The sequence below is a fragment of the Ictalurus furcatus genome, chromosome 8 (genome assembly GCF_023375685.1).
Source record: "Ictalurus furcatus strain D&B chromosome 8, Billie_1.0, whole genome shotgun sequence".
NCBI classification, from domain to species: Eukaryota; Metazoa; Chordata; class Actinopteri; order Siluriformes; family Ictaluridae; genus Ictalurus; species Ictalurus furcatus.
The window spans coordinates 27,614,621-27,750,301 of NC_071262.1; the positions used below are offsets into that span (position 1 = coordinate 27,614,621).

Here is a 135,681-nt window from a genome sequence, read left to right on the forward strand (position 1 = left end):
TCCCTCAGAGAGTCACGAGTTTATCAGCCTGATAAAGAGCTCAGTGTGAATATTGGAGACTCGGCTACTCTACGGTGTTGTATTTCTGAAAATGAACTTGGGATAATTGCCTGGTTTAAGCAACCAAACAGAAAAAAACCTCAGATTATAGTCACAGTATATAAAACCGCTGGGGAGAAGTTTTACAATGAATCCCAAAAGTCTCATTTCCAAATAGAAAGATCTTCAAATTGTTTCAATTTGACCATTTTAAACACCATTGAGTCTGATGAAGCCATGTACTACTGTGCACTGACAACACCCAACCTTGTGTTTGCAGATGGAACTTATTTAAAAATTAAAGGTAGGATTTCCACTGCATTTGATTAAGCTACAGGTTTAATGTAGTGATATTTTTCCTTATTACCATTAATATGTTCAACCTGGAAGACAAATATACAAATAATAATGAAGTAGTGAAATACTAACTGTGTTTTCTACAACAACACTGAGTTACAGACTTTTAGTGATTTATGATAAATGTTTATAGTTGATCATGTTACTATTTCATCAGAAACATCTAAACCAGCTCTGTGTGATAATTCAGTGGTGTGTGAACCAACACTGCATGGAAACAACACTAACATGAACACACACGAGAAAACAGGTAAGATGTAATTCATAATTAATTCATAAAGCATAATTCACCTAGAAAATAATTTGCACTAATGTGAATGTAATGTAGTGAAATAACAGAATCAGAAATGATCAGATCTCTACATTCGACAGTGCTCGGTTTGGGAACGGCTTTGGGTTTGTGCGCACTTCTGATTTTCTGTCTCATTTATTTCATACTGAGGAGAAGAAAATGTGATAAAAGTAAGTGCTTTTGTGATCAGGTTAATTAAAATGAATAAAGTCATTTACCATTATGTCTATCAAAAAGACAGAACTAATAGGTGTTTTTCTGTATTAATAGTAAATACGACTATAGAAAACTCTCCAGGAACGAGGCAGGTACGTGTGCAGGAACATTCTATATTATTATATACTGCATGGGTAATTGTGTTTGTTTCTGTAGATGAGTCTGACTACAAATTTTGCTTCTTATATAAGTGAAATGTGAAATGCTTCATTCATATGCTACTTGTTATAATGTTCTGGATATAATTTATACAATGTATTTGATGAGATTTGCACAACAGTTCCAAGCTTTTTATTTTGATGCCGCTCTTGTTCGGTGTAGTTAGTGTGTATAGTGCAACTACCCATATTATATTGTTATTACATTGAGTTGGACTTGTTATTATGTTTTTGCTGTATTATTTATTTATGTAATTATATTATATTATTATTATTATTATTATTATTATTATTATTATTATTATTATTATTCAGGAATCTGAAGCGGAAACACTGAATTACACAGCTGTGCAATTTACCAAACAGGAAGCCAGAGCTGAAAAAAGGAAAACTGGCTCAGTAGATGAGTGTGTGTACTCCGATGTGAATAAAACTGTAAGATGTAACAGAAATAATCCATAACACATGGTACTATTACACTGCAAAAACAGTGAAAATATTTTACTAAGTGAAAATATCTTGACTATATGCCAATTCATTTCATCTTTTATTTTTTAAAAATGTATTCTATTCAAGATGTTTTTTTTTGCATTGTAGTTAAACTTCTATGCCACAGGTTTTATTTATTTATACATGTTTAAAGTAACTCCTGATGTTTGTTTCCACCATTATTTCCTTCAAGTCATATTCCTAACTTTGACTTTAAATGAACTTGTGAAAATTAAATTTTTGAATGACTTCCGATTTTTTGGCCTCATTTATATGACTCTGACATTTGCTGAAGACACAATAAATGGGAAGAGCAATTTCATTATTTCTGGTGTATTTTCGAAAAGGTTGTGCGTTGGCATTTAACATAAGCCAAGCACTGTGACATCCACATTAACTGGGGGCGGGGCTTGTTTTATTCACCCACCTCTGCACTCACATTTACAGCACTAGTGAAAGGACATTGATAATCATGACTTATAAATGAATTATTTTAGAGGGTCAGACAGTAGTGGGAGGTTTACCAGTATATGAGGGAAACCAGTGAATGTAGTGGAGATTATTAAATCAGCAGTAAAAGTACAACAGAAGTAACTGATTTATCGATACTAATACACAACCTGTAGGAAAAGTGCCTTCCAACCACTTTTGAGGCTGATTTGTTGTTGTTGTTGTTTTCTTTCTTCTATAATTCTATAGTTTTTCTTTGTTTTCCTGGAATGTGGTTTATTTCTCACTATATGTAAACACTAGGATCTTGCACTTTTCTTTTGCCCATCAGAATATTATAAACATATGTTACCAATGGAGACCATCAAATAAAGTTTAATTACTGAAAAAACAAGCTTAGTGTGTGTAAATCTATTCCACACACAGGTTTAAAAGGAGCATTAAAAACCATGGTGCTGGTTATAATGCCAAAATACTTGGTGTAGGACAACACACACACACACACACACACACAGACACATTGATAGGCAAAAACTGAGAAAAAAATGAATAATAGGGAAAGTGCATAAATGAAATAATATCTGAAATAATAACTGTAAGTACAGTATATAATGTAAAGTGGTCAAGTGGTATATCTGTTTTTGAGTTCAGAGCGCCTAACATGACTTTTACATCCTGGTAAAAGAAGAAGCTGTTAGAGGGTCTGCTAATTGTGGCTCAAATGCTGCAGTACCTCTTACCAGATGCTAGTAGGCAGAAGAGACTGTGCTTAGCAGGGATGGAAACTTTGGTTTCTCTGCACGTTCTTGTTTTGCAAAGCTGTAGGTAGATTCCTGATAAGGGGGTTAGTGGTGTGTCAGTGACACTATAGATGGGTTTGTTTGTTTATTTTTTTTTTTTAAATTTCCCAGGTGGCAGATTTGACTTTTTTCCAGCCGCGTGAGACAGGATAGCACTTGCTGGGCTTTCTTGGCCAAGGAGGATGTGTTGGCAGTTCATTTGAGGCCTTCAGCAATGTGCATGCAGAAGAGGTTGCAGTGTAGGCAATCATTCAGTCCAGTGACCGAGAATTAAGAAATTCAACCCTCCCAGAGTCAGGACTAAACCCAAATTGTCCCCAGAGAAATGTGCCAGAACAAAATGGGAATGTCTAGATCTTTGTTGCAGAGGGTCTGGACACATGCCAGATTGCAAGCAGCTTGAAGAGACCTGGTTCTTAATTTGGGAGAAATATCTATTAACATGACATTGCAGACATGATTAACTCTGGGGCAAAGGGCAGCTTTATAGCAGAGACCCTGTTTCTGTACTCTGAGACCAGGCTGTGGATGGTAGACATTCATCCATCCATTTTCCATACCACTTATCCTATATAGGGTTGCATGGGAGCCTGGAGCCTATCCCAGGGAACTCGGGGCACAAGGTGGGGGACACTCTGGATGGGGTGCTAATCCATTGGAGGGCACAATCACACACATTTTCACACAAGCATTCACACACTATGGACAATTTGGACATGCCAGTCAGCCTACAATGCTTGTCTTTGGAATGGTGGAGGAAATTCGAGTTTCTGGAGGAAACCCCCGAAGCACGGGATAAACATGAAAGCTCTGCACACACAGGATGGAGGTAGGCTTCAAACACCCAAATCTGGAGATACGAGGAAAACATGCTAACCACTAAGCAACTAAGCCACCATGCCCCCTTAGAGATGGTAGACATCTGGGCTCAAAATGAGTTTTTTTTTCCATTCATTGACCATTACATTTTTTGTCATTGACTCAATCAGACATTCTGCCATCCAAAAAATGCATTCCAGACATCCCAAAGATAATCTGGTAAAGAGAGTGGAGATAACTGTTCACCCAGCTGCTCAGACATGTTGTCTCCAGTTCCAGTGTTGGTCCACCTCTATTGAAAGCCTGGAAGAAATGGGAATAGAGACTGTGCCAGACAGAGGCCTTTAGCAAACAAAGTGCCACAAAACTACCACGATACCAAATATTGACTGCTGGTAGGGGCCACTCCTCCTAGATCCCACATCTACCTTATGTCCATCAAACAGATGTCTGTTATGGACGTGTATATCCAGGATGGCCTTACGCATGGGTTTATTCAACGCTCCACATCACCTGAATCTGCTGGCTGGAGTATTGGGGCCACATCTTTGTGAAGAAAAATGATGGAAGTCTGCAGTCATGCACTGATAATTATGGGCATAACTAGGTCACAAAGAATTTCCAACACTCCCTGCATTTGTTGCCAGCCCCACTGTTTGTAGTTACAGAGCATTTGGGAAGGGGATAAGTGGAAGACTGTATCCTATACAGCCATTACAGCCACTGGGTAATGTGAACACTTGGTGATCCTGTATGGTTTGATGAATGCCCCAAGTGTGTTCCAGTCATTTGTTCTGTAACAAGCTCTACAAGTGGTTTACATTTATGACATCTTTATGTGTCCAGGGGAAGGGTTGGGGAGCTGGATGGATGGGTAGGCTCACAGGATGTGCCACAAGTTGGGGTTTTATAATGTATAACATACATGTTCATGTCACATCTCAGATTATGAGTCCAATCAAAAGCGCTAAACCGAATAAATACAGCAGTCAGGCCTTTAAACAAACAATACACAAGGAGCACATAAAGGTAATGATGAATGGTATATGCATACATTATATACAGTATTATCATACAATACAGATGTTGTACAATGCATTGCTAAAATTAAAGGTAACAGAAATCAACAATGTGACCAAAAACAAACCAATATAAAGATGCTTCAACTAACACACCTGTGCCCTATTGGCGAAGGACCTAAAATGAAAGGTGGGGTTATGGGTTTGTGATTTCATCAATATTTTTCATATAAGAGTGATTGAAATAATAATAATAATAAATTATTATTATCCCACACGTGCGCCACAAATATTTTTTTAAAGGATGTCATGATCTGTTTTAGGGAGCTATGCTCCATCTAGCTCCCCTGGATCTTGACCTCTGCTGTCAGGCCTTCAGTAATAAAAGTGCTTCTGAAAACGCATAATGTTAATGTATTGCACTGTCCTTTGGTCCAGATGATCATTACTCTGTAGGCAGGATTTTGTACAGACGAGCTGAGTTAAGAGAGCAATTAATATAAACAACCATGAGATGTTACTGTACTGTAAGCACACATGAGTGTACAAGTAAACCACATTTTCCAGTCTGTCATGATATCTCTGTACAACACTACAACACAAATATGGAAATTTGTGGTGTAGATGTAGGTAGATCAGAACACCTTGTGCTTCCTTATTGTGTCTTTTGTTTTTTTGCGTGTCATATTCTGGGGCGTGCTCAGTACAGACCACCTATAGTATAAATATAAATTCAAACCATGCTTCAAGCACATTCATACTCTGTTTATAAATGAGATACAGACACTGTAGAATTTCTAAGACATTGGAAATGTCTGGTTCCTGGATTTTATTTATGATCTTCAGCACCATGTGTAAGTAACATGAGCAAATTATTCTAGTTTGATGGTTTTTTTTTTTTTTTTTTTAATCTACAGAGACTATTACTTTAACCCAATGCAGTTGTATGTAGAAGGAACTCCAATATTATTCCTTCAAGGTGATTTTTAAAAACTCTTTTTGTATAATAATATCTGAATGACATTCTTTACTTAATTAATGTACTTGTTTTTTCTAGATACAGTCCAACCTGGTAGACGCTGGGTTACTGCACAATCCCCCACAGAGTCACCAGTTTATCAGCCTGATAAAGAGCTCAGTGTGAATATCGGAGACTCGACTACTCTGCGGTGTTGTATTTTAGAAAAGAACTTTGGTGTAATTGCTTGGTTTAAGCAAACAAAAAGAACAAAACCTCAGACTATAGTCAGTTTCTTTAGGACTGCTGGAGAAACATTTTTCAATGGATTCCAAAAATCTCATTTCCAAATAGAAAGATCTTCAAACTGCTTCAATATGATCATTTTAAACACCACTCAGTCTGATGAAGCCATGTACTACTGTGCACTCACATACCCAAACCTTGTGTTTGGAGATGGGACTTATTTAAAAATTAAAGGTAGGATTTCCACTAAAATTGATTAACCAGGAGGTTTAATGTAATGATTTTTTTTCCTTATTACCATTAACATGTTCAACCTGGAAGAAAAATAATAATGAAGTAATAAAATGCTAACTGTGTTTTCTTCAACAACACTGAGTTACAGACTTTTATTGAATTATGATAAATGTTTATAGGTGATCATGTTACTATTGCATCAGAAACATCTAAACCAGCTCTGTGTGATAATTCAGTGGTGTGTGAACCAACACTGCATGGAAACAACACTAACATGAACACACACGAGAAAACAGGTAAGATGTTATACAAGTCACCATGAATGAATTATCGTAAATCCATAATGCATAATTCACCTGAAAATAATTTGCACTAATGTAAATGTAACGTGGTGAAATAACAGTATCAGAAATGATCAGATCTCTACGTTCGACAGTGCTCGGTTTGGGAACGGCTTTGGGCTTGTGCGCACTTCTGATTTTCTGTCTCATTTATTTCATACTGAGGAGAAGAAAAAATGAAATCTGTAGATGTAAGTACTGTTCTCATTAGATTACTTAAACAGTGAATCAATACAATGAACTTTATTTTTGACAGAAAGACTAATAAATGTGTTCCTGTATTAATAGTGAATGCTTCTATAGAGAACTGTCCAGAAATGACACAGGTATGTGTGCATGAAAATATAGTATTGATTTTATACTATTATATACTGTATGGGAAATTATATTTGTCTGTAGATATCACTATTTCTCCTTTAGTGATGCATGAGTCTGACTCCTAATTTTCCCTTTCATGTATGTGAAATGTCGCTACAGTTCTAGACATCATTTATACAGTCACTTTTATATCGAAGCTGCTCGTCTTCTGTGTAGTTAGTGTGAATAGTGCAGTTACCCGTATTGTATGGTTATTAATTTGAGATTGATTTCTTCTTCTTCTTATTATTATTATTTTTGCAGGAATCTGAAACCGAAACACTAAATTATGCAGCTTTGCAATTCTCCAAGAGGAAAGCAAAAGTTGAAAAAAAGAAAACTGGCTCATCAGATGCATGTGTGTACTCGGTTGTGAAGAAAACTGTAATGTAATGGTAATGATAATGAGTCGTTATTGGTCACAGCACTGAAATTTCTTTCTTCGCATAGTCCAGCATGACAGGAAGTTGGGCTCAGGGCATTTATGTAACATAAATTATTCATAATACATGGTACTATTACACTACAAAAACAGGAAAAATGTTTTATCAAGTGGAAATATTTTGATTATAGTTTTAATTTTCCATACTTATCATTATGAGATTATAATAACTAAAATATTATTAAAGCAAAACATTTGCTATTTTTTTTTTTTTTTTTTTAAATTTTTGCTAATTTATTTTGTGGCCTTATTTGTATGACTCACTCTTGCTGAAGACGTGTAAATGCATTTTCATTAAAAATGTATTTAAAAAAATGTTTCTTAAATATTCTGAAAATTCTGACACTAAAATAATGCATTATTAATGTGTTTTTCACAAAGGTTGTGGGTTGGGCTTAAACACAAGTCAAGGACTGTGACTTCAAAGACATTTTACATTACTCAAAGTGAATCATCAAACAGACTTTATCAAGCATGTTTTTAGTTGCTTTCTCACTACGAGTGAGAATATACTGTATTATATCATGCATTTATTTTACCATTAGGTTGTCATAAACAAATTTGACCAAGTGTAGGCTTTCAAAGAAAGTTTATGCACGAAACATAATAAGTTTAGTGTGTGCAAAGCTATTCCATGCAACTTCAATAACGTTGATGCAACCTCATAACGGTGCACCATCACCTCAAAATTAAACACGTCAAATGAAAAACTAGAGACACCCCAGAGACTAGAGACAACACAGGCTCTGCTATATAGCTGATAGCCAAAGACTTTACTACTTTAAGTTTTGAAAATTGCACTAACACAATGGGTGTTATGAAGTCAATATCAGTCCTCACCAATCAAAAAACTTGCTAATTTAGTTTGTGGAATATTTTTACTGTGAAAATGAACATTTAAAATGAAAATGAACTTCTACCACCCGAAAATAAGCATTATGACAGCAGGAGAAAAGGCCACTGGAACTGATCATTAAATTAAAAAAGGAAAAAAAGAAAAGAAAATGTTTGTTAAACCAAGCTAAAACTGATTATAGATTCAGATTCTTTATTGTTGTTTCTAAATAAAAGCAAAACAAAACCAACATATAGTATGTCTGGGTGACACAATGTCAGGACAACACACACTCACAGGCATTAAAAGTGTGGCAGCGAAGGAAATGGAGGGAATGCCCACAGAGTACCATCGTCTAAAGCAAGGTGCTACCAAACTCCCATCATACATGCACTGGGTTTGTACTATCAACCTAATGCCAGAAGCCACTACTCCTAGATCCTTGATCCTACATTCTGTCCATTAAGAAGATTGCTGCTATGGAGGAATATATCCAGAAGGGTCTTAAGCAGGGGTTAGTTTGAACCTCACCAACCTGTGTCTGTTAACTTCTTCGATTGACAAAAAAGATGAAAGATTGGTGTCATGTATTGATTACTAGATTGAATTTCACTGTGCCTTGTCTTTGGTGCAGACTACAATGGAACAATTGCATGGGGTCCTCATCTAAATTGACTTGTGGAGTCTATAAAATATCATACACATCCAGGAAGGGATGAGTGGAAGACTGCCTTATCTACAGCCATCGGGCACGATGAATACATAATGATTATGTATGGTTTGGCCAATGCCCAAGCTGTGTTCCAGTCATTCGTGCTCTATGATATGTATGTAGTTATTTACATTGATGATATCTTGGGGTATTCTCACAGCCTGGAAGCACATAGGTGACATGAGTACCATGTTGAAATGACATTAGTGACAGTCCTTCATTACGTTCACAAAGCACTACTGGAGATTCACAGGAACTTCAGCGATGTGGCCTTAGTTCTCACATCTCTCATCAAATGTACTCCATACTGACTCACCTGGTCACCTGCTGCAAAAGAGGCAATCATTTTCCTCAAGTACTGCTTCACCAATGTAGTGAGGCTGTACCCTGTACCTATCCATGCCCCTTATCTTGGAGGTAGACGCCTTTGAGTTAGGAGTAGGAATTGTGCTGTGCCAGGCAAGGGGTTACCAGTTAAGCTACACTCCATCACTTATTTCTCAAAGAAGCCTTTAGCAACTGAGAGAAATGATGATGTGTGGAACTGAGAGCTCAGTGCAATTATTCTGGCCTTTAAGGAGTGGCATCACTGGCTGGAAGGTGCCATTACTTTGTTGTCTTCATGGATCCTCATTTCCTGTACATCAGGTACACCAATTTCTTACTCACTCTTCCCTTCAGATCTGGATCCAATAATGCAAAAGCAGATGCCCTGTTCACTATTCACGGATTCCTTCAGACCTGGATTCAACAATGATCCAGTTTATGATCCAGTCCCATAAACAGTAACCGCCATCTATCATAGAACTAACCTGCTTGGTTGTTCTGATTCTCAGGAGCTCTCTGAAGCAGTAGCAGATGACCATGGACCGAGTGATACACTATCTGAGAAGGTCACTAGAACTATTGAGTTATTAGCCACGACTATTGGTGGCCTGGTTTCCAATTTGATGTACAAAATTTTCTCAGTTTGTTTTGTGTTTGGATGATTTAAGATCTACCAACAGAACCTTGGAGCACCTACCAGTACTCCAACAGCCCTGGGCTCAATTCTCTGTGAATTTCATTTCATTACTGACCTCCCAGAGGTGGATGGTTACACCACAATGGTAGTGGCAGTTCTCTAAAGGATGATGTCTGTCTGATCCATCTCCCAGGTCCCTTCTCCCACAGCTTATAATGTTGATGAGTCTCTATTTCATCTCCATTTCATATTCTGTTGGTTTGGTCTTCTAGAGGACATTGTCTTGGATCCAAATTCACATTTCTTGTCACAGGAGGACCTTAATGGAACATCTGAGCATCAATAGGAGTTTCAAATCCAGCCACCCAATGGGCAGATGGAAATGGAAATCGTGAACCAAGAACTCTTGTGACATTTTGGATGGTTTCTCTCCTTTGGCTGAATATCACCTGAACTCCCTCACCATGCCTTGTCATGTCTCATGCCTTTTTAACGTTACCTGGTGCTCTAGTCACTTCTGTTCCCATTGATCCAGGCCTGTGAAGAAATCCCGGATGTGGATGAATGGTTCTGATTGAGTGGAGAAGTGTTGGAGAGATAGAAACTTCAACTTGACATCTTTCTACCTTGAAAGAATTAAAATAGACCTTAGGGTCATTTATTTTTTACTGGCTTAGCTTCAGCAAGTTCGCCTTCATGACCTTATGACCTTTTGTTGTGTCACAATTTAGTTATGCATTGCAGTTTCTATTCTTTTCACACCAGGAGGGGCCCCACTTATAACAAGAAATGGCCCCGTTAGTTCCTTACCCAGTGAATGCCAGGCCTTGGTCAAGTTGTTGTGTAGCTACTGTGTCCTGCAATGAAATAGACAAAACCCTAGACAATTCAGTTTGCAGTCAGATACCAGCAGTCAAATTGTCTGTGACACGCCTGTGCAGCATTTGAAATGAAATCTTTTTTCCCCTCCCTTTTTCAATTTTGGGGTAACTAGATTTTAAAATGCTAAAACTTTACTTCTGGTTTCGATATGTACAAAAGAGAAACATATTTCAATCTAACCCTGAACAAAAATGGATGTAATAACATTATATTAGGATAAAATCCAGATGCATCAAATGACCAAGTGCAAAAAAAAAAAGGGGGGGGATGGGGGTCAATATGAACTCATACTTAAATAAATGTTTTCTTTACTGATTGCAAACTCATAATTTTTGTTTCACATCACACGCACACACACACACACACACACACACACACACACACACACACACACACACACACACACACACACACTGTTTCACAGAAACTCATCTGATTTCAAACACAGATTTTCTACACTGCTTAATTAATAAACATGAGAAACCTGACCACAGACGTGTGATACACTTTACTTTCAGAGTAAACCTTAAAAACTAGAACAAATTCTAATCTTAAGTGTGAATGAATAAATTAAAGCAATAAGAAATATAATCTAGGTAGCAGATGACACTGCAGAATAAACGCAGTCTGCAGGCTGGTCTGTCTTCCTGGTCACTCTTTTGGTATTCTTCTTATTAAAATGTAAAGCAGCGTAATTCAGCTCCACTGTATCACGACCCTGTTGGGAATGAACATACAAAATTAACTTTAAGATTTCTGAATCATAAGAATGAATTATTTGTCATTGTGATTCCCGATAGTAGCATGTTTCATAATAAGATTAAACAAGATTTAATATTATTGACCTGATTGGGTGTTTTCTCTGCCATAGAATCTTGTTGAGATCTCACTGTTGAGGAAAAAAAAACAAAAAACAAAACTGTATACATCAAATATGTATTTTATCTTCCATCATATTTAATCACTATTGGTTTGTCGTTGTTTTAGTTGGATGTTCAGTAAATCATACTTTTAATTTGGTAGCAATGTCACTTTTTGAATACTTTTTGAATTTTCATAACGTTGATGAAGTCAAAGGCAGAAAATCCAAATTCAAATGTTTAAATTAGTTAATAATTTCCAACAGGTTTTTATCTGAGCCACTTTTATTTTCCTAAATTGGAACGATGGTTTTATTGGGTCATACGGTTTATACACTACATTATATTACAATTTCCTTATATTGTACCCTATGTAGTGAGCATATACAGTGAATAAGAATCCAAATATTCAGTAAATAAGAGGCAATATGCTGTGAGGAAATCAAGAAATATAAACATAAATCTTTATAAAGCATCTTTTCGTTATAATTAATCTTTACAAAAACATCAATTATCTTTATAATAAAATTATTAGCTTTAAAAATGTTCTTTGTTTAAAAAAAATAAATACCGTTTTCACCTTTTGTGTTTTTTTTGTGGTATGATCATGTCTGATAGCAGTACTTCTAATGTTTACAGTGTTATTAGTATGAAATGGTCAGCTCGTTAACATTTAATTTAATTCAAATATTGAATCTATGTAATTAACATTTTATATTTAATGATCAGATATTGCTATGAGCAATTTTTATATTGGTGAACCATTAGTTGTTACAGTGATGGAAAAAGGTTAAATGTTTGATTTGTCCAACAAAAACTAAGCTTGGATACTTTGTTTATGGTCCACATAAAGTTATACATATATTAAGTATATAAATCTGAAAAAATAAAATAAACTGGTACAAGGCCTATATGCATAAGTATTCACCCCCGTCACGTTATGGAACTTAATTGAGATTATACAGTATGTCATGAATCTATACACAATATTACATAATATTGAAGTGGAGGGAAAAATCAATATAGTTTGCTAAATTATTTACAATTCTGTATCTCACAGACTCACCTCTGGATTGGTCACAGTTCCACTTTTTACAGATTATAAATGCTTGTGCGAAAATCACAACCATACACACTGCCAATACTACTGCGAGGTAGATCACTTCAGGACCTAAAGATCTTACTGCAGGACAATAAATGTCAAATAATGAATATGTACAGTACGGTATTAATGTAGAAATATAAATAACAATCTGAGCCTTGCTTTACATATTTATAACCACTGATCAGGTTAAAATTTGACATAGAAATAATTAAAGAGAAAATTTTTTTTGTAGTTGAAACACAAATAATATTCATAAATTTTTTTTTACCAACCAAATTCTGGAACGTTCTCCAACTGTACTCGTGTCCCGTTCCCGAAAATGATCTTCCCACACACGGCCACAGCGCAGTAGTAAGTTCCAGTATCATTGAGGCTGAGGATGTTCTTGGAGAAGTTGTACACACAGGTGTGTGTAGAAGAGCCGCTCTCACACTGATGGCTGCTGTTGTGATGAGTGTAAATGATTTGAGGATGGGATTGTGGTGGAGCAGCTCTGAACCAGAGCACTTGGAGTTCTGCTGATCTGCTCTCAGAGAGAACCGAGCACTGCAGAGTCACTGACGCTCCTGCAGGAACCGAGTCCGACACGCCGCTCTGGAACACTGACACTTTTACGTCTTCATCACCTGTTCAGTGGAATATAGAGAGTGTAAGACCATGGCTCTCTTTATAAACTTGTACTAGTTAACGTTTGGGACAGTAAAAAATTGTTCTACGTTCACCACATACGGTACATGTGAAAAGTAAACATCCAGAAAATGTGTCTAAGAAGAGTCTAAATATCACGTGTAAAGTGTGAAGTTTGTGTGTCTTTTCTGAAAGAATTGACGCAGGAGAGGCGTGATAGAGAACAGCAGAGGGTAACAAGCGAGTGTCTACACCTGTGTGCTGTTAATGGAAGTTGTTAATGCTCTGTGTGTGACCGTACGAGAAAACTTGATGCATGTGCTGTCCACCGTAATTAAACTTGAATACATGTTTAACTTACCAAATCTAAGACAGATTTCTTAGCATGTAAGATATTTGCTCATTAACTTTAACACCATTTCTACCTAAAAACCGAAGAAGGTACAATAAATAGTTGCTACAGGGTCCTTTTTTGCTTTTTTTCCCCAACCCTAAATTTGGTATCAGGTCACTTTATACCACGGTCCAGTCCATCCAACATTTATAAAGCTAAACTGAATCAATATTAATACATTTCCAGATTGCTAAAACAAGACAATAAAATTCTATAAAAGCATCATGTTTTGCTAACTGAACATATGTACAGATCACAAAATAACACTTTTTTGCCTGATTTAGATTTAGATTTTTTGATTTGAGAGAACAGACATTTTACAGGACATTTTATAAATTCCAAAATCAGCGTAAGTGAGTTAAATATGCACAAAGATTTTGTACAAACAGATTTGATGTAGTTAATTACCTGTTACAGCCAAGTAAGTTCCATTGGATAGGGTAACATTCTCCAACATACATTTTTCACAGTAGTAAAGTCCTCCATGTTCATTTTTTATGTGTGGAATTGTTAGAGAAATGCCGTGATCAGTCGCCTCCATTATAAATCCTGACATCTTGAACGCTGGGCAAATTTTGACATCCTTATATATTAATCTTTCTCCCACTTTTTGAGGCATCTCTCCGAAGTTTTGTTTGTACCAAACCACACTATCAGTCCTACGAATGTCTCCAAATGGGCAGTTCAGAGTAACACCTTCTCCAGACTTCACTGAGAGATATGATGGTCTGGAAAGATCCCTAGCTTGGGTTGGAGCTAGAAACGAAATAAAATTAGATATAATGTAAGAAGAGAAATAAACACTGGATGAAATTTCAAAGAGCTAGTAGAAATCACAAGGGTATGTATAGACTTTTTAAATACAGAGTCTATAAAACTTACATATGTTGAGAAATAAAATAATTGCCCAGATTGGAGTCATCCTCAGAGGTGCAATGATACTCGGATTGAGCTGTTTGAAAAAAAGTCACATGAAGAAAGGACCAAGTATTTTGTACTGGAGAGTTTCATCTGATTGGCTGAGTTACAAGTCACAAGTTCTCTTCACATTTCCTTTCCATCTACATGTTTCTATTTTTGGAACACAGTCTGTTTATAACACAGAAGTCTGTGGTAGAAAAAGAAAACTTAAAAAAAAAAAAACCCATTCAGGGAGAAGTGCTGTTACTTTACACAGAACTTTTGCCTTTTATCTTTGTAAAAAAAGATTTTTTTTTTTTTTTAGATTATTCAAATAAAATCTCTTAGGTATGACAAAAGATCTCAATAGAACTAAATAGATATAAAAGATAAATCTATAGAAATGTCAAGATAAAAACATCCATTGTTTTCATTTCACTTAACTAATTGTACAGCACAAGTATTTGTCTAGGTGAGATTACACCCTGGATGGGGCGGCAGTCCTTGTCAAACACAGTAATTTTCATTGTTGAACGGTAATACTCGATTCTGATTGGTCAGGAGGTGTCGATTTCAGTTTCTATAACAGAAGCTGACAGTAGAGGGACTCGTATGGCAAAGGCTTCACATAATCTAAGTCTAATAATAAACAGATTGTTATTTAACAAAGAAAAGCATCTCTTTGTTGACATGGTGACGTTTTCTGTAAGATGTTTATCAAGCATTTTTGGAAGGAGTCTCAAGTGTCAGTACTTTTTAACATTCAGAGGTAAAGCTGGAAGTTTGACTTTCCCAACACATTAAGTTCTTCATGTGTTTGTTGGTGCATTAACTTCAAAAGAGAAAGAAAAAAAACGGAATGAGGGTTTATAGCTATTATAATGTAATTGATGACAGGAAATTGTTTTCGGCATAGTTGCGGATGTTTCACGACATTAAACATAATGATAAAGAAATAAAATGTACATTGTTCATTAATTAAAAATGTAATAATTGGTAAATTACTGTGATATCAGAGGAATAAAACACTCCATGGTGGTAAAAAATAACCCTGCTTCATCACACCACTCCATCACTGATTATTTTCCTAATGCAGCATTCCGTATCGTGTTTTATTATTTACATAGCAGGTGGAGATGTGTTCTGGAGTGGGATAACACCATGTGACCGGGAGCAATAGTCTGATTGTGCACTTTTTACCATTGTTCAAAGATTAGGTATGTACTTTCACTGTTCTTCTATAATGGGCATTCTAGAAACTGGAGACAAAGCCTTTCTGTGACCATTAAAAGGAAAAAAAAAAACAAAAAACCCCCCAAAACGTGTCATAAGAGAGCTGAAAAGCTGAGGATTTGTGTGATGTGCTTGTTTCTGGTCTTTCAGAAGTGGAAAGTAGGTTACTTAAGACTTCCTTCTGCTCATGATTAAACCACAGACTCCTCCCACTTACAGATGCAAAGAAGACACCAGTACATGCAAGGATTACTGTTGATTTATTATTGATGAACATATGTTTTTTCAACAGACAAAATACAATTCTTTGGAAAACAGAAGAGCATGGACAAGAATAACGCTTTGCTGAGATCTTCCTTGGCACCAGTGTGACATTTCTTCGTCTTAAACACAGTTTTTCCAAAAAATTTTCTCAGCCACGACAACTTTTGGAGTAAAATTGTGAGCTTTTATAGATTGGGATGGAGTGTAAATAGGTTTGGTCTTGGCGGACTATATCTTCTATGCTGCTTCTGCTTCTGCTGAGCGAGTACAAATACTTGCTCTGATAAAGGGTTACATGGATGGAGAAGTTTCATGACTGAACTGGGCTTAAAACAAATCTTTTCAGTCAGGTGTTTGTGACAGAACAGTGTGAAAGGTTAAATGATTATATTACAAGGAGAGAAATCTAGAAACAGGTGCCCAGTGGATGGGGCGGAGTTATCCTGGAAGAGACCACGCCCAACAGGATAGAAATGTTTTTTTTTTTTTTTTTAGGAAGAAGAACTTTTTTGCAGTAACATTTTCCTTCAAGGACAAGTGGAGCCAAACCATGGCAGAAAAATAAATAAATACCACCCCCCCAACACACACAGAACAACAGAGCCACCCATCTGTATTTAATGAGTTAAAAAAATTCTGATAATTCACCACAGTCTGCTTTTGAACAGAAACATTAAAGCAGATCAAAAATACTAAAAGTTTCAGGAAAAAAAAATAATTATAAAGACCTATTTTAGTGAGTAATGCTGGAAGATTTCACTTCAGAGTACACACTGCCTTGAGATCGATCTCGATTTTCTCTCGCTCTTTTAGTTTTCCTTTCATTAAAATGTAAGGCAGCGTAATTCAGTTCTACAGCATCATGGTCCTGTGGAAATGAACATAAAATCAGAACTAAATAATAAAAATATGAATAACTATTCCTCTAACTCGTTTCAAGACTAGATGGTTCCATTTATTATTTAATCAATCTACAATGAGTGACAAATTAACTGTGAATTTGATAAGAATTGCTGGAGTATATTTAGCAAAATGTAAAAAAATCCAAGAACTTTGAAAAAAAAAAAAATCAGGTTAAACATTTTGGTTTTTGTTCTGAATTTAAAAGGAAAATTATCATTAGTCATTTCCTGCATTGAACAAGTACCTGAGTGTTCGTCTTCTCAGTGTTTATCACAGCACCATGCTGAAAGCTCTCTGGAAAAAAATAAATGATAAGAGATTTTCTTCTGTGAAGAGTCTGACTCATTATGCATGAAGATCTGATACGGCTAATAATTTTCCTTATTGTATTTTAACATTCATTTTTAACAACCTAATCAAATCATTCTAATAATTGAATCTGAATTGTAAATAACTGCTGAGGTCATTTTTATGTAAGAAGTGAACGAAAAAGGAATTTACACTGCCATATTAAACAGTTACCTGTGTATTGTTGACAGTTTTTCATTTTACAGAGTAAAACAGCTTGAACAGAGATCAGAATCCCGCATATTACTAACGCTGTTCCCAGACAGATCACGACAGGATTAAAAGCTGTTTCTTTTTCTTTGGGAAACAAATCATCAAGTTACTGTCTGCATATGAACATGTAGTATGATCACAAAGAAATAAACAAAATACATAACCACAGAACTTCCAACATTAAGCAATTTTTTAATGTAGGTATTTTATGTTGTTTTCTGTACCTATGAAATCCAAATAATATACACAATTTGTTCACCAACCACAATTCTCTTTTTGTACTCGTGTCCCGTTTCCAAAAATGATCTTCCCACACACGGCCACAGCGCAGTAGTAAGTTCCAGTATCATTGAGGCTGAGGATGTTCTTGGAGAAGTTGTACACACAGGTGTGTGTAGAAGAGCCGCTCTCACACTGATTTCTGCTGTTGTGATGAGTGTAAATGATTTGAGGATGGGATTGTGGTGGAGCAGCTCTGAACCAGAGCACTTGTAGTTCTGCTGATCTGCTCTCAGAGAGAACCGAGCACTGCAGAGTCACTGACGCTCCTGCAGGAACCGAGTCCCACACGCCGCTCTGGAACACTGAGACTTTTACATCTCCATCACCTGTTCAGTGGAATATAGAGAGTGTAAGCTCACACTTGCTCTCCTCTCATCTCACATTTATTGTTTATCACTTACATATACTGTATGTGTGTAAGTAAGTATTATTCAGTGTACACTCTTTAAATTCTTTGTCCAACACACTGCTCTGAATCACGGACACATCTAACTCGGGTTTATCTGTTAGACTGCGTCATAATATTTGATCCTCTGACAATGTATACAGTCATAAAAAGCACATGGCATCCTCCAAGACATTTTTATGACATATAAACATGTAAGGTTTAAGTAAAGAGTTAGCTAAGACCTTCACTCTTGTTTTATTCTTCTACCAAAAGAACCGCATTTAGTCTGAAACACTAACCGTCTCTTATAGAATATTATATGGTCAGAAAGTGTTAATTAATTTCCTATAACAGCAGCTCAGTCACAGGTTTATATCCACACGATCGTTCTAATATATTAACGTTTCTGTAGTACATAGGAACTTATATTGTGAACTCTCTACATAAACTTATTCAAAATGTTTATAATCATTGATATGGTGATGTTTTCTTTAAGGAGTCTCCAGTGTCTGCTTTTTCAGTCAGAGGTAAAGCTGTAACTTAATATTATCCATATATTATCCTTTAATATAAAGGAATAAAACGCATGGCGCATCATTATTTAATAAATTAAAAATTGTAAATTGCTGTTGTATAAGTGGAATAAAACCTTGGATAGGTTTTAGAGCAACCTGGCAACAAGACTTTCATAATCGTATAAAGCTGTCAAAAGACGTTTCTAACAATAACGACAAATGATTATGGGATTTTAATGTTAATAAGTACAAAGCTTGACAAATTCTTATATATATATATATATATATATATATATATATATATATATATATATATATATAAAATGAATATTGTCCATTTTCACAACTAGCCAAACTGCTTGTATAAATATAAATGCTTACCTTTCACTGATAAAAAAGTTCCTTTTGCAAATCTTGTTATAAATGTAATGAAGCCACAGTAATACATGGCCTCATCTGATAGGTTCACGTTGATTATCTTCAAATGACAGTTCTTGCTTCCTTTCTCGATTCTGAACCTTGGAGATTTCAATTCATCTTTGTAAATGGGATCCTGTGCATTCTGTACCACAGCCACTAAAGAAGGTTCGTGTCCTCCTGCTTGCTTGTACCAGACGATGGGATCAGTATTTTGTTCTCCCAGCAGAAAGCACTGTAGAGTCACGTTATCACCAGCAGTAGCAGTGATCACCGGGTTCGGCTGATGGACGCTGTTCGTTTGTGCAGGATCTAATGTTAGGAGCCAGAGAACAAAAAAGGTCCAAACATATTAAAAATGTATTCAATAAGACAGTGTATGAAGATTTTACTCTGTATATAGTATCACTCTCTTTACTGTATATCACACAATTTCTGCAGGGCTTTTATGTTAATATTTTCGTTTATTCATTTAATACCCAAAATGTGCAAACTGAATAGCTGTCAATCAGTCACTGCAATTTTATTAGCACTTACCAATTTTATTAAAAAGCCCCACTGTAATCCACACCACTGCCATCATCTTGAGTCTGAGGTCTGTGTGCTGCATGTCCTCTTGATGAGCTGTCAGAAGGTCCAACTGAGTACATTTCACTTCAAGTCAAAGATTTATGACGTGAGGTTCTGACATCACAAACTTCCTGTGAGTTTCTCCTCCCATAAGCAACAGCAATGAAAATGGCACTTGGTGGCCTTGTTAAAAATCATCATTTTATCTAATGTTTGTTGCACATTTTGGGATGTTTAAAAAATGTTTTTGATTTCAATTCTTGAAATTTTGCAGCATCTTGGAATGGCTTAGAAAAATTTCATAATGTGCATAATATCATATATATATATATATATATATATATATATATATATATATATATATATATATATATGAAACTTACTTATATAGTTATAATTAAGGTTATAGTTATTTCTTTATTATATTGCAGCATTGTCAAATCCTCGATTCTGATTGCTCAGAAGGTGTTGACTTGTTTTTCTATAAGAGGAAAGAATCAGGGTGAAAATATCATCCAATTTATATGAAATTTTATTGTTGCTTCAGATAAATGCTTTTAGGTTGTAGTTTAACTTTACTGTTAATATGTTACTGTATGTTTCAGTGCATTATTACAATACAGCAGCAGTATTATACAGTAAGGGGGTTTGGCACACACCACATAACACCCCCCCCCCCACCCCCGGCAACGCCCCGCCTGAGGTTACTGAATTCAAATGTAACACATTAAATGACACTTTCTTAAACAAAGTACTATTATTATACAAATTGAACGATCTTCATAGTTTTAAATCACGTAGCTGGATTTTAGATGGTATGAACTTTCAACTCAACCTTTCTCTTACTTTTAGTTCATACTGAGTGAAATGTATTCAACCTCAAACCACTGAATTCTTCCACTTAAAGCCACAAAGAAAAATAGTCCATATGAGGTTTGCTCTAGATTTACCAGTAATATGCTGTCTTGCGTAGTAGTGTAACATGCGGTGGGAGCCTGGGCACAAGCGTGTAAACTTGGTGTGATGTGTATTTAGGGCAAAGCATAAATCATTGTCACAATCCTTAACCTAATCCGAAGCACAGGGGATCCTCATAATCCATAATCCATAATCATGAACAAAAACATGAACAAAGCAGTGACATCCTCAGCAGAGCACGAGGTGGGGCGACAATGCTGGATTCGAGCTGGCCTGGAGAGGACCTGTCGAAGGCCATCACTAGCACTGAATCAAGGCTTAACAAAACAAAATGCACAATAAGACAGTGTATTGAACAGTGAAACACCAGGGCTTAAATAAAGAAAATAATGAACTAAAAAAGAGGTGAGAACGATCATGACACAATAGGAAGATAAACCCATGACAAGGCAGAAGTGAAGACAAGACATGAATCAAAAACAATGCACATGGTGGTCATGCTGAGAGCGGTAATCTGTGGCAAGTAAACGGCAGAAAATAGACATATACCACCTACGACTACTACAGTGATGTCTATATGCTCGATTCCAATTCTCAGAAAGTGTTGATTAATTAGAGAAGCACATCTCAGACAGTAATGCAGACTATCTTGGTTCTCTACTTCTGGAATGAGTCTCCATTTTCAGTTCTTTGCAGTTCTTTGCATAAGCTGTACCTTTAAGTTTTCTGACATCTTCAGGACAGAAGATTTTACACTCTGTAACATTACCAGGTGTGTTTTTGCCTTGTAAATGCCAGTAGAGATAAAAAGAGAGGCTTGTGAGGGAATGACTTCTCTCAAAGTTTCTAAAGGGATTTTGAGCACAGCTTCTCCTTAAGAAATTCTGATTCGTACATTTTTACAAATTCTCTACAAAAAACAAATGGAAATGTAATATATACCACAGTCAGTTTGACCTTTACTCACCACCGAAACTATCTAGTGAGATAATCGGTGTTTCTAATATCTGTGTCTGAATGATCAACATGAAAAGAGTGATTTTTTTTAATAGAAGTGAAAAAAACTCTTAGATTGTTGTAGTTAATTATATTAGCAACGGATTAGAAATATAGGTAAATATTGCTTTTCATTAAGGTTCCTTCTGTAAATGACCCTAGACACCCCTGGATACTTATTCATCGATTGATTGATTGAGCCTGGGAGTGCCGATGGCTCGTTATCCTCACAAGTTCAGAGTAGTTCAAAGTAAATTTTATTTAATTCCTTTTTTTTTCTTGATTATCTTTTTAGTGTAGTTTTCCCCCCCACATGTAATTGCAGATATACAGTGTTACTGTATATTATAATATTCATTGACGTATACAATAGCATACATTTGTAGAAGAGTAATGACTCGTAATCTGATGTCACCCAGGAGAGGATGAGTTTCCGTTCCTCAGGTTTCTTCCTCATGTCGTCTCAGGAAGTAGAGAGGAGGAAATATGTATTGAACACATCAACATTTTTTTCAGGAAATATATTTCCAATTAGGTAATTCACATGAAATTTGCCTATTGTTTTCTCTGTGACGATGGCATCTGCTACGTCCAAGTGTTTCTGGAGCTCTTTCCGAGTGGTCCTTGGCTGTTGGGCTACTCTTCTGACTATTCTTCTGACTCCCTGGTCAGAAATCTTGCGAGGAGCTACAGTGCATGGCCGGTTGATGACGGAGTGATGTTGCTTCCACTTGCGCTTAATGGCCCCAATAGTGCTTACTGGAGGTTTCAGAAGTTTTGAAATATGTCTGTATCCGATTCCATCAATATGTTTCGCAACAATAAGGTTGCGAAGGTCTTGGGAGAGCTCTTTGCTTTTACCCATCATGAGATGTTTCTTGTGTGACACCTTGGTAATGAAAAGCCTTTTTATAGACCATCAATTTACTAACCCAGCTGATATTAATTTGCACAGATAGGGGGTATAATTACTTACGGATTTCAGCTGATTCCTTACCTTACCTTGCCTTGGAGAACTGCTTTTTCTTAGTGTCTTCAATACTTTTTTCCTGTGTCATTCCACTTTATTACACATAACTATATTTATGGACTTTAATGTTGTGAATTCTTTATATTTGCAGATTTCTTGAGTTAATACTGATGTCTGGTGAAAATTTCATGTGAATAACTTAATCGGAAATATATGTTGCCGCATTCAATACTTATTTCCCCCACTGTATTTCCTTGCCACTGTCACCTCTGGCTTGTTTATCAAGGATCTAAATTTAAATCCATAATCTGATTTCTTTAAAGCTGCACTGTGACAATGTGCATTGTTAAAAGTTCTGTATAATTAAAACTGAATTGAATCGAATCTACACAACCTTAATGAAGACTCACAACTGCAATATTCAGTTTCTCCCTTTACAACTTACAACATTAGCAATTACTAATGCTTATTTTAATATTAGAGTTTTCACAATAATGTTTTCACTTAAGAGGCAAAAACAAGCTATAAAACCACAAAGTCCAAAGAAAAATTGCTTTTTCCATAAGCTTCCCATTCTGATTTACAATCTTCAGTCATTTCCTAATTGATAAACATTGAAAGAACAGGCATTATTAATATCCCATCACAACGAAATGTTCTTTTTTGACCTCACTCTTTAAAATGAAATGAAAATGAAATGAGCAGACCACCAGTTTGAACTTTATTCCAAAAAAGAATTGAAGACATATAATCTAAGTCGTGGCGAGAGATCTGACTTCAGAGTACACACTGTCTTGAGGTGGTTTTCTCCTTTCTCTCCCTCCTTTGCTTTTCTTTTCATTAAAGTGTAAGGCAGCATAATTCAGCTCCACAGAGTCACGGTCCTGTGGGAATGAATATGAAATTACCACACAATTATATAAATAAAAATATAAATAAAAGTTAGACTCATTTCCACTACCTGAGTGCTTTTTTGCTCCGTTCTTCTTCCAGAGCTTTGTCTCTCTGTTAAGAAAAAATAATATAACATATAACATTTGACATAATTTATCCTTTATTTCTAAAGAAAGCCGGTCTAATCATGTGAAGAGATCTGACTTTATCATATTAGTAATACTAGAAAACCCAATTTATTTATTCAAAGCTGTAAATTTGTGATCAGTTTGTCTACTAATGTATTACAAAATCCTATAGAACACTTACTTGTGCGTTGTTTATAATTTCTCCATTTACAGAATAAAACAACTTGAACAGAGATCACAACCACACACATTCCCAAAGCTACAGCGAGGCAGATCACTACAGGATCCACAGATTCTTCTGTAGCACAAAATAAATAAATAAATAAAATAATAATAATAATGATGAAGATGTACTTTATACAGTATATCACACAATTTCATGCAGATATATTAGAAAATATTAACAATACCTCCCTGTGATCATAGCAGTGTTTTAAATATTTACAAACATAGCGATAAGAACAAAGAACTAAAGTAACATCATATCCTTCATTAAATCTTTAAGTAAATGTTCTCCTACCCAAATGTACTCGTGTCCCGTTCCCAAAAATGATCTTCCCACACACGGCCACAGCGCAGTAGTAAGTTCCAGTATCACTGAGGCTGAGGATGTTCTTGGAGAAGTTGTACACACAGGTGTGTGTAGAAGAGCCGCTCTCACACTGATGGCTGCTGTTGTGATGAGTGTAAATGATTTGAGGATGGGATTGTGGTGGAGCAGCTCTGAACCAGAGCACTTGGAGTTCTGCTGATCTGCTCTCAGAGACAACCGAGCACTGCAGAGTCACTGACGCTCCTACAGGAACCGAGTCTGACACGCCATTCTGGAACACTGACACTTTTATATCTCCATCACCTGTTCAGTGTAATATACACAGTGGAAGATCACACTTGCTCCCCTCCTCTCTCCTTTATTGTTTATAAATCATATATATTGTATGTACTGTATATAAGTATTATTGAGTATACACTCTAATTTCTTTGGCTATCTATGGTCAGACTGCAATGTGAAAAAAAAAAAGACTCTCCTGAAGAAATTGAGCTCAACACAGCACTCTCGAGTAGTTATAAATTATGTTTATGCTTATATATAAAATGCATTAGACATTAATACACAGGGACATGTTTTTCACAGGTAAGACAATCTAATGCCCTTTACCTTCTGATTGTATTTTCTCAAAGTAGCATGGTCACACACAAATACGGCTTTATAGTAGAACATTTAACTAGTATGGATTAAAGAAATGTTTAGTCTGCAATGAGAACAAGGTAAGGGACTCCAAACTGCTTTCCAGACATGAAAAGTTTGTCTTATAACTTAAATAAATCTTTAAGTTTTTAGGGTTAAAAATACTATATGTAGTACTTTCTTATAATAAGGTTATGATTATGTTTCTGTAAATCCATGGCAGTATCTAAATGCACTTTAAGTAAAGATAATTAAGATAATGCTAGCCTTTTTTAAATTAATTAATTTTTTAAAAAAGATAATGCTAATAAAATTTTAAATAAATATACCTAGTAAAATAATTCAAAATGAATATCTCTACAGTGCTAAGAATTATTGAGTGTAATGAAAGTTTACAGTAAAGTTTATGGTTCTTACCTTTCACTGATAAAAATGTTCCTTTTCCAAACAATATTATAATTTTTTTTAATCCACAGTAATACACGGCTTCGTCTGATGGTTCCACGTTATTTATTTTCAAAATGCAGCCTTCTTTTAAATTCTCAACAGAAAACCTCGGCGAGTTGAACTGATCTTCAAAACTGGGATTCCGTGCTAATTTATGAACTGTGACCATTGCACGAGGCTCGTGTCCTACTGCTTGTTTGTACCAAGTGATGGCTTCAGTGTCTCCTTCTTCCACTCGAAGGCAATGTAGAGTCACGTTATCTCCAGAAGCTGCAGTGATCACTGGGTTCGGCTGATTGACGATGTTCATTTGTGCAGAATCTAATGTTAGGCGTCACAGAACAAAAAATGTTATATCTAAATGCTACAAGACCTTTAAGACATTCAATAAAATGTTGTATGGCTTCGCTGTTTATATATTTAGCCTCTAGGACCATTTCAGATAGTGAACTAAATAAGAGTTTAAGCAACTAAATGAACCTAGACTGGCCATAACTAGTTTAAATTTTGAAAGTAATGTAATTTATTTAATTGCAATGCTTAAGAAAACCTGCATGTTACAATATAAATGTTGTATATTACAAAACCATGATCACTCACTTGTATAACTTAAAATCACCACTGTAATCCACATCAGCATCACCATCTTAAACCCCAACTTTGTATATGAGCATGTCCTTTCAACAAACTGTCTTATAGTCCAACTGAGCATGAGGGGCGTTACTGAGAGTTTAAAGCATCTGGAGGCTCAGCCCCCTGTCCATTGTATGTGGAGTTCAAGGGTGTCACCTCCAAGGAAGAAACCACTGATGAAAAACAAAACAACAGTACAAATACTATCACTAAATGAATGTTGTGAATGTGAATCGTTGGCCTGAGAAAACCTTCCCATGGTGAAATTTTGACATTTCCCACTAAATATAGTTCTACAAACTAGAGGCTTGCGTAACAAATATGTTTCCTGTTTGTACGTAGCTCAACCACAAGTAAAGTTCCAGTTTGCTTACCTCCAAAAAAATAAATAAATTTGAAGATTACATCTGACTGCATTACAGATGATGATATACACTGTACCGCTCCTGAATACACTGCTCCAACGGTACAAACCACACTGCGAACACTGATTTCAGATAAGACCCAAGTAGAACCTTATGTAGTAGTTCCATCATGAGGCTACACATGTGATTACTTGTGTTTCTCATTGTTCGTTTGAGATATTTTGGCTAAGCACGTCTCTGACCAGGATAAAGCAGTCAGTTACTGAAGATGAATGAATGAATAAATGAGCTTTTGACCATGCTGGTGATCTCCCCCCACATTTTGCCTTTTCTATCACTCAATATGCATTCTCTGAACGTTATTCTTGACATAAAAGCTTGTGTCATACTGTCAGGTCAACTCCTTCCTCAAACTCACCTTCCCAGAATGCACCGTGGCATACAAACATGGCCACTATGGACTACGGACAGCATTTTATTACATGCAGTGCTGTGAAAAAGTATTTTTTCCTGATTTCTTCTGTTTTTCTGTATATCTCATACTAAATAGTTTTAGATCTTCAAACAAAACACAACTTAAAACAAAGGCAGCCTGAGTAAACACACAATACACTTTTTGTTTATTTATTTATTTTATTGAAGCAAAAAAAGTTACCCAACACCTATCACCCATGTGAAAAACTAATTGCCCCCTTAAACTTAAAATCTGGTTGTGCCAGTTTTAGCAGCAATGACTGCAACTAAGTGCTTCTGATGACTTTAGATCAGTCTTTCACTTACTTCTAGGACTAGGATTTACTCCTCCGCTTTGGATCATTGTCGTGCTGTATAATCCAGATGGATTTGAGTTACAATTTACGGACTGAAGACCGGACATTCTCCTTTAGGATTTTCTGGTAGAGAGCAGAATTCATGTTTCCCTCAATTATTACAAGTTGCCCAGACCCTGAAGCAGCAAAGCATCCCCACACCATCACACTTCCTCCACCATGCTTGACCATAGGTATGATGTTGTTTTTGTGGATTTCTGTGTTTGGTTTACGCCAGATGTAACGGGACTCCTGTCTTCCAAACAGTTCAACGTCCTTTTCAATGAGTCATCCATAATAGTTTATGAAAAATTTACATTTTGTGTCCCAAAGCATACACTCAAACCTGTTACCTGAACGAATTCACCCCTATCTACAATTTGGAATATTCCATATGTTACATGACATGTTCTACAGGAAGTTGCATCATTCAAATTTCCTGAAGTTCACAGGAAGAAAAAAAGTCTCTCATTCTATTCTCATATTGTAATATTGACTGATGAGGTCAGTTTAAGAGTACAACCCTGTTGCACAAATTATAGATTGGGAGTAAAGTTTTAATTAGAAAAAAATATCTGTATAAGTGTGTGATGGCAAATATTTGCTCCTTGGATTATTAAAGTAAGAAATGATACAAGAAAGCAACAACAATAATTACAAAATGTAATAGTTGGCAAATTGCTGTGGAATATGAGAAGTACAGCATTTCAGAACATGTTAGGGTTTTAACTTACATGCACAAAAGCAAAAAAAGACAAGATGAACATATTTCTAACATTTTGATGCTAACATTCATAAGACAGCATGAGAGGCAGAATATTTTATGTTTAAAAAAATAAAAAAAAATAAAATTCCACACCATTGACAATGTGTTAAACTGCTTTCTCATGTCACTCTTTGACAGAACCAGTGTTCCAGTGTTTCAGTGATTTTGAGACTTCTAGATCATTCAGCTTTCAGTTTAAATTCAGCCTGAACAATCATTAACAAAACACATCTACAGTACAAATGAAACCTGATAACAGAACTAATGACATTGAATCAGATTAGAGATCAAATCTAAGTTACAGAAGGATGTCGCACATCAGAATATATAATATCTTGAGGTTGTTGTTTCTTCACTCGTCCTCTTTTGGCTCTCCTCTCATTGAAATGTAAGGCAGTGTAATTCACCTCCACAATGTCACAGTCCTGTAGGAATGAATATGAAATTTCAGATGACATTGCTGAATTCTGACTTTTATTACAAAAACTAATTACTTGTTCATTTATAACATCACACGTTCACATATCCTGAATATTTACCTGATCGAGCGTCTTCTCTGTCAGAGAACCTTGTTTGAGTCTCACTGTAGAGAAGAAAATTCACATTTTATGATCGGATCTCTATGGCAAGTATTTTCAGAAGGCGTTATTAACTTCAAGAAAAGGAAAAACAATGCTAGGGAGGGAATGAGTGTTTATAGCTGCTATAATGTAAGTGATAACACAAACTAACTTCTTTTGTGGACATTCCACAACATTAAACGCAACTCTAAGTGAATAAAATGTATGACGTTTCTTAAATTATAAAAATGGTTAGAGATGGAAAATTACTGTGATATAAGCAGGTTAAACACTCCTGGATGTGGTGCTATAAGAAAAATAATGGTAATAAAAATGGTAACAGTAACTCTGTTGTTCATATGTTCCCATAACACTCCTGTTTGACTTCCATATGAACTTAGCGTTCAATAGGTACTAAATCAGCTTTACTAATAAACTCGTGACTCAGTGTGTATAAAGGAAATAATAGAATATTATAATAACTTTGTAATAATATATGAACTTTAATAAAATACATAATGCAGACTTACCAGTGCGTTGGTCACAGTTTTTCCTTTCACAGGTTAGGACAAAGATCAAAGCAAAGATCATGACCACACACACTCCCAAAGCTACAGCGAGGTAGATCACTATAGGATCCACAGATCTCTCTGTCACACAGTAAATATTAATCACACACAATATTAATACTGCTACAACATGTAGACCGTTTAGCAATTTTAGCAATGCTCTAATCATTTGCAACTGCAAATTAACATCAGTAGTTAAAGAAATCAGAAACAAGTACTAGTGGGTTGTTCTGAAAATTCTGGAACATACAATGTAATTGGGCATTTGTTTCAAGATGATGTTTCTCTGGTGGGATATTTAGACATGTTTGGTAGCTGAGTTTTCATTTTCTTTAGAGATTTCTTTCAGAAAATTTAGCTATTCGACTAAAATGTATAAAGTTTATTCAAGAACTTAACTGGGAATTTCTGCCCCATCCACTGTACAGCCCTGACCATAAACCTTCATATTATAATTCTCATATGAACTCAAATATTGGCTCAGTGATTACTTTTATGCTAAATCAGAATTTCTTCAGGTCACTGAAAATGAGACAGAAAAATTATTTGAGATGTAACTTTTGTAAAAAATTAGACAACATTGTACCAGAATTTATTAAATGACCCGATGCAAATGAACACGTATAGAGTAGATAGACAAATAACTACTATGATTTATGAAGAAAAAATGTAATGTCTTACCCAATTGTACTTGTGTCCCGTTCCCAAAAATGATCTTCCCACACACGGCCACAGCGCAGTAGTAAGTTCCAGTATCATTGAGGCTGAGGATGTTCTTGGAGAAGTTGTACACACAGGTGTGTGTAGAAGAGCCGCTCTCACACTGACGGCTGCTGTTGTGATGAGTGTAAATGATTTGAGGATGGGATTGTGGTGGAGCAGCTCTGAACCAGAGCACTTGGAGTTCTGCTGATCTGCTCTCAGAGAGAACTGAGCACTGCAGAGTCACTGATGCTCCTGCAGGAACCGAGTCTGACACGCCGCTCTGGAACACTGACACTTTTACATCTCTATCACCTGTTCAGTGGAATATACACACTGTAAAATCTCATATACTCCCCTCTCCTTTCTTTTATTGTTTATAACTCACATATATGTATGTATGATTCAGTGTACATTCTTAAAAAATGTTTTGCTGTGAATATCTAATATATTTACAATATCTTGATAAATATCTATTTCTAGACTATAATGTGATAATTATTTTATAATCATTAAATAATGAAAAAAATTATAGACTCTACTGAAGAAATGGACCGCAACACAGTACTCTCAGGCACTTATAAACGATTTTTATTCTTATTTATAAAATGCATTAGACATTAATAGGTAAGAAAATCTAATGCAGTTTCCCTTCTGATGATATTTTTTCATAGTAGCATAGAAAGTGTCACATATAGTATAATTGCTGCTTTATAGCATAACAAGTAACTAATATGGATTAAAGAAATGTTCAGTCTGCAATAGGAACAAGGTAAGGGACTGCAGACTGCTTCCCAGTCATGAATAGTTTGTCTTATCACTTAAATAAAACTGTTTTTAGGGTTAGAAACTAATATGTACTTTCTTATAATAAGGTTATGATTATGTTTCTGTAAATTCATGGCAGTATCTAAATGCACTTTATGTAAAGATAATGAAGATTTTAAGATAATGCAAATAATAAAACTGACCTTGTAAAATAATTTTAAATGAATATCATTACAGTGCTAAGAATTATTGAGTGCAATTAAAGTTTATCTTACCTTTCACAGATAAAAATGTTCCTTTTCCAAATGCTATTGCAAACTTTTTTAATCCACAGTAATACACGGCTTCGTCTGATGGTTCCACATTAGTAATTTTCAAATTGCAGCTTCCTATTAAATTCTCCACGGTAAACCTTGGCGAGTTGAACTGATCTTCAAAAATGGGATTTTTTACTACTTTCTGGACTGTGACCATTGCATGAGGCTCATGTCCTAATGCTTGTTTGTACCAAATGATGGGATCAGTGTCTCCTTCTTCCACTCGAAGGCAATGTAGAGTCACGTTATCTCCAGAAGCTGCAGTGATCACTGGGTTCGGCTGATTGACGATGTTCATTTGTGCAGAATCTAGTGTTAGGCGTCACAGAACAAATATTTTTTATATCCAAATGCCCCAAAACCTTTAAGACTTTCAATAAAATGTCGTACGGCTTTGCTGGTTATACATTTAGCCACTAGGACTATTTCAAATAGTGAACTAAATAAGAGTTTAAGCAACTAAATGAACCTAGACTGGCCATAACTACTTTAAATTTAATAAATAATGTAATTTATTTAATTGCAATTCTTAAGAAAACCTGCATGTTACAATATAAATGTTATACATTACAAAACCATGATCACTCACTTGTATGACTAAAAAGCAGCACTGTAATCCACATCAGCATCACCATCTTAAACCCCAACTTTGTATATGAGCATGTCCTTTCAACAAACTGTCTTATAGTCCAACTGAGCATGAGGGGCGTTACTGAGAGTTTAAGGCATCTGGAGGCTCAGCCCCCTGACCAGTGTATGTGGGGTCGGGGCGTCACCTCCAAGGTGAAAACAAAACAAAACAACAGTACAAATACTATCACTAAATGAATGTTGTGAATGTGAATGGTTGGCTTGGGAAAACCTTCCCATGGTGAAATTTTGACATTTTCCACTAGGCTTGAGTAATAAAAATATACATTCCCTTCTTGTATGTAGCTCAACCACAAGAAAAGTTCCAGCATTATAAAGTCTGCTTACCACCAAAAAAGGAAAAGAAATGACATTTGAAAAAAATTCCATCTCACTGACATTTTACGCCCTCATATAAAGACATCAGAATATGATTGACATTTTACTGCTCCTGAACCCACTGCTCCAACAGTACAAACCACACTGTGAACACCAATTTCAGATAAGACACAAGTGGAACCTTATGCAGTAGTTCGATCATCAAGCTACACAAATTCTTACTTGTGTTTGCCAATTTTTTGTTCGAGATATTTTGGCTAACTACATCTCTGACCAGGATAAAGCAATGAATTTCTGAAGATGATCAAATTAATTAATAAACTTTTGACCATGCTGGTGATTTTTACCCACATTTGACCTTTTCTACCACTCAATATGCATTCTCTTAACATTATTCTTGACATAACAGCTTATGCCATACTGTCAGGTCAACTTGTTCTCCAAACTCAACTTCCCAGAATGCACCGCAGCATACAAACATGGCTGCTATGGACGACAATCGCCAGCACAACACTCAACTGACCCTGAACCAGCTGAAAGCAGCCTTCACCACAGCTCCCATACTGAAACACCCTGACCTGTTAAAACCCTTCAGTGTAGAAGTGGATGCTTCAGAAACAGGAGTACGAGATGTCTTATCACAAAGATTTGGAGAAAAGCCCAAGCTTCATCCAGTGTTCTATTTCGTCAAAACACTCACCCAAGCTGAACAGAGAACTGTTGGCTGTAAAACTGACCCTTTGGGAGTTTCGTCACTGGCTAAAGGGGGCCGCTCATTCATTCACCATTTTTACTGGCCATGAAAACCTTGAATACCTCAAAACTGTGAAACATCTTAACCCTCGCCAGGCCCGATGGTCACTGTTCTTCACTTGGTTCCAGTTCACCCTCTCCTATCGACCTGGCTCCAAAAATACTAAAGCTGATGCCCTGCATGCAGCCTGTCCTCATAAAAGCAGTGAGGGTGCTCATTCTGCCTCCATATTGTTTATGGGAGCTATTACCTGTGAACCAGACTGAGCTTATCGCCTGCACCCCTCCACATCAGGTTCCTTGTCCATGTAAATCGTTCCCATTCACCCACTCACACACACACTGGCCACTGGCCACCCAGGGACCCAACGTACTTACTACCTGCTATGAGACAGGTACTGGTGGTGCAACATGCTCGCTGGTGGCCCAACATGCTCGCATGCTCATGTTTCCTTCTGTTCTGCCTGTGCCCAAGCCAAGGTCCCCCAAACTCTGCCAGCTACCAAGGTGCTGCCCCTGCCCATATCATAGAGGTCCTGGTCACACATTGCTATAGATTTCATTACTGATCTTCCAGAGTCACAGGGCCACACCACTTTAACTCCTCTTTAACCATGTATTCAGTTTTTTTTTGGATGTCAGAGGACATTATGAGTGACAGAGGCACTCAATTCACCTTTCAAGTTTGGGCCAGTTTCATAGGCAAGCTAGGGGTAACTGTCAGCAAAACCTCTGGATACCACCCACAGACCAACAGACAGGTGGAGAGGGCCGACCAGGAGATCAGCCACTGCTTGAGAACATTCTGTGCTAACAACCAAGAGGATTGGTCCTGGGTTCTGCCTTTGGCAGAATATGCTCAGAACTCACAATGACACTCGAAAACCCAACTCACTCCCTTTCAGTGCATACTTGGGTATGTGACCCCGCTATTTCCCTGTAATGCCAACCTGACCGATTCACCAGCAGTAGATAACTGGTTCCAAAGGAGTGAACAAGTATGGGAACAAGTACCCATCAATGCTTGAAACAAGTAGCTCAGTCCATTAAAGAAACCACTGACTAGCTTTGAGGAGAGAACCCTCATTATCAACCCAGGGACAGAGTCTGGTTAGCCACTAAGGACTTCTGTCCACTCCAAGCCTGTCAGAAACTAAGCCCCAGGACTATTTTGGCCCTATCAAATCCTGAAACAAACAAAGTTACATTTAAACTAGACCTGCCACACCACTGCCACGCCACTGCCACATGGTTCCTTTGTTGCATCTTTCCTGCCTGAAACCCATAATACCAGGACCCCTAGCCACTGACATGCCTCAAGACACCCATCCAGCTCCCCTTGACATTAATGGCCAGTAAGCATATTTAGTCAAAATGATGCTCAGATACTCAGGCCTAGAGAAGCAATGCTGGGTACCTGCACAAGTCATTCTTGACCCCAACCTGTGCCAGTAGTTCCATGTCAACCATGCCCAGGTCCACGACCTAGGGGGAGGCCCAGAAAGAGTAGTGCTCCTGGAGTGAGCCCTTTGGGTGGTGGGGGTATCTCTGACAGGTCAACTCCTTCCTTGAACTCAACTTTCCAAACATACCGCGCCATACAAACATGGCCTCTACGGACTACAATCCCCAGCACAACACTCAAACAGGACGTTCATCATCTCATGAGTTTTGATCATACACACACACACACACACACACACATGTTTTCAATTACACTCACACCCTATGTAAACAGACCTTGGTCATTCAATCAGTGCAAAGTAATGCTCAGTGTGCATAACCTGAGCTTACCAATTCTTTTATGCATTGATTGTTATCCTGTTTTTTTTTTTTTATTAATTTTTAAATTTTTAAATTTTATTTATTTATTTATTTTTTTCTGTTTTTGCTTCCTGGTTTTTTGTCCTGGTCTCTGACACTTGATGCTGTTTGTTACTCACCTGAACCCTTGCCTGTTTTTTGACCTTGAACTTGACTCATGTTTTAGAATTATGTATGAAAAGTAAAGGTAAAAGACATTTTAAACACAGGTAAAGTGAGTGTCCTTCACAATGACCAACTGTATGTGCACATGTCACATCAATAAATGGTTAAATAATTAAAAAACTTCTGCAGCTCTTAGAAAACAGTATTTTTGCATGTCGTCTATGAATACACTTTACGTTACCTTAAATATATTAATTAAATTCTTATTTTCTGCATTAATGCGTCAACCTATTTATAATCTCATCCATGAAACATCCTTTTCTACGAGTCATACATCATAGGTTATGAAAAATTTACATTTGTGTCCGAAAACACACCCAACCCTGTTACCTTGAACAACATGCAAGAGTCAGTCGAGCCTTAATAAGCCTTACACTGGATGCACAGATTTCTAACATTTTGATACTAATATTCATAAGGCAGCATTAGAGTATAATATTTTATGCCCCCCCCACACACACCCTTAACAATGTCTTAAACTCCTTTCTCATGTCACTCCTTGACAGAACCAGTTTCAGTGATTTTGAGAATTCGATATCATTCAGCATTCAGTTTAAATTCAGTCGGAACAATCATTAACAAAACATATCTAATACCTGATAACAGAACTAATGACATTGAATCAGATTAGAGATCAAATCTAAGTTACAGAAGGACATCGCACATCAGAATATATAATATCTTGAGGTTGTTGTTTCTTCACTCGTCCTCTTTTGGCTCTCCTCTCATTGAAATGTAAGGCAGCGTAATTCAGCTCCACACTGTCACAGTCCTGTAGGAATGAATATGAAATTTCAGATGACATTGCTGAATTCTGACTTTTATTACAAAAACTAATTGCTTGTTCATTTATAACATCACGCGTTCACATATCCTGAATATTTACCTGATCGAGCGTCTTGTCTGTCAGAGAACCTTGTTTGAGTCTCACTGTAGAGAAGAAAATTCACATTTTATGATCAGATCTCTATGGTGAGTATTTTCAGAAGGCGTTATTAACTTCAAGAAAGGAAAAACAATGCTAGGGAGGGAATGAGTGTTTATAGCTGCTATAATGTAAGTGATAACACAAACTAACTTCTTTTGTGGACATTCCACAACATTAAATGCAACTTTGAGCGAATAAAAATTATGACGTTTCTTAAATCATAAAAACGTTTAGAGTTGGCAAATTACTGTGATATAAGCAGGATAAACACTCCTGGATGTGGTGCGATAAGAAAAAAAATCATCTTCAAGATGGTCACAGTAACTCCGTAGATCACGTTTTCCTATGAACTTAGATAGAGTTTAAAATAAAGTACTAAATCAGTACTAATTTCTGTACTAAACTCATGACTCAGTGTGTATAAGGGAAATAATAGAATATTATAATAACTTTGTAATAATATATGAACTTTAATAATAGACATAATGCAGGCTTACCACTGCGTTGTTTACAGTGTCTCCCTTCACAGGTTATGACAAAGATCAAAGCAAAGATCACGACCACACACACTCCCAAAGCTACAGTGAGGTAGATCAGTACAGGGTTCACAGATCTCTCTGTCACACAGTAAATATCACAATATCAATACTGCTACAACATGTAGACTTTGACTATTTTAGCAACTGCAAATTAACATCAGTAGTTAAAGCAATCAGAAACAAGTACTAGTGGAAAATTCTGGAACATACAATGTAATTGTGCATTTGTTTTAATTCAACTAAAATGTATATGGTTTATTCAAGAACTTAACTGGGAATTTCTACAACAGCCCTGACCATAAACCTTCATATTCTCAAATAATGAACTCAAATAACGGCATAATGGTTACTTCTGTGCTACACCAACACAATCCTTCAGGAAAATGAGACAGAACAATGATTTAAGATGTCGGTTTTGTGAAGTTAGATAACATTGTTCCAGAATTTATTGGATGGCTCAATACAAGTAAATAGGCATAGAGTAGATAGACAAATAACTACTATGGTATGTAGTCTGATTTATGAATGAAAAAATTGTACTTCCTACCCAACTGTATTTGTGACCCGTTCCCGAAAATGATCTTCCCACACACGGCCACAGCGCAGTAGTAAGTTCCAGTATCATTGAGGCTGAGGATGTTCTTGGAGAAGTTGTACACACAGGTGTGTGTAGAAGAGCCGCTCTCACACTGATGGCTGCTGTTGTGATGAGTGTAAATGATTTGAGGATGGGAATGTGGTGGAGCAGCTCTGAACCAGAGCACTTGGAGTTCTGTTGATCTGCTCTCAGAGAGAACCGAGCACTGCAGAGTCACTGACGCTCCTGCAGGAACCGAGTCCGACACGCCGCTCTGGAACACTGAGACACTTAAATCTGGTTTACCTGTTCAGTGTAATATTATATAATACATTTAATATGCAGTTCAGAAAGCACCTGCTGTCAATTATAGCATTTTATACCATAGCGCTGTTGAACTCTCAAATCTGATTGACCAGAATATGTTGAGGATAATTAATGAGGATAATTTAATAAGTATTGCATGCACAACTAAATAACTTCATGCCCTGAGACATGCTGAGTCTGCTGGAGGAACCGAGACCAACAGGGCACTCTAGAGAGCTGACATGTACAGTAATGTTTATAATCAATATTATATAAAATACAAAATATAAATATAAAATATTATCATCAGCAACATGTGAAGCCTTTTTGAACTAGGCTAGTATGTATGAAAACACTAATAAAATACTACTCCACCTATTCGGTTATTTAATAAATAATACATTTGGTGCTTTTTACAAAAGGAAAAATATACATGCAACAATAACAATTATTTAAATGATTTAAAGGAGCTGTGTACATTAAAATTCTTACCTTTCACTGATAAAAAAGTTCCTGTTCCAAACTCTTTTATGTAGTTTAGAGTGCCACAGTAATACATGGCTTCATCTGATGGTTCCACTTTGGCGATTTTTAAATGGCAGCTCATTTTTTCTTTCTCAATGCTGAATTTTGGTGGCTTGAATTCATCTTCGTAATTGGGATCAAGATGAACTGTGACCATTACACAAGGCTCATTTCCTACTTTTTGCTTGTACCAAATGATGGCTTCAGTATTTTCCTCACCCAGTCGAAAGCAGTGCAGAGTCACATTATCACCCACATCAGCAGTGATCATTGGGTTCGGCTGATTGATGCGGTTTCTCTGAGCAGAATTTGCTGTTAATAGGTATAGAACAAAACATGTCACACAATAGCACCTTATTCTACCTATAATACAAAGAGATTGTCATTAGTGTACTACGTGCACTTACATTTGAGCAAGAAAAAAAAAAATATATATTTTTTTATAACAACCAATAAATTGTTATAATATGGTAATATGTTGACAATCCTATGGTATACGATGCATATGATTAACAACCAAGAAAACCACCCACACTTACCAAATTTATTAAAAAGCATCACTGTAATCCACACCAGTGTCATCATCTTCACAGCATGTCTCCTCATGCTAAATAAGGTCAATCTCACTTTGTGGCAAAGATTTATGATGTGGAACTCTGACATCACAGAATTTTCCACATATGATCTAGACTAGCATGATAGCAGCAGTAGATAACTGACTGTAGCTCCTCCTCACACTTTCTTTTCTGAACCTTTCCTCAAATAGGAATTGAAACCTTTTAAGCAACTGACATGAAAAACAAAAATAAAGAAATAAAGTGCGCAAGCCTTTCTGAAAATGTCTTTAAAAAAAAAAAATTATTTTATTATTCTTTTAGTGTTGAGAAAAGTAATATCTGAGCTTTTTTTTTTTTTTTTTTTTTTTGCAGCCATGTGACCAATACTTAGGACGGTGTCTCGACAGCATTTAAAAGCAGTTTTCGAGTGAATCCGGAAATACGGAATTGCAAGTTGTTGTTGAGAGTTAGTTTTTAGATCGATGAACCTGAATGGCAGTTCAGTAAATAATATTATACAATCTTATCTGTACTTTTGAAATGCTCATTCTCAAACCCCATGCTTTATATTAAACATTTATTATATTACTATTACTTTAATTCTGTTTAATTAAGTTTCATTTATATGGTGTGTTTAACAGTGGATAATAGCCATGTTTCCATCCACCTATTTTTATGCGCATTTTGGATTATCATATATATAAAAAAACACTGGATGGAAATGCCAAGATGCGCATAAATTCTAAAAATGTGCATAAAAAGCTTATGCGCTCAATTAAGTCGGATAAATTCTTTATCTGATAAGAAGACGTGCGCATACATTACGATGGAAACACATTTATAGAATAAATTTCTCCATGCAGATCATCAGCGAGTGCCTGTAGAATGATTGAGGGCCAACCCTTTCTGTTCAAGTAATTCCTGTAGCCCTTAGCGGGAGACAAAATAGGGATACGGGTTCCATCCAGAACTCCATATACTTGTGGTACATAATGATAATGAGTCTTTACTGATCACATATACATATGCACAGTGCAATTCTTTTCTTCACATACCCCAGCATGTTAGGAGGATGGGGTCAGAGCACAGGGTCAGCCATGATACAGCACACAAAAGAGATTTTATGGCCTTGCTCAAGGGCCCAACAGTGGCAGCTTGGCAGTGCTGGGGCTTGAACACCCGACCCTCTGATCAGTAATCGAGTGCCTTAACCGTCAAGCCACCACTGCCCTTGGTGTACATGGTGGGTGGTGTAGTTGTGTTCAGCTATCTCACTTGTCTCAGCCAGGTCAGGTAATTTTATGTAGTTGCTCATCATCTGTACACGAATGGCCCGACACACAGAATACACACAACTGTGGTTATGCTGACGCCAAATGTCTCCCCCCACAACTCTGTATTCGGTGCATGTGGCCAACTTATACAGCGCAAATGGCAATACGTTTTTCTAATCCATAGTCTGTCATCAAAGTGGTTCAGTATAATTACCTCCCAGAACTGTCTTGCACGACTGCGTTCCCAAAGAGCAGGCTCCCGCCTCCGAACGCAAGATAACATGACCGCGTTTATTGTGTTTCATTTTGTAATTTATTATATATGAAAAAAGGCCCACAGTGGCTTCTCCTACTGCAGCAAATTCATTTTTCTTTTTGATATTGATCCTCTTCTGGGTGAAACTGAATAGTCTGAAGAGTCATTACTCGTTCACAGTATGTCAAGCAGTACTGAATGTGTTGAAAGGATCTTCAGTATGAGCCATAGAGATGTTGTTTTGGTTTTAGCTTTAAATCTATAGAATCCAAGTGAAGTATCCACTGAATACTGAATAAACTGCAGTGTGAACTGCTTTCAGTGAGTGAAATCTATAGGCTATCCAAGGAAGAACATTCATAGCTATCTTTAAGGTATCCGTGTGGTACTGTCCACAGCAATCTCATGGCAAACAATCTTCAGGCTATCTACAGTATATGGGGCCATCCTCAGCAGCAGTGATTGATTCTCAGAACCCTCCAGACCTGCGCCTTTACCTAAGAGAGAAGATGTTAACAACAGGCTTGATTAAACAAATAGGTTTTTGCCTAGCGTTAAAGACTGAGATCAAAAACACTAATTGGAAAGTCGTTCCATCGCTGTGTAAGAAAGGGCTTTGTAAGAAAAAGCTCTACCTCTTGCTGTAATCTTCATTATTCTAGGTACCAACAAAGAGGCTGTATATTTTGATTGTATTACTATAATGCTTAATTTTTCAACCTACATAATGACATATTGTCAATAGTCTTTATTAATATTTGCGATTCATGAGTCTAGTGATTAATTTATCATTATGAGCAAGATGTTTATACTTTTAAAGACTATTTTCAATAAGTAAGGAATAAAACATAATTACCACAATGGTGTGGTGTGATGCTGCACGATGCAAAGCAAAATTTGTGTTAATGCAGCAATTTGACCACGATACAATTTATTTTGTTATTATTGAGCAACACCTCATGATTTTTAACCATTTATAATTACAATTAATGTTGTGGAATGTTTGCAAAAATAAGTTAGTTCCTGCTATTATTTGCATGATAGCAGCTATCAACATTCATTCCCAAGATTTTGGAACTTGGCTGTTGGGATGTGGGTCCATTCACCTACAAAAGCATTAGTGAGGTCAAGACTGATGTCAAGTGAGGAGGCCTGGGGTGCAGTCGGTGTTCCAGTTCATCTCAAAGGTGTTCAGTGAGGTTGAAGTTACAGTTCTGTGTAGGCCTTTTGAGTTGTTCCTCTCCTACCTTCACAAATCATGTCTCATGGAGCTCACTTTGTACACAGGGCCATCATGCTGGAACAGATTTGGGCCCTTGATTCCAGTGAAGGGAAATGTAATGTTATAGCATACCAAGAAATTCTTTACAATTGTGTGCTTTCAACTTTGTTGCAACAGTTTGGGGAAGAATCACATATAGGTGTGGTCAGGTGTCCACAGACCTTTGGCCGTATAGTGTATGTTTAATTAATAATAATAATAATACATCAAAGAACACCGAAAAAAAAAAAAAACCCAGAATGTTGGGCAAGAAAGTAAGTAAAGAAAATATATAAAGTAAAATTGCTACTAATATTTTAGTAAAACTTATTTGAATAATAAACTTGAAAAAACAAGGTTTCAACAACAATGACAATGAAAAAATATACATTAGGTTTCCAGATTAATAGTCACTAGATAGTATCGGTATCTGTGTTCAGTTCTCATACAGGAAGTAGACGTGGCCTAAATAAGAAGGATTAAAATTTATTTTATTCTGAATCCTAATGCTATGCCTTCAGAAACACTGAAAACAAACCTGAGGGCTCCTGGAAAAAAAAACATTTTCTAACTTTTTGAATCTAATATTCATAGCAATCCATAAGGCAGGGTAACTGCCTTTAATTTAAAAAACAAACAAACAAACAAAAAACAACCAATATCTTAAGTTGAACCTAACCTAACTGAAACTGCTTTCTCATGTCACTCCTTGACAGATCCAGTGTTCCAGGGTTTCAGTGATTTTGAGACTTCTAGTTTAAATTCAACCTGAACAATCATTAATAAAAACACAAATGAAACTGATAACAGAACTAATGACACTGAATCAGATTAGAGATCAAATCTACGTTACAGAAAGACCTTGCACATCAGAATATATAATGTCTTGAGGTTGTTGTTTCTTCACTCGTCCGCTTTTGGCTCTCCTCTCATTGAAATGTAAGGCAGCGTAATTCAGCTCCACATTGTCACAGTCCTGTAGGAATGGATATTAGATCATCAAACTTTAGAATTATTACACTTTTAGTGGAAATCCTTAAAAAGCATTCGCATGTACCTACATATGCTGAATATTTACCTGATTGAGGGTCTTTTCCGTCACAGAACCTTGTATGCATCTCACTGTAGAAAAGTAAAGAGAAGATTACAAGGGCATCTCTACAGTGAGACCTGCTTTTCATCTAGAATCATTTTTTAAATTTTATTTTACTTCCTATGTCCAGAAAGTGTTGATTAATTTTCTATAACAACAGTTCTGACAGTAGTGCAGTTACAAATCATAGCTTTATTTGCATTTATTCTTATTAACTTCAAAAGACAGAACATGAGAGGCTGGTGAGGCAAACAATTGTTTATAGCTGCTATAAACAATGTTTCATATTATTAAATGCAACTATAAATGGATAAAAATTTATGAGCTGTTATTCTTTTAATAAATGAAAAATAAATTGATTGGAAATTGCCGTGGTATGAGGAATAAAACAGTTTAGGATATGCGGTTATTGGAAAATAACTAAAACTTCAGAGTGGTAACAGTAACTCTGCTTTGTACCAGATCAGTATATGTAATAAACTGGAACATGGTGTATATATTGCCATATTTGTAGATACAGTGAACTAACAGACTCATGACTCAGTGTATATAAAGAAAATAATCTAATATTTAAAAAGCTTGTAAATAAAAGCTTGCAATAATATAATAACTTAAATAATAGCCAAAATGTCGACTTACCCCTGCGTTGTTCAAAGTGTCTCCGTCCACAGGTTATGACAAAGATCAAAGCAAAGATCACGACCACACACACTCCCAAAGCTACAGCGAGGTAGATCACTACAGGATCCACAGATCTCTCTGTCACACAGTAAATATCATGATATTAATACTGCTACAACATTTAGACACAAAAGAAACTGATCAGTTATGTAAGCAGTTCAAGAAATCAGAAAATAAGAAATAATGGGTTTTTCAATAAATATCACAATATCAATACTTCTACAGCTAAAAACTATGAAAATCTTATGAGTGTTGGAATTATTTACAAACTCAAATTATTTACAAATTAATTACACAAATTACACACTAATTACACATTACACTCATTTTAATTGGGTTGAAAAAAATGAAAAAAAAAATGTTGCAACTGTAGAAATACTGATTTTGAGATCGTTACTGGGAATTTAAATGCCACGTTCACCATACAGTACGGCTCTGACCATGTCCTTTCATAATTGTTTCTGCTCTTATATGAACTCAAATATCAAAATCAGTGGTTACTTCTACACTAAACCAACTCATTTCTTCAGGTTATTGACAATGATAGAACAATGAGATGTAGGTTTTGTGGAAAAATATAAATATTTGTAATTTGACAACATTGTGCCAGAACGTTGGAGGTAAAAGCCAAATAATGAATACATACTCTAATTTATCAGCAAAACATCATACTTCTTACCCAACTGTACTCGTGTCCCGTTCCCAAAAATGATCTTCCCACACACGGCCACAGCGCAGTAGTAAGTTCCAGTATCACTGAGGCTGAGGATGTTCTTGGAGAAGTTGTACACACAGGTGTGTGTAGAAGAGCCGCTCTCACACTGATGGCTGCGGTTGTGATGAGTGTAAATGATTTGAGGATGGGATTGTGGTGGAGCAGCTACGAACCAGAGCACTTGGAGTTCTGCTGATCTGCTCTCAGAGAGAACCGAGCACTGCAGAGTCACTGACGCTCCTGCAGGAACCAAGTCCGACACGCCACTCTGGAACACTGACACTTTTACATCTCCATCACCTGTTCAGTGTAATAGCTTAGTAAGGCCCTAGTTTTTTTTTTATGCCTACAGTATTATAATATAATATACACACCATCATACATGTAAAAATAAATTTGATGTTTAAGAAAAGGACAAATAAAACTAATTAAAATGAAGCTATGCATATAAAAATTCTCACCTTTCACTGCTAAAAATGTTCCCTTTCCAAACCTTATAAAAAATTTTCTATATCCACAGTAGTACACGGCTTCATCTGATGGTTCCACATTAGCAATTTTCAAATGGAAGCCTTTTTCTTTTATTTCTTTCTCAATACTGAATTTTGGTGGATTGAATTCTTTCTCATAACTGGGTTCATGCTGAACTGAGACCATTACATGAGGTTCATGTCCGACTTTTTGTTTGTACCAGACGATGGAATGGGTATTTTCCTCTCCCAGTCGAAAGCAGTGCAGAGTCACGTTCTCACCCACATGAGCAGTGATCATTGTGTTCGGTTGATTGACGCCCTCGCTCTGTGTAGAATCTGCTGTTTGGAGTTTACGCAGAAAACATCAACAAATGCACCCAAAATTTATTCCACCTATAATACACATAGATTTCCTTTGGTGTAAAAATAAAATGTTGTTTGTCTTTAAATAAATTCCTGCTACCAGTATTTATGGAGATATACAACAGTGTTTGAAAGTAGGTTTCAAGCAAATCTGTTTTTTTTTCTTCCTAGCAAGAAATAACAACCTAATAAACTGGCCATTCAGTGTATAATGCTATATAATCATAGCTGAACTTTTCGAACACTTAATCGTTCAGCCTGCACAATGATCCTTATTACAGCAACATGCATGTTATCAGAAAACTACAAAATGGTCCACACTTACCAATTTTATTAAAAAGCATCGCTGTAATCCACATCAGCATCATCATCTTCAGTCTGAGGTCTGTGTATAACATGTCTCCTCTTGCCACACTGTCAGATGGTCAAACTGAGCACATGGCACTTTGTGCAAAATATTTATGACGTGAAACTCTGACATCACAGAATTTTCCACATACGGTCTACACTAGAAAGCAGACAGCGGTAGATACCTGACTGTGGCCCCTCTTCACACTTTTTTTTTGATCCTTGCTGTGGTTTTGATTTAGTTTTTATATCAAAGAACCTAATAAACTGGCAGTTCAGTAAATTATGTTGTTTTTTTTTTTTTTTTTTAAAGAATGAAATCTTATCTGAACTGTTCAAATACAAATTCTAAAACCTCAGGTTTTAATAGGCTTTTAAAATAATATATAATACTATAATGTTTAGTTTTTAACATGCACTGTCATAGTGTCAGTGGTCTTCTATTAATAATTGCAGTTAATGATTCTATTAAACTCAATTAAAATTATGGCTAAGATCAAGTATTTTTAATGCTTTTAAATATTATTTTCAAAAAGTAAGGAATAAAACATGATGGGGTGAGCTGTAATAGGAAATGAATCCCATTATTTTAGTGGACCATATGGAGCAGCAACCATATAAATAAAGGCACTTTTTTTTTTTTTTTGTAAATTTAAGACAACAAGAACAACAACAAACCTGACTAGAGTGCAACCTATTTATATCTGTATTCTGTCTTTGTATTCAGTTACAGTGTCCTCCACTAATATTGGCACCCTTGGTAAATATGAGCAAAGAAGGCTGTGAAAAATTGTGTTCATTGTTTAAACTTTTGATTTTTTTGAAAAAAAAAAATCACAAAAATATTCTGCTCTCATGGATATCAAACAATTGCAAAAACAACACAGGTTTAACAAAAAAATATCTTTGTTAAATATAGGTATTCAGCAATTATTGGCACCCGTATGAATTCATATGAGAAAAATATATTTGAAGTACATTCCCATTGATTTTTTTTTTACATTTTCTTAGTACACCTGGGTGACTAGGAACAGGAAATTGTTCAACCACGACTTCCTACTCATGATGAACTCTTGAATTTCACTACGCTGGGACCAGCAACAGAAGAGACGAATAGGACCGCCTTTCGCAGTTATCTACCAATCAGTGCATTAGTTCACTTGTTGCCAGGTAGAACTCCTTGCATGGCCAATCACATCAAAGAAAGACCATAGTGAGCTACTTTAACAAATCATGGTTTTCAGTTCATAACACTTGAAATCTTAAGTTTATGTGTTTTGTAGGTAAATAATTTTTATACAAACATAGATTTTTGATTTAGGTGTCCAAAACGCAACATTTTAAGTAATGTTTAGTCATGATTACTTGAGTGTTTAAGTAAAGATAACATTAAGATTTACAGTGTGGCAGAAAGCTTAAAATGGGCCGTGGTTGGATCTTCCAGCAGGACAATGATCCAAAACATACATCAACATCAACACAAAAATTCTTTACTGACCACAAAATCAAGGTCCTGCCATGACCATCCCAGTCCCCTGACTCGAACCCCATAGAAAACCTGTGGGGTGAACTGAAGAGGAGAGTCCACCAGCGTGGACCTTGAAATGAGAAGGATCTGGAGAGGTTCTGTATGGAGGAACGGTCTCAGATCCCTCACCATGTATTCTCCAACCTCATCAGGCGTTATAGGAGAAGACTCGGAGCTGTTATCTTGGCAAAGGGAGGTAGCACAAAGTATTGACTATAAGGGTGCCAATAATTATTGCACATCTATTTTTAACAAAGATATTTTTTTGGATAAACATGTGTTGTGCTTCCAATTGCTTGATATGCATGAGAGCAGAGTATTTTTGTGAATCTTTTAAACAAAAGATCAAAAGATTAAAAATAAAGACAAATTTTCACAGCCTTTTTTGCTCATATTCACCAAGGGTGCCAATATTAGTGGAGGGCACTGTACATTCCTACTTTACATGCGAGAGTCACTCTAACCTTAGCTACTTTTACTCAGGATGGTTGATGAATGGATGCTTCTAACGTTGTGATACTAATCTTCACAAGACAGCATGAGAAGAGGGTAATTTTATGCTTTTTATTGTTTCCACACTCTTAACACTGTCTTAACCTGCTTTCTCATGGCACGCCTTCACACTCCAGTGTTCCAGTGTTTCAGCGATTTTGAGAGTTCTAGATCATTCAGATTTCACTTTAACAATCATTAACAAAAACATATCTACAGTACAAATGAAAACTGATAACAGCACTAATGACACTGAATCAGATTAGAGATCAAATCTACGTTACAGAAGGACGTCGCATATCAGAATATATAACGTCTTGAGGTTGTTGTTTCTTCACTCTTCCTCGTTTGGCTCTCCTCTCATTGAAATGTAAGGCAGCGTAATTCAGCTCCACATTGTCACAGTCCTGTAGGAATGGATATTAGATCATCAAACTTTAGAATTATTACACTTTTAGTGGAAATCCTTAAAAAGCATTCGCATGTACCTACACATGCTGAATATTTACCTGATTGAGGGTCTTGTCCGTCACAGAACCTTGTTTGCGTCTCACTGTAGAAAAGTAAAGAGAAAATTACAAGGACATCTCTACAGTGAGACCTGCTTTTCATCTACAATCACTTTTTTTTAAAAATTTTACTTCCTATGTCCAGGAAGTATTACAAATCATAGCTTTATTTGCATTTTTTCTTAATAACTTCAAATGACAGAACATGAGAGGCTGGTGAGGCAAACAATTGTTTATAGCTGCTATAAACAATGTTTCATATTATCGTATGCAACTGCATATGGATAAAAATGATGAGCTGTTATTCTTTTAATAAATGAAAAATAAATTGATTGGAAATTGCCGTGGTATGAGGAATAAAACAGTTTAGGATATGCGGTTATTGGAAAATAACTAAAACTTCAGAGTGGTAACAGTAACTCTGCTTTGTACCAGATCAGTATATGTAATAAACTGGAACATGGTGTATATATTGCCATATTTGTAGATACAGTGAACTAACAGACTCATGACTCAGTGTATATAAAGAAAATAATCTAATATTATAAAAGCTTGCAATAATATAATAAGTTAAATAATAGCCAAAATGTCGACTTACCCCTGCGTTGTTCAAAGTGTCTCCGTCCACAGGTTATGACAAAGATCAAAGCAAAGATCACGACCACACACACTCCCAAAGCTACAGCGAGGTAGATCACTACAGGATCCACAGATCTCTCTGTCACACAGTAAATATCATAATATTAATACTGCTACAACATTTAGACACAAAAGAAACTTATCAGTTATGTAAGCAGTTCAAGAAATCAGAAAATAAGAAATAATGGGTTTTTCAATAAATTGTAGCAAACATTTTTTCTTTAAATTACATAATAAAGCATTTGTCCTAAGAAGATGATTCTCTGGTGAAATTTCTAAATTCATATGAGAAAAATGTATTTGAATTGTTCAACCACGACTTCCTGAACTGAAGAGGAGAGCCCACCAGCATGGACAAATAACTGCTGTGTATGCTGGTTTATCAATAAAACGTCATACTACTCACTCACCTGTACTTGTGTCCTGTTCCCAAATTTATTGAATATCCCAGTACAAGTAAATAGGCAGAGAGTAGATAGAAAAATAACGATGAAAAAATTATATGTCTTACCCAACTGTACTCGTGTCCCGTTCCCAAAAATGATCTTCCCACACACGGCCACAGCGCAGTAGTAAGTTCCAGTATCACTGAGGCTGAGGATGTTCTTGGAGAAGTTGTACACACAGGTGTGTGTAGAAGAGCTGCTCTCACACTGATGGCTGCTGTTGTGATGAGTGTAAATGATTTGAGGATGGGATTGTGGTGGAGCAGCTCTGAACCAGAGCACTTGGAGTTCTACTGATCTGCTCTCAGAGAGAACCGAGCACTGCAGAGTCACTGACGCTCCTGCAGGAACCGAGTCCGACACGCCGCTCTGGAACACTGACACTTTTACATCTCCATCACCTGTTCAGTGTAATACAGTGAGGGAAAAAAGTATTTGATCCCCTGCTGATTTTGTACATTTGCCCACTGACAAAGAAATGATCAGTCTATAATTTTAATGGTAGATTTATTTGAACAGTGAGAGACAGAATAACAACAAGAAAATCCAGAAAAACACATGTCAAAAATGTTATAAATTGATTTGCATTTTAATGAGGGAAATAAGTATTTGACCCCCTCTCAATCAGAAAGATTTCTGGCTCCCAGGTGTCTTTTATGCAGGTAACGAGCTGAGATTAGGAGCACACTCTTAAAGGGAGTGCTCCTAATCTCAGCTTGTTACCTGTATAAAAGACTCCTGTCCACAGAAGCAATCAATCAATCAGATTCCAAACTCTCCACCATGGCCAAGACCAAAGAGCTCTCCAAGGATGTCAGGGACAAGATTGTAGACCTACACAAGTCTGGAATGGGCTACAAGGCCATTGCCAAGCAGCTTGGTGAGAAGGTGACAACAGTTGGTGCGATTATTCGCAAATGGAAGAAACACAAAAGAACTGTCAATCTCCCTCGGTCTGGGGCTCCATGCAAGATCTCACCTCGTGGAGCTGCAATGATCATGAGAACAGTGAGGAATCAGCCCAGAACTACACGGGAGGATCTTGTCAATGATCTCAAGGCAGCTGGGACCATAGTCACCAAGAAAACAATTGGTAACACACTATGCCGTGAAGGACTTAAATCCTGCAGCGCCCGCAAGGTCCCCCTGCTCAAGAAAGCACATATACATGCCCGTCTGAAGTCTGCCAATGAACATCTGAATGATTCAGAGGACAACTGGGTGAAAGTGTTGTGGTCAGATGAGACCAAAATGGAGCTCTCTGGCATCAACTCAACTCGCTGTGTTTGGAGGAGGAGGAATGCTGCCTATGACCACAAGAACACCATCCCCACCGTCAAACATGGAGGTGGAAACATTATGCTTTGGGGGTGTTTTTCTGCTAAGGGGACAGGACAACTTCACCGCATCAAAGGGACGATGGACGGGGCCATGTACCATCAAATCTTGGGTGAGAACCTCCTTCCCTCAGCCAGGGCGTTGAAAATGGGTCGTGGATGGGTATTCCAGCATGACAATGACCCAAAACACACGGCCAAGGCAACAAAGGAGTGGCTCAAGAAGAAGCACATTAAGGTCCCGGAGTGGCCTAGGCAGTCTCCAGACCTTAATCCCATACAAAATCTGTGGAGGGAGCTGAAGGTTCGAGTTGCCAAACGTCAGCCTCGAAACCTTAATGACTTGGAGAAGATCTGCAAAGAGGAGTGGGACAAAATCCCTCCTGAGATGTGTGCAAACCTGGTGGCCAACTACAAGAAACGTCTGACCTCTGTGATTGCCAACAAGGGTTTTTCCACCAAGTACTAAGTCATGTTTTGCAGAGGGGTCAAATACTTATTTCCCTCATTAAAATGCAAATCAATTTATAACATTTTTGACATGCGTTTTTCTGGATTTTCTTGTTGTTATTCTGTCTCTCACTGTTCAAATAAATCTACCATTAAAATTATAGACTGATCATTTCTTTGTCAGTGGGCAAACGTACAAAATCAGCAGGGGATCAAATACTTTTTTCCCTCACTGTAGCTTAGTAAGGTCCTAGTTTTTTTTTATGCCTACAGTATTATAATATAATATACACACCATCATACACGTAAAAATAAATTTGTTGTTTAAGAAAATGACATATAAAACTAATTAAAATGAAGCTATGCATATAAAAATTCTCACCTTTCACTGCTAAAAATGTTCCCTTTCCAAACCTTATAAAAAATTTTCTATATCCACAGTAATACACGGCTTCATCTGATGGTTCCACGTTGGCAATTTTCAAATGGAAGCCTTTTTCTTTTATTTCTTTCTCAATGCTGAATTTTGGTGGATTGAATTCTTTCTCATATTTGGGTTCATGCTGAACTGAGACCATTACACAAGGTTCATGTCCGACTTTTTGTTTGTACCAGACGATGGAATGGGTATTTTCCTCTCCCGGTCGAAAGCAGTGCAGAGTCACGTTCTCACCCACATCAGCAGTGATCATTGTGTTCGGTTGATTGACGCCCTCGCTCTGTGTAGAATCTGCTGTTTGGAGTTTACGCAGAAAACATCAACAAATGCACCCAAAATTTATTCCACCTATAATACACATAGATTTCCTTTGGTGTAAAAATAAAATGTTGTTTGTCTTTAAATAAATTCCTGCTACCAGTATTTATGGAGATATACAACAGTGTTTGAAAGTAGGTTTCAAGCAAATCTGTTTTTTTTTTTCCTAGCAAGAAATAACAACCTAATAAACTGGCCATTCAGTGTATAATGCTATATAATCATAGCTGAACTTTTCGAACACTTAATCGTTCAGCCTGCACAATGATCCTTATTACAGCAACATGCATGTTATCAGAAAACTACAAAATGGTCCACACTTACCAATTTTATTAAAAAGCATCGCTGTAATCCACATCAGCATCATCATCTTCAGTCTGAGGTCTGTGTATAACATGTCTCCTCTTGCCACACTGTCAGATGGTCAAACTGAGCACATGGCACTTTGTGCAAAATATTTATGACGTGAAACTCTGACATCACAGAATTTTCCACATACGGTCTACACTAGAAAGCAGACAGCGGTAGATACCTGACTGTGGCCCCTCTTCACACTTTTCTGATCCTTGCTGTGGTTTTGATTTAGTTTTTATATCAAAGAACCTAATAAACTGGCAGTTCAGTAAATTATGTTGTTTTTTTTTTGTTTTTTAAAGAATGAAATCTTATCTGAACTGTTCAAATACAAATTCTAAAACCTCAGGTTTTAATAGGCTTTTAAAATAATATATAATACTATAATGTTTAGTTTTTAACATGCACTGTCATATTGTCAGTGGTCTTCTATTAATAATTGCAGTTAATGATTCTCTTAAATTCAGTTAAGATTATGGCTAAGATCAAGTATTTTTAATGCTTTTAAATATTACTTTCAAAAAGTAAGGAATAAAACATGATGGGGTGAGCTGTAATAGGAAATGAATCCCATTATTTTAGTGGACCATATAGAGCAGCAACCATATAAATAAAAGCAATTTTTTTTTTTTTTTTGTAAATTTAAGGCAACAACAACAACAACTAACCTGACTAGAGTGCAACCTATTTATATCTGTATTCTGTCTTTGTATTCAGTTACAGTGCCCTCCACTAATATTGGCACCCTTGGTAAATATGAGCAAAGAAGGCTGTGAAAAATTGTGTTTATTGTTTAAACTTTTGATTTTTTGGAAAAAAACAAAATCACAAAAATATTCTGCTCTCATGGATATCAAACAATTGCAAAAACAACACAGGTTTAACAAAAAAATATCTTTGTTAAATATAGGTATTCAGCAATTACTGGCACCCGTATGAATTCATATGAGAAAAATATATTTGAAGTACATTCCCATTGATTTTTTTTACATTTTCTTAGTACACCTGGGTGACTAGGAACAGGAAATTGTTCAACCACGACTTCCTACTCATGATGAACTCTTGAATTTCACTACACTGGGACCAGCAACAGAAGAGACGAATAGGACCGCCTTTCGCAGTTATCTACCAATCAGTGCATTAGTTCACTTGTTGCCAGGTAGAACTGCTTGCATGGTCAATCACATCAAAGAAAGACCATAGTGAGCTACCTTAACAAATCATGGTTTTCAGTTCATAACACTTGAAATCTTAAGTTTATGTGTTTTGTAGGTAAATAATTTAAACAAACATAGATTTTTGATTTAGGTGTCCAAAATGCAACATTTTAAGTAATGTTTAGTCATGATTACTTGAGTGTTTAAGTAAAGATATTAGGATTTACAGTGTGGCAGAAAGCTTAAAATGGGCCGTGGTTGGATCTTCTAGCAGGACAATGATCCAAAACATACATCAACATCAACACAAAAATTCTTTACTGACTACAAAATCAAGGTCCTGCCATGACCCTCCCAGTCCCCTGACTCGAACCCCATAGAAAACCTGTGGGGTGAACTGAAGAGGAGAGTCCACCAGCGTGGACCTTGAAATGAGAAGGATCTGGAGAGGTTCTGTATGGAGGAACGGTCTCAGATCCCTCACCATGTATTCTCCAACCTCATCAGGCATTATAGGAGAAGACTCAGACCTGTTATCTTGGCAAAGGGAGGTAGCACAAAGTATTGACTATAAGGGTGCCAATAATTGTTGCACACCTATTTTTAACAAAGATTTTTTTTGATAAACATGTGTTGTGCTTCCAATTGCTTGATATGCATGAGAGCAGAGTATTTTTGTGAATTTTTTAAACAAAAGATCAAAAGATTAAACAATAAAGACAAATTTTCACAGCCTTTTTTGTTCATATTTACCAAGGGTGCCAATATTAGTGGAGGGCACTGTACATTCCTACTTTACATGCGAGAGTCACTCTAACCTTAGCTACTTTTACTCAGGATGGTTGATGAATGGATGCTTCTAACGTTGTGATACTAATCTTCACAAGACAGCATGAGAGGAGGGTAATTTTATGCTTTTTATTGTTTCCACACTCTTAACACTGTCTTAACCTGCTTTCTCATGGCACGCCTTCACACTCCAGTGTTCCAGTGTTTCAGCGATTTAGAGACTTCTAGATCATTCAGATTTCACTTTAACAATCATTAACAAAAACATATCTACAGTACAAATGAAAACTGATAACAGCACTAATGACACTGAATCAGATTAGAGATCAAATCTAAGTTACAGAAGGACGTCGCATATCAGAATATATAACATCTTGAGGTTGTTGTTTCTTCACTCGTCCTCTTTTGGCTGTCCTCTCATTGAAATGTAAGGCAGCGTAATTCAGCTCCACACTGTCACAGTCCTGTAGGAATGGATATTAGATCATCAAACTTTAGAATTATTACACTTTTAGTGGAAATCCTTAAAAAGCATTCGCATGTACCTACATATGCTGAATATTTACCTGATTGAGGGTCTTGTCCGTCACAGAACCTTGTTTGCGTCTCACTGTAGAAAAGTAAAGAGAAAATTACAAGGGCATCTCTATAGTGAGACCTGCTTTTCATCTACAATCACTTTTTTTTTTTAATTTTACTTCCTATGTCCAGGAAGTATTACAAATCATAGCTTTATTTGCATTTTTTCTTAATAACTTCAAAAGACAGAACATGAGAGGCTGGTGAGGCAAACAATTGTTTATAGCTGCTATAAACAATGTTTCATATTATTAAATGCAACTATAAATGGATAAAAATTTATGAGCTGTTATTCTTTTAATAAATGAAAAATAAATTGATTGGAAATTGCCGTGGTATGAGGAATAAAACAGTTTAGTATATGCGGTTATTGGAAAATAACTAAAACTTCAGGGTGGTAACAGTAACTCTGCTTTGTACCAGATCAGTATATGTAATAAACTGGAACATGGTGGATATATTGTCATATTTGTAGATACAGTGAACTAACAGACTCATGACTCAGTGTATATAAAGAAAATAATCTAATATTATAAAAGCTTGCAATAATATAATAAGTTAAATAATAGCCAAAATGTTGACTTACCCCTGCGTTGTTCAAAGTGTCTCCGTCCACAGGTTATGACAAAGATCAAAGCAAAGATCACGACCACACACACTCCCAAAGCTACAGCGAGGTAGATCACTACAGGATCCACAGATCTCTCTGTCACACAGTAAATATCATAATATTAATACTGCTACAACATTTAGACACAAAAGAAACTTATCAGTTATGTAAGCAGTTCAAGAAATCAGAAAATAAGAAATAATGGGTTTTTCAATAAATTGTAGCAAACATTTTTTCTTTAAATTACATAATAAAGCATTTGTCCTAAGAAGATGATTCTCTGGTGAAATTTTTAAATGCTGTCGGACAACATTTAACAAAAAATAATATGTTTGTTAAATATAGGTATGCAGCAATTATTGGCACCCGTATGAATTCATATGAGAAAAATGTATTTGAATTGTTCAACCACAACTTCCTACTCATGATGAACTCTTGAATTTCCCTACACTGGGACCAGCAACAGAAGAGATGAATAGGACCGGCTTTCGTAATTATCTACCAATCAGTGCCTTAGGACTCAGACATAGTCTCAGTGTTTAAGTCTAGACTTAAAACGTATTTGTTTACTCAAGCCTACCCTGACTAGATTCTGTTCTACTACTTCGCAGTCATAATAATCTTTTTTCTCCCTCTCTCCTTTCGCCGAGCCCCACACGAATTTATGGAGATACTAGAGATCCAGATCCTTTCTGCCTCTGGATGGAGCTCAAATCTTCTCTAATTCCAGACTGCTGGGACTACGGCTGCTCCTAAGGCCATACAGACTTCATATAAATCCATAATGAACTTTTTCACACTATCCGTTGTGACCCAGATGAGGACGGGTTCCCTTCTGAGTCGGGTTCCTCTCAAGGTTTCTTCCTCTTAAAACATCTTAGGGAGTTTTTCCTTGCCACCGTCACCACTCAGTGGCTTGCTCAGTTGGGATAAATTCACACCTTTAATATCTGTATACCGTGTTGATATTTCTGTAAAGCTGCTTTGAGACAATGTCTATTGTAAAAAGCGCTATACAAATAAAATTGAACTGAATTGAATTAGTTCACTTGTTGCCAGGTAGAACTCCTTGCATGGCCAATCACATCAAAGAAAGACCATAGTGAGCTATTTTAATAAATCATGGTTTTCAGTTCATAACACTTGAAATCTTAAGTTTATGTGTTTTGTAGGTAAATAATTTAAACAAACATAGATTTTTGGTTTAGGTGTCCAAAATACAACATTTTAGGTAATGTTTAGTCATGATTACTTGAGTGTTTAAGTAAAGATGACATTAGGATTTACAGTGTGGCAGAAAGCTTAAAATGGGCCGTGGTTGGATCTTCCAGCAGGACAATGATCCAAAACATACATCAATATCAACAAAAAATTCTTTACTGACCACAAAATCAAGGTCCTGCCATGACCCTCCCAGTCCCCTGACCTGAACCCCATAGATAACCTGTGGGGTGAACTGAAGAGGAGAGTCCACCACCATGGACAAATAACTGCGGTGTATGCTGGTTTATCAATAAAATGTCATACTACTCACTCACCTGTACTTGTGTCCTGTTCCCAAATTTATTGGATAGCCCAGTACAAGTAAATAGGCAGAGAGTAGATAGAAAAATAATGAAGAAAAAATTATATGTCTTACCCAACTGTACTCGTGTCCCATTCCCAAAAATGATCTTCCCACACACGGCCACAGCGCAGTAGTAAGTTCCAGTATCACTGAGGCTGAGGATGTTCTTGGAGAAGTTGTACACACAGGTGTGTGTAGAAGAGCCGCTCTCACACTGATGGCTGCTGTTGTGATGAGTGTAAATGATTTGAGGATGGGATTGTGGTGGAGCAGCTCTGAACCAGAGCACTTGGAGTTCTGCTGATCTGCTCTCAGAGAGAACCGAGCACTGCAGAGTCACTGACGCTCCTGCAGGAACCGAGTCCGACACGCCGCTCTGGAACACTGACACTTTTACATCTCCATCACCTGTTCAGTGTAATTAGTAAGGTCGTATTTATTTATTTATTTATTTATTTACGCCTACAGCATTATAATGTGTGGAATATACACACCATCATACACCTAAAAATAAATTTGATGTTTAAGAAAAGGACATATAAAACTAATTAAAATGAATCTATGCATATAAAAATTCTCACCTTTCACTGCTAAAAATGTTCCCTTTCCAAACCTTATTAAAAAGTCTCTAAATCCACAGTAATACATGGCTTCATCTGATGGTTCCACGTTGGCAATTTTCAAATGGAAGCCTTTTTCTTTTATTTCTTTCTCAATGCTGAATTTTGGTGGATTGAATTCTTTCTCATATCTGGGTTCACGGTGAACTGAGACCATTACACAAGGTTCATGTCCGACTTTTTGTTTGTACCAGACGATGGAATCGGTATTTTCCTCTCCCGGTCGAAAGCAGTGCAGAGTCACGTTCTCACCCACATCAGCAGTGATCATTGGGTTCGGTTGATTGACGCCCTCGCTCTGTGTAGAATCTGCTGTTTGAAGTTTACGCAGAAAACATCAACAAATGCACCCAAAATGTATTCCACCTATAATACACATAGATTTCCTTTGGTGTAAAAATAAAATGTTGTTTGTCTTTAAATAAATTCCTGCTACCAGTATTTATGGAGATATACAACAGTGTTTGAAAGTAGGTTTCAAGCAAATCTGTTTTTTTTTTTCCTAGCAAGAAATAACAGCCTAATAAACTGGCCATTCAGTGTATAATGCTATATAATCATAGCTGAACTTTTCGAACACTTAATCGTTCAGCCTGCACAATGATCCTTATTACAGCAACATGCATGTTATCAGAAAACTACAAAATGGTCCACACTTACCAATTTTATTAAAAAGCATCGCTGTAATCCACATCAGCATCATCATCTTCAGTCTGAGGTCTGTGTATAACATGTCTCCTCTTGCCACACTGTCAGATGGTCAAACTGAGCACATGGCACTTTGTGCAAAATATTTATGACGTGAAACTCTGACATCACAGAATTTTCCACATACATTTACACTAGAAAGCAGACAGCGGTAGATACCTGACTGTGGCCCCTCTTCACACTTTTCTGATCCTTGCTGTGGTTTTGATTTAGTTTTTATATCAAAGAACCTAATAAACTGGCAGTTCAGTAAATTATGTTTAAAAAAAAAAAAAAAAATTTTTAAAGAATGAAATCTTATCTGAACTGTTCAAATACAAATTCTAAAACCTCAGGTTTTAATAGGCTTTTAAAATAATATATAATACTATAATATTTAGTTTTTAACATGCACTGTCAAATTGTCAGTGGTCTATTAATAATTGCAGTTAATGATTCTATTAAACTCAATTAAAATTATGGCTAAGATTATTGGCACCCGTATAAATTCATCAATCTCTATCAATCTTCGTTCCTATTCCCCAAAAAGGAGATGCAACAGACTGCGGTAACTACCGAACCATCGCTCTAATACCACATGCCAGGAAGATTGTGTTGAAGATCATACAAAGACAACTACAGCCTTACGTTGACAGAGAACTTCCAGAAGAACAAGCGGGGTTCAGAAAAGGCCGAGGCACACGTGACATCATGGCAGACGTTCGATAGATGATGGAAAAGGCCAAAGAATACCAGAAGAGTCTGTACATGTGTTTTATTGACTACAACAAGGCGCTTGACTGCATCGATCATGAGAAGCTATGGAAAACACTCAAGAACATGGGCATACCAGACCATCTGACTAGCCTCATCAGAAATCTATATGGTCAACAAGAAGCAACCATCCGAACAGTATATGGAAACACCGAATGGTTCAGAGTGGAACGAGGCGTCAGACAAGGCTGTATCCTGTCACCGTTCTTGTTCAACTTGTACGTGGAAACAATCTTCAGAAAAGCCGTACTGGACGAGGTCGAAGAAGGGATCAAAATTGGAGGCCGAAACATGAACAATTTACGGTATGTGGACGACACTACCTTGATAGCGGGCACTGAAGAAGGAATGAAGAACCTACTGCGGACAGTTAAAAGAGAGAGCCAGGAAATGGGACTGTTGCTGAACTTCAAGAAGACCAAGGTGATGACTAATGAAAATTACGATTGACGAACCCTTGACCTGAATGGAGACGGAATTGAGGTTATCAACGACTTCAGCCTACTTGGATCAATGATCAACACGAAGGCAACGACTCTCGAAGAAGTGAAACGAAGAACAGCCATGGGAAAATCAACGATGAAATCATTGGACAGAATTTTCAAATCGAAGGACATTTCTTTGCCCACAAAGACACGACTCGTTCACAGTCTCATCTTCTCCATTGTAACATATGGCAGCGAGAGCTGGACAGTCAAGAAACAAGAACAGAAAAGAATTGATGCCTTCGAAATGTGGTGCTGGAGACTAATCCTGTCGATACCATGGACAGCCAGACGGACAAATAAATCTATATTGGAGCAAATCAAACCGGATATGTCTCTCGAAGCAAGAATCACCAAACTACGACTTGCCTACTTTGGACACACTGTATGAACAGATCACTCACTGGAGAAGGACGTTATGATGGGACGCATCGAAGAAATAAGAAGAAGAGGAAGACCAGCAACCCGATGGCTTGACACCATCAAGACAACAACGGAGAAGACCTTGGCCCAACTTATTCAACTGGCACATGATCGATCTTCCTACAGATCGTTCATCCATCAAGTCGCCATGGCTCGGAATCGAGCCTAGGGCCTTCAACTAGCTATGAATTCATATGAGAAAAATATATTTGAAGTACATTCCCATTGGTTTTTTTTACATTTTCTTAGTACACCTAGGTGACTAGGAACAGGAAATTGTTCAACCACGACTTCCTACTCATGATGAACTCTTGAATTTCACTACATTGGGACCAGCAACAGAAGAGACGAATAGGACCGCCTTTCGAAATTATCTACCAATCAGTGCATTAGTTCACTTGTTGCCAGGTAGAACTCCTTGCATGAGAAAGACCATAGTGAGCTACTTTAACAAATCATGGTTTTCAGTTCATAACACTTGAAATCTTAAGTTTATGTGTTTTGTAGGTAAATAATTTAAACAAACATAGATTTTTGGTTTAGGTGTCCAAAATGCAACATTTTAAGTAATGTTTAGTCATGATTACTTGAGTGTTTAAGTAAAGATGACATTAAGATTTACAGTGTGGCAGAAAGCTTAAAATGGGCCGTGGTTGGATCTTCCAGCAGGGCAAAGATCCAAAACATACATCAATATCAACACAAAAATTCTTTACTGACCACAAAATCAAGGTCCTGCCATGGCCATCCTAGTCCCCTGACTCGAACCCCATAGAAAACCTGTGGGGTGAACTGAAGAGGAGAGTCCACCAGCGTGGACCTTGAAATGAGAAGGATCTGGAGAGGTTCTGTATGGGGGAACGGTCTCAGATCCCTCACCAGGTATTCTCCAACCTCATCAGGCATTATAGGAGAAGACTCAGAGCTGTTATCTTGGCAAAGGGAGGTAGCACAAAGTATTGACTATAAGGGTGCCAATAATTGTTGCACACCTATTTTTAACAAAGATATTTTTTTGGATAAACATGTGTTGTGCTTCCAATTGCTTGATATGCATGAGAGCAGAGTATATTTGTGAATTTTTTAAACAAAAGATCAAAAGATTAAACAATAAAGACAAATTTTCACAGCCTTTTTTGCTCATATTCACCAAGGGTGCCAATGTTAGTGGAGGGCACTGTACATTCCTACTTTACATGCGAGAGTCACTCTAACCTTAGCTACTTTTACTCAGGATGGTTGATGAATGGATGCTTCTAACGTTGTGATACTAATCTTCACAAGACAGCATGAGAAGAGGGTAATTTTATGCTTTTTTATTGTTTCCACACTCTTAACACTGTCTTAACCTGCTTTCTCATGGCACGCCTTCACACTCCAGTGTTCCAGTGTTTCAGCGATTTAGAGACTTCCAGATCATTCAGATTTCAGTTTAACAATCATTAACAAAAACATATCTACAGTACAAATGAAACCTGATAACAGAACTAATGACACTGAATCAGATAGAGATCAAATCTACGTTATAGAACGACCTCGCACATCAGAATATATAACGTCTTGAGGTTGTTGTTTCTTCACTCGTCCTCGTTTGGCTCTCCTCTCATTGAAATGTAAGGCAGCGTAATTCAGCTCCACATTGTCACAGTCCTGTAGGATTGGATATTAGATTTTAACTGAAATGATCTGAATAATTACACTCTCACTGCAAAAACGAATTGAGTGCCCATTCATAAAATCATATTGTTCAATATTTACCTGATTGAGGGTCTTGTCTCTCACAGAACCTTGTTTGAGTCTCACTGTAGAGAAGAAAATGCTAATTTTATGATCGTATCTCTATGGTGAGATCTACTTTCCATCTACATTCACATTTTTTTTTACTTCTTATTTTCTGAAGGTGTTGATTAATTGTCTTTAACAGCAACTCTGACAATCGTGCAGCTGCAAATCACAGCTTTATATGAATTCACTCATTCAAATAATAAATTACTATAATACATCCATCCATCTATCCATCTTCTATACCGCTTTATCCTTTTCAGTTTCACAGGGAAACCTGGAGCCTATCCCAGGGAGCATCGGGCACAAGGCGGGGTACACCCTGGACAGGGTGCCAATCCATTGCAGGGCACAATCACATACACACTCACACACCCATTCATACACTACGGACACTTTGGACGTGAGAATCAGCCTACCGTGCATGTCTTTGGACTGGGGGAGGAAACCGGAGTACCCGGAGGAAACCCCCGCAGCACGGGGAGAACATGCGAACTCCGCACACACAGGGCCACGGTGGGAATCGAACCCCCGACCCTGGAGGTGTGAGGCGAACGTGCTAACCACTAAAAAACATCTGTAATTATTGTCATGGTGGCGCTTTCTGTAAGATGTTTACGTAACATTTATGGAAGGAGTCTCCAGTGTCAGTGCCTTGTAACAGTCAGAGCTGTAGCTGCAACTTGAAGTATTCTGCCACAGGAAAGTCTTCAGGACCGAGAGCTTTGCCATTTCCTGGTTTCTCCTTAACTTATCAAGCTGTGTATTTTTTTGTGTGTGTATAGTGTTTATACTGTAGCTTCTATAATGTAAGTAATAACAAGAACTAACTTGTTTCACAGATGCTCCAAAACATTTAATGTAACTATAAGCAGATTAAAAAGTACAAGATGTCACTCTTTCATTAATTGAGATTGTAATCATTGGCAAATTGTGATAGTATAAGAGGAATAAAACACTGTGGCATGTGCTGCTATAGGAAAACAATAGGGAAAACTTCGTAGTGGGAACAGTAAGTCTGCTTCATAACATCACCCCATAATTAATTCTTTCTTATAGCACACCATAACACTATCAGTATATCCAATAAACTGGCGACTCAGTGTATCTAACAGAAATAATCTAACATTATAATAGATTTATAATAATATAATAACTTAAATAATAGCCAAAATGTAGACTTACGCTTACTTTGTTCACAGAGTCTCCCTCCACAGGCTATGACAAAGATCAAAGCAAAGATCACGACCACACACACTCCCAAAGCTACAGCGAGGTAGATCACTACAGGATCCCCAGATCTCTCTGTCACACAGTAAATATCACAATATTAATACTGCTACAACATTTAGACACAAAAGAAACTTATCAGTTATGTAAGCAGTTCAAGAAATCAGAAAATAAGAAATAATGGGGTTTTCAATAAATTGTAGCAAACTTTTTTATTATTATTACATAATAGAGCATTTGTCCTAAGAAGATGATTCTCTCGTTTATCAATAAAACGTCATACTTCTCACCCACCTGTACTTGTGTCCTGTTCCCAAATTTATTGAATATCCCAGTACAAGTAAATAGGCAGAGAGTAGATAGAAAAATAATGAAGAAAAAATTATATGTCTTACCCAACTGTACTCGTGTCCCGTTCCCGAAAATGATCTTCCCACACACGGCCACAGCGCAGTAGTAAGTTCCAGTATCATTGAGGCTGAGGATGTTATTGGAGAAGTTGTACACACGGGTGTGTGTAGAAGAGCCGCTCTCACACTGGTGGCTGCTGTCATGATGAGTGTAAATGATTTGAGGATGGGATTGTGGTGGAGCAGCTCTGAACCAGAGCACTTGGAGTTCTGCTGATCTGCTCTCAGAGAGAACCGAGCACTGCAGAGTCACTGACGCTCCTGCAGGAACCGAGTCCGACACGCCGCTCTGGAACACTGACACTTTTACATCTCCATCACCTGTTCAGTGGAATATACACAGTGTAAGATCTTATTTTTTATTTATTTTTATTCATGAACCTTTATAATCGGAGTGGTCCATGAATTATATCACATTATTACATTCATTATGAGCATAATTTGACAAAACAAGAACAACTAAATACATCAATACATGTACTGAGAGATACACGACTCTCTTGGAGGGACCGAGTTCAACATGAACATCTCTAATGACATGATACGTGATGTTTAAATATATAAATACTTTTTTTTTTTTTAAATTAAAAGAATCCACAAGAATAAACATTTTAGATTTACATATGTCTAAATAAGAATGCTGTTTTTCATAGCGTTCAAATTGTAGTGAAATTATATGCCACAACATGCGATGTTTGACCTACATTAGTTCTATTGTGTGAAGTTCAGTTAACTGGAACATAGTCATCTCTAATAAAACAAAGGAAATGCACTGAATAGATAAAATCCTGTGTTATTGAATTCATGATGTTTTACTGTAAATCTTTTATTACTCATCAGCAATGTGCTAAGCATGGTTCAAATAAATGTATGAAGAGACTAATAGAATAATTTAAAATTGATTAAATTAATTAATAAAGTAATTAATACAGATGCCCTGAACTGCATGTTGTAAAACAATTAAGTGCTATGTTGTCATTTTGACTTAATATGTCATTGTTCTGAGTCGCCTCATTATTTCAACTTAACATTTATTTAACAGTGAAATGTGTAAATAAGGCTAATTTATTGGATATTAACTTATTCAGTAATTTTCATTCTGCATTCTCTTTCCCATGTTGTAAGTAAGTCATAAGTAAGATGTTACTTTAATGGAATTCAGTTTACACTTACAACATATGTCTAATGATGGTAATTCACTTGAAATCGTCCAGGTGTGGTAAAGTATGTCAAATTCAAAAGGTCAAAATGACCACTATAAACATTATGGGTTTCGGTGAATTGAAGTCTTGAAATAGCAACCTTATATCTCTAAACATCAGGTTATTCAGTAAAAATAATAAGATCTTAAGTCGAAATAACGTTGAAAGTTATTAAGTCACAACTTGAGGTTCAGCGCTTTAATTAAAAATGAATTACTCTAGCCGTGTACATTTACAGTTCTTACCTTTCACTGATAAATATGTTCCATTTCCAAACCTTGTTAAAAATTTTCTATATCCACAGTAATACACGGCTTCATCTGATGGTTCCACGTTAATAATTTTTAAATGGTAGTTCCTTTTTTCTTTCTCGATGCTGAATCTCGGTGACTTGAACTCATCTTCGAAACTGGTTTCCTGTAGAACTGTGACCATTACACAAGGCTCGTGTCCGACTTTTTGCTTGTACCAGACGATGGATCCAGAGTTATCTTCTCTCAGTCTAAAGCAGTGCAGAGTCACGTTATCACCCACACCAGCAGTGATCATTGGGTCCGGCTGACTGATATCGTTTGTCTGTGCAGAATCTGATATCAAGAGTTAAAGAATGACACATGAACAAATGTACCAAAACTTATTATATTGCCATAGATGTAATAATAAAATGCAATAAATGCTCCGGGACAGTAAATAAAATAAAATAAAATAAAAAAACAGGTAGAGTACAGGTGTACTACTCTCACCGGTTTTACAATGTATAAATGTTCTGGCACCGCAGTGGAAACCTAATATTCTGGCATGAGATTAAATTAACATTAAATATTAGCAAGTTAGATGCACTGTGCTTAATAAACTGAACTTTCCAGTGTAACCAGGACTGACGGTCAGCTAGTGTTTGTGTGGTTGCACACAAACATCTATTGTTCTAATGTAAGATAGTATTGTTAAACTTTAAGGCAAAATAGTTTGTTTAAGAACAACTTCAGATTGAAAAAGAAATATATCGCATTTTACATCTTAGAAAATACACTCAGGAAAAATAAAACTTGAACGTGAAAAGCATATATGATCAAAATGTGGCCTTAATAGACTTAAAATGTCTCTTTCTGCTGAGTTTATTACTATTCATTATTTATTTAATGAAGAATCAAGTAGAAGATTTTAAAACCAAACTGTATTTAATATTACAGAATAATAAGGTTTGACCAGTGTTAAAATGACTTATTAATTGTCTCAGAATTCCGTTAATGTAAATTTAATAACTTTTTTTATAGTATAGGTCTTGTTAAGTACATGTACATTTCAGTACTTCAGAGTTTTACTAGATGGAAGGTCAAACTTTGATGCCTCCCATCTCAAATGTCTGCTCTTCAGACAGCGGACCTTATTTAATAGTAAGGTCACAGAATGTATTTGTATCAGTGCTCCTCGTTACGGCAACCTATTTGTCATCAAAAACATACAAAACCATGCACACTTACCAATTTTATTAAAAAACGTCACTGTAATCCACATCAACATCATCACCTTCAGTCTGTGACCTGTGTATAGCATGTCCTCTTGCTCAGGTGGTCAAACTGAGCACGTCTGACTTTGTGCCAGGAGTTATGATGTGAACATCTGACATCACAGACTTCCAGTGTAATATTATACATACAATCTAGTCTTGAAAACTGGCGGTAGACTGTGGCTCCTCCTCACACCTTTTTTTTTTTTTTTTTTTTAAAAAACCTTTTACACCTTTTTAATCCCCTTCAAGTAGGAAAGGAAACACTTCAGAAATGACTTCAAAAACAAATAAAGAAGGAAATGAGGTGTTTTTTCTTTTCCTGTGTAAGATGGTTGAGCAAATACCTGTTTTATCCAACATTTTATTTTTGCAGGCCTGTGACCAATATTTAAGCAAATCTGTTTTACGCATTGATTATTATTATTATTATTATTATTATTATTATTATTATTATTATTATTATTATTATTATTATTAAATGTATTTATTTTTTTAGATCACTGCACCAAATATACTGTCAATAATACTATAATTTTTAACAGAACTTTTCAAAAGAAATCTTTTTTTTGGCTGTTTTTCTGCCTGTACAATGATATATTGCTTGTATCTTTCTCATTTGTAAGTCGCTTTGGATAAAAGCGTCTGCTAAGTGAATAAATGTAAATGTAAATATTGTCAGTGACACTGTATTAATAATTTTAATTAACTCTTCTAGTGATCGACACTATGGGTGATATCAAGTATTTTCTACTTGAAAAAACTCTTTTCATTAAAAGTAAATAATAGAGTTGAACAAATGTGCAAGTTGTAATTTATAGCAAGTTTTTAAGCATGTAAAATTAAAATGGAAAATGTATAGAGTAAAAGAAATGAGTAGAAATTATTTGATTAATCATCAATAATCAACAATAAGAACATTAATGTTGACATTCGATTTCCAGATTATTAATTAGTAGATCAGTTTAACAAATTAACTGACTAATCAATGTCAGATATACAGAAGAAAACAGAAAGCATCTAGGATTCAAGTATCATGGTCTACAACATTAATATTTTAATGGTAATAGTAGTTTTTTAAAACTAATATTAATGTAATCACATGCTCTCTACATTTTTTCTAACCTCATATTCTACACTCTTAGAAAAATAAAGGTTAAATATAGAATCTGTAAAGGGTAACACTATATGGCCAAAAGTATGTGGACACGTGACAATCACATCTATATGTACTTTTCGGACATCTCACTTAGTCTCCAATCTACTGGGAAGGCTTTCCATGGTTTTTGAACATCGCTGTTGGGATTTACACTGATCAGCCATAACATTAAAACCACCTGCCTGATATTTTGTGAAGGTTCCCCTTGTGCCTCCTGACCTATTGAGGCATGGACTCAAGAAGTCCTCTGAAGGTGTGCTGTGGTATCTGTCACCAAGACTTTAAGTCCTTTAAGATGCGAGGTGGGGACTTGTTTGTCCAGCACATCCAACAGAGGCTCAGTCATTGCGATTGAGATCTGGGGAATTTGGAGGCCGAGTCAACTCCTTGAACTCTTTGTCATGTCCCTCAAACTTTTCCTGAACTATTAGTGTGTCAGGGCGCATTATCCTCTTGAAAGAGGCCACTGCCATTAGGGAATAGCATTGCCATGAAGGGGTGTACTTGGTCTGCAACAATGATTAGGTAGGTGTTACATGTCAAAGTAACATCCATGTGAATGCCAGGACCCGAGGTTTCCCAGCAGAACATTGCCCAGAGCATGACACTAAATCCACCAGCTTGCCTTTTTCCCATAGTGGTACCATCTCTTCCCCAGGTAATCAACACACACGCACCTGGCCATTCATATGATGTAAAAGGAAACATGATTCATCAGACCAGGCCACCTTCTTCCATTACTCAATGGTCCAGTTAATGGTAAATGGTCTGCACTTATATAGCGCTTTTATCCAAAGTGCTTTACACTGGTTCTCATTCACCCATTCACACACACACTCACACACTCATACACCAATGATAATGACAAGGTGCTAACTTGCCATAGTGAGAAACTTGGGGTTCAGTGTCTTGCCCAAGGATACTTTGGCATGTGGAGTCACGAGGGCCAGGAATCGAACCGCCAACCCTACGATTAGTGGACAACCCGCTCTACCAACTGATCCACAGCCGCCCACAGTTCTCATAATCATGTCCCCATTGTAGGCACTTTCGGTGATGGACTCTGACAGGTCTGTGGCTGTACAGCCCCATACACAGCAAGCTGTGATTCACTGTGTGTTCTGACTCCTTTCTATTATAGACAGCATTAGCTTTTTCAGCAGTTTGTGCTACAGGAGCTTTTCTGTGAGATCGGACCAGACGGACTAGATTTCGCTCCCCATGTGCATCAGTGAGATTTGGGTGCCCATTACCCTATTGCCAGTTCACCACTTGTCCTTCCTTGGACTACTTTTGGTAGGTACTAACCTCTGGGTACCGGGAGCACCCCACAAGACCTGCCGTTTTGGAGATGCTCTTACCCAGTTGTCTAACCATCACAATTTAGCCCTTGTCAAAGTCACTCAGATCCTTACACTTGCCCATTTTTCCTGCTTCCAACACATCAACTTTGAGAACGGACTGTTCACATGTTGCCTAACATATCCCACCCCTTGACAGGTCCCACTGTAACAAGATAATCAGTGTTATTCATGTCACCTGTCAATGGTTTTAACATTATGGCTGATCGATGTATGTCCATACAGCCACATGAGCATTTGTGAGGTCAGGCACTGATGTTGGAGGAGGCCTGGTGCACAATAGGCATTCCAATTCCTCTCCAAGGTGTTCACTGGGGTTGAGGTCATGGCCCTGTGGAGGCCACATGAGTTCTTCCCCACCAAGCTTGGCCTTCATACACATCGCTTTGTGCACAGAAGCATTGTTATACTAAAACAGGTTTGGGCCTCTCAGTTCCAGTACACTTGTGTGCTTGAAATTTTGGGACAACAGTTAGGGAAGAACCACATATGGGTGTGATGATCAGGAGTCCACAAACTTTTGTCCATATAGTGTACAGTATATTGCAAAAATGTAATGATAACTAGTGCATTAATGTTCTTATCACTAACCAAAAACTCATATTTCATATTAACTGGAACCTGATATTCAAAATAAGCAATGATTCTGAGTGCTGGACAAAAGAAGATGAAGCCAGGAGGTAGTGGTGACAGAATAAGAACTTTTATTGCATGTCAGAAAGAAAAAAGAGCTACTTGTGGAATTTTATGAAGAAGTAAAATTGGGTTATAACATTATCAAGATCAATAGTACGCTATTGAAGACACTGAGTCACTTCAGATATTTTGGGAATAAGGATTTCTAAGGATTAGAATTTTTATTCGCTGGTTAAGAAAGCCCACCAGTATCTTAAATATCCCTTTTTCCCCACCTCAAAGTGCATGGGTGAAAGCTGCTATAGAGTCCAGTCAGGCTGCTAACACCTCCGTTTGGTATGGGAACAGAACCAGACAGAGCCACAAAAGTCTGAAAAGGGAAATACATATGGCGGATCTTATTATTAGTAGAGATCTGCAGGACATTTATACAAGGTAGTGTGGAGACAAAATAATCAACAATCTGTCACTTCAATTACGGATCGTCGCAGCATGAGGACAAACACAGAGCGACTCAGGAGTTATTTTCCAAAATTTTCTCAATGAGGTCAGTGAACAGGACTAGCTGTTGATTTTCCACTTGTATGGACACTCATACACACACACACACACACACACACACACATATAGATCAGGTACACACTAATTAGTGTCAAGTCTAACAGCAGTCAAAGCTAAAAACAGGCAAGCTGGGTCATATTTCATAATCCAGAATGTATATAAGTATAGAGTAACATCACTGTAACCAATATATCATTTAATACAAGCATAACCTGCATACACAATTAAAGTAAACATGGATAATCTAAGCTTTAGGAATATCTAATGCCTCTTTTTCTGAATTATGATCATAAACAAGATGTCTGTGTCGATATGGGTGGAGTTTTATTCAGGCCTTAATGTGGCTCCTCCTTCACCACAGTATAACACTAACCAATCACATTCTCTCTCTCTCTCTCTCTCTCTCTCTCTCTCTCTCTCCACCCCATCTAAGTAACACCATGACATCAAAGACTTAAAACAGAAATATTAAAATGATGTGTCATACGATACAACACGTGGTGCAGTTTTCAGTCCTTTTCTGGAAATGAGCTTTAATGAATCATGATCAGAGAAGGGAAATAAAAAAATTAGTCACTCGAGTGAATTTGACAGCGTTTCATACACACGTATATAATTACTTAATATTTTAGCTGGATGAAATTATGCTAATCAATCTAAATGCATACAGGTTAAATATACATATCATTAAATATTAAATATAATATACCTCACTGGACACATGATATTTTACTCTTAGTTTTCTGACAATTATTATTTCAGTATGTAGAAGACATATTGAAGTTCAAATGTGTGTGTGTGTTTGTGAGGTTTTAAGGTGAGGTGTGTGTGGTTTTGTAGCTCTGTTTATCTCTTTGCCCCTTCACACACTGCAGCTCTGAGAGTTTCATCTCTGCAGGCCGCTCTGACCGCCGAGTCGCTTTTCTCAGAAACACCATCAGTTTCTCACCTCTAAAACTTTCCACAGGATGTGTGGCTATTTTTGTTTCTCTCAGGCCACACCGTTGTTGTGTTTTTTTCTTTTTCAGGCTCGATGCACAATTTGAAACATCTCTAGACTTCATATAGATGTGTAATATTATAACACATCTCATTTAAAGCCCCAGATTTCACCCTGCACTTTAATCTGGTCTAAACACACAACAGCATGTTCGCTTATTGTGTAACCCGTCAGATATAATATTATTTACACAGTCAGTTACTCAGCTTTAGATGAGTTCTGATGATGTTCACGATAATGGAGTTTTCTGACATGGGGAAAGACGTCCGGACATTACATTTATATACAAATGGATTCAAAATGATGAAATGCGGTTCTTTAATAAATAAAAAACTGTAAATGTTGGCAAATTGCTGTGGTCTGAGAGGAATAAAACACTTTGTGACATGCTGTTGTAGGAAAATAAACAACTGCGGGGCGGTAACTGAGTATCTTTTATTATTTTTCTATAACAGAGCAGTGTTTTATTTATTAATTATTGATTATTATCCATGCTGCAAACAGTGAGCTAGTTACAAGGTACACCAATATAATAATTTATCACCTGGTCACTGTGTGTGTACAGTTAACTCTAATATTATTGGCACTCTTCAAGAGAATGGGCAAAAATGTATAGATCAGACACAGTGGATGCAAATTTTCCACTCACACTATAAACAAAAATTAAAAAAAAAATAAAATAAAATATAATAATAATAATAATAATTATATATTATACAAATAAATATATATTTGCATATATATATATATATATATATATATATATATATATATATATATATATATATATATATATATATATATAAAATGTGTTTATTTAAACTTACGTTACATGCTAGCAAATATTTGCTAGTGCCAGTTGTGTAAAATTAAAGAAAGAACAAACATTTCATATGCTTGATAGTTTTACAAATATATTTATAAATTGCAATAAGAAGGTCTGTACAAAAACATTAACACACACTAAAGTCAAGTGTCTTAATAACATCTTTAATTATCTTTATTTCAGTCCACATTTATTATCAGATTCTGATTGTATTTTGATCAGTTGTGTGAATAATTATAAGTGTGTGTGTGTATTTTTATCGGCTTTATTCTGCTCTGCGGTATAAAGCGCTCTGCTCGCGTAAACAGGAAGGTACAGCGAGTGAAAACCACACTGAATGTTCCACACCACTCTCAGCTTTAACTTTCCAGACCAGACCTGTGTGTGCATTCTGTGTCTGCTGAGGAGCTGTGATGGTTAACAAGCTTCTTATGAGACCAAGAGCTGTGAAAAACAACAACAACAAAAAAACACAGGGCCAGTGTGTGTTTAAAGTTTTCACTCCCCATAGTTTTTCCCCATTAAAAAAAGAAAGAAACTTACCACTGTATTATCAATTAGATGCAAAAGTATATTCATAAATTCTAAAAAGTTTAAATAATGTAAATTCCAAATATAAAATTAAAAATACATTTTCACTATTTCTTAAGACAATATTGGACCCATTTTTAAAAAAAATAATTATAATTTGTAATTTAGTCATTTTTCTTGAAGGAAAATTGGTCCCATTTCATATTAAATATCGTCAGCAATTCTGTAGTTACACATAATATATACCAGCTGCAATGTCGCACTGGATTACAGTAAAATCAGAACTAAAATACGTGTGGGTCAATGTCAGTTTTTCCTTATATAACTGGACAAACGTATCTGGCCAGATTATTCATAGGTTTATGAGGACGATAAATTCTTAATGATAGAAAACAGGAAATGTTTAGATTGTGACATTGATATTTAATTTTTTTGGCTTTTTTTGGGCAAGAATAAATGAGTCTCAGTAATTATAAGAGAAGTTGAGGGTCGGATAACACAATATATGAATTAATAAGAATAAAAGATAAGTAACACAAGTGTGTGTATATGTGTGTGTGTGTGTGTGTGTGTGTGTGTGTGTGTGTATGCGTGTGTTGGTGTGTGTTTGTGTGTGTGTGTGTATATGTGTGTGTGTGTGTGTGTGTGTGTGCGTGTGTGTGCGTGTGTGTGTGTGCCGGCATGATTTTATAGCTTGTCCCCACAAGGGTCAATACCTGACAGTTTTGGCCATGTGTGTGTGCGCGTGTGTGTGTGTGTGTGTGTGTGTGTGTGTGTGTGTGTGTGTGTGTGTGTGTTTGTGTGCGTGGGCGGGCATGATTTTATAGCTTGTCCCCACAAGGGTGAATACCTGACAGTTTTGGCCATGTGTGTGTGTGTGTGTGTGTGTGTGTGTGTGTGTGTGTGTGTGTGTGTGTGTGTGTATATGAGCTGTGTTTTTCTCTGTTTGACTCTGTATGAATCTCTCTCTCTCTCTCTCTCTCTCTCTCTCTCTCTCTCTCTCTCTCTCTCTCTGCACGCACACACACACACACACACACACACACACACACACACACACACACACACCCCCCTCAAATGCACTGCTGATCTCCAACATGTCTCTTCGTGTGTAAGTGTTAAACAGGCCCTAAACGTTCTCCCCCCCCCCCCCCCGCTGTGTGTCAGGCCGAGATCCAGCAGCAGCTCAACACAACCTGCAATGAACTTCCTGAGAAGAGGCTTGTGGGCGGAGCTTCTTATAGTCCACCAGATGAAAAACTTTTCACTTTTTCAGCTGCTGAGTCGCTGCAGAGCAAAGATTGTTCTTCAACTGTCCTGATCTCCTCAAACATCTGCAGCTGCCATTTCTCAGAAACACTTGTCCTTGTGACCTCCATCTCGTCTTTATTTATCTTTTGAAAAACGATTAATTGGAGAACTGGGCTGATGTTTACGTTGGAAATTTGCTGCGGTATAAGAGGAATAAAACATTTTGGAACGTGCTGTCATAGGAAAATAATCAACTCCAGGATGGTAACAGTAACTCTGCTTCATCACACCACCCAACAACGGTTGAATATTTTCCATGAACAGCACGCCCCCAAGTGTTTTATTCTTAACATATACCACTGCCCATGATAAACATTGCATGTACTATGTACAGTTTATCTAATCAGTAGTGTTTCACACTGTTTCCCCAATGTTATCTATATCTACACAACACCTGTATTGTCTTGTATTATAGTCCTGAAGGCATCACAGTTCATCTCACTGAAATGCAGAAAATACAGTTTCTTATAGCAATAAATGTGCATTTGTCTTGACAGGACTTAAAGCCACAGAACCACCCTGTAACCACAGACTAAACCCAGAGTAACCCTAAATAATCCCTTAATTTATCTCCATCATCATGAGGTCTGTGTGGGCGTAATGCAGTATACTCTCACTGTTCCTTTTTCTGCAGTCCTGCTATATAAGGTAATGTTTCTGTAAGTGCTTCTTCTTCTTCTTCTTCTTCTTCTTCTCTAACACTCTTCTTTAACTCTAACTCTTTGGTTCATGCACTCTTTAACCCTTTGTATGTCAGGGTTTTACTCTATGAACCCTGTCACACTGCACTGGCTCCATCTAGTGACACAATACTTGTTTTCTGCGTCTCGTTACTTGTTCATTTTCTGCAGCCAGAGACCTCTTACAGTTTAAGGGGGAAAGCCAGTTCTTACCACGGATGAACATACTGTTCTGGTTTCACTCTTGTTGAAATCCCCATTGAAAGCCGATTGGGTAATGTCGGCCATGTTGTTAAGGAACTCAGCCATTAGAAATCCAAATTTAAAGATAAAAAAATTCTAAAACTCAAAGAAAGACACAACTTAAACTCACTCAGGAATATGGTTCCTGAAAAAAAACAATAGTCACAAACCCGTGGTGGTTTCTAAACCTCACATTAAAAACCATAGAATTACAGTGTTGTAATAAAACCTGTCATTTTGTTTCAGCATGATTCTGAAAATATAAAATAACACATAGCACACTGCATTCACAATTCAGGCCTATCAGGTTTCCAAATAATAACGCACGGCCTCTGTTTTAGACATGCGTTACACACCATAGCCCTACTGCAAACAATTAATGGTCAAAGTGAGCGAATCAGTCCGTATCACCTCCATGCAGCTGCAAACATTTACTTACTTTATCTTTAGATACAATTGTTCACTGTCTGTACACACCCAGTGAACTAGTATGAGAGCTGTAAAGCCTCGGCACGCCACACCACGCCTCTCCTGCTATTTAGCAGTCATGTCATCTGTTACTACCAACACGTTCTGAGCTACAGGGAGAAGCAGAAAGGTCCAGAGGAACTCTAGTGGAGCAAGAAAACCATGGAGCTGTGGAGAATAACACTGATCATAAACCTGTGGCTCCTCAGTAGTCTGAATGCATCTGCTTTCAACCTGGATAATACCAACGTACTGAGGAAAAACGGAGCGCCTGGGAGTCTGTTTGGATATTCCCTCGCAATGCACCACCAACTCAAACCTACTGATCAGCAACTGTGAGTTCATTTACAGGGGAATTATTAGTATTAGTAAACACCAGTTAGGTTTTAAAGATGAAAGATGTTTCTTCATTATCAGAAGAATTAAAAAGAGTCAAATAGTGTGTTTAGATAATAATAATAATAATAATAATAATAATAATAATAATAATAATAATAATAATATCAGATACTACACTACATATATTTACACACAAATAAACTTCCTGATATATTTGTTCTATCTTTGTAGAATTAGTTTTTGGTAAACATTCTTATTCAAATTTCTGTTCCGACACACACCAGACGTATTCAGACTTATTCCCCTTGAGGCATGCTTTCTAGTTTAATAAGAACTTGCGTCACGCCAACAAAAACAGATTTGTCAGTGCTCAAACTACTGTAGCATATACATATAAAAACATTTTCCCAGGCCTTTTGTTTCCTATCATGAACAGTCTAATAAAATGTAATGAAAGTACAGAAAAATAAGAATTTTATGAGACAGTCATATAAATATTAATTATTTTGATATGATCCATCCGTCTCAATTCCTTCATGCACCACAGTGAGTCAGGGTTGCCAGTATCAGGCTGGGCTTGTTTTGGAAAAAGGTTTGCAGGTGAAAAAAAAAGAAAAAAGAAGTCCTTGGGGGGAATAAAAGTGGGTGAAGTGTAAATGTAGGTGATGATGAAAACCTTTATTGCAGATACTGCAAATCAGAAATCTGTGTCTCCACTGAAGGGGAAAAAAACCCCATTTATCCCAAATATTTCTGGACTAGTTTCAGGTCTCTTTGTATGGTTTTTGAGATTTATTTGGGGTGGAAATTTTGCTGACACCTGGCATCCTTTGTCTGGATTTCTTTGTCATCCACTGTCTTTAAATCAGGTCTGGAGACTTAAAGCGTCATGCCTAAATATGCTTTTCTAAATACATGAAGGCATCATTCAGTGAGTAGTTCATTTCAGTGTGGATGGGGCGGGGTCATTCTCGAAGAGGCCACTCCCATCAGGATAGAAATGTTTCATTACAGGATAAACATGATCAGACAGACAAATGTTGTATGGATGTGCAGTGATGCTTCACTCTAAGGCGACCCAAACCACTGTAGAACAATACATAAATGCCCCAAGACATCAGAACAGAGCCACGGCTTTTTTCCTTTACGTTCCTTCTTTGTCGTTCATCCATGTACAATATATTCTCTAAATAGCCATATTTCAGGTATAACAATCTAGTGGCTAATTAAGTGGTGACATGTTTTTAGTCCTACACATATACAATCTGGCCTTCTTAACTCTCTATTTAGGACATGCTAGGACTTCAAAATGTTTGTGAGATGCATAGTTAATAATAATGTTGTCTACTAGCCTATTTATTTATCAATCTCTAGAATGATACTGAGATGTTACAGTCATAACGAACCGAAACACATGAAAGCTTACAAATGTTTGGGCTTTGCTTTGTTGCGATAATGTTTAGGTCATGCTTGAACATGTCTGAGGGCAGGTAGTTTAATTTGTTTGCTAAAATTAAACCTTGGCTGAGGGGCATGTTGAGCTGAAACTGCACTCATAAAACTCTTCCATTCATAATTTCTTCTTTTATTATCCAGAACTAGTTGTGGGTCACAGCCAGCTTGTATTTTCTCTTTTTGTTCATCAGTCCAAATATCCGGAACACATAGCATTTCCGCACAACTACAGCTGTTCTTTGGCTCAGTTTAGCAGCTCACATTTACAAAAAATGCTGCAACCCAAAATACACTGCATGTTCAGTTTACTTCCTCCAGACAGGTCAATTCCGAGTCTAACCACTTTCTCACTGCAATATCACGCTGGATGGTCTCAGACCGGTTGTTTTGGTTCACACCAGATTATAACTGTTGTGTTCTCACCTGCCTTTGTCATAACAAAGTAATTTCTGACCTCAGCTTGCTGATTGGTGCGCCACATGCGAAAGCCTTACCCAGTCAGAAAGCCAACATAACTGGCGGTCTCTATCGCTGTAAGTTCACAACACAGAGTGACGACTGTGAACGGATCCCCATAGACACTGAAGGTTGGTGTTATTCTCTGTAAATATTTATGATGAAGTGACAGTTACTGTACATGTAATAACTCATTGACAGATGCACGGCCAGGACAGGGATTAGACCACCGGGAAAACCAGTGGATGGGTGTGCATGTGAAAAGCCAGGGCCCAGGAGGAAAAGTGGTGGTGAGTTAGTCCATAACATGTAACACAGTAATAATTACACTCATTAATCTTATATTTGAATGATTAAACCTGTACTTTTTGTTACGCTCGAAATCATACACTTTAAATATACACAAGAAGTATGATTTTTCCAAACTGAAACATTAAACATTCAGTTTCATTGTAATAACAGATATGGAATTAAATAATTGGAGTACAGAGATGTTAAAAGTAGTAACGTGTATGCACACTTTTCTTTCAAGAAATATATATTTAATTTTTTTAATAAACAGAATCCATCAACTTGATATCGATTCACAGTGGAATTTACTGGAACCCATCCACTTAGGTTTGTGCTCATCGCTACCAGCAGTGGATCCATAACAATCAGCTGGTACTGGGCAGGTGCTTCATCTTGGAACAGAACCTAATCGTTGAAGACACGAGGACGTTCTGTCGCAATCGGGCCAACTCTAAGGACAGGTTCGGTTACTGTCAGCAGGGCGTCTCTGCAGCTTTCACCAAAAACAAGAAGTACATCGTGTTCTCGGGTCCAGGTGCCTATGACTGGAAAGGTACACCACGCTTGTGATTTTAAACATTTCAGACCTTTGGCCATATTACACCATATCATTATATATATATATTTTTTGTAAAAGAATACCATACACACTAAAAGCATAAAACATATTCCTGGTACCTGGGCAATGGTAGCTCAGTGGTTAAGACGTTGGGCTACTGATCGTACGGTTGTGAAACCCCAGCACTGCCACTGTTTGGCCCTTGAGCAAGGCCCTTAACCCTCAACTGCTCAAATGTATAAATAAAATAAATGTAAGTCACTCTGGATAATGGCATCTGCCAAATTCCATAAATGTAAATGGTACCACACCAGTGAAAAGGAAAAGTACCTTAATTTTATGAGTGTTACACTTCTTTACCCAGATTTCTTATCTCTGTCAGTTTTTACCGGCTTTCAAACAAAGTGCAGTCACATTATTCACCCTTTCACATCTATTTGGGACAATTATAACAGTTTATGGTCTTCCTGAATGTAAAAAAAGAAAAAGAAATCATTTCCACTTCCTGACTTTTTGAAGGTACTGTCCGCATGGAGCCTGTTGAAGACTTTCTTCTGGATCCCTATGAAACCGGAGATCAGAATACATTTAACGAATGGAGCATTCCTCTGACCCTCAGCAGCTATTTAGGTGAGATGGTCAAGGCTTTCAATTGTTCTCTGACGAGTGTGGTTTTCCTACATACTGTATATTTCCTACAAATCCTATATATACTTATTGAGGCCAATTTAATTAACATACTTTGCCATATCATATTGTTCTGACCATATTCAGCACTCAAAGGATATAAAACCATTTACTGTATTATTTCAAATTATGGAAAAAGTGGTTCTATAAATTTTAGTACCTGCCCTTCAGTTGTATTAATTTAATTAAACTTAATCATTATTGTTGATGCAAATTCCAGGCTGCATGTGCTAAACCAATCTATTTGCATTGACTCCACCCTGTCTCGAAGATATAAACATTGTATCCATATAATTTTTATTAAGATATGATATTATATTTCCCATTTGAAAGAAAGTCCCCATAAATCCTGTTAGTAAACCACATAACCTTAGTATAAACTATATATATATATATATATATATATATATATATATATATATATATATATATTCCTGCTGGGGCCATGTGTGTGCGGAGTTTGCATGTTCTCCCTGTGCTGCGGGGGTTTCCTCCGGGTACTCCGGTTTCCTCCCCCAGTCCAAAGACATGCATGGTAGGCTGATTGACGTGTCTAAAATGTCCGCAGTGTATGAATGGGTGTGTGAGTGTGTATGTGATTGTTGCCCAGCAATGGATTGGCACCCTGTCCAGGGTGTACCCCGCCTTGTGTCCGATGCTTCCTGGGATAGGCTCCAGGTTCCCCCGTGACCCTGAAGGAAGGATAAGCGGTAGAAGATGGATGGATGGATGGATGGATGGATATATATATATATATATATATATATATATATATATATATATATATAATGTATGTATGCTTTTCTGATACATTCTATTATATTTGACGTGATCTGCTTCGTCAGTCCACACAGTTTTTGGGGATTTAAAGGCAGGTGCTTGTGTTTTAAGGTGGTTGTCTAGATGCTATTGAAAAACCCTGTGTTGGAAGCTCCTCTTCAAGAAAAAGTCTGGGAATCTCTTAAGAGTGAACTGCACACAGTTGATCTGCACTTCCTGTCTCCCTGATACCTTTACTGATGAAAAAATATTGGCCATCTGGTCTCCTTTTCACCATTCTCATGCTAGATCAAGTGCTGGAAATGGGGGAGTTCATCTCAGCAACCTTACATAGCTGGAATATTCACCAATACGCACCATGTCAGACCCAGTGCGGATTACGGGCCTCCCTGTTAAATTTGCTTTAATAGATGCTAGGTCTTTGTCCAACAACTTTTTAATTTAAATGACTTCTTCACCACTCGTGCTCTGGATTTTCTATTTCTGATGGAGGCCTGGTTCAGCCCTGGTGATTCTTCTGCCCTGAAGGAACATACTCCTCTAGATTGTTTGTTTTTTAATTCTCCAAGAACTGTAGGTCATGGAGGTGGAATTGCAACAATTTTCAATTGCACACTTTTGCATCTTGATGATTTTTTAAAGCTTCGAGCTGAAGCTTTTCATGCTTCATCTTCCGACGTCCTTGCTATGTGTGCTAGTTTACAGACCACCTAAATTTAACAAGGAGTTCGTTCAAGAGTTTTCTGATTTTCTGGCCTCTCTGGTGACACACATTGACAGACTTCTGATTCTAGGCGATTTTATTATACATGTCTTTTGCCAGTCGAAACCTCTGGTAAAAGAGTTTTTATGTCTTATGGACTCTTTCAACCGTGTCCAATCGGTTTCTGGACCTACACATCAGAAGGGTCATACTCTTGATTTAGTGCTATCGTTTGTTTTTTCTGTGGCAAACCTCGAAATATGTGATGCTACTATCTCTGATCATTGTCCAGTCGTTTTTTAATCGGAGCTGTCATGTCCCGTGTCCAAATCTTATCACCCACCGTGTTGTTCCAGATGTTTCAATCCCACTACTGCCAGGCTTTTCAATGATGTCTATATATGTACTCAACTGCCAAATGCTGTGAAAGTTCTATCCTCTTGTGTCGATCCTGATGAATTGGTGGGTCTTTTTAACAGTACTTGCATTGCTACCTTGGCCTCAGATAAGCTACAGATATCTTATGAAATTCTTAGGCAGTGTCTTAGGCACTATCAGAGCTGTGTTAAAGAAGCACAGTTCAAAAATATGCCACATTTAATTACACAAAATGCACAAAGGCCAAAGGTACACTTTAGTACAATTAATGCCTTTTTAAATCCTGCTTCAAGTGGCCATTTAGAGACTTCTACTGTCCTGTGTGATCAATTTGCAAATCATTTTATTCATAAAATTGAGGATATAAGTTCTAATATTCCACCCTATAGCTCTGTTCTCTTAGAAACACTGTCGTATCAGAGCTCTCTGCATCAGTTTCAAATTGTCGCACTCTCAGTGCTCGGCGCTCAGAATATCACTCACGATCTAGCTGACAGTTATCGTTGCATTGCAACAATACTAGATCCGCGATTTAAAGAACATTACTTTGACTCTGAGGAAAAGCAGCATGCACGGGAAATGATGCAGGCAGAGCTGGAGGTGATGAATGCGTGATGCGCGATGAATGCATCTGCTGAAGGATCGACGTGCAGCACAGAGCAAAGTGTGCCAGAGAAATGGGTGCCTACAAGTGATGAGGTGCAAACTCCCTCACTCTCTGACACGTTTGACGAGATTCTACAGGAAAGCGTCCCCATCCTCAGCAGTGCCACAACAAGCACAGCTATTTATCTGCCCCAAGCACCAGCACAGAGAGTGAGAGACTATTCATTGCAGCATCTCAAGTTCTTCATGAGAAGAGGAACCGTCTCTTCTGCCATATAGCTGAGCAACTTTTGTTCTTGAAGAGAAACCTGACACTTTTGTTAAAAAAAAGAAAGAAAGCAATGTGTATAGAAATTACATTAAAATTCGTGCAGCCCTGCAAAACTTTGTTCTTGACTTGAGGCTACATCTGTTACAGTTTGAGGTTGGTTTTAGTTCAATTGCTGCTGTTTTGCACAATAATCTTTAATTAATGTGGAAATATGTTTACATAAACAGAATAGAGTCCTAGTTCATTAATTGGCTGTTGTTTTGTATATCACAGTAGTTTTCTAGAACTTTTCAATATTTGGATAATTAGATTTTTAATAAATCTGGTAAATTTGATTGTTACAGATCTGAATGAAGAATAACATATTTTAGATTGTTTTTGTTTTGGTGTGTTAATTTCAATACAAGTGTGATCATTTTATTGGTTTGTAGTTTTTCGATTCAGATTCATTAAATTCATGAAATGAAATTAAAAATGATAATATTAATACAATTAACTCAGTCACATTACACAAAAAATATTTTTAAATGCGTTTTAAAAAATTAATTTTTGGTTTCGGTTTTCGGTCAAGTGCATCCTGAATTTTTCGGTTTCAGCCCAGAATTTTCCTTTCAGTGTATCACTACTTATCATATCACTGTTACGCTGACAGCACACAGCTTTATTGTCCTGTAAATTCAAACAACAGCTGTTCTCTGTCAAATCTGTTTGAATGTCTTTATGGCATTAAATGCTGGATGGACATAAATTTTTTACAGCTAAATGGTGATACAACTGAAATAATCATTTTTGGCCACCAGTTTCGACTACTGATCTTTTTAATAAGTAAGGCCCGCTGTCTAACAATGTGCATGACTGTATCAAAAACCTTGAGGTCATTCTAGATCATTGTGTTTTGATTAACAGATCAGTGTTGTTGTCAAAAGCAGATTTTTCCAGCTGAGATCTATTGCGAAAATCAAGAAAATGCTCTCTAAGAAGGACCTGGAAACGGTTATTCATGCTTTTATATCATCAACGTTAGACTACTGTAATTCTTTGTTCTTCGGATTGCCTAAAACTGCTGTCCTGTCCTCGCCTCTTTACACTGTTTGTCAGTCAATTTCCGCATTGATTTTAAAATTCTGCTATTCCTTTTTAAAGCTTTGCATGGACTTGCTCCGCAGTACAAATGCAATCTCCTTTTTCACAGCATTCTTTGCTCATATTTACCAAGGGTGCCAATATTAGTGGAGGGCACTGTATAACAACATCTCATGTAAAAGTATCTCATCTGAAGTATCATAATCCCAGCCAATCCAAGATGGATTTGACATATTGATCTTTTAACTCTGTACTTTTCCAGGCTTTGCTCTGGACTCAGGAATGAATCTGTTAAAGAAAGAAGAGCAGGTTGTAGTGGCGGGAGCACCACGATCCAATCACAGTGGTGAGGTTCTGATCTTAAAGCCTGACGATGGGGTGGACGAGAGAAGTCTGCGGGTAGCTCACATTCTCAGAGGCCCGGGTCTGGCGTCCTCTTTCGGGTACTCACTGGTTGTAATAGACCTCAATGCAGACGGGTAAGAGGTCTAGAACTAGAGACCCATCCTACTGAAGGTGTGATCTAACATGCTCTTACTTATTTACTTATTACTCATAACACTGAATGTTGACTCTTACCATTCTTTTGTTTTTATAACAGCAATACAACTGACAAAATAACATTCTGAACAGACCCATTAGCCCACCAGTGCTTGGAAATCCTTGTAGGAGTGTAAATATGTGAATATTTACAGAGATTATGCATACAAATACAGCATACCAGGTTTTTTTTTATTTTATTTTATTTTTTTTTAAACATTTTACTAATGAAATATAGTTTTGCTGTTAAGAGTATGTAAGTGCAGAATATCATGGGTGAATCCTGCTGGAGTTAAATATTCATGAACAGAACTGGGCATGCCTATAAAATAACTGACAAAGCGAAACATTGCTTTTTATATGCGAAGAACATTAATCTCCTTAAAACTCAAAAATAACAATAAATCCTTCAGTGAATCACCGGCTCCTCTTTAAAAATAGCTCAAGAACTCAGTCCTCTATGCACACACTCGACCAAATATGTCTAAGTTTTGTTTTTCCTTTATTTCTTCATACCCTTTATGCACACTGCTGTCAGACTGTACAACTCATCCCCTCTGTATTAGTAATAACAATAACAATAGTTATTTCCCGCAGGAGTCAATAATGTACTCTATCTATCTATCTATCTATCTATCTATCTATCTATCTATCACCTTCTTATTTTCTCTCTCTCTGACGTTTCACAACATATGCAATGTGTAAATCTCTGATGGTTCAGTATATATCTGCAACAGTATTGTATTATTATTTTTTGTTTCTTTTGTCATTTGTTTTTAGAAAAGCCAAATCTGAAATGTTTGTTCTTATTTATTAGGAATAAAATAGTTTGGTTCATTGGTATTTGAGTGATGTAGTCTATATATGTTGAGGTGGGGTGAATAAACATATTATTATTATTATTATTATTATTATTATTATTATTATTATTATTATTATTATTATCATCTAGTTTTACAGAACAATTTATTAATTCATTTCTTTATTATTCCAGTCTTTACAAAATGGCATTGTTTATCATCATCATCATCATCATCATCATCATTATTATTATTATTATTATTATTATTATTATTATTATTATTATTGTTGTTGTTGTTGTTTTGTTGTTTTCATTTCAGTTTTACAAACCTAAACACATTTGTGCTGGTTGGTTTACCAGATGGGATGACCTTGTGGTTGGTGCTCCTCAGTACAGCACAACAGACAAGGAGGCAGGAACAGGAGGTGCTGTTTACGTTTACATAAACCGTCGAGATAGCCAAGACTGGGACAGATTACAGCCAGATGTTCTTACTGGCAATAAAGACTCCATGTTTGGATTAGCGGTGGCAAACATTGGGGACATCAATCACGATGGATACAACGGTTCGCATCAGAAAATGCACATGCACCAAGACACAGTGCAGACATCGTTGGTCATTGTGTTTATTAACTCATTATAACAACTTTTAATGTAAGCTTGTTTTTGACAGATTTTGCAGTTGGAGCACCTTATGATAGTGATGGTGATGGTGCAGTGTACATTTACCTCGGCAAAACTGGACACTTTTCACAAAAAGACAATCAAGTAGGTGAAAACTATTTAGTCAGACTGAAATAAGCTGTGTCAGTGGAGAGACCTGGTTTCATCTGTAATGTTCTCTTGATGTAGGTTTTACTGGGTAAAACCCATAAAATCAAGCTGTTTGGCTATTCCTTGGCTGGAAACACGGATATAGATGGGAATGGCTATCCAGACTTAGCCGTGGGCTCACTTTCTGACAGTGTACTTGTCTACAGGTAACCCACTATTTTGAATTTTCATTCACACACATCCTATATTCTACAAAATTGGCTTGTTCTGTAAAAAAAAGGAATAATTTTGTAATATTTAATTCTCTGTTTAAGGGCTAAACCAGTGATTAGCATTGAGAAATCTTTGACATTAGTACCTAGTGAGATGAACTTCCAGGAAAGAGACTGCCAAAAAATACACTGGTGAGGAAAAATCATTAACATTTTTACAGTCTATAATTTTTCATCTTTAATTTGGACTTTGAAATCTCTGTCTTTTGTTTTTACTGAATGCCTACGTGGGAATCTTTCAGCATTATAACAGCTAAATCCTGCTTCTCCTACACGACCTATCCAGCGACGTATAACCCCAGACTGCGTGAGTGAAATAACGTTTGTTTGTGAAACATATCAACCTATCAAATGCATTAGATCAAATTAGCACTGAGGATTTCCAGCCATACATCAAGTAAGACAAATTAAATGGTGCTCTATAAAAGGAAGAGGCGTTTGTGTGTCCATGTAGGTTTCCACTGAGTTCTTCAGTTTCCTCCTACCTCCCAAAACATGACAGTAGGTGGATTACCTACCCAAGATGTGAATGCGTGTGCATGGTGCCCTGTGATGCATTGGCATCCCATCCAGGGTGTAGTCCTGCCTTGCTCTCAATGTTCTCAGTGACCCTGATCAAGTTAAAGCCGTTACTAAAAGTGAATGTGAGAAACTTTTGTAAATATGGAGGGAATATTTAGTTTCCTGTTTGGCCTATGACAAAATTCACACACAGCTTCATTAAATGACTGATAAATACACATTTCTATATAACAGATAAAGCCCCATACATGACTGGAGAAATATCAGTCTCCAAGACTTATAATTTCATCTCTGTTGTCCTGTAGAGATTCATTACAAGCTGAACGCTGATGAACAGTGGGTTCAGGACGGTCATCAGTCCCGCCTTGTTTACCAGGACAATCAGGAAGGAAACATTGTGCTCCAGACACCGGGTCAAAAAGAATGTGTGAAAAACCAACTCAAGCTCCGGGTACTAAACCTGTTGCCTTCCCGTTTCTTCTCACTGTACTAATACACTACATACAGAAAGTTTTCAGACCCTTTAAAACTTTCCAAATTTTGGTATGTTTCAGCCTCATTTTAAAATGGATTCAACACAATTTTTCCCCTCATCATTCTACACACAATACTCCACAACATGTATTCAGACCCATTGTTATGACGCTCGCCATTGGGCTCTGGTGGATCTTACTACATCAGCCTGTGCCTAATTTAACATTATATTAAAAATATTACATATTGCATATTACAAAAAGCACACACCTGTCTATATAAGGTTTATGTCAAAGTGAAAACCAAGCCATGGGGTCAAGAGAGTTGTCTATAGCCTTGTGAGACAGGATTGTGTCAAGGCACAGATCTGTGGAAGGACACAAGGCACAAACTTTCTGCAGCATTGAAAGTGCCCAAGAGGATGGTAGCTTCCATCATTCTCAGATAGAAGAAGTTTGGAATCATCAACAGTCTTCCTAGATCTGGCTGCCCAGATAAACTGAGTAATCCAAGATGAAGGGCTTTGGTCAGACAGGTAACCAAGAACCTAAAAGTCCTTTGTGGAGACAGAACCTTACAGAGAACCTTACAGAGGGACAACTACAGAGGGTGGTGCAGCACACCACCAGATGAGTGAGCAGACCAAAGCGTTTCAACATTAAAAGCCACATTAGAGCCCACTTGGAGTGACTGTCAACCATGAGAAGCAAGACCTTCTAGTCTGATGAAACTATTGAACTGATTGAACTTTTCGGCCACAATTCCCAGTGGCGTGTTTGGAGGAAACCAGGCACTGAGGATCACCTCATTAATACCATCCCTACAGTCAAACATGGTGGTGGCAGCATCATGCTGTGGGGATGTTTTTCTGTGACAGGGACTGGGAGACTAATCAGGATAGAGGGAAAGATGGAGAACCTTCCAGAATGCCCAAGATCTCAGGCTGGGGCAAAGATTTACATTTCAACAAGACAACGACCTAAAGCATTCTGCCAAGAAAATAATTAGTGGCTTCAGGAAAACTCTGTGACAGTTCTGGAGTGGCCCAGAGAGAGTCCAGTCTCGAACCCAATAGAACATCTCTGGAGAGACCTAAAAATGGCTGTGTACTGATGTTCCCTATCCAACCTGGCTGAGCTTGAACAATTCTGCTAAGAAGTATGGGAGAAACTTCCTAAAGAAAGGTGTGCTAAGCTTGTTGGATCATTCTTAAGAAGACTTGATGATGTTTTTGTGACTGTTGAGAATTTTGTGTAGATGAGTTGAATCAAGTCTGTAACATACCAAAGTGTGGAAAACTTGAAAGGGTCTAAAAACTTTCCGTATGCACTGTATATATCATTCATCTTTTCTTGCTATTTGGAATATCAATTGCCTGTGCTTCCAGGCCAACACGGAGAACAAGCTTACAGAAATCCCCGTCAGCGTGTCAGTGTCTCTGCCGCAGAACAGTCCTCGTCAGAGACTGAGCCAAAGCTCTCTACCTGCTCTCCAGCCAGCTCTCGATGATCTCCAGCCTCGGGAAAGCACAGCTAAAGTGTGTGTTAGACAGCAAGGCAGAGTTCTGTTCATTTTTATCATGATTAGAGAAGAACTTTCATGTAGGCGGTTATGTAATGAACCATTTCTCACATTTTCAGTTCATGTTTTTGAACCCTGACTGTGGAAGTGATGATGTCTGTCAGAGTAATCTACAGCTGCAGTACAACTTCTGCACCAAAGACCAACATCAGGACTCGTGCTCACCACTAGCCAGGTGACCTCACTGACTAACATACGTTTGTTTTTTTTGTTTGTTTTTTTTAAACTAACAGGTGGGAAAAGTTACAGAAAAAAAGTAAAAGCGTGGGGTTTTGAGTCAAGATTTTATTTAACATAGCTAACATTGCCCAGAATGATACTTGAGTGAATGTTAAAAGCTATTTAAAAATAGACATGATTTGAATTGAAGGTATAAGTCAGTAAAAGTCCAACCATAAAAGTTCTTGCACAACTAAATTTCTGAATATTTTATTTGCCCTTTTTATATATATATATATATATATATATATATATATATATATATATATATATATATATATATATATATATATATAATTTTGTTGGCTTACTTCATTCATATAGAATGAAGAACCATTTTAGGTAAGATTAACTTCATTCATATAACATTAAATAAAATCTAACAAAGAAAAAAAAAAGTGCCTTAAAGGTTCTTTGGATAATTAAATGGTTCTACAAGGAACCATTTGTTGTATGGTTCCAGAAAAAATAGTTATCAGATTTCAGATTTTTAACAAGTACACTAGGTTCTTTAAACGTTCTCTGGAAAATTAAGACCTTTTCAGAGGACCTTTGATAGGAGAGATTTTTAATTCCTAAAGGGGTTTTACGGCGAGCTTATTTGAAAGACCTCAATCTTCCATTTGTACTTATGTAATTTTGACAACTTTGCTTTTACAACATTGCCTTTTCAGTGTTTTATCTCCATGTTGTTCTGTTTATGAAAGGGAGAATGGAGTGGCAGTAATCTCCCCCGGTTCTGGGAACACGGCCCTGGAGATCACTATAACGAATCACGGAGGAGATGACGCTCATCTCGCTCAACTGGTTGCAAACTTTCCAGAATCTCTACCTTTATCATCGGTCATCCTTAAACAAGATAGTGTAAGTCTCAGAAATAAACATAACTCAATACAAATGAACGAGATTAAAATAATAATGCTTACTTAAACATGGAGGACATGAGCGTGGACAGTGTGGTATGTTATGAACTGTACAATTATACAGAATTATATCTACCCTGATGTTGAGTATTTTTCTATAACTGCACTCGCAAAAATGTTCCTCATCACAGGTGTTACAGAGACTTCATGTTTTCATCTCCAAGCCAATCGTTTCTGTCTGTTTCTGTAGAAAGTGAACATACAGTGTGATGTAGATGGGAGTAAAACCAGAGCTGAATGTAATCTTGGAAATCCTTTCAAAAGAGATGGAGAGGTAAACTGAATGACGCTGGACCTGTATATATTTATTTATTTACTTACTCTGGCGTTGCTTATTCAAGATGATTAATTCCATAGGGAACATTTTATCTCCTACTAAACACCGATCGTCTGACCCCGAGCATAACGGATGTCAACGTGACGCTGAATCTCCAGACGTAAGACGTGATATTTACGTTATTCAACACACAAAAAAAACGACTACATAATATAATATAAGGTCAAGTACAGAAGTTTGCATCATTTCTCCTTATTGGTTATTGTCTTGTTGTATATCTACATTTGTATCATTTGTAATTAATTTGTGCAATACAGGTACATTTTCCTTTTTTCTATTAAAAAAATAAAAACATGAGGGGTTGCAAACTTTTGTCCTAAGCTGCGATATGCTCAGGTATATTTAGTGGTCTGGGCACTATGTTTTCGAGACATCCCTGCTCAAGCAAGCCCAATTGAAATCATCACAGAATCCATGCATAAGCTCGTGTATGAGAATGATTATTGTTTTGTTGCTATAGGATCAGCGTGCAAAACATTTCAGAAATCGTTGCAGAGGCTCAAGTGTTCTTTGAGCTGTATCTTCAAGTGTTTGGGTAAGCACAAGTTTAAGTATTTAAACTTAAAATAAAGTCGTCAGGAAATAAAATCCGTATCATTCTGTTGATTTATGATGCCCACGTGACAGAGAGTAATGCTCTGGTGTTAATAAACTCCAGCCTCTCCCTGTGTAAACATGCCTCCACAGGATCATTCACCTCTCACAGTACTTTACTCTTTTGTTTCTGCAGACTGGCCAAACCTTCTCAAGTGTACTTTCAAGAAATGAAAAACAAATCAGATGAGGAGATCGGAGAACCTGTGCAGTATGAGTTTACAGTATGTCCATAACGGTTTTATCAGGCATTCTGAAAGTTTTCGTAGCTAGGGATTCATTTATCTTTTAAATGAATTCCACAAACCCCTCCTCAGATGTATTTTCTTAAACTATTTCAACTATTCATATATTAGACAATTAATTTTTTTTAATTTTAAAAAAAATTTCTTTCTTTCTTTCTTTCTTTTTTTTTTTTTACAATAATAAATTAAACCTGTTCATTTAAAATGACCAGTTACACATGCTAATAACTTTAAGAACTCAATCATAAATATTACACACTTGAAAATGTTGGGTCGGGATTTCCACCACATTAACTAACTAAGTAAATAAAATTAATAATAATAAAAAAACACAGACTACTGGAAGTTCCTGTATCCTACACTGAGAACCACTGTCTTTCAATGTGCATTGCATGTTATTATTATTATTATTATTATTATTATTATTATTATTATTTAAAGTTTTCATTTGATTCCAAGTTATGGCAAATGTTCAGGTTCCCCAGGGGTAAATCCATTACTGAAAACTAAAATTCAATAGAAAAAAAAAGTAAAAATTCGACCCAGATATTACACACTAACCCTACTTTCAAAGATGCCTAATGCAGCTTGTTTGCTAATAATGATAATTGGCACATAATTTTTTAAATCCTTGAGTATAATGTGTGATTTAAACCTGTCAGTGTTGTAAGACAGTGCTAAGTCTTGGTCACAATTTCTTCAATCTCCACACTCTCACCATGTGAGAAGCAGATACAGCTCGAGTTCCCTTCACACAAGATAAAATGACATTATCTACATTTTCTGAAAATGCCGTTTATTCGGTAATACACAAGTGACTACAGTAAACACCTAAATAAATATTCAAGTGTGTCTAAAGTTCCTTTTGCTGAGTTCGGTTCTGGAATAGGCTTTTTGTCCAGGATAAAGTGCTTACTGGAGATAAACGGATAGATGGATGGAGGGATGAACGATGGAGGGATGAACGTAACACATTGGTGCTATTGATATACTTTATGTAACACTAATTACAGTCTATGTCTTTGCTTATTGTTTTGAATTCAGATCAGTAACATGGGTCGGCCTCTGAAGTCCTTTGCCTCTGCAACCCTCAACATCCAGTGGCCAAAGGAGAATAAAGAAGGCAAGTGGCTCCTGTATCTTCTGCAGATCACTGGACCGAACAACCAGAGCATCCCGTGTACTCCAGCCTCAGAAATCAGCCCAATCAGACATCCTCAGGAGGTCAGTGACACTTTTCTCACCGCACTGTATCAGTGTTTTTATCCGTGCCACCTCATCTGTCGTTCTAGTTTCCCCTCCTGGATCTCAGTGACTGGTGTATGACTTTGCTGGCTCTGTGCAGGTGAAGTCCAGAGAAAAACGAGAAGCGGAAGGTGAAGCGAAGGTGTCAGCTCTCAGCACTGGTGGACTCCTGTCCTTATTTGGAAGACATTACAAATATCTGGTAAAGTCACACATTTTACACTATTAAAGCAAAGTGGATGGGTTCGAGCTTGTGCTATAAAGCCCTGTGGCAGTTTACACACCCTTGGCAACAGAAGAGACGGAAAACAGTGCAGATTTTCTGCAGTGCCGATATGTCGATATGTAGAAGATGTTCGTGGAAGCCATTTTTGTTTAGTATGTCAGCATGTATTACAGTAATGTAAAGGATAAAGACTAAAAACTTGCAAATTGTATAAAACTACAAAATAAACATCGTGTTACTAGATCACTACACTTAATAACCTGAGAATGCTATATTATATATATATATATATATATATATATATATATATATATATATATATATATATGTTATATACACTGAGTTTAATATATATATGGTGATTTAGTAAGTATTACTGAAAATTAGCTCCCAACTTAGTTTAAATATGTACATAGGTCATTGTTCAGTTACTTTCATAACTTTAACATGAACATTTTAAAGGATTTCATAGCAGCATTATTGTTATTACCATCAACGAAATTAATTTAATTTAAAAAAAATTCACAAACATGGCCATATATTATATTATATTATATATATATATATATATATATATATATATATATATATATATATATATATATATATATATATATAGCCATGTTTGTGAGATTTTTGTGTCACGATGCCAAAAATCTAGCAGTCAGTACCGATACCACCAAAAGTACACAATACTCGATACCAAAGTCGATACCACGGTGGTTAAAATAAATAAATAAATAAATAAATAAATAAATATATTTTTTTAAATAAAATTTTAAACTCCTGGAGGACATCCTCCTCTGGCTAATACTGGCAAAGAGAGAGAGAGAGAGAGAGAGAGAGAGAGAGAGAGAGAGAGATTTTAGTTATCAAACACTGTCTGACAATGACTAATAACAAGTGCTAAGGTGCACTCCTAAATGCACGTGCGCACACACACACATGCACACACCTTATACTCTGAATGCAAGCATTAGTTTAAATTCACTGATATGGTGGCAGGCCAAAAAGATTTATTAAAAGCATGACCATGTGAATAATTATTAGTGACATGAGGCTACATTTAGCTGACAGGACACGGGCTGAATGGCGATGCATGGTGGCCCATTCGGAGGTAGTTTATAACACTGCAATGTGTTAGTGTCGTTAACAAATAACCGGCTATCGCAAACATTACATGGAGCATAACGTTAGCTGGTTTCACGGCCACAATGCCAGCTGCCTCAAACAAACATAATATAGCAATGTCTTTCAGGTGCTTCGCCAAATTCCAGGTGTTTCCTCGCTTTGTTTGAAATGAACGATAGCATCGGTTGCACACCGGAAACTGATACTAGCTTTCCCCTCTTTTCCTCTCAACGAGACGGGGCGGAGCTAAACTTGTTAAGCTAAGCTAATCTTCTGTAGTTTTTCCCGTGTGCTTGTAGGCGTTCTTCTTCTTCTTCACCACTTGTGGACCGACTAAAACACTTGCACGTATTTGCTGCCCCCTTCAGCTCCGGAAGACCTGCAACCTCGGTACCTTCATTAACACTGATACTCATGCTACTGCAGAAAAACAAGTACCGTCACGTTTTAAGAATGTTGGTACCGACTTGGTATCGGTTCTCGTGACACCAAAAATATGTTTTAATCAAAATATGGTAATAACTGATAACTTTGATATTAAATATACCTCTGTGATTATATAAATAGCAAACAATTTTTACATTAAATGAAAGTAGTTTAACAATTTTTAATTAATTTAAGGTTTATTCTTAGTAATTGCTATTTAGAAAACCCAAAGCAGTAAAATTCGGGCACATTCAATGTTTTCGACAAATAAAAAAATAATTATTATGAAGGAAGCTTGAAATTAGCACACTTTTAAGAAATAAAACTATTGTTTTAATTTAACCCTTGTAATCTAGCAATGGAAGCATAGGTCATAGTTCATATTGAGTCTGGGGAGCTGAAACAGAGAACAATTGCAGATAACAGATATACCAAAAAGTAAATTAGTTATTGTTCACATTTAATAGACAAAATCAACCAAATACATTAAGTTGTATGTTGAAAAATAATTTATTTAAAAATTGAACCTGAACAGAACACAAGGGTTTAACACAAGGGTTTTTATTTTATTTTATTTTATTTTATAACCTGCAGTTCAGAGAAAGTTCTCCTAAATAAAGGCTCATAAAATAAAAGAAAGCCTACATGCTATAGAACAGGCTCAACCTGAACCTTGCTCACACCGTGTACCCTTTCTCTGTTCATTGCAGACATGTGGTGACGAATTAAAGTGTGTGGAGCTCAGATGCCCCCTAAAGGCAGCAGACAGAACTGCAGTTACCCTGTACTCTCGACTCTGGAGCAGCACTTTCGTTGAGGTGAATTTTTTTGTTTGTTTGTTTGTTTTACTTTTTGCTTTGGATTGCATAAAATTTGGGATGCTGTCAGATTTTTGTGTGTAATAAGAAAGGTTTAAGAGGTCTCATTTAATACACTGTAAATACTAAAGTGTGATTTGTTTAACAGGACTACAGCTCCCTCAATTATCTGGACATTGTACTAAATGCTTCTCTCAGTCTTGATGGATCTCAGAAGAACATCAGGCTTCAGGAATCTCAAACACAGGTAAAGAACTAACACAGGATCTGTTTTAGCAGAAGTAACACTCAAATAACTGAAGGTGTTCTCCAACTGCAAAAATAATAATAATAATAATAATAATAAATAAATAAATAAACAACAACAAAAAAACTGTAACTAAACTGAGAATTTTTCTACCAGCTTAAGAAAATCCATATGAAGTCATGCTGAATCAGTGATCTTAATACAGTGGAAGCTCAGTAAATATCTCTTTAGGTCACTTTAAACAAATCTGGGGCCAAGATTTAGAAAAATGAACCTGAGCATTAAATAAAACCGTTAAATAGTATTTATAATGTTTAAAAAGATATAATGCATATTTAAATTTTTTTTTTTTTTACCAATGCATTACTACAGAAATCTATAGCAATGTGAGGATTAAGAGCAGTTTGTCTACAAATAAATGTGTGTGCACGTGTGTGTGTGTGTTATATGTAGGTGAGACTAACAGTGTTCCCAAAGAAGAAGCCGACTTTTCTCAGTCGAGTCCCCTGGTGGGTGGGTCTGCTCAGCGTGGTGCTCGCACTGTTGCTAATAAGCCTCCTGATCTACTTCCTGTCCAAGGTAATAACACTTCATATGTAATTCTTTCACACACATCACTATCACACCCCCCCCCCCCCTCTGCTATTTTCTCCCTAATTTGGCCTTGGCCACTTCCCACCCAGCAGCCAGCTCTGCACTCTCTCTCACCCAGACAAGCATGGCCAGTTTCACTCTTTCAAACTTATTGTGCTTTGTTGGGATTCAAACTCACAAACAACAGGGTGAATGTTTTTCTGTCGTGCCATTCAGAAGCCCTAAAACTCTTTCATTATTAAATAAGCATACACTCAGATCCAAAATTATTGGCACCCTTCATACTGAGCAAAATGTACATGTAGCTTCAATAACACATGCAAAAACTGATATTTAAACTAGAGATGCACCGATACTAAATTTCTCAGCCGATACCGATAACCGATTATTCAGAGTGATATCGACCGATACCGATATTTTATCTTATGTCTTCTACGTTACTATGGCAGTCAAAAAGAGAAAATTTTCTATTTCTATTTGTTATTATTTTTGTATAGGAAGTAACATGTACAGTAATAAAAATATTGAAGGCTGTTTGGTTTTACCTACAGAAAAAAACAAACAAAACAAGTGATAGCCAAAGTCTCTAAAAGAACCGTAACAGGTTCACAAAGGTGCTTGGAAACTGGAAACTTCCCAGTTGATGTTCTGCCAATAATTTTGGAGTGAATATACAATCATTTCCCTATTTGAAATACCTCACAGTTAAAAAAACAAAAATGTGTGAGGTGTTTGGATGCATTTCTATACCAGCTAAAAATGATTTTAAATAGTCTATTCTTTAACAATAAATATCTATTTTCATGTAGCAAAAATGTTTGTGCTGCTGCTGTAAAAAAAAAACTTGTGGTAACAGACATGAGTGGATATTTATTTGGTGCATTTGTAGTTTCATAAAGATTCATAAGCAGCAATCCTGCCCTGTTTATTGTTACTAGCAGCAGTTTGTTTTTCTGTTTGAGTTTAACGTCACTGTCTTTGTGTTCCTCAGCTGGGATGCCTTGACTGTGCGATGTGTACTGAAGACAATGAGTATAAAAATTAATGCTACAATATAGACGTCTATGCAGGAAAACCAACAGAAAAAGACTTTTGTGGTTCTGTGGAATGTAAACATATATAATGTGAATACTGTTCAAATGTTCTGTGGTCTACTACTTTAGTCATTACAGATATACAGTAGGTGTGTGTGTGTGTGTGCTCCTGATCTGTGAATGCTGTATAATGTTGTTAATAGTGTAATGTTGCTTTATATGCTGTATAATGTCATAACTGTTCAGCCAGTGGTGAGGGAATGAGTGTATTTATGCTCTATGGAGCTAAAGGAGGAGATGAAGAGAGTAAATACATCTTTAGAGCAGGAGTGAAGATGAGGATGGTGCCTAATATAGACACAATGAGGAAGACCCAGAGGAAGATTCTGTCCAACACTTGAGCCACAAACTTCCAGTCATGCACCACCTATAGCAACAGAAGAGCATCATCATTAGCGCCATCACCATCATCATCATCATCAAGGTCATCGTCATCATCATCATCATCATCATCAAGGTCATCATCAACATTATCATCATCATCATCATCATCATCAAGGTCATCGTCATCATTATCATCATCATCATCATCATCATGATCATCAAGGTCATTGTCATCATTATCATCATCATCATCATCATCATCATCATCAAGGTCATCGTCATCATTATCATCATCATCGTCATCGTCATCATCATCAACGTCATAGTCATCAACATAATTTTCATTATCATCATCGTCATCATCATCATCATCCTCAAGGTCATCGTCATCATTATCATCATCATCATCAACATCATCATCATTAACGTCATCATTATCTTCATAAATATAATCCGTGTCATATATGTACATTAACTTCTCAATAAAAGTTGTCCTTAAAAGCTCCATGTAACAGTAAAACTATACAACAGTATTTTCCTACCAGACAGTGTTCCAAGTAAAACCAAGTTTTGGATCCAATGAATCCTTAGAGAACCCTTGGAGAACCCTTTTTTCTAACTGGGAAGGTGTGTGGTACAAACTTCAAATTGCTAATAGTTTTCTTCTTAATACCTTGAACCTATATTTCCCTAAATTTAAATAACTTTGGTACCAGTCTTGGTGGGATGTTTGGTTCTACCTTAAGGTCTTATAATATGCAATATAAACATTTGTATTGGTAAGAATTTGTTCCTTGTACCTCTCTAATGAAATTTTCCTTGCGGATGTGTCGTGAGATGTAGCGGACAGAGAAAGTGGCCTTCTCCAGCATGTTGACCAGAGCCTGACCTTCGCCCTCAGGGCCTGGTCGGGCTTTTCTGATGCGTGGTTTGAAGTCAGGGCTGTGTGGCTCCAGCTCGGGGTAAAGGTATCGCTCTGTGTGAGTGCGCATGCACAGAAGCTGAGGCAGGCGCTGTAAGAAGAGCTCACGCACCCACGGAGCCATCGGGTGGTAGGTGGCAGAGGACCGGTGGTGCACATTGATGACAAACACGGTCACTACGATGGACAGCGTGACAAAGATCATGATGAACAGCAGGTACTCGCCAATCAACGGGATGACCTTGGATGAAGATGGGATGATCTCCTCGATGACCAGGAGGAAGACGGTGAGTGAGACGAGCACAGACGTGGACAGCGTCACCTTCTCGCCTTCGTCTGATGGAAGATAAAACACCAGAACGGTGAGGAAGGACAGACCCAAGCAGGGGATTATGAGGAAGAGTGTGTAGAAGAGAGGCAGACGCTTCAGGATGAAGGAGTAGGTGATGAAGGGGTAGGAGAGTGTGCCATCATGCCGACTGCCCTTGGCGCCCGTGGCGCTCAGAATTTCCCACTCGCCGTTGTCGAAGAAGTCGCTGCGGTCCACCTGGTGGTTTACGAGAACTAGATCCACCATGGTGCCATCATAAGTCCATGAGCCAAATTTCATCGAGCAGTTTTGGCGGTCGAATGGAAAAAATGTCACGTCCATAGTGCAGGCTGATTTGTAGCTGGCTGGAGGGGTCCAGGTGACAGCACCGTTATATTTTATAATAGCTTTGGTCATTAGTGAGCCCTCGAAATGTCCATCGGCACTGCAAGAAAATATGAAAAACATATAGTGATTTTCATAGTGCTACATGTCACCTACTTAAGCCTTTTATGACATGCATTGCATAAACATTTATTAATATGTAGTCATTTTTAACATGGTCAGAGATCAGTGCAGATGGTGAACATAAAATAAACTCTTAGATCTAGATGAACACATTCTAACTATAAGTTTGTATGTTTTCATGTTTACAAAAAAAGTGCTTACTTTTGATAAAATATTAGAATAAATTATTATTATTATTACAGCCATATCACCCTGCAGCTCTTGCCTGGTTTCCCACTGAAGCTAAGTAGGATTGAGCCTGACCAGAACCTGGATGGGAGAACTCCTGGGGAAAACTAAGGCTGCTGCTGGAAGTGGTATCAGTGAGGCCAGCAGGGGGCGCTCACCCTGTGGTCTGTGTGGGGCCTAATGCCCCAGTATAGTGACGGGGACACTACTGTAAAAACAGCACCGTCTTTCGGATGAAACGTTAAACCGAGGTCCTGACTCTTTGTGGTCATTAAAAATCCCAGGACACTTCTCGTAAAAGAGTAGGGGTATAACCCCAGGAGTAGGGGTATAACCCCAGGGTCCTGGCAAAATTCCCCCATTGGGCCTTCTCTATCATGGCCCCCAAATAATCCCCATCTCTGAATTAGCTACATCACTCTCTCCTCTCCACTAATAACTGGTGTGTGATGGGTGTTCTGGCGCACTATGGCTGCCGTCGCATCATCCGGGTGGATGCTACACACTATTGGTGGTGGTTGAGAAGATTCCCCCCACATACTATGTAAAGCGCTTTGAGTGTCTAGAAAAGTGCTATATAAATCTAAGGAATTATTATTCTTTAACATGAATTGAACAGTTATGTTGCATGTGAGCCTTGGTGGATGTGATCAGAACAAACATACTTCTCATATAGCACAATGTCAGGCAGCCAAATGCTCTCTGTAGGAACCCGGATGAAAGTAATACCGCCATAATCCTCTGGGTTCCAGCGCAGTTTATAATCGACCCACTCCTACGCATAGAGATTTACAGAAAATTGCAATAGACAGGAATTTAATTGTGTTAATTCACTACAGGTTTAAAGATTGAACTGGATTTGCATTTACACAAGGTTTCTATTCACAACACTATTCACAATATCAGCTGGAGTTGGGAAATTTACCTGCCACAGCCACACATTAGTGGTCATAAGCTGGTTCTTTTCATCCTGTGTACAGGAAGATTAACATGAAAGGTGAACAAAATGAAACAAATTAGAGCCATTCAAACCAATACTACAACAAGAAAATAATATAACGTATATTTATTAATAACTTCGCATCATTTTTGAAGATGTCTGTTCTTTCCCTGGAGTCCTGTCCTAAGCTGTAATCCAATTAGTACAGTCCAATGTGACTTGATTGAAAAACATCAATTCGAATGAGAACTGAGAATTGAACAGCGCTGTGGTATAAATGTATATAAAACACAGAGAATGAAAAAGAAATAGACCTGCGCTAATAATGTTTTCTTCTGTTGATATATGTCTCTCATATTTATTTGTAATATAAATGAATAGTTATATAACCTCAGGTGAGATTTTATAAATGGACCAATATCCAAACATCAAAGCAAAACCAAAACAATAAAAGCCTTCCAGCCTATTTACTCTCCAGATTTGTGTGAGGTGACTGTAGGAACAAAAGATATAACCATCATTATTTTTCCTTAGTGCAATAAGTATTTGCCCCCAATTCAACTAAACTGTAACTCCAAAAAGCCGTTCTATATACGTCATATAGACTTCGTCTCAGATCTGTGTCATGACTGTGTCCTTGGTCGTGCATCAAACAAACAAACAAACCCCTGCGACTTTTTAACCCTTTAAAGTCACAATGAATTGCAAGTCAAAAGCACATACTGTTCATTAGAAGTGTAACACAGTGTGACTATCTGTATCTGTTTAAATCTGAAGTGGGTGTGGACGTATATTGTGTTTGTTTGTTTGTTTTTTGGTTATGTTTTTTTTTTTATTTTTATTAAATATGAACCTTACAAATCACAGAAACACTGGAAACAGCCCAAAACTCATATCAGAAATAAACAAAAGCATTAAGAGTGACCAGACACTGTGACTGGTTCAGAAAACCAAGGCCAGGAAAACCCCATGTTTTAGCCTGGGCCTGTCAGAGCTTTGTTGGGACTGGAGCTCTGACAAAACTCACTGTCTTTTAACAAAACCAATTCAGCTGTGCAGATGCACACAACACACTAAAAATAAAACATCTCAAATGAGTTTCACAGCAGCGTTGCCGTAAAATATTAAATTTTCACCTCTGTCCACGGGACGCTGTTAAGTAACAATGAGACAGAGAAAGAGGGTTAGAGCTGTGAATAATTCACTCTCCCCATCACATAGGCCTGAACAAGGAAAAGCTCTTAGAAATGGAGAACGTGAGACCAAGATAGACTTAAATAAGGTAAAAGGAAGAGCTGGCCATTTTAAGATTTTCAGCACCATGGAGAGCAACACAATTCCGTTACAGCACCAGGGACAGTGTGAGCGTTAAAATGTGAATACATTTTTTTCCCCCATTAAAAAGAATGCCATATAGGTTCACAGGGCATCTGGTTGAGATGAGAGGTGTGCATCAGGATTGGGATCCAACAAAATTTTTTAAAGAAAATAAAAAAACATGGTAAATCATTCTGGTTTAAGACACATTTCTGGTTTGAATCTGAATAGAGATACAAATATTTGGAGCAGAAAACAGTGTGTGTGTGTATGTCTGAGTGTGTCCATGCACGTTCTTACTACATCTACAAGCTGTGAGATCTTCAGACCAAAGCGCACTTTGACAGTGTTGTTGGAGTGCTGTGTAGGCCGCACCCATTTCTGATAGCCCTGAAAAAGGTCCCTCAGTAGGGTGTCTTCCCTCTCAGCCAGAGACACAAACTCTCCTGCAGCTTCACACACACACACACACACACACACACACACACATTAAGGGTCAAATGTTGTCAAAGTCATCATAAAACTCACACTGGTCATTTCACATACTGAACTTAATAACACAGAGCAGGAGACTCTGTCGAATACAAAGAAGGACAAACAGAAACCGGACACGTTCTCTTAATCAGCACAATCGGATCGGGCAATGGCTCAACCCCAATCGGCTTTCCACTGGACATACAGTACAGTACACTGCCTAGAAAGTAGAAACCATTATTCCAGTGTATTCTAGTGCATTTATACACATATAGAGAGAAATCGGGAGGAAATGTTAATTTAGCCATAATATGGCGGTTCCTGTTGATCTAGGATAAGTAAGCTATACCTATACCTGCCTTTGTTTACACTTGTAACAAAAATCCAAAGAATTGGCTCGAATGATTCTTTGGACCAATCCATATGTACTGTACATAGTGAACATATTCAACGAGTACAGACTTTACACGAAAACAACAAACAGGCCCAAGCTACACCTAACAAATCTTTACTACATCTTTATCCTATATTGTTTCATTCCTACCTCCATTGTCAGATATTTTTATTGATACATCCATACATTAAAGTTGCCAATAATTAAGGTTAGACCAAAGAATAGGTTTGTTCTCAGTTCTCAGGACTTATTTTGTGTGAAACGTATGTGAAGTTTTAAAGTTAGGGTTTTTTTTTTGTTTTTTTTTTTAAATAAATAAATCAAAATCTGACCCTCACTTATTTAAATTCTGCAAGAGATCAGATTTATTTAGTTTTTTTTTTTATATTAAACCTAACAACAAAGAAAAATGGGCAACAAATGTGTTGTGATATTATGGATCTGTTTGTGTTTTTAATTTCGGCCTGTACAGATTTTGTGCAGAACCCTAAATTTGGGGTTCCTTCTATAGAAACACTTTAAAAAAGGGTACTAAACTGTAGCTTTCCTTGTTGCTGGTTTGGTACTCTCAAGGCCTATTAAAAGTTATACTTTTACTATACTATACTTTAAGTATGTATCCTTTACCAAGCAAGGTGCATATAGAGTACCTTTAAAGCTTATTAATTAAAGGTAATTATGGTCCACTATATTTACATTTCCAGGTGAACGATACAGATTAAAGATATAAAAGATAAAGGTACCACCTCATCAATAAGGACAGGTACAGTTTAGTCCCCTTTTTCTGAGAATGAATGGAAAGTAGCAAGCCATTAAAAAGCTAAAAAAAACAAAAAAACAAGGAGGCCATTTTGCAGAAAGTGTATGAAGCTAAATTGGATATAACTAAGAAATATTTCTGAATAAAATAATGTTATTAAATACACGTAAGCACAATAACCAAGGCAGCATTTGGATAAAGTGGCTAAAATAAAATAAATCAAATTAAACCATGAATATTTTAGAAATTGAGGATGTTAAGTGTGTGGTTGGTGATAGTAGTAGACTATTAGTAGAGTAGCCCTAGTTTTCTTTAATATGAAATAACATGACATTTTTAAAAAGTATTGACTAGTAATGTATTCATGTTAGTTAGTTTATCATATTTAAAACATATTCTGACTGGCACAAGCGGACAAACTGGCTGATTTTGTCTTAAAATAAGCAAGTCATTAAACGACAATACTCGTATGCTATATGCTAAATGCGTTTTCAGTCTCTGAGGAAATTAGAGAGGATGTAGCTCGAGCGCTCACCTGTCACCATGGCGACCAAAAACAGCGGGAAAATAGCGTTAACAAAGCGCGCGAACTTCATTTCGGTCCTTAAAAAACATAACAAAATAAGCGCGCGCGATGAACAGGAACTCCACAGAGATTTAACCGAATAAAACAACAATAAAGTGGAACAAACTGCAGCCTGTTGTGATGATTAATGTGCTTTCATGGGGTTTATAAGTGATAATAATGAAATGACCGGTAGGATTTCTGTTTAGAGCGCGAGTCCCAAAGCATAGCGCATGGCAAGTGGGAGGAGCCAGAGAGAGAGAGAGAGAGAGAGAGAGAGAGAGACTTAAAGGAATAATCAAATTTTTGTTAAACTAGATTAAAATTAATCGCATTTTTAATGTTTAAAACCGAACATTTAAAGAAATATAAATTAATAAAAAATATCAATTATTTATTTAATTAAAATTAATTAACTCAATTAAATAACAATTACTTCGATAAGATCACCTGCAAATTTTTAATTATGTTACCTGTGGGTCTTAACATGCCCCTCAGAGTGGTTTACTAAGAGGGAAAAGGTAAATATTAATACAGCATAAGGGTAGAAGATAAAAAAAAATAAATAAAATTAAAGTAAAATGTATTAGAAATTCTTAAGAAAAGATACTTTGGTGAACTTCAAAAAGAAGTTAAATACAATAATATAAAATAGTTATCACACACTTGGTAAAATAAGGCATTGTGCCTCATATATTTCATAAATATTTAATAAAAAGGTGAATTAAAAAAAATCTAAATGTAATAATAAAGTAACCAAATAAATAAAAATAAAAGTAAATTAGTCATAACGATTTGGATAAAATAGGATGATATCACAAATATCAGATATTTATAATAATTTATAAAGTTTATCCAAGTAAGCAAGAAGATGCTTGCTGTATGTCTTGTGAGAGGAAGTGGAAAAGGTTTCACAAAATTATGACAAAATAAATATAAAGAAAAAATAGCAAAGAGGCATTTTCTTTAAAGAAACATCAGTTAATAAAAGCATTCGTTATTTTGGCAAAATTTAGTTTTAGAATGTTTTTTAAAAATATAATATTAATATATAATATATTAAAACAGCATAAGGGAAGAAAATATAAAATACATTTCTAAAAGAAGTTATAGGAAGAAAGAATGAAAAGAATAATAAAGTAACCGTACAATAAATAGGTAATTATTTTAGTAATAGTAATAAACTGGGTTAAACAGGGAATCGTAGGTCCGATTGCTCCATGTAGCTTCCTCCGATCTAGCTTCCTCCATGTAGGGTTTCTCATCATCTTCCTCAACACTAACTGCCAACTCATCCTCATCATCATTGCTTCCTCTGCTTTATACATATATATATATATATATATATATATATATATATATATATATATATATATATATATATATATATATAAATATGATTAATTTATGGCTATAATGCAAAAAATATTAAAATTATTATAACTGTGTTGCTTGCGAATGCAATATTTATATACCCACCTAATGTTTTCTTTATGGCCTGCTGCAGTTCCATTATGGTATGTTGTTGCTTTAGGGCAACATGCATATTTTTTGTAATTTTTTAACACCCATTTATATATTTCTGATATAAAGGTATTCAAAATACATCTTGATTTATAATATTTGTAAATATGGATCAAATTTATATCTTGATGAAAATTGACTGGAACAGTGGTTCAAGGGTCTATCTTTACTAGAGAACATATGGTGCTGCTGAAATGCCCACTGAATGAAGACTCTGATTGGCTGCCAGTGGATCATACGACCAATTTGTGCATTCCTATTGGTTAGTATTAGGACATAGAAAATTGGTTGTTGAGTTTTGCTAGAGGAAAGCCAAAATTGTTCATGTTGCCTGGAGGCAACACGTAACCATAGAGGGTTAAAATATAGTAGCAATAATAATAAATTAAGAATGTTATGATTTTAAAATTGGGATTATGTTTTAAATGTGTATCAGAAGATAATACTTCTCTCTAGGGCTTTAGTGAACGCAGCCTCATTTTGCATGAATCCACCACATTGCATGTCATTTGTGTGTGTGTGTGTGTGTGTGTGTGTAATGCATGTAATGACCATATGCATGCATTTACCGTACAAATATTATCAGTCTCCACAATCTCTCTGAGGGATGAAACAAATCCCCCTCACACAAGTCTGAGCGTGTGTGTGTGTGTGTGTGTGTGTGTCTCGTCTCAGCTCAGATGATTTTCTGCTCCAGTTGGAAGCAGCTGTGGTCAAGGCTGTGCGGCGCAGCTCTCACACTATTCATATTTCATTTGCGTATAGGAACATTTTATGTGGATTTACACACACACACACACACACACACACACACACACACACACACACACACACACACACGCACACACACTATTCCCACTATTGCCTTCTACTTTGTATGTGTTGCTCAATGTATCCAAGATGAAACAAACAGAAAATTGCTGTCAATTAAACGGTCCTTTTCCCGCTGATAATTACACCTTTAATCAGTAATCATGTATAATACACTGAGTCAGATTAAGGACTACTTCCAAAACGTCTATCTACATCTCATGAATTTTCCCCTAAGCGCACACACACAAAGAAAGTGGATGAATTATTTGTTAAATATTCATACAGTCAGTTCCCTCAATAATGCATGTCTTCCTCAATTTGTCCACGAGATCCACAGGAGTGAGAATAGAAATGGTGCTCTGGAGCCTATCCTGGGAACACTGGCCATTGTTTTCTTTCTATAAGTTAATAAGTAGAACAACAACAACAACAACAACATCAACAACAACAACAACAACTTCTCATTGTCAAGGAAATTCTTTCTCTGAAAAAATGTATTTCTCTCACATTGTCATCAGGCCACCTTTCTTGCTCCATTGTGGGGCAGTGTGCAGAGTTATTATTGCCCCTAGTGCTCAAAAATAGGGACAAGCACTAAATTGAGGCCTAGCTGGGAAGGCATCATGCTGCCTCATGCTCGCTCTATGAACATGTTCACTGAAGGAAGACCAGCAGACAGGGGAGTTAATGACGGGTTTACCAGAGTATTGGTTTTACTCCAAACTAGGTTAGTTTTAAATACTCTCTTAGTTGCCAGGATCTTGTTGTACAGCAAATAATCAGAACTAAAATGAATACAAAGGCAAAGTGTAAGAGCAGACAGATAGATATCTATAGTGTACAGAGCAAGTTCTACTATAAGATATATTACAAAGATTGGGAAAAGGAAAGGGAAAATGGACTGAATGTCAGCACATCAGAATCCCTCTCCTCTTTAGTCCTCTTTAGTTTAGAGGACACAGCGTCCATGGTTTCCAAAAAGAATTTCAAATTTCAATTCGTCTGACTACAGAAGAGTTTTCCACTTTGCCTCAGTCCATTTTAAATGAGCTTTGGCTTCTTCTTTGCATGATAGAGCTTTAACCAGCATTTGTGGGTGGCACGGAGAACTGTGTACACAGACAATGAGTTCTGGAGGTGTTTCTGAGCCCATGCAGTGATTTCCATTAGAGAATCATGCCTGTTTTTAATGCAGTGCCTGTTTTTAATGCAAGATCACAGGCACATGATATTGATTTTCACCCTTGTCCCTTGCGCACAGTTTTCTCCAGATTCTCAGAATCTTTTGATGATATTATGCACTGTAGATGATGAGAAATTCATCGTCTTTTTACGCAATTTTACACTGAGGACCATTATTCTGAAATTGTTCCAGAAATTGTAGACGCAGTTTTTCACAGATTGCTGAACCTCTGCCCATCTTTACTTCTGAAAGACTCCGCTCTCTAAGATACTCTTTTAATGTTGAGAACTGTCAAAATTACACACAGTAAATATTCACAAAAAGTGAAACAACAATAATTTTTCCAACATGAAACAAACACCCAGTTCTATTTCAATAGAGGATATGGAATTTAATACTTTGATTACAGATGTTAGATGGTAAAAGTAGCAACATTTACTTACATAAAAAAACCCAAACATGTTTTAGTGGAATCTCATTCCTCTAATTTACACTCCCAAACATGCTAATGGCTTTTGAGGTTGTATTTTTAAATATATATATATATATATATATATATATATATATATATATATATATATATATATATATATATATACACACAGTATATATATTTTTATATTTGAAGTAGCCGAGTAAGATAATATACTGGGTCTGTTAAAATAAATTTTACAACAATATTGCTCTATAATTAAAAGAGATGGTCTGGGACCCAGGAAACAATCCATCCAACGCTAATTAATAAACAGAATCCATCAACTTGATATCGATTCACAGTGGAATTTACTGGAACCCATCCACTTAGGTTTGTGCTCATCGCTACCAGCAGTGGATCCATAACAATCAGCTGGTACTGGGCAGGTGCTTCATCTTGGAACAGAACCTAATCATTGAAGGACGTTCTGTCGCAATCGGCCAAATTATAAGGACATGTTCGGTTTCTGCCAGCAGGGCGTCTCTGCAGCTTTCACCAAAGACAAGAACTACATAAAGTTCTCTGGGCCAGGTGCCTACGACTGGAAAGGTATACCACGCTTTTTAAACGTTTTGGTAAATAATTAAATCTATAATCATGACTCTAATTTACTCAGTGTTGCATAAAATTGATTGGAACAAAAGAATGACTTTATTGGACTTCTACAATGTTTTCATGCAAATGGAGTTGTGTGAGATCATAAATATTTAAAAGTAAATATTTTGTTTTTAAATGTTTTCATTTTTGGTTTTCCAATTTTTGCCTCTCAGAAATAAAGGTATTAAATTGAACTTTTGCTTGTTGCCGGTGTGGTACCTCAAGACTACAGCTTTATTAGTATGTATCTTTTACCTGAAAAGGTCTATGTAGTGTTCTTTTAATCATCTTAAAGCTTTAAATAAAAGGTATATCAATTATGTACCTTAAATAATTTATAAAAGTATACTATACTCGAGAGACACACATTAAAGGTACAAAAGACGCAGTACTGATGGTACCATGCCAGCAACAAGGAAAAGTACAGTTTGCTACCTTTATTTCTAAAAGCGTTCAATATATTTCCCAGATTTCCTAGCTTTGTCCTGAATGCAAAAAAAAAACAAAAAAAAACCCAACATTTTCACCTCCTGACAATTTTAAGGTACTGTCCGCATGGAGCCTATTGAAAATGGTTTTCTGGATTCCTATGAAACTGGAGACCAGAATGTACTTGATGAAAATCACATTCCTCTGACCATCAGCAGCTATTAAGGTGAGAAGGTCAATGCTTTCATTTGTTCTCTGGTGGATTTGGTTTTCCTACATATATTTCCTGCAAATCCTATATATGTTGCTGTAAATCATACAGCAACGTATATGGATATTTTCAGGTCATTTATAGCACGTAGAGTATGAAAAACTATTAAATTGATTACGTCAAATGGTGGAAAAGTGCTTCCACATATTTAATACCTGCCCTTCAGTCAATATATATTTATACACTTAATTGCTCTTCTTGATGCAATTTTCAGGCTGAAGTAAATCACAATCCAGGTGCTAAATTAATCTATTTGCATTGACTTTACCCTGTGTTTTTCACTTGCACATGAAGATATAAATGCATAGTCAAATTGCATTTTCATTAAGACATTTGGAAATCCTGTTAGTTCATATTGTAAATATTGAAGTAATGTTTGGACTTTACTTCAAGTCCTATTTTGTAAAAATTGGCATTGTAATTGGCAGTGTAAGTCACCATTTATGAATAAAGCCCAGAGTTTTCCAGTAGCGACAGTGCCACCAATGAATATACTGTACATCTCATTTAAAGCACCAAGTGTTTTTCAAAGCTTTCAAGATCCAAGATGGATTTGACATGTTCCTTTAGCTCTTGAACTTTTCAAGGCTTTGCTCTGGACTCAGGAACGAATCTGTTGAAGAAAGAAGAGCAGGTTGTAGTGGCAGGAGCACCACGATCCAATCTCAGTGGTGAGGTTGTGATCTTAAAGCCTGACGATGTGGAGGATCAGAGGAGTCTGCGAGTAGCTCACGTTCTCCGAGGCCCGGGTCTGGCATCCTCTTTCAGTTATTCACTGGCTGTAACAGACCTCAATGCAGACGGGTAAGAGGTCTAGAACTAGAGACCCATCCTACTGAAGGCGTGATCTAACCTATTCTTATTTATATACTTTACTCATAACACTGAATGTTGAGTCATACCATTCTTTTGTTTTCATAGCAATACAATTGCCAGAATAATATTTTGAAAAGGCCAATTATATAATTTGTAGACCTTAATTCTTAGTCATGTCAACAATATTTATTGATATAGAGACACAAAGTCTTCCCAAGTTCTTAGGAGTCTTTTGTAGGAGTGTAATTATGTGAATGTTTACAGGCAATGTGACAGGAATGAAGATCAACCTCAGAGTAAAAAAAAAAGGGTAAAAATGAGAAGTTTCAGTATGTTTCTCTAAATGTTGTGATGGAAGTTTCCTCCAAGTTTCAATCAACAAAACATTCAGTTCATCTAAACTAGAGCATCCACAATCTGCTTATTTCTTCTCCATTGCATCCCATAGATGCTCTACAGCCATGTAGTCCTGCCTCAGAAATCAGCCCTCTCAAACATCCTCAGGAGGTCAGTGATACTTTTCTCACCGCACTGTATCAGTGTTTTTACCTGTGCCGCCTCATCTGTCGTTCTAGTTTCCCCTTCCTGGATCTCAGTGACTGGTGTATGACTTTGCTGGCTCTGTGCAGGTGAAGTCCAGAGAAAAACGAGAAGCGGAAGGTGAAGCGAAGGCGTCAGCTCTCAGCACTGGTGGACTCCTGTCCTTATTTGGAAGCAAAAGTCATTATTTATATCTGGTAAAGTCATATTTATTCCACTGATAAAGAAGAGTGAATGGGTTAGAGCTTGTACTGTAAAGAACTTCAGCAGTTCACACAGTGGTGGCAACAGAAGGGACGGAAAACACTCCAAATTTTCTGAAGTGCCTCAGGAGAGGTCAGGGAATAAAAGTTTATGCAAAGAAGGTGATCATGGAGGTCATTTTGGCTCTTTATGTCAGCAAGGATTACAATAACGAAAGGCATAAAAGTACACAATAAAAACTCATGTAATGAATGGTAAGTACATTATACAGTGGAATTATACTGAATTAACTGACAACTGAGTATATAGAGTATTCAGACACTTTGGTTTATGTTATTTAATACACTTCCAGTGCATATATCAACTTCAGATTTAAACACATACACATGTTGCTTCACTTTGTAATAAATATGGACCAGAAAGAATGCATTCATAAACATAAACATAAGCATAATGCTTAAAAACAAACAAAACTAAATTGATACACAAAATCAGTCATTATAAAAGACATTGCCACTGGTTGGGAAATTTTCATGCAACAAGTAACAATCATGATTAATGCATAGTATTGCTTTTTATTTTTATTTATTTTTTTAAGAAACACAAAGTGTGCATCAGGGAAAGCCCAAAGTACTGAAATTCTGACATCGTCAATGTTGTTGTCAAATCAAATTATACTTAGGAAGCAAACGTAAAATTAACGCAACATTTCTACATTAATATAAGTTATAAGTCTTATATATAATATAAGTCTTCATTAAAGAATCTTACATTTACAGAAACCCCTTGTACTCACCCTGTGTGCTGTTTCTCTGATCGCTGTAGACTTGTGATGATGAATTAAAGTGTGTGGAACTCAGATGCCCCCTGCAGGCAGCAGATAGAACTGCAGTTACTCTGTACTCAAGACTGTGGAGCAGCACATTAGTTGAGGTAAATTTTTATTTATCTTTAATTTAATTTAATGTATTTATTTTGTAAAAAACAAACAAACAAACAAAAAACTTCTTGCTTTGCCTTGCATAGAAATCAGATGTTATTTTATTATTATATAAGGATTTTAAAAAAATTATAGGGTGTAAATATTGAGTGTGATTTGTTTAACAGGAGTACAGCTCCCTGAAATTGATTCTGCTCAGCGTGGTGCTCGCACTGTTGCCACTCAGCCTCCTGATCTACTTCTTGTCCAAGGTAATAACACAGGTGCATTTAAAAAAAATTGAATATTGTGGAAAAGTTCATTTTTTTCCTGTCATTTTTAAGGAAAGTATTGAGTGCATAAATGAACATACTTTTCATCAGGTTGACATTTCTGTATTATAAATTCTATATTCTAATATTTTGAGATACTGGAGTTTTGATTTCCGTGAGCTGTAAGCCTTAATAATCGAGATTAAAATACTTCACTTTATGCTTAATGAATCTAGAATTTATGAAACGTCCACTTTTTGAATTAAATTACGGAAAAAAGAGAACTTTTCCACGATATTCTAATGTTTTGAGATGAACCTGTGTATTATATATACTGTATATATTGCCTGTATATATCAGTGATTGACAGGAGATAGAGAACGTCATCCCTCCCACCCAGAGTATGGTCAATTTTGTTCTCTCTCCCGGTGGCATCATCAGAATTCAAACTCACAATAGGTGGAAGATAGCACAAACGTTTTTCTGTTGCACCACTCAGGACCCCTAAAACTCTATCACTCTTAAATGGCGTAAGTCAAACCAGTGGGTCCTTAGGAGCATCTCCAAAATTATTTGCACCCGTCATGCTGAGCAAAATGACAATATAATTTCAATAACGTGCAAAAAGTGATATTTTGAGCTTTAAATCTGGCAACGAATTTTGGGGATGAAATATTCTGATGTTTAGTAATTTATAATTCTTGTAAACATGATGATTGTAAACATCACCAGCTTCCTCCTCCTCCTCTTCATCATCATCATCATCATGAGGCTTATCATAATCATCATCATCATCAATATCATGACCATCATCATCATCAACATCTTCATCAACATCATCATGATGTCATCAACGTCAACCTCTTCATTATTGTAAACATCACCAGCTTCCTCCTCCTCCTCCTCCTCATCATCATAAACATTATGAGGCTTATCATAATCATCATCAACATCATTATAAACCTCATGAGGCTCATCATCATCATGTCATCATCAAGATCAGCCTCTTCATTATTATAAACATCACCAGCTTCCTCCTCTTCATCATTATCATCTTAAACATCATGAGTCATCATAATCACCAGCTTCCTCCTCCTCCTCCTCCTCAACATCATCATCATCAATATCAGGACCAACATCATCAGCATCAGAATTATAAACCTCATGAGGCTTATCATAATCATCATCATCATCATCATCATCATCATCATTAGCGTTCTCATCATCACAAACATCAATAGCATCACCATCATCCTAATCATTGTCATCATTGTCATCACCATAAACTTCTCTGTAAAGGTCCTTCTTAAAGGCTCTATGTAGGACTGTATAACCGAGTGTTTTCCTATCAGAAAAGGTTTCAAGTACAATCAATTTTGCAACTGTGCAATTGTGATGTACAAAATGACAAATGTTTTTTTTTTCTTAATACCTGTCAGGCATTTCCTTAAATTGACCTAGCATGTCTTGGTATTTTGGCTTGGTTCTACTTGGAATGCTTTCTGATTGGGTAACATACTCTTGTAGGGTTCTATACAGAAACTTTAAGGGTTCTACAAGAGAGACCCAAAGGTCTTAAAGGTCAGGTATTTTCTAAGTGTGTGCATATCGTGCAGTATGCACTGTTATGTTGTTTCATGTTTGATAATAAACAACTACAGAACTACAACTCGTGTGTACATTGTACAATATAATCCTAAAAATTAGTGTTTCCCTATGAGAGAAGGTTCTCAGTACCCTGAACCTTGGAGGAATGAAAGCCTTCGCAGAACAGAAAAAGACTGGAGGTATTCCTAACACCAAAAGAAGGACTGAATCTGGAATATGATAGAATCTGGAGTGTTCAAAGGGCGTGACGGTCAGGTGTCCATATACTTTTGGCCATGTAGTGTATATAAAATAAATAATTGCTCATCAAATGATACAACAAATATAAAAATAGAGAAGCGCTCAGATCTAAAGATGGAAGGGTTTTTTAATGTTGTAGATGCATGCCATATGCCTTGTGGTAGGGAGTGCAGAAGTTTTCACACCCTTAGGACAAAATAAAGACAAATATACAGTAATTTTCCGAAAATGTGAGCAATTTAACAGAATTCTTTATTTATGCATTTAAAATATAGTAAAAAGAATAATAAATAATGCAGATTATGATAATAATGAAAACAAATCCTATTTTTCTCTCTTTTAAATGGTATGCGCACACTTGACCTCTTTAATGACAGCCTGAGGGCAAAAGTTATTTTCATAACGACTTTTTTTGTTGCTTTTACCTCATGTTATGAATTTTTATTAAAAGAGTATTGTCTTCTTAGTTTGCATGAATCCGCTCCACTGCACTGTTGAGACACACATTAGTGTGTGTGTGTGTGTGTGTGTGGCCTCAGCTCAGATGATTTTCTGCTCCAGTTGGAAGCAGCTGTGGCCGAGGGTGTGTGACGCCACTCTCACACCATTCATATTTCATTCCCATAAAGGGACATTTCGTGTTGTTTTACACACACACACACGCACACACACACACACACACACACACACACACACACACAGAATCGAAACAGAAAATTGCTGTCTATTAAATGATCCTTTTCCCGCTGATAATTACTCCTTTACTCAGTAATCATGTATAATACACCAAGTCAGATTAAGGACAACTTCCCAAACATCTCTCTACAGCTCCATAAGCGCGTGCACAAAAAGAAAGAGCATGAAAAATGTGTTCATATTCATACCCTCAGTTCCTTCAATAATGCATGTCTTTCTCAATTTGCCACGAGATCCACAGGAGTTAGAATAAAATAGAAATGCTGCTCTAATTCTCACTCACTTACTCAATTTCAGTAAGCACTTTATCCTGGTCAGGGTTGTGGTGAATCTGAAGCCTGTCCCGGGAACAGACCCTGGACAGGCCATACACATTCACACACTCACTCACACTGTGGAACATTGACCAATTCACCTGCATGTAATAGGCAGGTGGAAGAAAACCAAAGAACCCACAGGAAACCCACACGGACATAGGACCCTCTTGTACAGAGAGTAACTCGAGCTTAGGATCAAACCGATGAGGAACTTTTGGGAGTGGAGTTACTGTTATTCACCTACAAGAGAAGTCCCAAAGTGCTTTGTTCCACCACGGCTATATTACAATATTTTCTTTATTACAGAGCAACACATCATACATTTATAATCACATTTAATGTTGTGGAAGATCTACATTCCTGTTATCACTTATATTAAAACAGCTATAAACAGTTGCTCCATCATCCCACTTCTCTCTCTCTCTCTCTCTCTCTCTCTCTTGTTTTTATATCTAGAACCTAAACAAAAAAAGCAACTTGTCACTACCAAGGGGCTTCTTCCTCGGAAAAGCTTTATTTCTCCATCACATTGTCATCAGGTGTTTATGAATCTGTTGATTTGCATATTGAGCATCAACAGCCATTCGAGCACGTTCCATCATCTTCTAGCCATGTGAGTCAATTTATTTATTAAATCTGAATTAGAAAAAAAAAACAAAAACATGGTAACAAACACTCAAAGTAAGGATAGAACAGACGTGTAAAGAACATGCATGTGCTTAAGTGAATATATTTATTCCCATGTGTGTATACTGTCACATATTTAGACTGATTTTCTTTCATATTAATATATAAGATTATGATTATTATTCAAACAAACATTGCTACAATAATTTGAGGTACACTGGCTCATGTTTGGTTCTTTATGTTGTAGGTACAAGAAATCATCTGTGTGTGTGTGTGTGTGAGCCTTATACAGTAGTTTTGTTTGTCTAGTACTGCCTTGATGTGCTGTTTCAGTGTGTTAATACAGATTTCTGAGAGAATATACAACTTTTGAAGGATATTTCAATGCAACGTAAATGGTCGTGTTCCAATAAACTGCATACTGCACAACTGCCTACTGTCTATAGCATCATTTATCATTTTGTTATTTATTATTCATCCCTTATTTGAAATCTACTGCAGCATCTGTGAGAACATGCTAATTAAGAAGTAATACTTTTGCTACCATAGAAAATGTATAAGGATATCATATTATATTATATTATATTATATTATATTATATTATATTATATTATATTGAGGTAAGGTGATTCTCTCTCTGAAACTGTATTGCTATAATTTCTAAATAAACGGCTGAGGTCAGCAGGATCACATGACCTGGGTCCAGTGCTAAGTAGTGAACAGCTTTACATTCACAGTTTCTAAATTGGGAGTGAGCAGGAGCTGGTTTTCATGTGTGTGTGTGTGTGTGTGTGTGTGTGTGTGTCACTCGGTGTTGTCATCCAATTGAGTGTTGTAGCTCTTAACCAGAGGCTGCATGAAGAGGCCAACAGTTCCAGAAACGCAAACCAACACAAAGATCCACAGGAAGAGTCGGTCTATTACCATCGCCACGTATTTCCAGTCCTCAATGATCTGAAAAAGGAAGCCAAAGCTTTGTTGAGGATATATATTCATTTTTATTTATTTAATCATTCATTTGACATACCTTTCAATATCACCTGTCGGAAAACTTATATTTGTAGCTTTACCTCTGAAATGTTAAATAGACTTAACTCAAACTTAAACCATATTCTTTTTTTTGTTGAAGCTTCTTCCAGATAAGTCCCTGTGTAGGTCGTTACTATAGAAACAAGCTGCTATTGAAGAAAACTAAACACCTTTTGAGCCATATACAGTTATAATGGGGATGAAGATCATTATAAATATATTTCCAGTGAGGTTATTCACATGAAATTTTCACCAGACATCAGTATTAACTCGCAAAATCTGCAAATATAAAGAATTCACAACATTAAAGTACATAAATAAAGTTATGTGTAATAAAGCGGAATGACACGGGGAAAAAAGTATTGAACACGCTAAGAAAACACCCTAATTTCTCCATCTGGGGATTAATAATTATCTTATCTTATCTTATCTTAAGAAAAAGCAGTTCTCCAAGGCAAGGTAAGGCAAGGAACCAGATGAAATCCGTAAGTAATTACACCCCCTATCTGTGCAAATTAATATCAGCTGGGTTAGTAAATTGATGGTCTATAAAAAGGCTTTTCGTTATCAAGGTGTCACACAAGAAACATCAGTTAATACTGGTGAAAATTTCATGTGAATAGCCTGATTGGAAATATATTTACTGAAAAAATTGTTCAGTCACAATAATCCAGACTGCACCTTAATAAATTAATGAACCTGCAGACATTCATGTTTAAAACGCAGTTATTGAAAGATGATTTTAAGAGAAGTGCATGAATAACGCCAATGCTCACCGCTTCGTCATCATCCTCGCTCTTTATCTTGTCAGCAATGTATCTCACGCCCTCCACAGCCATCTCCATATCCGCTGAGCACTTCACTGCTAGCCGTTTCCGGATCTCTGTGTTATCCTGCATTTCTCTATTCCTCCGGCTGAAGGCTTTGGAGTCCTCATTCACAAAGAACGTGGAATCCGACAGAGCGTCCTGCTCTCTTTTAAGAGTGTTCTCAGAGAACGAGCGATGTTGGTGCATGCGCCGGAATTTCTCACGGACGTTGGACGACCCAGGCCTTTGCATGAACAACAACGCTGGCAGATGATTCAAGAAGAAGCTCTTGACCCACGGTGGCATGGTGTGTGTGCTCGGAGAGCGGTGATGAATGTTTAGCACGCACACGCTGGTGACGATGGAGAAGGTCACCAGCACCATGGTGAACATCAGATACTTGCCAATGAGCGGCACAGCCAGCGAGGTCGGAGGCACAATCTTGGAGATGAGAAGGAGGAAAACAGTTAGGGCCAAGAGGACTGAGATACACAAGGTTATCTTCTCTCCACAGTCCGAGGGCAAGTAGAAAACCAAGATGGCCAGAGATGTGATAAGAACACACGGAACGATCAGGTTGATGGTGTAGAAAAGCGGCTTGCGCCTGATGATGAAGTCGTAAGTGATATCCAGGTAAGTGAAGTCATCTGGGTCTTCATTCTTGCGACCGGGAAGAGACACAATATCCCATTCACCACTGGGTTTGAAGTCATCGCGGCTTGCGAAGTCGGACAGCAAGACCAGGTCAATCTCCGTGTGGTCGTACGTCCACGAGCGGAACTTCAGTGTGCAGTTCTGTTGGTCGAATGGAAAGTTTCGCACCTCAATCTTACACGCACTTTTATAGATGGCTGGAGGCAACCAAGCAACCTCACCATTGCTGGACACGACGGCGTTGGAGTAGAAAGACACCTCGTAAGTCCCGTCCGCACTAAAAGCCAGAAACACAGTTTAGAGGTGAAATGTGAGTACAAAAAAACTCAATATGTTTTATCAATATGTTATCAAGAACACTCATAAAATCCAAAGCAAACATACAAAGACTTTGTTCTCAGAATATATGAAGCTAATAAAATGTTCATTTTAGTTTTTAATCTTTTAGTCCATGCCAGCTCAAGTAAACATCGTCATTATAACCGAAAAGGAGACGAAACCATGGGCGTAACCACGCATTCTTTGGGGGGGTCGTCCCCCACAATGTTGAGGAAATACCAATCTGTCCCCCCCAATATGCAGTACAAAATATTTTCTATATCTCCCCCTTTAATGAACCCTGCCAACGGATCTGTCTTTTCTTCATCTATTCTATTTATTTATGTCTATTCCTTTTTAATAATTTTCCACAAGTTCGTTGATATATTTTAGCAGCTCAGTCTGTAAGAAATGGAGACAGTAGCCAAACGTAGAAAAGTTCAGCAGAGCATACAAGCTTTTTTTCAGACAGTAAGTAACTAGATACCTAAATAGTAGGTAACCTTAGCTTAGTATAGAAGGCATCATACCATGGCTTGGATTGTTCTTAAGAATGTCAATTAACTTTTGATATTTGCACACCCATGAAGTAGGCTAGGCTAACGTCAGTTCCAGTTTTTGACCATTAACGTTACATTCACTTGCATATCCTCCCGCCGAGTTCGTTGGACCCCCTCAATGTCCATACCATGGTTACGCCCTTGGACGAAACAAATACCAAGAAGATCTGAAATTCATGTAAATAGTTCAAAGATTCTACTTTTCCCTCAAGCTCTCATCAATAATATCATTTGTAATGCAAATGATTGGATTAAATTACAAAGAAATGCTAAATTGAAGCATTTTCACTAGTGGTCTCAGACTTTTGGACCCCACTGTAAATTAAACAGACACTAAAGTCCCTTAGCAAGCAGGCCTTAAAATGGAAACACAGTGATATCTGGCACTAAGCCACGTTCTCCTGCTCATCCCGTCTCACTAATGCATGCCTAATCTCTCCAGAGATCACTGAGTACCCCGGACATACTCTCCTGATGGAAGCCGCGTCTGGACACAAACACGGGGTGTTTATCCAGACACTCAGCAACCCTGAGTCACACTGCTATTCCAGTATTATCTGTGAATATCTGCTTTAGTTCAAGTTAAACTTTAGCCTCTGTACGCTTTACCTTTTTCCTTTCACTCGGTTTTGTATTCGACGATCATTAAAGCTACAATGTTTGCTAAAAATGAAAAAAAAATGGACTATTGAGTCAGGAGATAAAAATCCTCTATAATCAGATGTTTCTGAGCTGCTGTCAGTCACCCTGACAATCCTGTAATATTAACTCACAGGAAATTGGTATGCATACAGTACATCATTCTGAGAACCATTAAAATGTCATCAAGCTCCCAACTTCAGGTACGAAAGAAGTCTGACTACAGAGTGACAGACAGGAGCTGGCAGCCAATCAGAGAGACTGAGAGCATGAACGTGTAAATGAATGAGAATGAGAACGTGAAAGACAGCGATCTTATGGAGTTTATGGTATGTCCTCAGATTTATCCTCATTGTCGACTGTGTATATTTACTGCAGAAACCCTTGGGCTGTGTCCCAAATTGCACTGTACTAAATAGTATGTCAGAAAATGATGGACAAATGCTCACTTATTGTAGAGGACGATGTCTGGCAGCCATATGTGCTGTGACGGAAGACGAACTTTCATGACACCTTCGTACTCGTCTGGGTTCCACATTAATCGGTAATCATTCCACACCTAAAAACACACACCGAATCTCTAAACACCTCAGTACAAAAACTATACACTAAAGTCACGATTTCTCACTGCTGAATCCAAATCAGAATCGACTATTTTGGTTCTTTAAGGAATTAAACGTGTGGTTTTACACATAATATACTCAACAACTCTTAGTACTCTGGAAGTACAGGCTACATGGGGAAAATGTGTCACTTATGTCAAGAAATATTAGAAATATATGACCCGATATTACGATATTATGATAATATTACCTGAGTGAGCCAGCAGTTGGTGGTCATAATCTGTTCCCTTTCATTCTGAAAGCAGATAATCAAGTGTTATCCATGTGCGTGCGTGTGTGTGTGTGTGTGTGTGTGTGTGTGTGTGTGTGTGTGTGGGCGCACGTGTCTCACCACACTGATGAGCTGAGCTAGAGACACCTGGATGGCGATGGTCACCTGCTGGCTCTTGTTCACTGCAGGTCGTATGAGCTTGTTGTAGCGTTCAGGAGAAAGGAGGTTATTAATTAATCGCTCCTCCACCTCAGCGCACAACGCCGCTACAAGACACACACAAATACACAAAATGATATATAAAACCAAACAACAATGGAAAGGCGTGATGTTCTAAAGCAAAGAGAGATTCGATAAAAGACTTGATTTATTTAGCATTAACATTTCCAACACCAGCCCATAATAATCCTTAAACAGCAGGTAGTTCTGGTCTACTGATTAGATTGAGGTTATACTGTACCTACAGCCGAATCGCAGCCGTGCCGATATTCGGTATAACCGCACTCTTGCTCGTGCGATACTGCGTAAGTATAACTCTGTATGCATGCAGAATCAGAGATTCTGAGGGAAACGTTATAATGATTTGTGACAAGCAGCCTGAGCAGTGCACGGGTGCGGCTGTTTGTCTAAAGGACACAGTCATAGTGGATTATATCACCACAGTTAATATGTTCAGCGACAACAAGATTCAAAATGACAGGCTGAGACGTCATGCTGCAAATACAGCCTTCAACACCCAGCCGTGCTGTCTTCACACGTCATCTGAACCGGGGGACGCAGAAGCTGCGCTGTGTGACGCTGGTAGACCAAAAGGATAAGTTCAAGCACACAAGAACAGCACACACACATTTCTTGATGTGGTTTTGGACACTTATTTCAATTTGTAAATATGAATAAAATTTGACTGTGTACTGTGAACACTAACATTCGTTAAAGGGCGGCCATCTTGGACAATCAGAAATAAGATTACTGAGTAATGTCATTAGTCAAATATAAAAAGACTTGGGCATGGGTTATGGAAATGATTTTGGTTGAGACAGAATGGAATTACTTAGTAGAGTCGCACCATATCTCTACTGAAAAACTAAAGAGGCAGAAGTCATAATGTATGGAAAATCTGACGCCTGCTATACGGTCGAGATACGCATTTCTCATTGCCTCAGGAAGCAGAACATACGTTGATTCTCCGTGTAGAAGACTCTTCCTGTCAACGGTCAAACTTCATTATCTGCTTTATCATCAATTTCATGACCTTTTAACTCATCAGCCATGTTTGAGTCAGAGTGGTTTTAATATACTCACACACACACACACACACACACACACACACAGACACACACACACACACACACACACACACACACACACGAGTCACAGCTGCCATATGCTTGAGGCATTGACTCTCGAGTCTCTGGAGATCAGATCACTGCCTAACACTACAAATGACATCACAGTCTAATCAGCAAATGTTTTTACTACACAATCTCACAATCCTGCCCTTAAATATTATTATTATTATTATTATTATTATTACTATTATTATTATTAAGTCTTAATGGAAATGCAAATAAACAAGTCCAAAGAAACGTAATGTAAAATATGAAACAAATGTTTAGTGATAAAAAAATAGAAAAATGAAAAAACACTGCTCAAACAATAGCTAAAGGCATCAGATGTGTCCCAGTGGGTGTGGCCTGATATACTAATGAGAATGCTTGATTGACAGCTCTGTGTCAGAGACTAAACACAATGACATGTGGGAAGAATCTAGATTCCTTCTCTTGGTTTGTGACTCTGGGTCTCAGTGCTCAGTGCTCGCTGAACTGAAGTGCTCATGCTACAGTTTCTCGGCATGATAACTTATCTGCTTCTTGCTCAGGGACATGTTTGTGTGTGCAGCTCATGGTGGGTTGCACTCATTTTTATTTGACATACCGCTCTGGGCGCTCAGGTCAGCCACTTTCATGATCCATTAATAAAAACATTGTTTAAACACCATAAAATGTTTGATCAGGTTACTTGTGTTAGATGATGATGGTGTAGTTCATAAAGTATAAAGATTTTCTAACTCAGCTCGAGCTGTAACAGATCAAACCACGTCCTGCAGAGACGACAGAGTATATTAAAAAGAGCTTGGCAAAACGTGTTTGGACATGTCCCAAGAAATGCTGGGACCTTATGAAATCTCTCTCTCTCTCTCTCTCTCTCTCTATCTGTCTCTCTCTCTTTCACTCTGACTGTCTGTCTGTCTGTCTCTCTCTCTCTCTCTCTCTCTCTCTCTCACACACACACACGTGCGCAGCTAAGGCTTAGAGACACGACTGTTCCACCCGGATGCACTTCAACTCAGTGAATAATTCAGTTGCACTAAAATAAAAGCTGCCTCATCATGCAGACAGTGTTGACACACACACACACACACACACACACACACTTTGCTGACCTCTAATACAAAATAACAGCTGAAACTTTTAGTTTAGTACTAATACACAACGATATCGTGTGTGTGCATTTAATATTCACCAGCTGAATTATTTAAAATCCCCTCTATCTATCTATCTATTCATAGATTTTTATTCATCTATATATCTATTATCTCTGTCTATCTGTTCTTCCAAGTATCAATACAGTCATCCATCCATCCGTTCGTCCATCCATCTATCCATGTTTTTTTTCTATTTATCTATCTTCCATTTCTACCATCCATCCATCAATCCATCTATTTTCCCCTAAATATCAACGCTGTTTTCATGCTGAATGAGATGAGTGTTTGCTTGTAATGACAAAAAATGTGAATCAAAATATGGGATGCAAAATATGAATCAAAAATGCATTTTTTAGTTTTTCTGTTTGTGTGTGTGTGTGTGTGTGTGAGCGAGAGAGAGAGAGAGAGAGAGAGAGAGAGAGAGAGAGAGAGGGAGAGAGAGATTGTCATTCTTTCAGCCTTTCTGCAGCTCTGACTCACTGGGCAAAAGATTTAATCATGGTTATGGCATACTGATCCTGCCCTGAGTCCTACACACACACACACACACACACACACACACACACACACACCAAAACTGATGTCCTGCACCATCACTTAAATATCATACACTGTCAATACAAGCTATATAATCTTTATACATATACGCTGCACAGTGAGAGAGAGGGAAAGAGAGAGAGCGAGACAGACAGACAGACAGACAAAGAGAGAGAGAGAGTGTGTGTGTGTGTATGAGAGAGAGAGAGTGAGACTTAGAAGCCTTTACAGAAGCCCTGCTTTAACCTGCATAATTAAAAATTGATAAGTATCTGACCTCACAGTGAGGTTATACCTTCTAGGTCAACTTCATTACCTCTTCATGTCATCTCTCCATGACATTAAAATAAAAATAAAAACTCTTCAACTTTCAGAGATGTGTACATGGTTTCTGCATAACAGTGTGCTTTCCTGTACTGTATTACATCATAAAAAATTATATATATGAACAAACTGAAAAGTTATAGTTATATTAACATAAATTGGTTTGAACAATGTTTAGTCGTTATGCTAAGTGGGGCCAGGGAATAGCTTGCTTCCGTGTTAGCTAGCTAAACTTGCTTGTTCATGAACAACACGTTGATGATCCTAATTCACGGTTGTATAACACTGAAATTGTTTATATATTTATATTTCCCAGAGGTGTTATATTGGGCATTCTGTTATAATTTAAACCAATAACAGAAATATTTACCAAGTCGTTCATTTTTGCATCATATGACACCAGTAACTGTAGTGATTATTATTATTATTATTATTATTATTATTATTATTATCTCACTAGGGTGGCAGTGCTACACAATAGGGTGGCACTGGCCACCCCTGGCTACACCCATGCTATTTTTTCATCTTCAGTTTAAAATGATGAAGTCCATAATGCTTTAGGTTACACTGAGAATGTTAAAGAGTACACTAACAGGACATTTTTATATTGTAGAATTTAATCTTATTTAAACAATTGCTGAGTGGAATTAAATGCATGGAAGGAATGGATCTGGCAACCTTTTAACTAAACATGCAAGTTGTTTTTTTTTTTTTTTTTGGTAAAGGTTAGTGTGAGGTTCGTTTTTAGTTTAATCTCCACACTAGTGAACCAGATGTTCCAAGAGTTTCCAAAAGCACAGCACACTCATTACTTACTGGTGAGGAAAAGCAGCCAAAGTCCTTTTTCCATCCGAGGAGCCATGTGCAGATCTCTCCCTCTCTCTCTCTCTCCCTCTCTCCTGTCAGCGTTCAGCTTTCAGCATTCAAGTCCAGTTTGCGCTCTTAATCACGCATCAGTTCAGTCATTTTGGGTGAAAAACGCATGCGGGGGATTTTTAATTCTGCAGCCTTCTATTAACAGGCTTCAGCCAGCCACTTTCCCTACTAAAAGCACATCTCTAAACGAGAGAACAGAGATTTTGCTTCTCATCTCCATCACATGAGCTGGGATAATCCAGCAGGATCCACTTTTGCTTCCCAAAAACCTCTGGCACGAAGCGCAAACTGGAGCCATCCTGACGCACCGGGTTAAATGGCTCAAGAACAGGGTTGCCAGATTGGTGTTTACTGTTTTGGCAAGTCTAATTAAGTTAAGTCATTACTCAGTGTCCACACACTGAAACGCATTATAGTAGGCTAGAGTTTCAGGACCATGATGCAACATATACAGGCAGTAATACAATACAAACAGGACTACATAACATGTACTGTACATACTCAACAGTGACGACGTTTACACGGACGGCAGTAATCTAATTACTGACCTTATTCTGAATAAGATAATATTCTGATTAAGGTGTTTACATGAGTCGCTTTTAGAATATTCCTTTCATTTTCCTGTTTTACATGTTATAGAACATAGATCGATTAACAGCACACGTCATTACGACCCCACGTCAAGCCGTCCGACGTTCCCTCCAGAATTTCACGTATTGACATACAGTTGGTCTTCATTATGGGACCGTATACAGTTTTGGGTGTTTCATTTTTAATCCGCTTCAAGTGCGGTGAATTATTGGTCATGCTGTACGTGCAAACAGACGACTGCTTGAAGCCGTGGGCTGCGTCCCAAACCGCGTACTGACCTCCTATATAGTAGCTGAAATACATGTATCTCTCCTATTATATAGCAGGTAAGTACGCAGTTTGGGACGCAGCCGTGCTCTCTTGTTTGACTTCAAACGGTTGAGCACTGCCGTGTGTGTCCATCTGTGTTTACTTAGAGTATGAGTTTAATCAGATTAAGGTCATCAATAATCACTGTTTACCTGCTACTTTCTTAATCTTAATTGGGTTAATATTGGATTATTGTTGTCCATGTAAACGTACTGAGCGTGAGATGAAATACATGGCCAAAAGTATGTGGACACCACTCCTGATGATTGATTTCTGGAGTTTCAGCAACATCCATTGATAACAGGTGCATTAAATCAAGCATATAGCCATGCAATCTCCATAGACAACCACTGGCAGTATAAGTGTCTCAGCCACAAAGCGGTATACAACTTGTTTGTCCAGCACGTCCCATAGATACTCGAGTGGAATGAGATCTGGGGAATTTAGAGGCCAAGTCAACACCTTGAACTCTTTGTCATGCCCCTCAAACAATTCCTGAACAATTTTTGCACTAAAATGCTGAAAGAGACCACAGCTATTAGAGAATAACATTGCCATGAAGGGGTGTACTTGGTTTAACGTCGTAGTTGGATCTCGGGAGTGGGCTGGTGGTCTGCCGCGACACGAGCCACTGCCTGTCTCAGACCCTGCCTCCCTGGCGCCCCCGGATGCCCTTGGCTGGGTGTCCGGTCCCTTGCAGGAGCCCGGGGCGTTTACTTTGAAAAAATTAGAGTCTTCAAAGCAGGCCGCCCAACTCGCCAGAATACCTGAGCTAGGAATAATGGAATATGACTCCGGTTCTATTTTGTGGGTTTTCAGAACCAGGGCCATGATTAAGAGGGACGGCTTGGGCCTGGCGCAAGACGGACGAAAGTGAAAGGACCTCGGTTTAACGTCTCATACGTTAAACATGGATGAAGAAAAGTACTCATACATGGATGAAGAAAAGTACTCATACTGGGAGGAAAGTGAACTGCAATATACAGATGGCATGCCGTGTAGCAAGTTTTTGTTTTTCTGTGTGGAACATTTCCTTTATGTCACTTATGCTTCATAAGTTCTTCAGAACATCATATAAACATCTTGCAAACGCATGTAAATGTCAACACTTTCAGAAATGTATCAGCTGTTGTGGTATTTTCTTTGATTAATAATTAAAAAGCTCATACACATATAGCACCCCTGAGGTCTTCTTAAATTTATTAAAACACGGAAACACACAATCTGGCAACCTTGTCCAGGACACACGAGGTTTCGTGCTTGTTGAGAAGAGTGATGAGTTGCTCATTAAACACTGAAAAACAGGGGAGCAGTCAGGAGAACTTTCTATTGATTTTCAGTCTAAGGGGTCACATAGAGACAGAACAAACTAGAAAGATAAATAAACACCTCCACAATGTAGCCATCAGTTTGTCCTTCAGCTGACACACACACACACACACACACACTCTTTCTCTCTCTCTCTCTCTCACACACACACACACACTTTCTCTCTCTCTCTCTCTCTCTCTCTCTCACACACACACACATACACACTCTTTCTCTCTCTCTCTCTCTCTCTCTCACACACACACACACACTTTCTCTCTCTCACACGCACACACTCTCTCTCTCTCTCAACCCACGCACACACTCTCTCTCTCTCAACACAGACATGCACGAATCCCAACACACCACCGCAGCTCCGCGGTGGAGAGCCGTGATCGTATAGTGGTCAGTACTCTGCGTTGTGGCCGCAGCAACCCCGGTTCGAATCCGGGTCACGGCAGGAGTTTTTAATCAGATCCGAGGTCAAAAAATTCTGCCCTGAACACCTACACCTCTAATCCAACAGCCGCCAGAGAGCACATTCACATGACACTAATAAAATACACCAGATAAATTCATGCAGTGCTGCATTTAATGTCTCTAACCTGCTGTACACTACACACATACATACAGTATCTCACAAAAGTGAGTGCACCCCTCACATTTTTGTAAATATTTGATTATATCTTTTAATGTGACAACACTGAAGAAATGACACTGTGCAACAATGTAAAGTAGTGAGTGTACAGCTTGTGTAACAGTGTAAATTTGCTGTCCCCTTGAAATTACTCAACACACAGCCTTTAATGTCTAAACCGCTGGCAACAAAAGTGAGTACACCCCTAAGTGAAAATGTCCAAATTGGGCCCAATTAGCCATTTTCCCTCCCCGGTGTCATGTGACTTGTTAGTGTTACAAGGTTTCAGGTGTGAATGGGGAGCAGGTGTGTTAAATTTTTGGAAGATTATTTTTTTAATCTAAAGATCATTATCTTAAATAATAATGTGAATGAGCAACGATTTAAATCTAACTGCAGTTTTAGCAAAACTAGGAAAAATGCTATAAATGATACAATGTTATGATTATCGGTTCATAGTGAGTGAAAAGTGAAATAAAAAGAAATAAATATAATGTAAAGATATATTTCTTGGATTTGGTATCTTATTGGAATACTCTAGATCTAATCTAATCGCGCGAAAGCACTTTATTTATGCACTTGAAGCACCAGATGGTTATGTTTTATAGCTAGCAGTGATTTATGAATCTTATCCACAGGCTTAATGGCTTCACCATCCAAAGTGCCCCTGCTTTTAATGAAACACTTTTAGTACTCGTAAAACTCTTGTAATTAAAGTTCATTTAATTAAGAAGTTGCACAAAGATGGCGGGTTCCTTATTTAATAGCTGTTCTGTACAGTTTTGTTTGGTGTGAGGCAATAGTGATTAACATGAGTGATTTATTTAAAAGTGGTAGTTTATTAAAAGTAGTGATTTTATTTCCTATTCAAAGGGGTCCCTGGTTACAAAATGTTAAAAGAGAGAGAGAAAAAAGGCACAGAAAGCAAATATTATGTCACTAGATGGCGCCAGTGCGGTGTGACTGGGCTCAAAGTAAAACTAACATATTAAGAGTGAAGAAAGTGACCTAGACCAATGCACTTAGAGGAACGTTCTCAAAAAATGTTACGTCATATAACAAGACTGCCGGAAAAAAAAAGAAGAAGAAAAAAAAAAAAAACAACACAGAGTGTATTTCACCCACGTAGACCTCATGAGGATGGAGGGATTGTTTAGGGTTCCTCTGGGTTTGGTCTGTGGTTACAGGGTGGTGCTGTGGCTTTAACTCATGTCAAAGGAAGGTGTGTTTTTACTGCCATAAGAAAGTGTGTTTTCAGTATTTCAGTAAGATGAATTGTCATGCCTTCAGGACTACAATACGTGACAATACATGTGTTCTGTACATATAGATAATGTGAAAAGTGTGACAAAGACATGATGAAATTCAGCATTATAGGGTGTCATATGTAAGGAATAAAACATTTAAGGATGTGCTATTATAGGAAAATAATCAATAATGGGGTGGTGTGATGAAGCAGAGTTATTGTTACCACTCTGAGGTTCTTTATTTTCCTTGAACGGCACGTCCCAAAGTGGTTTATTCCTCATATACCACAGCAAACTTCAAACTATTAATAGTTTTTGCAAAACATAAATAAAGCAGAGATGAACGTCACAGGGAAAAAGTGTTTGAGAAATTGCACCTGAAGATGTTTGATGAGATCAGGACAAATGAAGAATGATCTTTGTGCCCTGCAGCGACTCGGCAGCTGATGAGAAAAAAAGTGAAAAGCTTTTGATCTGGTGGATTATAAGAAGCTCCGCCCACAAGCCTCTAATCAGGAAGTTCAGTGCAGGTTGTTGTGCTGCTGCTGGAGCTCGGCCTGATCCACTTTTAGTGCCTGTTTTTCACTTAAACATGAACATGATGTTGGGCATCTGTATTTAATATTAACATGACCTCTCGGCTAAACAGCCGAGATACACACACACACACACACACACACACACACACACACACACACACACACACACACATCACTCTTGGACATCTGAAATATTTATTAAAAGGTACATGAGTTTGAAGAAGCTGAGCTGGACTTCACAGTAGCGTGGTCTAAACCCAGTGCAGATGTTCTCCAGAGACCTGCAGCAGAGAGTGAAGGAACCGAGACGTTCTCATCACGAGGAACTGAATTAACACGGGTGGAAATAACGTGTCTGACTCATGAAGCTGGCTGAGAGAATGTAAAGAGTTAAAAGAGTGTGTAAAGCTGCTCTAAAGGCAGAGTTTGGTTACTGTAAAGAAGAGGAATGATAACAGAGTGATCGAGTATTCAATCATTCACTGCATATTTTACACTATTTTCCAAATTTCATTAAAAATGGCTGAGAGTATAAAAAAACAACATTATTTATAAAGTTATATAAAACTTATATATATATATATATATATATATATATATATATATATATATATATATATGATTCCTCAGGGTATTTTTAGTATATTGATTTTTTAATTATAAAAAACAAGAGTATTTGTCTTTAATCCCATTCTGTATTTGATGATTTGTTTGTTCTTTTTATGAAAGCCGGCCGTGTGATTTTTTTTTGTCCCCTCACGTCTCTCAGCAGACGCAGAATGCACACACAGGTCTGGTCTGGAAAGTTAAAGCTGAGAGCGGTGTGGAACATTCAGTGTGGTTTTCACTCGCTGTACCTTCCTGTTTACCCGAGCAGAGAGATTTATACCGCAGAGCAAACAAAAGCAAATAATTAAAAAAAGAACACACAAATAATATATTCACTCAGTTGATAAAAGTAAAAGTATCTGATAATGAATGAGGACTGAAAAATACATTTATGCTCCTATTTAATTAAAAATAACATTTTATTAAGACACGATTTTTGTGTGTGTGTTCCAATTTCTCAAGAGGTCAAGTGATAATTAATGTGCTTGAATTTGTTTTAAGTTTTAGGATTACATTTAATCTCAAACTGTTGAGTGATTAGAGAAAGTACGATTTTGTATTTCATCCTCATTTTTAGAATTGTTTTTGCACATATTTGCTTTATTCACAAAAAAAAAAAAAAGAAAACACAACAACAAAAAACTAAAGCATATGAAATACATCTTAAATCTGTTTGACATACATAGTGCAATAAATTAGACTTCAGGAAATTAAAATGAACAACAACAAAAAATCACTAGAGATATTTATTAAAAATAAAATAAAACAAATGACATTTTAACAAAAATTATTTTTAAAATTTGAGTAGAAAAATTTACTGATCTATACATTTTTTTGGCCATTCTCTTACAGAGTGTCAATAATTTAAAGTTAAATGTTTATACACATTGAGCAGATGATAAATCACTAGATGGGTAGATAACTAGCTCAGTATTTAGTATTTATATAGCTCACTAGATAAATAACTAGCTCAGTATTTACAGCATGTATAATAATTAATAAATAAAACGCTGTTCTGTTATATAAAAAATCAAAAGAAACCCCAATGTTGATTATTTTCCTATAACAGCATGTTCCGAGTGTTTTATTCTTCTTAGACCTCAGCAGTTTACCAACAATTTACAGTTTCCATACATTAAATGACAACATGTTATAAGAACAAAAGTATATCTATATATATGTAATGTCCTGAAGACTTTCTCATGATGGAAACTTTTCATGAGCATCATCAGGAGGATCTAAAGCTGAGTAACTGACTGTGTAAATAACATTATATCTGACGGGTTACACAATAAGCGAACATGCTGTTGTGTGTTTAGACCAGATTAAAGTGCAGGGTGAAATCTGGGGCTTTAAATGAGATGTGTTATAATATTACACAACTATATGAAGTCTAGCTCTAATTTTGCATCGTGTCTGAAAAAGAAAAAAAGAACAACAACGGTGTGGCCTGAGACAAACAAAAATAGCCACACATCCTGTGGAAAGTTTGAGAGGTGAGAAACTGATGGTGTTTCTGAGAAAAGCGACTCGGCGGTCAGAGCAGCCTGCAGAGCTGCAGTGTGTGAAGGGGAAAAGAGACAAACAGAGCTACAAAACCACACACACACACCTCAACACCTTACACACACACACACACACACACCCCTCAACACCTTACACACGCACACGTGCACAGAGGTGTCCACACACGCACACACACACACACATAGTATATATAGCATATATGTTTTTAAAAGTGTTTTTTTTTTTGTTTTTGTTGAGAATGTCAAGAATGTTTGTTTAAAAATTCTGTTCTTAAGGGCTTTAAAATATTCAAATGAATAATCACACCCACCCACCCACACCCACACACACACACTCTCCATATAAAGAATATTGACATATTGATATAAAGACATGTAAAATATCCTAAATTCAGTGCAGTGTATATATTTAACATGTAATGTACACATTTAGCTTGACTACTATAATTTTATTCAACTTATAATATATTAAAAGTAGGAAAAACAGTCATATGTCCCTGGTAAATGACCTTGGTCATAGTCATGTACTGTATACTAACATCCAGAAAACGTCTGAACTACATTATTGTATATAATGACAAACCCTTTAATGTCAGATATATCTTCAGGATCATAATAGGGTGTGTGTGTGAGTGAATGTGAGTGTGAGAGAGAGCGAGAGAGCGAGAGAAAGAGAAAGAATGTGATTGGTTAGCGTCACACAGTGGTGAAGGAGGAGCCGCATTAAGGCCTGAATAAAACTCCTCCCAAAAATGACACAGACATCTTGCATGTATTTGTGATCATAATTCAGAAGAATAGGAATTAGATATTGTTTGAATGTATTAGCACTGGCAGGAAAATACAGTATGAAAAATATATTTTCTTTTATAATCTTTAAATACGCACTGGATTATGAAACTCACCAGATTACACTTGACTTCTGTTCAAGCGAAATTATCTGTTTTAATTTTTAAATAAAAGGTGCAGTGGTACTTTACTTCTAACTTGACACTTTACAGTATGTTCTTGGTTCAGTTCCTTGATATTTTAGCTTTAATGACAGCGTGTACTCGAGCTCCACAAGTTTGTATAAAACGTGATAATCCATATTAGATCAAATCCATTGGACTGTCATGAGCTTTAATGGAACATTTAATGATAAACATGTAGGGTTAACGTCACACTTTTGCTTATATTTAAATAGTGGCCTAGAATATTAAGATATTGGTCATTTCATTTCCTTGTTTTAAAGTTCGTAAAATTTTTACAATTTTCCTTATTTGCAGTTAAAAAGAAAAAAGAAAAGAATCCCAGATGTTCTGTGTAGTCTCAGAAATTTGGACCCCTGTATGTCCATGGAGAGTAAAAAGGTGACAAACTTTAGTGTAACAAAGTGAAGTCAGTAATTACAACAAATATCAATGATATATTTACATTTATGGCATTTGGCAGACCCCCTTATCCAGAGCTCCCAGGCCTGATTACTGCAAACCCTGTTCAATCAAATCAACACTTAAATATAACTTTTTCAACAGTATGAAGTTGGTTAAAAGGTCTTACTCAGTAACACACTATGCCAAAGATGAAAGAAATTCCAGAAATGAGGAAGACAGTGATTGAAATACATCAGTCTGGAAAGGGTTACAAAGCTATTTCAAAGGCTCTGGGACTCCACACACACAGTGAGAGCCATTATCTCCAAATGGAAAAACTCGGCACAGCAGTGAACCTTCCCAGAAGTGTCTGACCTTCCAAAGTTCCTCCAAGAGCACAGCGTCGACTCATCCAGGAAGTCAGAAAACAGCCAAGGACAACATCAAAGGATCTACAGGCCTCTCTTGCATCAATAAAGGTCACTGTTCATGACTCCACTGTCAGAAAGACACTGGACTAACACTGCTAACCCAGAAGAACATTAAGGCTTGTCTGAATTTTGCCAAAACACACCTTGATCCTCAAAGCTTTTGGGAGAATGTTCTGTGGATTGATGAGTTGAAAGTGGAACTGTTTGGAAGACAGGGATCTCGTTACATCTGGCGTAAATCAAACACAGAATTCCACAAAAAGATCATCATACCTACAGTCAAGCATGGTGGAGGAGTTGTGATGGTGTGGGGATGCTTTGCTGCTTCAGGGCCTGGGCCTACTAATAATTGAGGGGAAACATGAATTCTGCTCTCTACCAGAAAATCCTAAAAGAGAATATCCGGTCTTCAGTCCGTAAGCTGAAATTCAAGCGCAACTGGATTATGCAGCAAGACAATGATCCAAAGTATAGGAGTAAGTCCTAGTCCTAGAACTAAGTGAAAGACTGGTCTCCAGTTATCGGAAGCGTTTGGTTTCAGTTATTCCTGTAAAGGTGACACAACCAGATTTTAAGTTTTAAAGAGTTTTTCATATTGGTGATAGCTGTTGGATAACTTTTTTTTGCTTCAGCAAAATAAATAAATAAAAACTGCATTGTGTTTACTCAGGTTGCCTTTGTTTTATGTTGTATTTTGTTTTGTTTTATGTTGTATTTTATTTGAAGATCTAAAATGATTTAGTATGAGATATACACAAAAACTGAATATATACACAAAAACAGGCAAATACTTTTTCACTGTACTTTGTTTTCTTGTAAGTATTTTTTATTGTCCTCTTACAATAAACCTCAGAGCATCTTAAGTCTATGGTTGAACTATTTGAGGACTGCAAAACCAATTCTTTAATCTTGATTCCTAAACGAATATAACAGAATTGTATTTTTTATAGAGCGTTTCACAATACAAGCTGTCTCAGAGCCGCTTTCCAGACATCAGTGGTGTGTTTTAATAGTGTGAGGAAAGACTTCACATGGAAGAAACCTTCGGAGGCTTTAGCCTGGCTTGTCTATATAAAGTAAGATTCTAGTTAATGTTAGATTAGATTAATATTTTTGGTTTATGATTAAAATATTTATGCTCTACTCATCACTGGAATATTTATACTGTTAGTGTAGGAGAGATGTTGGCCAGAAATCAGAAGGAAGAGAAAGTGTGTAGTGGTTTATAGTCTCTAGGACAGAAGCAGGAGTTTACAGCTTGCAGGATTGCTGGAGTGGAAGCGTGTAGGCCTCAGGATGACCTTAATGTCATAAATACAGTATATAAACATGTATGATTAGTATGAAGTAATATCAGCTACTGGAAAAAGACTATTGTGGAGTAGTTAGACAAATTAAAAATGTTAAGAACGGAGTGCTGCAGAAAGACCGTGAGGTATTACTAATTCCTTAAATTTCTGGCTTAGAGCTCTGACGCAAGAGTTGCTATTGTTCAATCAATCAAATAAAAGTATTGTTTTAGATTGCAGTATTTATTTTGGGAGAGAGAGCCCTAACTAATGACACAGTTAGAAGAAGAAGAATAAGAGTATATAATGAGTTATTAGTCATTAGATGGATAAACATACCAACACATTATAATTTGAATAAATAAACTGTACTGTGGACCAGTACAGAAAGTGATAAAAGGTAAGCAAGTGTAATGTGTTAGGGGAGATTTCATCACTGCAAGATGAAGCTTCCTCCAATGGACATGACACAAGCGTGAAACACACACTCGCACTAACACACACAGAGACAACCACAACACACACCCACTCTCACACAGACACAGCGGGAGTGTATGTTAGTACTTTACACTGCCACACACACACACACACACACACACACACACACACACACGCACTGGACACATAGCAGTCAAACTGCGACCAGTTGAAAGAGGTTAAACAGTTTTCATGCCTATTTTCTTATATACACCACTGGTCAAAAGTTTAGACACACTTATTTTTTATTTTTATTATCTTCTCCACATTTTAGAATAATAATGATAAAGTCATCAAAACTTTGGAGTAACACAAGTGGAACTACGGGAATTATGTTGTGATAAAAAATCCAAAATAAATCAAAATAATTGAGTATTTTAGCATCTTCAAAGTAGACGCGCTCTTCGCCTAGAATTTCCAGAAATGTATTCTTGGCCTTTATCTCACCCGATTTCTTGAGGAATTTCCCTGAGATGCTTTTTAAACAGTATTAAAGGAGTTTACACCTACTCTTATCGCCTGCTTTTCCGAATATTTCGCTCCGAGTCGTCCGTTTGAACAAATATATTTTATTGTGAATAAAATGTTAGTTTTCTAATAAAAGAAACGAATATGTCGGCATTAATATATTTTTTGTCTACGACACAGATTTCACACATTTAATTCAAATCTAAGTGCACTAATGACAATCTCTGTGCATTATTGATGGAACAGACTTTTGGTGTATCTGAGTGTGACATGTTTTGTTCTCCAACTCTTAACAGCAGATTTTACACAGATGAACAGCATCAATCATCCGAACACAATGATCACTGCTGATGCACTGCTTTCGACTGCGAGAGGAAAATTCCGATTCCAACGTCTGGTACAAGCAAAAAAGTCGGACACAAGAATTTTGTAATAGTTGCAGTTCAACATGAAACCAATTACGAAAATGAGTTCAAGAAACCAAAATTCAGCATCGAGAAAGAAAAAAGGAACTGCCATTTAAAAATTGTTAATGTGGAACCCTCGTATGAAGCCGTGTATTACTGTGGTTATATAAAATTCTTAACAAGGTTTACAAATGGAACATTTTTATCAGTCAAAGGTAAGAATTTTTGCTAATTGACATTGTACTTGGATGTATTGTCGATTTGTATGACTTCACATTTTTTTCTATGTATTGCAGTGTATCTTTATGTAATATACTAAACATGTCAATGCTCTAGAGTGATGTTGAGCTCGGTTCATTCAGCAGAATCAGTGTCTCTCTGTACATGCACTTATTGGGTTGTGCTTGCATTAGATACTAAATTATACTCATAACAATTGAAAATGTCTGATAACTGAGTGGTCACTCCCTCTGACATACAGATCACCACATATGACTTCCTCAATATACAGTTTGCTCTGATCTATCCCGCTTCAGCATGTTCAACACAGTAAGGGTGTAACACAATAACACTATCTGTGTTTGTATCTGTATGTGCTTAGTGCTCCAAATATCTAAATCTGTATTTGGATTTAAGCATAGTTGGTATAGCCTGCACAGAAAGGGTGTGTACGTATAAATATGAACAAAAAAAGTATGTTTAAAAATCAAAACTGATCAGAAAAAGTATTGTATTTGGACAATTTATTTTAAAAAATACAAGTGAAAGTTATTTAACAATCAGTGCAATTAATTAATTATGGTTTTTTATTCATTATAATTTTAGAATCTCATGCAAATTGTCAGTATAAAATACATAGGCTATTAGTTGGGAAGAGTTTACGCAGCAAGTAGCAATCAAGGTGATGATGAAGGATCTTATTAAAGTTTTCCCTGTTCATGGAACCACAACTAAATATCCCAGACAGGTGTACCATGCCGGACAACCTGAAAGCAGCAGTTACAACAGTTACATAGAGAACAATAAGCGCTCCTATGCTAAAAAAATAAATAAATAAATAAAAAATAAAAAAGATGCACAGAGTTGCACATCTAAAAGCATTTAGACACTTTTCAGAACTTTTTGGAACAATATAGCCTACTCTGATCAGAAAATATATTTAGAAAATATGATAACTACATAAAACACAAATAGAGCTCTTTGGTAACATTTCAACTTGTCAAGTTTGGAGAGTTTCCTGTATAATAGAGTTACCATTAATATACTGTCTATTAACCAGCACCTATGACAAAAAAAATCTAAGATCCAGTTAGCACAATTAGCTAGCTACTTTAGAAAAGCTACAGTATTGTACAACAGTGTGACATAAGTGATAATGTTGACTTTATGAAGGACACCTAGTGCCATTTTCATTACAGTGACTTATGGGAGAAACTCACAGGAAGTTTGTGATGTCAGAACCTCACATCATAAAACTTTGACTTGAATTGAGATGTGCTCAGTTGGACCTTATGACAGCTTATCAAGAGGAAATGCAGCACACAGACCTCAAGATGATAATGGTCATGTGGATTAAAGTGGTGCTGTTTAATACATTTGGTAAGTGCAAATGTTTTGTAATATTTTCTGTTTTCTAATCATGTACAGAATTTCATACTAAGCATGAAAAACAAGTAACCAAATACAGAGAAAGTCCGGAAAGTCAGGAACCAATGCGAATAAAACTGCATATAATTAATTTTGTATTTATTATTTACAACATATGCGTTGCATGTTCATCCTTACGCTCTGCCCATTTTCTCAGCTGCTGTATTGTGTTTTTTGAGGATTTTGCTGAACATATTGGGCTCAACATATTTGCTTGACATATTCCTATTGGTTCCTGATTGACTTTTCAGACACTCTGTAGAATTATTAACAATATTTCAATGACTTACATGTCTAGTTCAAATCATCTGGAGATTTCTATAATTTTATCTTCAACTATTGAATTCTTATACAGTTGGGATTTTGAATTTTTTTTTTAATGTATAGCCAAAGAAACCATACAGAAATTCCCTTTGTACTTGATTAAGAAAGTAAAAATCTTTGTATACCGTCTTGTACAATATATTCATAAATGAATTCATCAGTTAACTTATTTATTTATTTGTTGGTTCGTTTTTTTATTCGTTCCTCTCATTAGTTCCTGCACAAACAAACAGTGTCCATCAGCCGAACCCGGTGATCACTGCTACTGCTGGTGATAACGTGACTCTACAGTGCTTTCTGCTGGGAGAACAAAATACTGAACCCATCGTCTGGTACAAGCAAGCAGGAGGACACGAACCTTCTTTAGTGGCTGTGGTACAGAAAGCACAGGATCCCATTTACAAAGATGAAGTCAATTCTCCAAGGTTCAGAATCGAGAAAGGAAGCAAGAACTGTCATTTGAAGATAATCAACGTGAACCCATCAGATGAGGCCATGTATTACTGTGGCTTGATTACATTTTACACAGTATTTGCAAAAGGAACATTTTTATCAGTGAAAGGTAAGCATTTATGATTTTAAAATATTTAGAATTATAATTAAATTGCGGCCCATACGTATTCCTTAACCTCTGAATTTTGAAAAATGTAGCAATATGTAAATGAAATAATTGTTTGTAATTATTGTTATAAAGAAGTGCTAATGTAATAATGTACGATTAGTTAAATTTGTGTGTAAGGTGTGCGATATAGATTGTGTACAATAATTTAGGAACCACGCTGTGTAATTTGCAGCACATCTTTTGGCAGTGGATTAGTTTATTAATAATTTTACACTATTATACACTATTATGGCAGAATTTGTTTGCCGGGTCGCTAACAGTTGCAAAAAAAAAAAAAAAAAAAAAAAAAAAGAAAGAAACGTATGTATGTGTTAAGCCTCATTTTGATCTTAACTGAATCATTTCGCTATTATTTTATTTTACTGCTGCTGTTATAGAAAATTATTATCAACAGCTTCTGATCATATAATATTCTATATAAGACGTTATAAGTGTTTCAAACTAAAGGTAGTTATCTGGTACAAGCATAAAACAAATTGAAGATCTTAGCTAACACTTTACTTAAACCCTACATCATAAGTCTGGTATAATAATGTCTTAAACATGTC

The 135,681-nt window shown here is 36.9% G+C and overlaps 13 protein-coding genes, 1 long non-coding RNA gene and 1 other non-coding gene across 15 annotated transcripts in view; 4 read left to right on the top strand and 11 right to left on the bottom strand.

The window, feature by feature from the left end:
• The first annotated feature begins 6,156 nt into the window (after positions 1-6,156).
• LOC128611285 (uncharacterized) lies at positions 6,157-7,882 on the top strand. Its single transcript, XR_008386541.1, has 3 exons — positions 6,157-6,609; positions 6,707-6,744; positions 7,040-7,882. It is a non-coding gene; the product is annotated as an uncharacterized LOC128611285 (long non-coding RNA).
• Positions 7,883-11,917: 4,035 nt separating this feature from the next.
• LOC128612037 (uncharacterized) lies at positions 11,918-14,518 on the bottom strand. The gene is made up of 3 exons (XM_053631940.1): positions 14,504-14,518; positions 14,005-14,419; positions 11,918-13,201 (listed from the first exon to the last, which is right to left on the bottom strand). Exons 1-3 carry the CDS (start codon positions 14,516-14,518, stop codon positions 12,840-12,842), a joined length of 792 nt encoding a protein of 263 aa, XP_053487915.1. The 3' UTR covers positions 11,918-12,839.
• Positions 14,519-16,280: 1,762 nt separating this feature from the next.
• LOC128611989 (uncharacterized) lies at positions 16,281-19,755 on the bottom strand. Its single transcript, XM_053631889.1, has 3 exons — positions 19,597-19,755; positions 19,024-19,371; positions 16,281-18,065 (listed from the first exon to the last, which is right to left on the bottom strand). The coding sequence occupies exons 1-3, from the start codon at positions 19,667-19,669 to the stop codon at positions 17,713-17,715; spliced, it is 774 nt and encodes a 257-aa protein (XP_053487864.1). The 5' UTR covers positions 19,670-19,755; the 3' UTR covers positions 16,281-17,712.
• A 3,242-nt stretch (positions 19,756-22,997) lies between these two features.
• On the bottom strand, positions 22,998-26,618 carry LOC128612018 (uncharacterized). Its single transcript, XM_053631918.1, has 6 exons — positions 25,772-26,618; positions 25,142-25,492; positions 24,056-24,391; positions 23,717-23,833; positions 23,475-23,518; positions 22,998-23,397 (listed from the first exon to the last, which is right to left on the bottom strand). Exons 1-6 carry the CDS (start codon positions 25,881-25,883, stop codon positions 23,266-23,268), a joined length of 1,092 nt encoding a protein of 363 aa, XP_053487893.1. The 5' UTR covers positions 25,884-26,618; the 3' UTR covers positions 22,998-23,265.
• Positions 26,619-28,314: 1,696 nt separating this feature from the next.
• LOC128612038 (uncharacterized) lies at positions 28,315-31,309 on the bottom strand. Its single transcript, XM_053631942.1, has 4 exons — positions 31,250-31,309; positions 30,601-30,969; positions 29,555-29,890; positions 28,315-28,954 (listed from the first exon to the last, which is right to left on the bottom strand). The coding sequence occupies exons 1-4, from the start codon at positions 31,293-31,295 to the stop codon at positions 28,749-28,751; spliced, it is 957 nt and encodes a 318-aa protein (XP_053487917.1). The 5' UTR covers positions 31,296-31,309; the 3' UTR covers positions 28,315-28,748.
• Positions 31,310-34,898: 3,589 nt separating this feature from the next.
• On the bottom strand, positions 34,899-38,067 carry LOC128611968 (uncharacterized). The gene is made up of 6 exons (XM_053631864.1): positions 37,786-38,067; positions 37,214-37,558; positions 36,386-36,721; positions 35,797-35,916; positions 35,258-35,301; positions 34,899-35,143 (listed from the first exon to the last, which is right to left on the bottom strand). Exons 1-6 carry the CDS (start codon positions 37,907-37,909, stop codon positions 35,012-35,014), a joined length of 1,101 nt encoding a protein of 366 aa, XP_053487839.1. The 5' UTR covers positions 37,910-38,067; the 3' UTR covers positions 34,899-35,011.
• A 2,225-nt stretch (positions 38,068-40,292) lies between these two features.
• On the bottom strand, positions 40,293-44,872 carry LOC128611972 (uncharacterized). Its single transcript, XM_053631867.1, has 6 exons — positions 44,245-44,872; positions 43,545-43,895; positions 43,048-43,383; positions 42,327-42,446; positions 41,673-41,716; positions 40,293-41,570 (listed from the first exon to the last, which is right to left on the bottom strand). The coding sequence occupies exons 1-6, from the start codon at positions 44,315-44,317 to the stop codon at positions 41,439-41,441; spliced, it is 1,056 nt and encodes a 351-aa protein (XP_053487842.1). The 5' UTR covers positions 44,318-44,872; the 3' UTR covers positions 40,293-41,438.
• A 1,024-nt stretch (positions 44,873-45,896) lies between these two features.
• On the bottom strand, positions 45,897-50,960 carry LOC128611971 (uncharacterized). The gene is made up of 6 exons (XM_053631866.1): positions 50,750-50,960; positions 50,051-50,401; positions 47,947-48,282; positions 47,395-47,514; positions 46,797-46,840; positions 45,897-46,694 (listed from the first exon to the last, which is right to left on the bottom strand). The coding sequence occupies exons 1-6, from the start codon at positions 50,820-50,822 to the stop codon at positions 46,563-46,565; spliced, it is 1,056 nt and encodes a 351-aa protein (XP_053487841.1). The 5' UTR covers positions 50,823-50,960; the 3' UTR covers positions 45,897-46,562.
• Positions 50,961-52,042: 1,082 nt separating this feature from the next.
• On the bottom strand, positions 52,043-56,834 carry LOC128611974 (uncharacterized). Its single transcript, XM_053631870.1, has 6 exons — positions 56,762-56,834; positions 56,063-56,413; positions 55,554-55,889; positions 53,891-54,010; positions 53,292-53,335; positions 52,043-53,189 (listed from the first exon to the last, which is right to left on the bottom strand). Exons 1-6 carry the CDS (start codon positions 56,832-56,834, stop codon positions 53,058-53,060), a joined length of 1,056 nt encoding a protein of 351 aa, XP_053487845.1. The 3' UTR covers positions 52,043-53,057.
• Positions 56,835-59,946: 3,112 nt separating this feature from the next.
• LOC128611970 (uncharacterized) lies at positions 59,947-64,796 on the bottom strand. The gene is made up of 6 exons (XM_053631865.1): positions 64,576-64,796; positions 63,340-63,681; positions 61,878-62,213; positions 61,438-61,557; positions 60,229-60,272; positions 59,947-60,120 (listed from the first exon to the last, which is right to left on the bottom strand). The coding sequence occupies exons 1-6, from the start codon at positions 64,646-64,648 to the stop codon at positions 59,989-59,991; spliced, it is 1,047 nt and encodes a 348-aa protein (XP_053487840.1). The 5' UTR covers positions 64,649-64,796; the 3' UTR covers positions 59,947-59,988.
• Positions 64,797-73,420: 8,624 nt separating this feature from the next.
• itga6l (integrin, alpha 6, like) lies at positions 73,421-94,079 on the top strand. Its single transcript, XM_053631863.1, has 25 exons — positions 73,421-73,712; positions 75,631-75,758; positions 75,829-75,917; positions 76,246-76,471; positions 76,997-77,107; positions 81,248-81,464; positions 82,688-82,893; positions 83,001-83,095; positions 83,180-83,307; positions 83,416-83,505; positions 83,616-83,680; positions 84,201-84,346; positions 85,757-85,906; positions 86,010-86,125; positions 86,877-87,033; positions 87,283-87,366; positions 87,450-87,529; positions 87,890-87,964; positions 88,160-88,247; positions 89,313-89,492; positions 89,614-89,715; positions 92,007-92,114; positions 92,263-92,361; positions 92,815-92,940; positions 93,947-94,079. Exons 1-25 carry the CDS (start codon positions 73,540-73,542, stop codon positions 93,998-94,000), a joined length of 3,093 nt encoding a protein of 1,030 aa, XP_053487838.1. The 5' UTR covers positions 73,421-73,539; the 3' UTR covers positions 94,001-94,079.
• Positions 94,080-94,266: 187 nt separating this feature from the next.
• On the bottom strand, positions 94,267-99,030 carry chrnb3b (cholinergic receptor nicotinic beta 3 subunit b). The gene is made up of 5 exons (XM_053631869.1): positions 98,859-99,030; positions 97,227-97,271; positions 96,967-97,076; positions 95,174-96,050; positions 94,267-94,416 (listed from the first exon to the last, which is right to left on the bottom strand). The coding sequence occupies exons 2-5, from the start codon at positions 97,251-97,253 to the stop codon at positions 94,267-94,269; spliced, it is 1,164 nt and encodes a 387-aa protein (XP_053487844.1). The 5' UTR covers positions 97,254-97,271; positions 98,859-99,030.
• Positions 99,031-112,978: 13,948 nt separating this feature from the next.
• On the bottom strand, positions 112,979-123,078 carry LOC128612039 (neuronal acetylcholine receptor subunit beta-2-like). Its single transcript, XM_053631943.1, has 7 exons — positions 122,818-123,078; positions 117,590-117,751; positions 117,246-117,458; positions 117,105-117,149; positions 116,741-116,850; positions 114,088-115,051; positions 112,979-113,236 (listed from the first exon to the last, which is right to left on the bottom strand). Exons 1-7 carry the CDS (start codon positions 123,076-123,078, stop codon positions 113,087-113,089), a joined length of 1,905 nt encoding a protein of 634 aa, XP_053487918.1. The 3' UTR covers positions 112,979-113,086.
• Positions 123,079-123,943: 865 nt separating this feature from the next.
• Positions 123,944-124,015, top strand: trnah-gug (transfer RNA histidin (anticodon GUG)). The gene has a single exon. It is a non-coding gene; the product is annotated as a tRNA-His (tRNA).
• A 10,673-nt stretch (positions 124,016-134,688) lies between these two features.
• LOC128612040 (uncharacterized) overlaps positions 134,689-135,681 on the top strand; it is a gene marked incomplete at its 5' end in the record, with an annotated part of 1,808 nt that continues 815 nt past the window's right edge. Inside the window, one exon of the mRNA XM_053631944.1 lies at positions 134,689-135,082. Coding sequence (XP_053487919.1) covers positions 134,689-135,082 — 394 coding nt within the window. The remainder of the gene's footprint in view (positions 135,083-135,681) is intronic.

Bases quoted from the DNA above. Each gene is read 5' to 3' on its own strand.
- LOC128612037 (XM_053631940.1), bottom strand. The intron at 13,202-14,004 runs GTAATTAACTAC...TCCACTGAACAG, and splicing joins AACTTACTTGGCTGTAACAG to GTGATGAAGACGTAAAAGTG.
- LOC128611989 (XM_053631889.1), bottom strand. From the start codon at position 19,669: ATGCAGCACACAGACCTCAGACTCAAGATGATGGCAGTGGTGTGGATT. The intron at 19,372-19,596 runs GTAAGTGCTAAT...TCCTAACATTAG, and splicing joins GGGGCTTTTTAATAAAATTG to ATCCTGCACAAACGAACAGC. The intron at 18,066-19,023 runs GTAAGCATTTAT...TCCACTGAACAG, and splicing joins AACTTTTTTATCAGTGAAAG to GTGATGGAGATGTAAAAGTC.
- LOC128612018 (XM_053631918.1), bottom strand. From the start codon at position 25,883: ATGCTCAGTTGGACTATAAGACAGTTTGTTGAAAGGACATGCTCATAT. The intron at 24,392-25,141 runs GTAAGAACCATA...TACACTGAACAG, and splicing joins AACATTTTTATCAGTGAAAG to GTGATGGAGATATAAAAGTG. The intron at 23,398-23,474 runs GTAGTGGAAATG...TCATTCCCACAG, and splicing joins CGGAGCAAAAAAGCACTCAG to GACCGTGACTCTGTGGAGCT.
- LOC128612038 (XM_053631942.1), bottom strand. From the start codon at position 31,295: ATGGTGATGCTGATGTGGATTACAGTGCTGCTTTTTAGTCATACAA. The intron at 30,970-31,249 runs GTGAGTGATCAT...GCCTAACACTAG, and splicing joins GCTGCTTTTTAGTCATACAA to ATTCTGCACAAATGAACATC. The intron at 29,891-30,600 runs GCACTCAATAAT...TCCACTGAACAG, and splicing joins AGGTAAGATAAACTTTAATT to GTGATAGAGATGTAAAAGTG.
- LOC128611968 (XM_053631864.1), bottom strand. From the start codon at position 37,909: ATGTCAGAGTTCCACATCATAAATCTTTGCCACAAAGTGAGATTGACC. The intron at 35,917-36,385 runs GTAGGAAGTACA...ACTGTGTGACAG, and splicing joins CGGGTCACAAATACAGTTGG to AGAGATCTGTGAACCCTGTA. The intron at 35,302-35,796 runs GTAAGCCTGCAT...TCTTCTCTACAG, and splicing joins ACACTGTAAACAACGCAGTG to TGAGACTCAAACAAGGTTCT.
- LOC128611972 (XM_053631867.1), bottom strand. From the start codon at position 44,317: ATGTTATACACAGACCTCAGACTGAAGATGATGATGCTGATGTGGATT. The intron at 43,896-44,244 runs GTAAGTGTGGAC...AACTCCAAACAG, and splicing joins GATGCTTTTTAATAAAATTG to CAGATTCTACACAGAGCGAG. The intron at 42,447-43,047 runs GTAAGAAGTATG...ACTGTGTGACAG, and splicing joins CGGGACACGAGTACAGTTGG to AGAGATCTGTGGATCCTGTA.
- LOC128611971 (XM_053631866.1), bottom strand. From the start codon at position 50,822: ATGTTATACACAGACCTCAGACTGAAGATGATGATGCTGATGTGGATT. The intron at 50,402-50,749 runs GTAAGTGTGGAC...AACTCCAAACAG, and splicing joins GATGCTTTTTAATAAAATTG to CAGATTCTACACAGAGCGAG. The intron at 46,841-47,394 runs GTAAGTCGACAT...ACTTTTCTACAG, and splicing joins ACACTTTGAACAACGCAGGG to TGAGACGCAAACAAGGTTCT.
- LOC128611974 (XM_053631870.1), bottom strand. From the start codon at position 56,834: ATGTTATACACAGACCTCAGACTGAAGATGATGATGCTGATGTGGATT. The intron at 56,414-56,761 runs GTAAGTGTGGAC...AACTTCAAACAG, and splicing joins GATGCTTTTTAATAAAATTG to CAGATTCTACACAGAGCGAG. The intron at 53,336-53,890 runs GTAAGTCAACAT...ACTTTTCTACAG, and splicing joins ACACTTTGAACAACGCAGGG to TGAGACGCAAACAAGGTTCT.
- LOC128611970 (XM_053631865.1), bottom strand. From the start codon at position 64,648: ATGCTATACACAGGTCACAGACTGAAGGTGATGATGTTGATGTGGATT. The intron at 62,214-63,339 runs GTAAGAACTGTA...TCCACTGAACAG, and splicing joins AACATATTTATCAGTGAAAG to GTGATGGAGATGTAAAAGTG. The intron at 61,558-61,877 runs GTAAGACATATA...ACTGTGTGACAG, and splicing joins CGGGACACGAGTACAGTTGG to AGAGATCTGGGGATCCTGTA.
- itga6l (XM_053631863.1), top strand. From the start codon at position 73,540: ATGGAGCTGTGGAGAATAACACTGATCATAAACCTGTGGCTCCTCAGT. The intron at 89,493-89,613 runs GTCAGTGACACT...GGCTCTGTGCAG, and splicing joins CAATCAGACATCCTCAGGAG to GTGAAGTCCAGAGAAAAACG. The intron at 89,716-92,006 runs GTAAAGTCACAC...TGTTCATTGCAG, and splicing joins GAAGACATTACAAATATCTG to ACATGTGGTGACGAATTAAA.
- chrnb3b (XM_053631869.1), bottom strand. From the start codon at position 97,253: ATGACCACTAATGTGTGGCTGTGGCAG. The intron at 96,051-96,966 runs GTATGTTTGTTC...ATTTTCTTGCAG, and splicing joins GACATTGTGCTATATGAGAA to TGCCGATGGACATTTCGAGG. The intron at 94,417-95,173 runs GTACAAGGAACA...CTGTTGCTATAG, and splicing joins AGGAAAATTTCATTAGAGAG to GTGGTGCATGACTGGAAGTT.
- LOC128612039 (XM_053631943.1), bottom strand. From the start codon at position 123,078: ATGGCCCTGGTTCTGAAAACCCACAAAATAGAACCGGAGTCATATTCC. The intron at 117,150-117,245 runs GTGAGACACGTG...ATCTGCTTTCAG, and splicing joins TAGCTCAGCTCATCAGTGTG to AATGAAAGGGAACAGATTAT. The intron at 115,052-116,740 runs GTGAGCATTTGT...TCTGGCTTTTAG, and splicing joins GACATCGTCCTCTACAATAA to TGCGGACGGGACTTACGAGG.